Below are 144,179 nucleotides of genomic sequence, written 5' to 3' on the forward strand. Positions count from 1 at the left end.
CATATTATACCTGATATCTGCTCTAGCAATCTCTTAATATACACTTATATTTAAAGAGCAATCTAGTCTGATTCTCACGCCGGAGGGTGGTCACAAGGAGGAACCCCCCCCCCCCTTCTTAGTGACAAGCTTACGGTGTCTGTTTTGCAGGTTATCAGAAGAACCATCTTCTCAGGGTCTAACCCCTCGTGGGAAACATCTATCTAACCCCCAGGTTACCAGTAATCTGCCCGGGGTCCGGTTAGTGTTTCTTCACATATAAATGGTTTAGACTTTAGTGTTAAGATATGATCATTAAAATAATAACTTAATAAGTTGTCCTCTAAACCATAATGTACACGAATGTAATATGGGTGTGTAACTACTACAGGTAAAGTGACAGCCCGTGGTATCTTTTAGCTTTCTTGACGAAACATAATTTTAGAGTAATTTTGTTTTCTTTTGCTTCTTCGTTTTATGCATCGGTTAACCCTTAATAATAACGTTGTTAGTCCACGCCGCCATCAACTTTTTTATAAACCCACCACTTATTAAGAATGTATAGGTTACACATAAGATACAAACACAATAATTTTTTGTTTTTTTTAGTCTTATTGTTTAGTAATGTACGTCTGGTTATACATAAGGCATAAGTAGAATAATTGTTTAATAATAAAACCTTAGCGACGAAAATAGCAAATTTTAAACTTTTGAACTGAAATGACAAATTTGAACAAATCACAGGAACGAAAACCGCAGTTCACTCTATAAACAGTATATATAAGGTTTTCTTTGAAAACAGTGGTCTGCTACATCGTGTTCATGCTAATTAAAAGAATTCATGAAAAGTAGAGGATTCATAACGGGATTTATGTAATCCGGTTATTTGATTGCGTGCTTAACTTTTCTAGGCAACATTTTTAGTTAATACATCTTTGTTGTTAAAAAAATTTAAGGATTTATATAGTAAATTTTTACCTTTAAATCTGAAGTAATAATAGGTTTTTCAGTGTTGATTGCAAGGCCTTTCTATTTGTATTTTCTATATGGGCTGCAACTCAAACCATGGGCTGATCTATTAATACTCTCAAGGGCTTTTTAGCAGTCTCCAATTACTGGGCTTTAAAGGCCATAATTTTAAATTTTAGCAAGTCCAAAACTTACATTTAACAACCACCAGATTATTTTTTGAAGATGTGTTTGTGAATTGGGTTACTTTTTTTTTCCATATATTTCACAAAAAAAAAGTGATCTAATACCAAATAACATACATAAAATTCACCATAGTTTTGGATACTTGATGCCAAGTTATTTTTTGTTGTCTTGTTCACAAATTCGATCTACAAACCTTTGGTCATTAACCCACAACTTCGGTCATAACTTAGTAGCCCTTTTTCTTACATTTTACAAAAAATATTGTAATCGTTTCATCAACAACCCCGTTTGAACCAAATAGTATGTATTTGAATCAACCTAAACGGAGAAGTAATTGAATTTTTTAAAATGCATACGGCTTCTTTAACTTGTCCATTTCAAGAAAACAAGAGCCATTAGATACCAAGAAACTACATATGGTGACACACCCTTTAATTGCATTTGGTAGAAAGGTTAGCATGGTAACAATGGTTGATTATATACAATGGCAGAACCATAGGGTGAATTTTTTATGTGCCCAATTATAACAAAAGATTCACCAACTTTATACATACCTGTTAAAAGGGAGACAAAACACTTAGACTATTTAACATTTTGGTCTTTGAATGGATAGAAGAAACACGCGTGTGTGGATCTAATAGGGGTATCCCCTCTAGTGGGTCACACATTTTGGCTTGGAAAGTGGTACTTTCACACAGACTGTTTTAAAATTTGGTTCATGTAAAGTGAACAAACATGAGAAAACGTGTCTAGACAATCAACACATATTTATATCATATGTATTTGATACTTCTGGGTTCCTAACGCCTGAGGAGATTGCCCGTTTGCCTCTATTTCAACGTAAAAAGTCTTTGATTTTAATTTAAAAAAAAACATTCAAGAACAATTCTTGTTTATCAATTGTGACATTTGAACATTTGCATAGTTAATTGTTTGAATATTGTAATTTATGTTTTTCAATTTCCAGTTTGAAGTTGATATTATATTATACCCTAAAAAGCAATTGGTCTTATGGTCAAATGGTATGAGAGTGATTGACTTAAGATCTTTCTCTCTAGTTCGAAACTAACTCAAAGTAATTTTCTTATAGTGATGACTAGTGGGTTTCCTCCTTGATAGTGTTCTTCGATGGTCTGAAGCGTCAAAATCAGTATCAACGGTTGATATCCCGTCTTAAGAAAGTGCACTCGAATGTTAAGGATAAATCCAAACGCTGTGTAAAATATATTAAACTCTAAAAACAAGGACATACTGTATGATATTTACAACTCATTTATGTCGGCAATCAGTTGACCCGATATTTATGTAATTCGAATCCCTAATTTAAGGTATGCAAATAGTTAGTGACGGAGGCCCTACACTTTTATTACATCTAGAATATTTGATTATTTTCAAACACACGTTTAGATTACTTGGACCACATTATATAAATAACTTTCATTTTAGACTATAAACCTAAAGAAAGATGATAATAATATACAAAAGAGAATAATATGCTTTAATATCTCAAATTAGTAAGGTAAGAACATAGATTAATTTTCTAGTTATAGAGACATATATCCGTGCAAGTTGTTATTTTAAAGCGACAAAATAAGACAATAATCGTTGTATGTTTGGGGCACGATTGAAAGAGAAGAACCCAAATTTTGGGGAGTATATCTGCATTGTTCGCTCGTCATGGGCACGATCAAATTTCAGAACATGTGTTCAGTGACGGAAATAAGGATTCTTTTCATGGGGTCGGTTGTCTATCGTTAAATGTTAAAATTTTGGCTTGTTTCAAGTCGAATCACATTATAAAAGATAAACCAAATTAAATGTACGTGACAGAGGTACGACAATCATCATTAGAAATGCATAATTTAAATACAATAATAATATTGTTTGCTTTGTACAAGTTTTCACTTTTTGAAGCCTAACCATTATATGATCAAGCTAATATTTACAAAATGACATAATAATTTAATTAGTAATCTAATCAAACTATCAAAGTAAGCTAAAATTAATAACAAAAAAATCAAATACTTCAATTGAGGGTTTACAACCTAATCAGATTTCGATTCGGACTAGGATAGTGGAATGATGGACTGAGACTCATGAGCAACGCAAAGTAGAGGTCGGACTAAGTCGGCAATCACATGACGCATCGTGAGTCTTTTTTTAATAGATTTGAGTCTCCATTAAGCATGTTTAAAAATTTGACCAGATAAGAGACTTCATGACTAATTCATATGTTTTTTTTAGTGAACTAAACACACTGTAATGCTATAAAAAACAACCAAACACCCCTTATTCATCATTCCATAAGAAGAAAAAAAAACTAAATATATTGATTAGTTCGTTTACCGATGCATAAAAAGGTTATTTGATTAGATTCTTTTATACATGAGTATGAGAGACATATTGTGTGTGTATATGTATATATATTTAGAGAGAGAGAGAGATTGTACAGCAAAACATGTGAAGAGAACATGATGTGGGGCATTTTGACAGTTAGAATTTTGGGCCCATCATCTATTCAAGTTTGCATATAGGATGTGGTCCACCTCGGCCCCTGGCCCATTATGAAATAATGTCAACCCGGTTGACCCAGTCACGACGGGCTAAAACTATGCCGGTACATGAGTACATCATGTGAATACAATTTAGTTATACCAAAATTACTGAGGACAATAGCAAAAGAACTAGCAAGAAGCTATATATATACACCCAAAATACACAAGGAGAATAACTAAAATACGCGATAACACACCAAAACTAAACAACAAATATCACCACCTAGAAGAATCTCCTTGATTTGCTGGTTATAAGCCGGGGGAAGGTGAGGATGACGTCAAGTCATCATGCCCCTTATGAAATGGGCGACACACATGCTACAATGGCCGGGACAAAGGGTCGCAATCCTGCAAGAGTGAGCAAAGTCCAAAAGCCCGTCCTCAGTTTGGATGGCAGGCTCTAGAACCACTAGCAATAGCTAGTAAGCCATACGGTGGTGAATCAGTTCCCGGGCCTTGTACACACCCCCACTGTGGATAGGTCTAAGGGAAAGTAAATTTTGGGATTATTAATATATGTTATTACAATTACTTGAGTATTAATGAAATTGTTGTATAGTATAACTAAATCTATGGGAAAAAACATATACTAGTTTATTTTCACATTCATAATTCTAATAATCATTTGTAATTCAACATTCTGAAGAGCACATGGTCTTAAATTTTGGGAAACTCTAGCATTCATGTGTCACTTTGATATATGACTATATAATACATACATCATAGATGCCATAAAATTGCAAAATTGCCAATTTAGTGTAAGGTGGTGTCTCCATTGTACAACCCTTCAATGCACATTTTCTAAAGGCATAGTGATAGTTCTTTTCAAAGTGTAGTGCAATTGAAAAAAGCAAAGGTACATCTCTCCAAAAGCTAGACAATGAGTGTTGTTGGTACAATTTACCAAAATTTGATAGGTGGAAGTAAAGTGGTATGTTAGGTAACACTTTTTTTACAGCTTGTAAAATGATAATCTTACCTTCCTTAGCAAGTAAAGAAGGCTACATGTCTCCAATAGCAAATTTTGGATCGAGCCGGTTTTAATTAAAATACCGCAAGAGCCGTATAAACATTTGTATAATCTATTGTTTTGAACGTTATATTTCATACAAGGGCAATATACTGTTCTTGTATTGTTTAATTAAAATTCCTCTTGTATTTATCACATGTATATGTACATATTATTTTGTGTTTTTAATAGGTAAATAAAAAGTAAACATGATAGCACATAGATTGCATTAAATTTGATGGATGGAATGTATAATGTGAGGGGAGGTGACAGTGGAAGCTCAATACAGTGGATGGGGGACACAACACAATATCATGTGATTTCATACATCTTTCCCTTTCTCCCTCACTTTCATGAACATGTTGGAATGTGCCCACTATGCTCTATTAATTTCCTTTATTGAGTTGTAATTGTAACTTTCTTTAATTGTTAAAAACTTAAAACATAAGTTACATTTTGAATCATAGGGGTTATTAGTTTATTACTCATCAATTTCATTGTATTCATATGTGTATAACCCATCTACCAACAATTTGTATTAATGATTCATTCTATTATAGTAATAATGCAATCAAACATGCATGTAATGTGAGGGGTGGTGACAATATAGCTATAAAGATTTTATATTGGTGTGTTGATTTTTACTTATACAGAAGTCTATATCTATCGATGCATATTTATATAAACTACATGATAGGGTATTATTTTTTGTTAACTGAAATTTAAATCAAACACGCTTCCATTGATAGTTGACTAACAAAAATTCAATATACACACGAATGTAAGTTGCAAGTCACGCATTTTCTTCGTTGAAACATACATAGAACTTACAACTTATGAGCCACATGCCCACATATGTATTTATTATGATAATAGTGCCTTATCATATGACAATAGCATAATTGTGTGATGAAAAACAATTACTTGGAGTTTGTATATTGTCAAATAGGTCGATACAAAGTTACACACACCTAGTCAAGTGCTTAGTTTGAATCTTCCCCCTTAAGTTCTTCTTTTAAATAGTTTACACAATATTATGTTCATGTGAGAAGTATAATGTGTTATATGAGTCGTATGACTTTACCGATGTTGATTGAAGTGACAGTGTTGTTTTGTATTAGAAGTCATATCAGCATTATGTAAAAAGTTTACATTATGCGACCCATATTGTTTTATGGATGTGAAGCGCATAACCTTATACAACAATATGAGAGTCATGCTAATGTGAAGTGAAGACACGAGGGTAGTATTTTTATAACATCATACTATTTCTGTTTTGTGTTACATTATATATTTTTATAAAAATAGCTAAACATTATCGACATCGGATTTTTCAATCAATTAATGAAACTGATTCTAATTTTTAACATCTATTTGATAATCATAAAAAGAAATAATTAACTACATCAAAGATCAAAACTCGAGTCCTCAATATTGAGCCGAAAAATGTTGACGCTTTTGCATATCCAAATAACTCACCAAGTAGCTATAATATCTTGCAAAGATATTATTACTACTTTTTTAATACTTGTCGAATGACGAATCCATTCAAAGGACCTAATCGTCTGACATAAACGAAGAAGGAAAGGTCATCTCTAGCCATCAAGCCACACTCACCACGCCCTCGCGGTCACCTCACAATCACCAAGGCAATATCTATACTGTTAAAAGTTGTGAAGTTAACAACCATAGACCAATAGTGAATAGTCAACCTATTTAGACAAATTAGTATGATCCAATTTTACTTTTAAACTTAGGTATGACGCAAGCCTTATTAGATATTCGATCCTGTACCTTTAGGCCAAATTGTAAAACAATATACTATTCAATAAATGTGTATTTGACGAATTGGGTATGAAGTCATACTCGCACAAGTCTGCTTCACCCACTATTACATCATAAAATCAACTATATAACACATTATTTATATTTTTTTTCAAATTCTTTAAAAAATTCAAATAATTATATGAAAAGAAATTTTTTTTATCAGACAACCTATATCTATGTCAAGTCATGCTTATTAAGATCTTGATTATAAAAGGGTCTTAGTAGGAACACATAGAAACCCCCCCCCCCCCCCTCCTATACGCCTCGTATAGAGGTATACAAGGCGTATGGAGTCCCTGCATAGCCTTATACGGGGTGAGCATATAGGGGGTTATTTAGAAGAAATGGGTATCCGTAGAAAATCCCTTATAAAAATGTATGATTGATCTAGCGAAAACATAGAGATCCCGCATATGATCTCCATGCGCATTTGACCCGATATTATTTAATAGGATGGTAAAATCTTTAACAATATGACTCAAGCTAGCAACCACAAAATGTACAAATACGCAACCGTTTTTAACATGACATAAATTAACATATGAATTAACCATATAAATAGATATTCATATACTTGTATTACACATTTTATTAGGCAAAGGATGTCTAAATATAAAAAGTTTCAAGAATATTAAGAGTATTGAAACTTTGCTGTAAAAAAATGATATAAGAAATTACAAACTTGCCACACATAACAGAATTAGTCCCTTTTAGTTTTTACTAACAACATTAACAAATGTGTTAATTTCACATTCATATGAATTAATATTATATCCCTTGAAAAAATAGAGTAATGAAATAAATTAAATAATAGTCTCCTTAAAAGCGTGACATATGATTCGGCACATCATTCAATAAATTATTGGTAATGAACAAAATAAATATTTAACATTTAACCGATATAAATTAAGTTATATAAATTAACTTCAAACCTAAATCAGGATCAACGAAATTAAATTTAAAACAAGGAAAAATTAAATTTTCACAAGTTTCAATTTCAGAGATGCCCACATTATTACATTATCAAGGATGGCTTATCTACCCGTTGTTGTCGGGCTCGGTTTTGGAATCGCTTGCCAAGCCGAGGCGGCAATAAGGGGCCGACTATGCCATCCTAAGGATATACATCCTTCATTTTCTTCTACACAATAACCCTCCGCGGAAAACAAAGTCAACAACATACGCGCTTGCTTGAACGCGTTGGACCCTAAGTGCAAAGGCGTGAACCCGGCATTAGTCAATCGGTCCCTCCATCTAACCAACGGTTCGTGCCTTTCAACACGAGCCGACCCTTCACAACATACCACATTGCATATTTCCCTTTGGATGTATAGCTCGGCTAAAGTTTTTTCGGGTTGGGCCGTGCATGCGTCCAATGAGTCAAACATTGTCGAGTAGTAGTACAGGGATTCAGTGAATCGGTCCAAGAATTCTGGCTGGTTGTGGTTCGACTCCTGTTCCACAACCATCAGAATTCTGGGATTCAAATCCCGAATCCAATCAAGGACCAAATCAACAGGCGGCCCACGAGGGCCACCTGGTCCAAGCAGCTTATGTAGCTGCATTATCGAATTAACCGCCACAACTTCTTTCGGACTAACTTGCAACATCCACGGCTTCACATCGTCTAGCCGCGAAGCGGCCACACCCCTAAACGCAAAACGCACATTAACCGATCGGGCCAATTCCGCTAACTTAAGCCCAATCTCACGTAACGAGTCCCGTCCGTCTAAAGACGGCGGACCAATACCCGTAAGCCTTAGTAGCGGCGGCCCACCGGGCCGCAACGCCAAGGCTTGTATCAAAGCCGGCCATTGTAACCCTTGCATTAAATTAAAATCTATGACGTGGACGCAATCGTGCCCTTCGAACGCTTCTAAAATCGCTTGATTCGCCGTGAAATGCGCGAACTTTAAGTACGGACACGCTTCGTAGAAATGATGGTACAAAATCTCGTTCTCATAGGCGGATAAATCCACTTGCGGCGCCTGGTTAACAAGAACAGCGCTGCTCACGTTCGCGTTAACCACGCGCCGACTGAGCGCGTCAACGAAAAAGCTTCCCACTTTTCCGATGCCGCACCCGCTGTTTACTCGCCCGAGTAAACCTTGTAGATCATCAATTAACAAACTAGCTAATGCTAAATCATCACGTTGTACCGCCTCAGCACACGTCATTAACACGTGTACTAATCGGATACTAACATCTTCCTCTAACGGCGTCGTTTGAAGAGGATATTCGCCTTGCAGCACATAGTTGGTATTATCCATGTTGTTACCATACACATTCATATTAATGTTAATATTATTCATATTAATATTAATATCCCCCAATTCCATGGGTACGTGCGTGTGAGTGTTATTAACACACACGTTCGTATCCGTGGGCCCACCGGTGTTTAATTCGGTGAGTAAAGAGTCCACCCAGGACGCAAGATCAGTTGGGTTGTAATGAACGGATTCATTTACAACCTCACTGATATCTGTCGGTGAAGATTTCACCATGACAGCTTCCAAGTGTTCTAGGCGCTGAGCCACCTGGGTGAGATCGTTGGACCGGACCTTGTAGCCGGCGCCGGCTAGAAGGTGGTCCATTTGGTCAGGTGTCTTAGTCGAGCTGGAACATGCGGACGAAGAAGAGGTGCCGGAGATGGAAGAGTCGTAAGGAGTCATGTTATTGTGTGTTTGTGAATCTGAAGAAGGTGTTGGTGTTGGTGTTGGTATTGAATTTGAGGTTTGAATAATAATAATAATAATAATACTATTGTGGGAGAGAGAGTGATGGGTGGCAGAAACGGTGAGCACAGGGGGACCGTGGGAGTGAGAGAGAGAAGGGTCACTTCACATATGATAGAGGCTCCATGTGAAGGCTATCTTCTTTTTAAAAAATTAAATATAATATAATAAAATTTGTGTTTCGATACTTTCTAAATTGTTTATGTGGCAAAGATAATATAATAATAAAAATAATTATTATTATAATATATATTTTTTTTAATCAGTTTCCAATATTTTCAATATTTCCTTTATGATTTAAAACGAGTCCCTTCTTTCCTTCTTCAAATCGCGATGGAACCTACGGATTTGCTTGAATTTAAAAAAAAAAAAAAAACTTAATGAATAGGTAGGTCCCAGCAGAGCCCAGTTGAACCCGCAAGACTCACCTCAAAGAGGGAAGCCTGCGTAGTTGAACCCGCAAGACTCACCTTCAACAGGGACGTCTGCGCAAAGGCTAAACTCGCAGAACTCCTTGAAGAGGGACGTCTGCGCAGAAACCAACTGGATCCGCAGGACCCACCATGCTCAGAGACGTGACGTCCTTACGCGCAGTACGCAAGCTGTTCCCGCAGGAAAAGCCTCCCAATGGTGAAGTACCCCGCCTGTTCCCGCAGCTGCGGATACAAGCCATCAGGGAAGGCTACCCGCGCAGCAAGGCTACACGCACAAGGCACTTAACTCTTAAATAATTCAGTAATGTCACCTGAAGAAGGAGTGAGCAAGCCGGGAACACTCCCGCACAAAGCCGGGAAAACTCCCACACAAATGAGCCAGTCCGTAAGATACTGGAGGATCTTTTGTACTGTACCTGACGAGGTATGGACAAAAGATCTGACCAAAGATACGACAGCTCACTGACAACAGTATGACGAGCAGCACGCTCTTGTACTGTATGTCACTATTAGCCGCTGCCTACTCACCAACCTGTCGGAGGACGTGCATAGCCTGCAGTTGGTGGAACAGGAATAGTACACAGCCGGCCTGGTCATTATCAGCCGCTGCCTACCCACCAACCACCAGCATGGCATGTGCGTAGCCCACAGTTGGCAGAACAGGAACACTATTCAGCCGGCTGTACCTGCTTGGAAACCTACCTTCGGCTATAAATACTCCAACACCTTGGAATGGTATCATCTTATCTCATATCTCATATCTTGATAGTTTAAAACCTAAAAAAAATAAAAGCAAAAAATGATAGTTTGGTTTTATGTTTATGTAAAACTAAACATTTTATTAGAATTCGATTTTGCATATCACTAAAACCAATTAAACCGAATTATCATAGGTTTTTATTTTATTTTAAACTAAGGTTTTGCCTGGCGCGTTATACTGAAGCAGGTTGGTCTAACCCGGGTGGTGGTAACCAAAGCGTTGTCGGTCCCGGGTGATAAGGTGGTAAGTCGATGCAAATTCGGTGGGTTTTAGTTATGTTTGTTATGATAACGGAACTAAAACAAAATATAAAACAAAAAATTATAAAAATTGAGGTAGCCCAACAGGATCATGTCGGTCAGTTTTTAGTAAAACTCATGCGTTAGTAAAACATAAACGTTGTCGATCCCAGTCATTGAGGTCCTGAGTCTACACAAATTTAATCGATTAATGTTATGTTTGTTACAGTACCAGAACTAAAACAAAAGAAAAAGAAAATAAAAACAAATTGACATTTGGTTGATTTTCTTTGTGTTAGTTACGGTACCATGACTAAAACAAAACAGGTATTTAAGTCTACGTAAATTCGGTCGATTTACATTAAATTTTCTATGGTGCATAAACTAAAATATATAAAAACAACCAAAATTGACATTTGATCGATTGTTCTGACGTTCGTTACGATAGAATAACTAAAAATAAAACAAAAAATTCCTACGACTAATTTGGTGTCGTAAAGTGACCCAATATGGACTTTGCGGAACCAAAGTTCTTAAATATTATTATTAGATAATGGATAATAGATAATGTTAAGTAATTAATAATTGATTAATATATAGTTTAACCCATATATTTTAGCCAAAAATATAATAATCAATTTTTTTTTCATTTAAAGTTTTTCAAGACCGAACGACAAAACCAGAAAGAAACGACCAAAACCCAACCAAAAAATGAATGGTTTTTAAAAGCTAAAAAACCTTCATTTTGGCTCTTGGTTCGGTTTAAGCTTTAAACCAAATCCATCAACTATGTGCATCCCTACATTCCCCATCCAGGGCCGGCCCTATAGTATTACTAGGTAAGGCTAGGGCTTGAGGCCTCCAAAAAACTAGGGTCTCCGTTAAACGAATTTGTGTACTTATATATATATATATAAAAATCGGATATTTATTATAGATAATTGGTGAAGAAAATAAAACTGTAGTTGGCGCAGTGGGTAGTCATGTGTTTCCATTGTTCCATTCCACCTTCAAAATCTAATCGACGCTGGTTCGATCCACACTCCAAATATAAATTTTTTTAATTAGTTACTTTATGGTCACTTTTTTACTCCAAATATTCTTTTTTTAACTAGTTACTTCATGGTCACCTTTTTATCTATTTGTTTCTAACTTTTTTCCGGTTTTTTCCAAAACCATTTTCAGGTATATATATATGCCTTAAACTTGTAATATATATAGAACTAAAAATATTGTAGTTTATATACGAAACATTGCAATTGCTTAGTGAATTTTAAAAATAAATGTTATAATCTCTAGCTCTATATTTTGGTAAGGGCCTCAAACTTTGTTTTCGCTTTAGGCCTCTTAAATGGTTGGGCCGCCCGTGTCCCCATCCGACTCTATTTTTCATCCACGTTGTGTGCCTTAGTTTGAGTTGTTATATAAATAATTGAATAAAAGAAGTTTTTAAGTTTAAAGTTCGTGAACATCCCTCCCATTCATAGGCAACTTACGAGTTGTTTCGAGCAAATAATAAGGCTAACGATATAGAGGGTTATGGTACTTAGAAGAGTTCTAAGTAATGTTAGCAAACCTAAGTCGTTTACAAGTAATATTCACAAATCGTGGAGTTAACTTATAACATTACTAAGGTTACAATGTGAGATCTCGCGTAACGTGTAGTAGTTGATTGAAAACTTGAAGCTTGTAACATGATGTATTGGTTCAATCTTCTTGTTATATTTTTGTTGTTTTGTACGTTTAAGATTTTCTTGGTTAAAGGTTTCTCATGATAACGGATATTTAACATCTTATATTTTGCATTATATATTTTTTAGTCATAGTCAGTAATAGGCAAGTAAGTTTAGCGGTTGTTTGGTAATTTTGCGTTGAATCAATAAAAAATCTGACGGATTAAGAGTTAGTCTCTGAATCATTTAGTTAGTTTATGAAACCTTACTATTAAGAAGCTACATGGGTCATTAAGAGGTGTAATCAAACATATTCTACCACCGTCCAATTCAAATACAGACTTTTAATGATATTATTAAAAGACAACCAAACAAACACTTATTTTAAAAACATCACGTATAATGAAAATAACCAGTGCAAACATGAACTTTATAAGTATATATACAAAATCATTTAATCAAATAAAAATGAAAACTACTAATAAATGACTCATTGAACTATTCTATAACTGGAGGTCTACTGACAAATTCGAAGGCTTTAAACATGAGTGTTTTGAAATTTAAACATGAGTGTTTAGAAATGAGGATCCTACGTTAATGTCCAAAAGTATTAAGACATAAAAAAAGGAAAAAAACTATTATACGAGTCAAAATCTAATAGACTAACAGTAATAATTATGTCACACTTTTTAAAGCTTTTTAGCTTATATTTATGTCACATTTTTATTAACCTTTTTACTATGTCACATTTTATATAGCAACTTTCTATAGTCAACTTTTGAATGCATTAAATTACGTCTTCATACGTTAAAATCATGTTGACGGACCACAATGACTTATTTAACCAACTGAATTTCGTTTTTAAAGAATGGCCAGTAAATGTACATGTGCATTGTGGTAGAGTTTTAAACCGATCAAAAACTATATAAGCGGATACTCAATACCAGTCGTGATAATACCGACGCCAGTACCTATGTTGTAAAGAAGATCGGCACGTGCTTCACATCGATTGAAAAATATGGAAATGAATAGCGATGTATTACCCGATAATTGTGGCACTGATACCTATGTTGTTTGGTGGCTATCACTTCGGTTCATCAAGTATAGTAACGACACATGGTATAGTTTGTAACACTTGAAAGTGTTTATTCATAGTATCACTTTGTTTTTAATAAAATTTATATCTTAGCGTTACGAAAGCAATTGACTTAAACAACGTAATTATCTTTTTTTTTAAGTTACAAGCACAATATACAAAATATGTAACACGATATGTTATATGTGTATTAGAGGAGACGATACTATAAATGTATCTCATGGCATTGCCCCAATAGGAAGAGTAAGAAAGCTGTCAATTCATGTATTAACATGTTAGAAACAACTTGCTTATCACAAGTATTATACATGAATACGATTTATTTAATTACTTTATATGTCATGTCTATAAGACAATTTCAAGTTTCATATACCAATAAGGGAAAATGGAGTCTTGCCTACTAATTCCAGTACATTAAAATAATAGAAAATCACATATCACACTTTTTAATTAACTAGTTTTATCGTAATTTAAACATGTGCCCAATTGACAGCAATCTAGAAAACAACCACCTTAATTTGCAATAAGAAACAATAAATTGAATAGTAGTTCAAAACCAAAAGTTACTTGTTGATAATAATAATAATAATAATAATAATAATAATAATTTACAACTTTCTCTTTTGTTTATATTTATTTATTTTGTTATCTTGCTTATGATATGTTATAAAAATGAGAATCAAATATTAGATAAATTAGCAAATATATCCACAAAATTACCTATACAAAAAAATTATCGGCCTATAAAAAAATCTATAAAATTTATTGTTATTATTTTTAGTATCATTAAAATTTATTTTATTGATAACTTAGTTTTTTACCAACTTAATTTGTTAAAAATGTCACAATTGCCGAGTGATAAGAAAAAATTTAAATCAGTTTTTGATGTATGGAATTTGTGATCATCAACATTGATAAGTGAGATGACACCCTCTCCAAGAACAAAAAAGATGCCTTCATCCAAATAATTATATTCAAAATGAAAGAATTACTATTTTATATCATAAAATTAATTAACCGCAAATACGTTATTTGGTCTTAAATACCACAAAGATTATTACTAAATTTTCGATCGAAAATTGCTAAATTTAAACTACATATAAAAAGTTTGGATGAAAAACGGGTAAATTTGCATTACTGCGTAAAAAACAGGTGGGTCAGGGGCATCCCGGGCCCTTAGTATACTTCGCCAATGATAAGACCTTACTCTAGGCACCCGCTCCAAGCATTGGATCAAGATTTGCGAATGCGACGTAGTTTTGCACGGCGGTAGCCACTGCCCACAAGTTTGCGGGGATGTGTATGGCAAACAGTCCAAGATAGCGTAACAATCTAATTATCTAATTCACTCATTCACTCCATCTACTTAATTACTATTTAGACTAAGTGTTGTAAGGCCATAGGGGTTTCAAACATGGACATGAGGTTTCTTTTTATTAGTCTCAACTTCTTCACCTTTTTAGCACCCGTCACCCCCCCCCCCCCCCCTTTTCTGATGCCCCAGCATAACGGTGTTTGGCTTCCTTTGACCCCAGAAGATGCTGATATGGCCATGGGTGATGCCCCCATAATCTTCCACAACACATATTCTTATTGCAATTCTATGAGTACTATAATTAAAATTGATTTTATATCAAGCAGACCAGATGTGGATCTATACATATATGCACAACCTTTACATCTTTAATCAGTGTATATTTAATTTTTGTGCAACTTCCACTTTTGTGTATAAATATATATTTGTGTAAGTTAGGCGGATTCACTTTTAAAACTTAAAATAGGTTTGCGGTTATCCATCTACTTCAATGGCCCGAGGATGATTTTCATGACTTGAAATTCTTAAATTCTTATATTTGAAATCTAACTCAATGAAGTTTTTCCTATGGTGACGTGCTTCCTCTTCGATGGTGTTAATAGGTGAGTCCGGACTAGAACGTCAAAATCAGTATAAACGGTTAACATTTTGTCTCATAAAGACTTACTTAGCCACTTAGGTATTAGGATAACACTATAAAATAAAAAAAAAATTAATAGGTTTTAGCCAACCTAGCTCGAAGGTTACAGTTTTTGGTAAATGGGTAAAATGAAATAGAAAACAGAAAAAATGCATGAATCATACGATTGGGACATGATTGATGGATACGTTACAATTAAAAACCCATAATCTCGTTATCAGAAAATGACTTTTTACCAATATTAATTGCCTTAAAATCATCAATCAAACTGCAAAATTTATGTATCAAATTATTATATTTAAAGCATTTTTTTTGAATAATCTATATTTAAAGTAAAATAACTGTAAAAGGTTGTTTGCATGAGAGATTTTTAAAGAATTTTGAATTCTAAAACTAAATAAAATTTCAGTGTATGAGATTCATGTATTTTAGCCAATATTTTTAAATTTGTAAATATCATGAAAACCTAACACACTCTCTTATTAATACAAAAAAATATCATGTTATTTTGTTTATGTGTATATCAAAGTTTTTAAGTTTGCATATACTTGTGAATAAAATAATGATTTGTCACCCTGGTGAAAGGTTGTTAAAATCATAATTAAACGTTGATGAATTCTGATTAATCGATTGTCTTCACCATATTGACCGACTAGTGTCTGGCGATTACTACTACAATATCCTGGTGAACATTTGATAAAAAAAATATTGTACAGTTTAATTTGTGTCATATCTTATTGTACATATTCAAAATTGATTTTAATTTTTCACAATTATATTTTAAAAAAGTTTTGAAACTTTAATATACTAATATTAGTTAAGGCACCTTTTGTTTACTTTGACAAGTTTAAAAGTTTAAGGGAACTACTATTTCCATCTTTAGAAAAAACATTTGCACTTTTAAAATTTTGATGTAATGTTTATTTTTCTATTTACCTTTTTAATTTGGAGTTTTAATATTTGACATTTAAAAATTTTAAAATGTGATATCTTGTTGTGTTTAAGTTTAATTATATTTTGATATTCATTTTGTAAAAGATTAAGTTGTATTCAACAAAATTTACCTAAATTGAATTTCATTATTTTCTTTTAATAAAATTTGTATTAAACTATAGATAAAAAATAATTAGAAATAATATATTTTGATTTACGATTTATCTCGAGCTAGGGGTTTGCAAGAAATCGATAAAACATATCTGAACTTCAAAAAAATTAAGAAATTCAAACCGAAAAACCGAACCAAATCCAAAACCGACGGTTTGGTTTTATATTTTTATAAAACCCGAACTAACGGTTCGGATTTCGCATGTAATAAAAAGCGATAAAACTGGATTACTAAGTTATTATTTTTTATATAAGTAACTTATATGAATTTAATAAATATTTAACTCAAAGATTTTTTGTTTAATGCATAACAGTCTGTTAGTTAACATATAACAAACTTATTTATAAATTCATTATTTTCGGCCAACTTCTTATTCGGTCTAAAATTCTCAAGCTCAAATGATAAAAACGTAAAAAACCAAAATCGAATCAAAATCAAAATAAAAACCCATAAACCGAACCAATATAACCAAAACTAAACAGTTTCAATATATTCAAAAACCGAAGTTTTGATTTTCGTTATGGTTTTAACCCAAAACCCGCACCACGCACATCCCTATCTCAAGCATCACATTATTCATATATCAAAACTCTTTAAAAACATAATTTTATTGTAAATAGATAAATAAAATAATTGCAAATTTACATGTCAAATCAAATAGAAAGATTTGTGGTTTTTTTTCCGTGTATGTACAAATTTTTTATTTCTGTCCAAAAGTTTAGAACTTGTTATTTTCGTTCTTAGAGTTTAATTTTCGTTGCAATTTTCATCTTTATGGTTTGTTAATATCTGATATTTCAGTCCAAAATATGTTAATGGGATGGACGAAATGGTAAAAGAAATAAATTTTAATAACAGAAATAACAAATTTTACACTTTGGAACTGAAATAACAATTTTGAACAAACCACATTAACGAGAAACCTCATCTCTCGCAGTAAAAAGAAGATCGAATGGTAATTTTAACGTGTGAATTGAATACTCTTACTCTAAAGTTTAATATACCAAACTTAAACTAAGTGATTTGTGTTTTTTTTTTAATTTTAACTAAAATAATAAGTAATTAGTCTACATCTTAGTGATTGGATCGATGACCTCACGTCAACATTTTTATTTTTTTGGTGTTTTTGATAGTTTAATGCTACATTATGTTGGGTCTTAAATCAATATTTAATGTAAGGTGACTTGATTCTAGCTAGTGGTGGTGTGATACGTGATGGGTTTATGGTGTGCATGTTACTGGATTTTAATTGTAAAATTTTCATAAATGATTAGGGGATCCGGGGCACCTCGTGATGGAGCTCCCATCACGCGTGATGGGTTTTTGAACACCGCCGCCACTCTCTTATCAAGCTTGATGGAGGTGCTTTGCGTGATGGCCATCACGCGCTAAGTGGGTTAATTGAGTGATGGAACTCTCTCTCTATATATATATACATATATATACACCCCAAATACACTCCTCTCACTCACATAAAAACCTATATGTATATATATGTATGTATATATACCAAAACCTACCACACCACACCACCCTACCAAATTCCATCAAAATGTGATAGATTTGGGGTTGGTGACGTGGCATAATTTGATTGGGTGGGGTGTGTGATGAGATTTCCACCACCCCTCCCCCCCTTATAACCAAACAATAAATCGCAACTAATAACGTTCATCAAAACCAATTTTCAGGAAAATATGGAGCGCTCAAGTTGTTTCATATATAATAGCATTTAAGCAACTCATATGATGTGCCAAATAGTAACGCAAGTCTATTAGTCCAATAATCACGTGACTGAAGATATCAACAAAAATGTCATCTGATGATATACAAACACGGACCAGATTTGTGCACTGATTGGTAACCTAGGGTTTTTTATCGTAAGGAAAGCTCTTCATAACTTTACATGGAGTGGGTTCTTGGTTGATTAAGAGAATTAATGAATTAACTTTGAATGATAAAAGAAGTCGCAAGTCATTTTCTTTATTCGACCTTAGTTATGTTTGACACGAAAAGCGATTTTAAGATAAAACTTCTAACCTAAATAAGTTATACCATAATGATCCATGTGACCAATACTAAGCCACACATTATGCTTTTGAGTTTTAACCATAAGGGTGTCACTTATCCACTTCACTCATGTGCACATCATAGTATTGATCTTTCCCATTTGAAAACCAATTTATCAAATAGTCTTAAATGTGTGACATCAACCCCCATTGATGTGTTAATTGTGTCGTGCTTGTTTTAAATTTGCTACCTTTAAGATTCATATGGCATCTCATATGCTAGTGATATCGATGTTACAAGTCGTATAACATAATCTATCAATAATACTTTTAGAATACGAAATAACACAATTAAAAAAAAAACATAATACCTTTATTCACCACGTGTAGTTTTGTATGGTCTATTTGAAAGCACATCGGGTAATGGTGCGATATAAACTTCTCAATAGACGGTGCAGTTAAACATAATCTTTATTTTGTTTATGATCTTATTCAAGCATGTACTAATGTTATAAAAAAATTGTTTAGGCTCCAAATTGTAACACGAAATGTTGATTGAATCATAAGGATAGTGGATCTCGTTGATTAAATCGATGTCGTTGATCATAATCAATTAATTGGACTTGTGATTGAAAGTCAAATCATGTCTAATTTGATTGCCTAGTGCCATTAATCACCATTGTCGTTGTCAAGAAATCAAAAAATATTACACACCTAAAAAGTATACAACCATTGTCATCCACACCATTACAAGATTATGTATTGTGATTTGATTGGCTAAAATTAGTGAAATGTCAAGTCACTGTTACGTAAACAGTTGATTTAACTAACTAACCTTGATTCATGTGTAATGAAGGGGTTACGTTAGAGGCACCATTATTGTGGTATTCTCTTGAAAAACCCTCAATCCAACAGTATTGTCTTACATTAGAGGCGTCATTATTTTGACGAGATAAATGGGTGACGCCGGTAGCCAATGGGTTGTAATGGTTGCCGCCCAACATGGTTGTGTGGTTGACACCCATTTTCTTCTATTATAAGTTTTGAGATAAAATATTCAATCATGGTTTTAACATAAGATACGGTAATTCATCCGTATATATTTATAAAAATATATAAAAATTAAGTTTTTCACATTAATTTTTCTAAGAGTGAACATATAAAATATAGTTTGAGCAGTAGAAAGACGAAAATAATTACTATAAATATGTAGTATATTACCACCAACTGAGCACATTTTAAAACCTTACAAATTAAAAAATATGGACTTTTTTAAATAACGATATGATTTAGTCAAAGAGTGGACACATAATTATTGGATCTATAATTGGTGACTATTTGATTTGAGGGAAATTAATGTTGGACTGGAATTTAATAATCTATAACAAATAAATAAGTTATCGAATTAATTATCCGCGACCAATATGGTTTGAATTAGATAATCATAAATTGATACAAAATTTGCCATGCAATAATCCTTTTATTTATTTTAACGTAAACTTTACACTATTAATCAATTTTTATAAGTGGCTATTAAAGTCACTCATGGGTTCAAGACTTTAAATTTCATTATAGATCCATGTATAAGTTTAAAGTAGGGTTTAGTATGTATGATTAATAGGTGAAATGGAATGAATTATTATAAATGAATGAAATATAATTGCTTGGTTGGTAAGTAAAATATAATCAACGATTTCACAATGAATCTCATTCTTTTCTACCCTCTGTTTTATTTTTTTCTTTCATCCCTATTTCACCTTATTTTATTGACCCATGCTACCGCCACCACCACCACTTAACTCCGCCACCACCTGACCGCCACCGTCACCACTCTGTTACACCTATGGCGGATATAGAAGATCATCCCAAAATGTTTTTTTAGGGAGCTACTAGTAAACTAATTTTGAAAACAATTTATATTTAACTGATTAATCTGGTTTTTGAATACCGGAAGTGGGTGCAAATGATTGTTGATGGCTAATTTTGCACATAGTTAATAGTTAATGTATCATTTTGAAAGTTGTAGTTTGGTAAACGAAAAAACTCGAAAATGGGTTTTGAACCTACGCGTGGAGAGTCTAAGTGACTCATAGTAATGCTTGATAGCCACTCCGGCACTTCCAGATAACGTTGTTAGCTGCTAAACATAATATACATACTAGTTTCCTAATAAGCTAAAAAACTTAAAATATTTGCACTTCTCCAACAAAGTTGACTAGTAGCCTGGGCTATCCCTAAAACCTTCCTAAATCCACTTCTGTCTACTAATAAAGAAAGATGATTCTAATGATCTATTTAATTCATTGTCCATTTCATTTCCTCCTCAATCAATGACCCCATGCCATTCAAACATTTATGTTCCCTGGTATTGAAAGCAGCTTTATCTATTCTTACGAGGTAGAGGTAAGACTGTCTACATTTTACCTTCTTCAGACTCTACAATATTTTTGCTATTTGTGAGATTTACTGAGTACGATGATGATGAGTTTTACTTAAGAGAAGACAAAAAATAAAAGCGAGGGAAAAGAAGGGAGTTTTGTGTTCCTGAATTTTATTAAGAACGAAAAGGAAAATGAAAATAAAATTTGTGTTCTCTAGTAAGAAAGAAAAGATAAGGGAATGAAGAGAAAATGAAGGAAAAAATGAGAGGTTTGGTTTTCTTTCAAATTTGAAGGAAAGTGCATGAAATGAGGAGAAGAGAAAGGAAAGAAAAAGAAAACCTTTATTTTCATTTCTTTATTTCGTTAAATGAACCCGAGAACTAGAAGATGAAAAACTTTACTTTCATTTCTTTTCTTTTGTTAAATGAACCCGGGAACTAGAATTAGATATGTTAGACAAATGTACAAGTCTATAATTATAACTAGAAGATGTGTGTTAGTACTTAGCATTTAAAAAAATACAATAAAGTTAAAACAAATAGGTCTTCAAATTCATTTTGTGGTATATTAAAAAATCAGCACTGATACATGATTAATGTAAACAATACACCCGATCTCATGTCACACGTGTCGTTGCACAGACACAAAATAAGTAATAGTTTCTACATGACATGCATTCAGTATATATAAATACATCTGAAAATGATATGCTTTGATTAATGAATATTATAGTAGGTACGAATATCAGTCGACGTAATCACCATTAAAATATATCTATGAGTTATTGGAATGATCTAACGTACGATTAAAACAATGTAGAAGTTTTTTAAGTATCAACTTGATGATTTAATATACATAAAATTAATAAATATGTGGTAATGATATAATAAATTAAATACCTTTTTAGTAATTCATGTGGTGTTTATTTAACTTTTAAAGGTTGTTTGGTTCATTCAGATCTGAATGAGTCAGGTTTAAATGAGTCTCTGTCTCATTCAGCAGCAACAACAAGTCTGAATTATTCAGACCTAATTTTAAACATTTAGATGTTTTTCTGTTTGGAACCAAACTGTCTGAAGTCTGAATGAATCAGATGTTTACATCTGAATCTGAATGATTCCATTCAAATGTAAATAAACAGCCCCTTAGACAAAAATCAATATTCTCAATATATAAAATTTAAAGGTTATTTCCTTTTCCATTCTAAATTATACTTTTTCTGTAGTTCCCACTTTAATGAAATAGTAAGTCAGTTCGAATATAAAATAAGAGGTTAATGATTTAATCACCAACGAATGAAACATTTCCTTCAACAAAATAAAAATTATACCCCAGTAACTTACCAAAATATTTGAATAAACATGCTATAAATTCACTATTTGAATATGGTTTATGAGTTAAATGGTGTGGGGGTACACACCCAATTAAAACCCCTTTGCCCACCCATACACTTTTGCTTAGGTCTTGATGACCACAAAGTTGTTTCAGATTTGCATGATTGATGAATAACAGTGTTGGGTTGTCGGAGATGGTGGTGATGGTTTTTCACATATTAAGCACACGTAGGGTTAACTTGAAAATGTATATTTTTTATATATTCAAAATTATTTAAAGTTGTTTCAGATTTGCATGATTGATGAATAACAGTGTTGGGTTGCCGGAGATGGTGGTGATGGTTTCTCACATATTAAGCACACGTAGGGTTAACTTGAAAATCTATATATTTTATACATTCAAAATTATTTATTATCTTTATTTTGTTAACTTGAAAATACATGCATACATTACATGGTACATGCACACCATAAGAGTATTCAATTGAAAAGAATATATATAAATAATCACAAACTCTCTCTCAAACACACATATATTATATACAATTTTTATATTAATATATAAGTGTGTGTTATTTTTGTTTTACGGGCCTATTGGGAGATGATCATTTAGGGGTCCAAGGAGCCAAATTATATATAACATTGGTCTCTTGGAGATTCTTGAAACTTAATTATTGTGGCTCTCCAAGTGTAAGTTTTGAGTATATTCATGTGATATTGTACTCTTGGATCCCCTTTGTACCATGTTAACCCTCTTTTGCGCTCAATATGCTTTGAATTGATTATTGATTTCATATTTTAATCGATATTATTTTCTTTTGATTACCGGTATTTTAAAAAAATAAATCCGTGTGCTCGTGTGTTTGGTCTTTAACGAGTAGTTAAACTTAAATAATAAATAATCATGCATTCGTGCAAAGTAACAGTCGATACAAAATATATTTACTCAAGCTACGAAAATTCATATCATCCTCAGCAATGACTCGTGAATTTTCTCCGGTGGTGGACGAAATGAATGGTTGAAAAATAGATGTAGTTGAAACAAGTCCAGAATAATTGCATTAATCGTTAATTACATAGTAGTCACATCTCTAAACACTCTATAAGGTGTGTGTAACAACGTGAAAATTTCGAGTTCAAAGTATAAACTTTCCAAAGTGTAGGGACTAAAATTATCAAATTCTAAACGTGAGGGTCAAAAATGAAAAATCTGATTTCTTGTCCTATCGCGCTACGCGATGGACAAATGGAGAAGCCCATCGCGTACCGCGATGGAGCTTCTGACACGTTGTGACGCGTGCGCCACGTGGCACACGGTGGCACTAGGTGCTGCCACGTGTCACCACGTGACAACAATGCTGCCACGTGTTGCCACATGGAACGGCGCCTGCCACGTGTCAACACGTGGCAGGTCTACGTTGTGCGTCAGCAGACCTATATCGCGGTACGCGATAGGTCTGCTCAGGGACCCATCGCGTACCGCGATGGGAACCAAATTTTCGTCTATAAATAGCAGCCATGGGGTGTTCATATTTTCCATCCCAAACACAGCTCTCACTTCTCTCTAGTCTCTCTCTAAAATCCCGACGAAACATATAAACGATTTCCTCGATAAGCGTGCCTCGAATCTCTCGTTTGTATACAACGTTTCCTCAAAGTTCATACTACCCTCCACCCACATACAACCAAGATGGTGTTTGTTCTCGAAGTTCGTGACAACGAGTGTTGAAGATTTGGTGTACCTCGATTTGCGTGTCGAGAAAAGAAAAGCGGCGTCGGAGTGTTGCTCAAGTCCATAGGGTTTCTATACGCCACTAAGGTTAGGCGTAATAATGAATTCAATATAATATAATATTATATTCAAGGCTTAAGCCTTAAGTCGAGGTTATACTCGATACCTCAATAAAAGAAAAGAAAAGAAAACATAACAAAGAAACGAATGAAAGTATGATTATTGGATATTGTGAATTCATATATATGTGTGTAAGTATATATGTATATATTCTTTGTTATGAAAATATTATTTAATGAATAAAGAGTATTCTTAAATAATAAAAGAAAAAGATTACGTTTATTGAAGAAGAAGAAACGTCGGGTTTTTGAATATAAACTAAAGGTTTATAATTTACTTTTAAACTAAAGGTTTTTAAGTAAAAGAAAATAAACTAAAGGTTCATCGAGGATTGAGATAAGACTAAAGGTCTTAAGCCGAATCGTGTATCCGACTAACAAATATTTATACTCGTACTATAGGTGCGAGATAAAGAAGGGAAAGACCCTTGGACGATGAGTGAAGCCGATCCTAAAGAGACAAGGTGAATACGCCCCCAAACTTTCAAACTTGTTTTCAAACGAGTCAAACTTGTTATATGAAATTGTTTACAAGGAACTATGTGTTCCTAAAACCGTTATAACTATGGGTATAAACCTAGCCCACAGGCTGTGGTATACGTATGTCTGGATCCTTACATAGGTGGTACCATGCGATGTATGGGCATGATCGCACCACCCTTGGTCGTAGGACGCTCTCCTGCAGAGAGTACGACCTTATGTGTATATTTACGGGTACTTAACTAAGTTGAACGCTGCGGTGTTTGCTGAGGTGACCTAGAGTAGAGGCTCTAGTTTATAATGTGTTATTTGACCTTGTTATTCCTAAGCCACGTTGGGCCGAGGCAGGCGTAGTATCGAGGGGTAATAAAGTAAAAGAAGTTATTTTGCGTCAGCGTATTCACCAGCATTCGTTGCTGACGTATTTTCTTACATTTTGCAGGTGAACAAGTTTAGCACTTGGAGTGACGAAGTGCTTATATATCCGATGGCTCAGATTTTATTTTATATAAACATAAATGGTGGTTTGTAAGCATAAACAAGTAATTTTTTGTTAACAACTCTAAACGGGTGTTTTACAATTCCCGTCTTTTGAATGTAAATATAAATGTTACACTTTTGATCCTTAAAATTTTATAAGTCTTCCGTAAATTAACTCAACTCTGATTTATTTACAATATTGATACCAATTATTGGGTCACGCTCCTAGGCCTAAGATAGGAGTGTGACAGTATGTGTTTTTGTTTATCGTGTGTGGGGTGGGGGTTGTTGATTGTTTGCATTTTTAATTAATGCATATATTGAGGTAGAAGGCAAGTTAATTTGATGTGCAAGGCACAAATTAAAAGAAGAAAAGAGTTTCTAATGCTTCCTATGACGTGTCGGTTATATATGTCAAGTTTCAACTGTTGCTTCTACTGCTGCTGCTACTACTACTACTACTATTATTATTATTATTATTATTATTATTATTATTATTATTGTTTACATATTGTAATTAGATTCAAACATGCATGTCTAGCTTTGGTCTATATAAACCTTATAGGGTTTCATTATTGTAACTGAGTTTTAAAATAGCTTCTTAATACAATAAACGTTTTGTGTGTTAGCCAAAATACTGAGTATAGCTGACCTACGCCTTTGGTGTAGATGTCAGCCGACCCCTGTGAAAAAAAGAAATTTAAGGTATATATATGTTAAAATTTCAATCAAACCCTATAAAATTTTGACCCCGACCACTCTCCGACCCCTGTAAAATATTTTCCTGAGTCCGCCACTAATACAAATCTTGACACTAGCCCGGTAATACAAATATGATTATATGTTTTTAGTAAGTAAAGTAAGTGTAGTCAAATAGCCTAGAATTCCTCATAACCTGAGAAAAAAATGATGCTATAGGATAGGGTAGATGACATTTTCATCTTGTTTTCAATTTGATTTATAAGTGTTGATGTTAAGTATGTATTGGACTAAAGCTCTCATTCGAGTGGTCATATCCAAGAAAATTTTCATAAATAAGATTGTGACTTGTGGAAAGGAGATAGGGGGGTGTTGGTGGTCTTATCGATGTATACTTTCCAACAGGCCAAATTTGACAATTAGCTTAGAATATAATCTTTCTAAAATGCGACTACTACATATTTTCAACCAATAAATTCATAAGTAAATTATTAACTATTCACTTCTTTACTTGTATCCTTTTCTATTTAACGCATACTTTGAATTTTTTTAATAAACTTTCATATCATATAAAGTTTTATATAAATACAAACACGTCATGGATATCTATTTATATTTTGGTATAAATTCGATAATGAACTAGATTTAATTTGATAATATTTACCTCAAAATGTTGATGAAATAAATATGGTGGATATTTCAAATTATACTATAAAGAAAAATAAATATTAAGTTAAAAACTAATAACATATTCACTTGATGATTTCTAACCCAATTTATTTTACTGGCCCATAACTAACGTTATTATTGGTCCTTTGAGTTTGACGACAACTGACTTGTAGCCCTCTATAGAACCATAAATTTGCACGTGACTGCTCTACTTTAACATGCTACTTTCCCCATACACTTTCATGTAGCGTGTATATATACTTCAAATTTCTTATAAATTTAATAATTTATTGTGTTAAGATGTTTAAATGTGCAAGTCCTTATATCTTGTGGTAAGGTGATGTTCCTTGCAACCAAAAGGTTGAAGGTAAATATACTATTTAATGGTTGTGCTTTGGTTAGTTTATAGGTTTTTTTATTTGTTTTTCGGTTTTCACAAAACACAAACCGAACCAAAACCAATGTTTCTGTATTAAATATCAAAACTAACCGTCGATTTCAAATTATGTAGTTTTTTTTTTCAAGTCGTTTTATTCGATTTCGTGCACATCCCTAGCAAATAATATGACATGCTATTTTAAACAGTAAATTATAGTGTAAATAACATATGGCTTGCTATTTTAAATAGGTCTTTTATTAATTAATACACTATTTACTTGAATTTATAAGGTTGGGGGAATGAATTATGAATCTCTCCACTTCACATTATTATTATTATTATTATTATTATTATTATAAATCAGTTAAATCATATTTATTAGTTTGTTGATAAAGTAGTACATATATTTCGTTGGTTTAGGATCGGTTACATGTCCATCATTAAATTTCAACTTGACATGTACCAATGTACTATGCCTTTTATTTGAAAAGAAAACGATATTTATCATACCTAGAAAATCTTTGAGAATCTTTAGTATGAAAAATAGTGAACTCTTGAAGAATTTTACCTAAACCTAGTGGTGGTAACAAATTAATCAATAAAACCGAATCAAAATAATCAATCTAAACTAATAAGAAAATATCTCATAAACAGTAATCAAGTTATAAAATTGTTTCAGTTGTGTCAATCATACAATTTTTCTTTAATTGAGTCTCATCGGATTTTTTGTGAGTCTAGAAAGCAATGGAGGAGAACATGTGAGAGTCGGGATTTGCAATATATATAGCTATATTTAAGTTTTTTTTATATAAAACGTTAATTATATTAAGATAAAATAGAAAATAAAATCTACATTACCACTCGACATCAACATAAAAAAATATATAAAATTTTTGTTCTCATTGAAACAAAAACAAAACATGATAAAAAAACATGCTAAAATCTATAAAATAATATGAAAGTTGAGTTACTTAATCAAAACACTTTTTAACTCAACGTTAATTTGTCGTTATTTTTATTTGACGTTAAACTTTTGACTCATCCGTTTATTTGCTTTATTATTGTAAAACACTGAAACCTTAAAAAATTACATTGATTAAAATAATTTAATATAGTTGCAAAGTCAACAAAAATTTTCTGTATACTACTATTATTTGAGGCTATGAACTAAAAAAAAGCTAGGCCAACTTCGGGCTTTTTATCAATTTAAGCTTTAAATAGCTCGCAAGTAGCCCAACTTATTTGCATCCCTAAACGTAGCCTCATAAGATCTTGTTGAGAAATGAAAAGTAACAACATTTGTAAACCAAAATACTAAGTTTTACAACAATATTGTTGAAAGATAGGTGGGACCCATGTTACTAGAATGAACATGTTGTGTTTGGGACAAACGGACACAAGACCACAATATCACGTTCTACACACACACCGTTATATCTAACTATGTGTGTTGTGAGTGAGACAGTCCATTGCTAAGGGACCATCTACAGGCCCCCATACTTTTATTTATCTCACTTTTAACACCCTAAGTTTTCAACACTTTATTATAAGCTGTTATCAGAAACAGGATCCAATGTGTAGAATTAAGTGGTCTATTCTATTTTTATTATAAAAAATTTCATATGCATTTATCATTTATTTGTGATATATATTTGTCGAAATGTGTGTGAAAATTGACCAGACAAGTACTTTTTCATGTGCGTAATAATTGAAAATTTATCAAACATATGTAGATTTAATAACTTGAATTGTTATTTATTTTTATCAGACCTATGATAACTAATAGCATTTTAATATTTTTGTGACATGCTATATGGGTAACTTAATTTTATGCAACATTCAGTCTTTTTGGATATTGATGGTTCAACTAATGATAACCGGATTTTATGGTTCGGTTATGGTTATGTGTGTGTATGATACTGATATAATCAAATCCCGAAGGTCATTAAAACCCAAAACTTCATATTTCTAGTTTTAATTTATTATATAAATATTATATTGTTTGTTTCGCTTTTTATTATTTTTATTTTTATTCACATTTGTTTAATTTTATTTTACCCAAATCCTAATTGGATTTATCAACTTACATATGTTTAAAAAGTTGTAGGCCTAAAACCAATGGTTAACAAGCCCTTAAATGAATTTAACCGAAAAGACCAAGATGTTTGTAACCGTCTAACCGAGTCGAATCGATATTTACATCTAGAAACAAAATTGATTACAGATTTTGGTTTCGACTTTCAACCAATAACCAACGTCAAAACCAAACCAACCCGATAAAATTAATTTTGTTGATCCAAACCGGAATCGGTTTAGAAAAAGAACCCGGTTTGTGGACCTCTAGCGGCTGCAATATTAAAACTGAAACTAAGCAAGCTTAATGACTATGGGCCAAGGATCCAAACTTATAAAACAATATATTTATAAATCTGGTCTTCTGAATAGTGGCCCTTGTGGCCCAATTTCCAAACCAGCTCTATAAAAATAGCCAAAAGCCCACCAGATGTGGGTATCAAGTAAATCAACTACTAAACTAGTAACATCATGTCATGGCAACCCACCAATAGGTTATATAATATATAGAGTAAATTGTATGGAGGTGAGGAGGTCCCTTGTTTGAAGCAAATTATAAATTTGATCTATAATTTTGAAAGATTTAAGGATGTATTTTAGTTTTTGCGTTCATAAATGGTCCTTTTGGCTAAAAAAGGTTAGCTTGATCATCACTTAACTAGTTAACATAAGATTTCGGATTTAACATAAAAGTTTTTTCTATAAATAACAAGCTTTTAAACCCATTCCGCAATTTAACGGGTGAAATTTGTATTTGTTTTTAACGGATACACGTGAAATGCTAGTTTTGCTCAAAAGAAAAATGTTTTTATAGGAACTATTGAAATAATCAAAAGGTTGTTATCTTCATGACCGGATTAAGCATGCATGGTAATTAATAATTATGTAGGAAAGTTTAAGGTTCAATTGTATTTATTTACCCCTTAGGATTTGGATGCATGGTAGTTGTTTTACCTAAATAAATCAATCCGTTTGGAGTCAGGTTCCCTCCCTCCCTCCCATTTCCAAACAAATTACGATGGCCGACCCATCGCCACAACGACCAAGACCACCAGCGGCTGATGTATATAAACCCGCATTCAATGGGGTTTTTTCTAAGTTTGGGGCTGACCCAAGCATCCGACCGAATGATATGTGGTTTTACCACCCATATCCCAAACTTCTCATCCCTGGCGAGCAGCCCGTCTACTCAGGTTCTAAAATTTTTAATTTTCATTTTTACGTAAAATGCATTTTGGTAGATCTTTCACAAAATTTATAGGTATTTCTTTTATATATATATGTATGGTTCAATTTGGTATAAACGAAATCATGATTAATATATTTTGCATGTTGATTGTTTGGATAGTGTGTTATAAATTATAATGCAAATAATAGGTGGTGTTATAAATTAAACGCGTGTGTGGGACCTTACATGAGTGTTCTCTCTTGTTGGGCTAAGAGCATCCACAACAATGCTTATGTGTCAAAGTCTGAATCTATGTGGAAAAGGCAAACAAAGAGAAGTGCAAACTTTATTGATGTAAAGATTGTTTGTGGTAGATGGTTTTGAAGAAAGTTTGCAGAAACAAACTTTAAGCAAACTTTGAAATTTGTGTACTTTAAAAAATAAATTATTAAATTTTTATAGTAGTTGAATTATATTAATTTTAAAAGTATGTGATGATGTGAAATGTGAGGTGGAGGTTTGTTGTAGAAAAAAATGAGGTTTTTTGAAAAAAGTTTGAAATCTATGTGGCACTGAGGTGGAGGTTTGTAGATGTTTGTTGTTGTGGATGCTCTAAGAGACGGTAGGGTTTGTTGTAGGCCAAGCGGTGTTGAAAACAAAATCATGGAAAGTTGCTACTTAAACATAAGAAAGCTTGTTTAGAGAATGACAGAATCATATGTGTTATCAGTTATAATATTGCATGTTTCAATTTCTGTTTTTGGTGCCTCGTATAGCTCCAGATGAGCGGTATAGAACTACATTGCTCGTATAGACTTAAATTGATGCTGAAACTGATTCTATGCTGGTCGTGTAGCCCTATACGATTCATATAAAAGCTAGATCTAGATTCAAACGGCTCATTCGGCATCTCGATGCTGCGGTGTCGGGTTCTAAAATGTTGGGTCAGCTGAGATAAATGATTACTTACCTTCAGTTGATTTTGGATCGTTGAATATAATAGTTAGAGAGTGTTTGACTTAATTGTGTGTTTTGATGGTGTAGGCTAGTGTGTAGAATGGATGGAGATGGAAAGAATTAGAGTTTATAGGTTTGTGACTCGTATAGCTCCAGATGAGCAGTATAGAACTACATTGCTCGTATAGACTCAAATTTATGCTGAAACTGATTTTATGCTGGTCGTATAGCCCTATACGATTCATATAGGTTTTATGCTGTGGCGAGCTCCATACGAGATGTTGAAGCTCAGGCTATACGGGTCGTATAGGCGGCAAAAAGCTCTCTTTGTTCCCATCGTACACTTGCCAATCATCTGTGCCTTATATGAGTCCTATAGTTGTAGACTTGTATATAAAATCCCTTAACCTAATATAGTTGTAAAATAGAAAACTCACCCATCTGCCCAAGGAGTACTATCCTAGGCTCTTAGCCTTAACTTTCTTCACTTGTACTGGTTGTTCTACATAAATCTGAAAAGGATGATATATACATTAGTAAATATTACATGTTACAACTTACAATCACTAGCCTATGTATAAAGAAAACAAATAAACAAATTTGTAATGTAACACAACCTGCAGATATCACTAGAGTTAAGAAATCAAACTTCAAAGAAAAAAATATCACCTATGTTATATGTCGGGTCACCGATCCGTTCCATGCAATTGATAAACAAATTTCATGCAAGACCACCTAATCTCAAGTTTCCGCTATGCGCTCATGGCTCGACAATCTGTTTATGTAGTTTCTTTTTTAGGCATTTATATATTTCTTAGCTTTAATTCATGTTTATTTGCATATAATAGTTTATGCATGACACATAAAGTGTAGTTTTATATGAAACAAAGAAGAGAGCACAGTTAGTAATTAGTTACAACATCCTACAACATAAGTCCTTTAATTACTTGGTTTATTATGGTGGTATTTGCGTTAACTTTGCGCCTTGTATTCACTTACAGATGATGAACCTGATCATGACGAGGGTTCCGGTAATTAACACCGCTCTTATGCTGATAGTGTTTGATCCTAACCGATTATATTGTGTGAAATGTTTTGATAAATTTTAAATATTGTTATTAGATAAAACACATGGAAAATTTATGGTGATGTGCTCCCTCTTAGCTTTTGGAATATACATTGTCAAGCACTTCAACAACCGGTAACATTTACATACTTACATCATTCTTTTATTTTATTATTATTATTATTATTATTATTATTATTATTATTATTATTATTGTCACTTGTACTTCACTTGGAAAGTGAAAGCTGCTATGCTGAGGCTACCTTGCTGTTAGGCCAGTAAATAAACCGAACGAACACGAATTAACAAGGGTGTGTTCTTGTTTGTTCATTTTACTTTAACGAACAAGAGCGCTTGATCAGATAAACATTTGTGATCACGTTCGTTTGTTTAATAAATGAACATACATGAGCACAAACTTAAATGAACACACTTAAATAAACACAAGGGAACAAATAGAAAACATATTAGGGTGATATAATTTGTAAAATACATATAATATTTAGTTATATACTATTAATAAACATGAACGGACATAAATGAATGAATATAAATTAACTTTCTGCTGAACATTCTGTCGTTACAGGCCTACCTTATGCAATATCAACTGTACTTTTATCATTTTTGTTACTATTCTATGAAATTGCCCATTGTTGTTATTGTCACATGTTACTTTTAGCTAAACCATTTGGAAGATTAACTACATATTACATCCCATGGTTAGTACGACTTAACTCGACTCGACTTTACTTGTTAGCTCATCGACTATCAAGGTACGGTTTCTGGTTTCTTTCACTCGTAGTATTAATTATATTCCGTTACTTCGTAGTACGGTTTCTGGTTTCGTTCGCTCTTAGTATTAATTGTATTTCGTTACTTCGTTTTCGTTTACTCATGGTATAAATTCTAATCCGTTACTTTGTAGTACGGACGGTCAGTATTTTATATTTTAGTATCACCAAGTTGTCTCTATCGATTCGATTTGTTTGGTCTTTGGATATTTTATATGTTGTCAACTTTTGTATAGTTTTATTTTGCTATCCGTTTTGGTTACTAGTTTTGGTTATAGAGATTTGTAGCATGCAATAGATTTTATAAACCCGTACTCATTATTGCATATTCATATGGTTAATAGTTAATAATATGAATTTTTATTAATATGTTATATGTTCGGCAGTTATATTGCCTTTCAGTTTTAGTACACTGTTACCCGAGCAACACTTTTCGTGACAGTGTGTTTTAAAAGTTCACGGCGTCTCTAACTAGTACTTTGGTGGTACTTTGGCCATTTAGGGGCGTATGGATCGATCCTAGTTCAGTTATATGTTACACGTCACACGTTATATGTTACAAGTTATATGGGTTTCTGGCTCTAGGTGTTTCTGTTATAGTTGTGATATGTTTCCTTATGCGTTTGATTATGTTCTGGCCAAGTGCCGGATCATACCTCCGAATTTTATTAAGTATATGTATTCGGTAAAAAGGTTGGTTTCGAGTTTGAATTGAAGTCCGTGTATTTATTTTCTTACGTTTGTCCTTACCTATACTATTGTTCTTTTCGTACTGGGCAATTTTTGGTTCAGCCGTATTTTCTTTGTTGTGTTTTTCTTATTTGTTTACAGGTAATCTGAGATTCGGGAGAGTTAGTGAAGAGAGAGACTAAAGAAGATCAAGCTTTTAAAAGTTAATTCATTTTGGTTTAATAATATGACTTAGGTTGCATTGATTTTTGTTATATTTTTGGACTGTGACATTGATTTGATATCTGTAATAATGACACGTCAGCCTATTCCGGGTTGGGGTGTTACAGTTATGGTATTAGAGCTATGGCTCTTTCCTGTAGAAAACATAAACTCTAAAGCTGAAACATGTGAGGTAATATATGGGTAGACGTCGGGTTAGGATTCCTTTACTCTCAATTTTCTTGCTCACCATTTCGTAAGTATTAATTTTTTCGGTTTTCGGTTTTTCGGTTTCCGTTCGGTTATAGTCGGTTTATTTCAATTATGTGTGGACATTGCAAAAAAAAAAAATTAAAAAATGAAGATGATAATATTAAGTTTGTAAGAGTGTATTAGAGTATCACAAATATATTAAACACAAAAACAAAATTAGACGCATGTTAGGTGGAACCATACGTATACAAAGTTGCTAGAGTAATAGAGTTTAAAATTCAACAAAGTTCTTAACCAAAAAACACTAAAAAGTTTAGTTCTAATATTCATTCATTATCTTGTTCATCTTCAAAGTTTAATCTCACTCTTCATAATCTTCATCACTATTAATCGGTTCGGTTCGGTTTTTTAAAAATGAAAAACCGAACCCAAACCAAAAATTCGGTTTTTCATAAAAACAAAAAATTAACTCTCAGTCAATGTTTCGGTTCGGTTTTTTCGGTTCATTCGGTTTCGGTTCGGTTAATTCGGTTTTCTGCGTTATGAGCGGGTCAGATTACTTGTGGAATGCAGGTTGATCATACGGTATTTAAGGAGCAAGAAGATGCAAGAATTAGTGCACATCATTGGTACAACAAGAAGAGTTCATGCAATGGATTACAAGGTAGTATTATCTAGCCACACAGTTTCAGTGGTGGATAGCAGACCAAATGCTCTTTTTCAAGTCACACTTGGTATTGAATAACCTCCTTCGTGTTCGTGAAGTTATTGTTATTAGACGATATATATTGAAAATATATTCTAGAAGATATATATTGAAAAAGGAATTGTAATTAGTTTATGAAATATTCTAGTTTCCTTGTATAGGTATAATTTTTCCTCTATATATATAGAGGTTTTCTTTGTATTACAGACAGATCGATGAATTGCAATTATATACAAATTATCATGGTATAGAGCCAAACCTCAGATCCTTTTTCCATCTCTGTTCCTTTTTTTTTCCTACCCTTTCTTTCTTTATTGGTTTCGATCGATCGGTCGATCACCCATGGGTAACAAATCCAAGCAAACAGATGGTGAGACGTCCGACAATGCTAAAAGCAAACCCCTACACCCGGCTTATTCAGTTACAAATATCCAAACCAAAATCAAAACTTTAGACGGAACCACCATCACATACTCGTCTTGGACGAAACTATTTAAGTTACACGCTAAGGCTTACAAAGTTCTTCAACACATTGAGAATGTCGAAGCTCCGGATCCCACATCCGACACATATGAAGAATGGTCCGAACTAGATTCGTTGGTTCTCCAATGGATCTATAACACGATCACGGAAAAAATCCTTAACCGGATATTAGAAGCCAACACCACTGCTCGGGCCGCGTGGGTCAAACTTGAAAGTATCTACTTGAATAATAAACGGGCACGGGCCGCCGCACTTGAACAATAATTTACCAATCTTCAGTTAACCGCATGCTCGTCAATGGAGGACTATTGCCAAAAACTGAAGGACTTGGCTGATCAACTCGGAGACGTTGATCAACCGGTAAGTGAGCCTCGTCTCGTCACACAACTTGTCAACGGTTTACCTCGTGAATACGAGGTTGTAGCAGCCATTATTAACCAGTCCACGCCATCTTGGGATGAAGCTCTCACGCAACTCGATCTTGAACAAAAACGACAAGCAGCCCGTCAACGGTATCAATCAGCCCTCATAGCAACTGGAAATCACATGCAACCAGGGACCCATCAAGTTACTAATCCACGTTTTTATTCTAATAATAATAATGCGGGTCGAGGCGGTCGTGGATACAATTCATACCGAGGTCGTGGCCGAAATCAAGGGGGTCGTGGTCGTGGCTACTCGGGAAATCAAAGTCATTCCCACCCACACAGAACCGGGAATTCCCAATCATCAGGGAATCAAATCTGGTCCAATCATGGTTGACCCAACAATGGCTACAATCCACCTCCTAGCCCATACCATACACAACCGGTTCATCCTTATCAGTGGAATAACAATCAACAATGGTCCAACTATCCCAAGTCCACCAACTAGCGTGCTCCACAGATGGGTACAGCAGGCCCGCCTTCCGCTCCAACCCAGCAACCAGTGAACCAGTTCAACCCATCGACCACTTCCACTACTGGCCTAAACCCAGCTCCAAACTTTGAATTTGCAGGTTTTTCAGAATCTAATGCAACCAATCTTGCTCAAGCTATGGGACAAGTCAATATGGGTCAACAATATTACAACTCATCGGATCCTTGGCATATGGACTCAGGTGCCTCGTCTCATCTCACATCGGACCCAGGTAAAAACTCTTCTCACGTGTCTAATTTATCTGTAAATTTTATATTCGTTGGTAATGGTAATCCCGTTCCCATTTACGGATCCAGTAACACCCTTTTTCCCATACAAAACCAAACCTACAAATTAAATAATATTTTGTACACCCCTCATATTATCAAAAATCTTATTTCTGTCCGTAAATTTAATATCGATAATTGGACATCTATGGAATTTGACCCTTTCGGTTTTACTGTGAAGGATTTTAAGACTGGGGCTCGACTTTCCCGCCACGATAGCACGGGGAAACTTTATCCATTCACTGAACCAGTCATTCCATCCGCCTTCATCAACACCAACGCTCATCAATGGCACAATCGCCTAGGTCACCCGGGCGATCCCATATTATCTTTATTACGTTCTAGTTTATCTATTTCTTGTAATAAACAACTGCACTTACCTTTATGTCATTCTTGTCAAATTTCAAAACATAAACGTTTACCATTCTATGAATCCAATTCTATTACTTTTGCTCCGTTTGATATTGGACATTGTGATTTATGGACCTCACCAATAATAAGTCGGGATGGCTATAAATATTATATGGTTCTAATTGATAATTTTTCTCACTTTGTATGGATTTATCCATTAAAATTCAAATCAGAATCTTTCACAAATTTCATAAGGTAGGCCTTATATCGGTCAAGAGACCCATCAGACTTAAACTTGTGGCGAAACAACCATATGCAACGTATAATAGGATAATTAACCGGAGGTGGAACCAGTTCCCACGTATCATTAACCTGTAAAGCCTGAAATTCGTTGATCATAGCGTCACGCCAATTAGGATCCGATCGAGCGATTTGGTATGTCTTGGGTATGGGAGATATAGGCGGTGTGAGAGTGGTGTGTAGGTTAAGTCGGGTGACAGGTTTGGTGATACCGGCACGGGCTCGTGTGGTCATGGGGTGAACAGAATTATCATCGGAGGGTTGGGATGAGATGTTGGATTGTGTAGGAGCAGTGGTTGAAGATTGGGCAGGTGGGGTTTGAGTTGGTTGGGTATTAGTATGGGGTAACTGTTGGGGAACGGATGGAGGTGAAGTAGGTGGGCTGGAAGAAAATGGAACAGAAGGCGGGGTAGGGAATGCTAAATTGGACATTGTTTGGGTAGGTACCGGGTCGTCTAAGAAATTATAGGTGTTTAATGCTAAATTACAATTCCTTTTTCAATATATATCTTCTAGAATATATTTTCAATATATATCGTCTAATAATTGTTTCGTACAACGGCTCCAAGGTAGGAATCATGATGATCACAAAATTGTTTAGGAGGTGTTGAGGATAAATGCTTATGAAGAAACACTAAGTGACCCCGGCAGATTACGGATAATCTTAGGGTTAAGTAAATGTTTCCCACGAGGGTTAGGTCCGGCAAAGATGGTTATTCTTCTCGACCTGCAAAACAGACACCGTGAGCTCGTCACTGAGAAGGGGGGGGGGGGTTCCTCCTTGTGACCACCCTCCGGCGTGAGAATCAGACTAGATTGCCCTGAATATAGGTGTATATTAAGAGAAATAGCTAGAGAAGATAAGATGATGATACCGTTCCAAGGTGTTGGAGTATTTATAGCCGAAGGTAGGTTTCCAAGCAGGTACGGCCAGCTGTATAATATTCCTTTTCCACCAACTACGGGCTATGTACGTGCCACGATGGGAGTTGGTGGGTAGGCAGCGGCTGATAGTGACATGGCCGGCTGTATACTATTCCTTTTCCACCAACTACGGGCTATGTACGTGCCATGATGGGAGCTGGTGGGTAGGCAGCGGCTGATAGTGACGTTTTGTACTAGAGCGTGCTCCTCCTCGTACTATTGTCGGTGAGCTATCACCCTGTGATTGGTTCAAGGGCTGCTTTGGTCAGATCTTGTTTATTTTGTCCATACCTTGGCAGGTATAGTACAAAAGATATTCCAGAAGCGTACGGACTGTCTCTTTTGGGCGGGAATATTCCCGCCTTGCTCATTCCTTCTTCCGGTGACATTGCTGAAGTATAAGAGTTAGTGCCTTATGCGTGTAGCCTTACAGTTAGTGCGGGTAGCCTTCCTTCTTGGCTTGTACCCATAGCTGCGGGAACAGGTGGCTTACTGCGTGTAAGGTCTTCATCTCTCTGAGCATGGTGGGTCCTGCGGGACCAGTTAGTCTTTGCGCAGACGTACCTCTTCAAGGTGTGTCTTGCGGGTCCAACTGGGCTTTGCGGGGACCTACCTCTTCAAGTCCCCCCAGTCCATTGTTCTTCTCATGAATTGTTAATGAGGTTAACTTTTGGACTTTAAGTAAGGGGTTTTAAAGAGGTTTTTGTCTTTTAAGGTTTTCTGTGGGGATTCTTCCCGCGGTTTTCCTAATGTCACTTGCAGAAATTCCCGACTTTTCTGCCTGATCTTTGGTTATGATGCGGGTAGGTGTTTAACCTCTTCGCAAGTCGGGAGCGTTGAACTTCACTTGTATAGACTCTTCACGAGGTTTTGGTAGTTTTGGACATAGTGATAAGTTATGTTAAACTACTAATTCCACCTTGAAGTTTCAAACAATCTAGTTGTCAACGTTCCCGCCATGCGGAGGTGTTATTTCCCTTTCCGCAAGCATGGCCCACAAGATCCTTCTTGGCTTCAATTCCCTGCAAGTGCTAAGTATGTGAAGGGTTTCGCCTTGACACTGTACCCGCACTTGTCGTATGGTTTTTTGCTTCCCAAGGTGAGGGGGTATATTCCCTCTTATTTTTGAATCTTTTTGAATCTTTTTGAAATTCGAAGAGTTGGTGAAAGGATAAGAACAGTCCAAACTGTTGAAGGGACGTTAGCGTCTTCCGACGGTTTCTTCTGACAGTTCAGGATGTGCAGGAAGTTATGGCGACGTGACAGTATATGGTCATTCTAGACGCTTTTTCAGGCGCGTGAGCGCGAGTTTCTGGGCGCGTGGCCGCGAATTTTACGGCACGCGTCCTGTCGACAGCTGTTGCCAGCTTGCGCTTTCCACGTGTCGCCATTTCATTGCACCTGCGCTTCCTCTCTCTTCCGCATTAAATTCATCGCATTCATTGCGATGAGTATATAAAGGGGGGAGAGGGTGCATTTCAGTTCACACCTTCACTTCACTCTTCTTCTTCTAAGCGATTTACGGCGAATACTCTTAACTTTTCTGTCGAGCATTCTCCTGAAATCGTTCTCTTTCCTACCTTAAAACATGTCTTCCGTTCACGATCCTGAGGTTACTGCCGAATAGTCCGACGTATACTCTGAGAACCCGATGTCCGCGTCTGACAAGGACGACAAGAGTACTGTTGGCGAGTGCCAGTGTGCTCTTTCTGTCGATTTGTATCACTACATCGTCAAGAAGTTCATGCTCGAGCCCTACGAGCCTGAGTTTCCAGAGCCTCACCATACGGTGTATGATGCCCGCAAAGGCAAGATAAAGGTTTATGCCTCATTCTTCATGTATGGGAATCTCAGATTCCCATTAACGAAGTTTGTATACCGTGTTTTGGAGAAACACGGTGTACACTTGACGGAGGTACACCCAATGGCGATCGCTAAGGTCCGCCATTTTGAATGGGTGTGCCACATTCTGGGCATCGAGCCCCGTGTCGACCGCCAGATGACCTTTTACTCCTGGAGGTGCATCCAAGGCTTGTATACCTTGGTCACCCGGATCAAGGGTTTGAAGATCTGAACTACCGAGCGCAGTATTCGGTCTTGGAAACGGGAGTTCTTCTACATCTCTGCCCGTGTCGTCCCCATTGCGATGACATTCAAGAACGGGAGAGCACTCCCTAACCTTCACGCCTCCAACTACCAGGAGACGGAATGGTTTACCAAGATCTCCCAGATCCAGACTCCGGTTTACCGCTTTGCGGAGTCTGGGATGGTGATGCTCGGGATGAGCCGGGTATGGAAGGATGCCGGTTCTGGGACGCCGCAAGTACCTATCATCCTTGAATACGGTTTGAATTCTACTCCCTACGGTATGCTCCGTCTTTTTTGCTGGCTTAGGGTTTTTCTTCTAACTGTGTCTTTTTATTTTAAGAGGGAAACAACTTGCAATCGCTTCTGCAACTGCGGGAAACTGGTGGTCCCGCTCGACTGGGTACTCGTGATCTCGACGAGAACGAGTTGCCCATTTTGGAGCAAACGGCGGATAGGTTCGTGGAGGTCTACCTGCCGGGTCACGAGATATTGAGCGCCACGCGGCCAGGTAAGGGATTCTTTAATCCTCGCCCTCTGCATGCTCAGACTTCTGCTGGAGTTCCTCTAATTTTGTCATCTTCTGATGAGGAATCCGCAGATGGGCCTGTCTTCGTGAGGAAGAAGAAAGCTGCCGCCGTGAAGGGCAAGGCGAATGTTACCTCCGCCGTCGACCTAGGAGATCAGTCTGACTCCGAGACTGAAAGCGAGGGGGCGGCGGGGAACCCTGGTGGTGGTGAGACAATTGTCTCGGAGGTTGGGACAGCTGTCACCTCCGAGCAGCCAACTGTTACGATGGTGACTGGCATGAAGAGGCCAGTTCCATCGGGTTCGTCCCCGCCCATCATGGAATCTACGTGGGCTTCCAGGTTTTTCACCCCCATCTTCCGCGCAATTCTCAACCCGGCCAGGAATGCTTCGTACTCCGCTTCGTTATTCGTACTTGGAAAATCCAGTCGAATAGCGTAAGTGTACTCTTGGCCTGCTGGGTTGGTTAGTTTCAACCCTGCGCCTGAACCCTCGTTGTTGGCTGCTCCATCAGTGTAGAGTCGCCAGACATCATCAATGTCCTGTGCTGGAGAGGGTTGAGCCTTTTCCTGGCACTCTTTCTCCCGCGAAGCGGGGACTTCTGCAATAAAGTCGGCCAAGACCTGGCCTTTTATGGCTGGTCTTGGCTTGTACTTTATCGCATATTCTCCCAATTCTATTGCCCATTTGGTTAGGCGTCCTGACAACTCGGGTTTGCCTAGAACGTTTGCAAGTTTGAAGTTGGTGAGAATGGTGATTGGGTGCCCTTGGAAATACCGTCTTAGCCTGCGTGAAGCCTGTACGAGCGCTAAGACTAATTTTTCCAAAGTAGAGTACCGGGTTTCTACGTCTGTTAAGACGCGGCTAACATAGTAGATGGGCATCTGGATGCCTTTTCGTTCTACTAGCAGGACTGCCCCGGTTGCTCTATCTGTGGCGGAGAGGTATAGGATTAACTCCTCCCCCGCTTCTGGTGCTGTGAGCGTTGGGAGTTCGATCAAGCGTGACCGAATCTCTTGAAAAGCTGCTTCCGTTTCTGGTGTCCAGCGAAAGTGCGTTTTCTTTAAACACTTTCTCAATGCTGACACGAATGGGAACGACCTATCCGCATGATTTGCCAAAAAGCGGTTAAGTGCGACTAGTCGTCCATTCAGTGTCTGAGCTTGTTTGATGGTAGTAGGTGATTCCATTTTGATAATGGCTTCGACCTTTTCAGGGTTCGCTCTGAAGCCATCTTTGGTAACGATGACTCCTAAGAACTTCCCTTCTTCCATTCCAAAAGAACACTTGCTCGGGTTGAGCTTCATGTTTATCTTTCTGTGCGTGTTGAAAGTTTCCTCGATGTCTTTCAACATCGCTTCTGGCTCAAGGCTTTTGATGACCAAGTCATCCATGTAAACTTCCAAGTTCCTCCCAATTTGGGCATGAAACTCTTTGTCCATCAGGCGTTGGTATGTGGACCCGGCATTTTTAAGTCCGAATGGCATCATTTGGTAACAAAACGTGCCATCGGGCGTCCGAAATGCGGTTTTGTCCTGATCGTCAACGGCCATGTGGATTTGATGGTATCCCTTATACGCATCAAGGACGCATTTAAGGCGAAACGGTGCTAACGAATCTACCTTAAGGTCAATTTCGGGTAACGGGTAACAATCTTTGGGGCATGCTTTGTTTAGGTCTTTGAAATCTATGCACATGCGCCATTGTTTGTTAGATTTCGGTACCATGACGGGATTCGCAACCCATGTTTGATATCTACTAACGCGTACGATGCCCGCGTCTAGGAGTTCCTTGACTTGGGTTCTACACGCGTTAGCCTGTTCCGCCCCCATTACTCGACGCTTTTGTATGACCGGCGTAAAAGCCGGGTCACACTTGAGTTTATGCTCTGCCTTACTTCGAGGTACACCAGTCATGTCAGCTGGTGTCCACGCGAAGATGTCAGCGTTTTTCTGTAGTAAGCGTTTGAGTAAGGTGCGTGTGGGCTTGGTGATTGTTGGACCAATGGTAACAGCCTGGTCAGGGTATTTGCCATTGAAGGCCCATTCTTCTGGTTCGGTAATGGTTGGTTTAGCCATCTTTGGTTTGGGTTTATATGAGACAGATGCGATGCATACCTGGGGAATACCGGTGATCATCGCTACACCCTCAGCTGTTGGCCACCCCATCATGCCGTGGACTGAAGACACCACGGCATTGAATCTTGCCATCCCATCTCTCCCGAAGAGAATGTCGTATGTGTGGTGTGGCTTCCTCATTACAACGAAGTCCACGTCTTCTTTGCGGGAGTATTTCCCGTCTGTGAGAGTGACGGGGAAAGATAGGATACTCAGGGGGGTGTTTGTGCTGCCATCGAACCCTTCCACCGAGGCGTAGACCGTTTCCAGGCGTTCTTTGTCTTCGTCGTCTAGCTTGTCGAAGAACTGCCTGTACATGACTGTTGACGAAGCGCCGTTATCAGCAAGAGTACGGGAAGTGATGTAGTGTCCCAGCTGGCTTTTGATGACTATAGGGCCTTCTTTGTTGGGCCCTCCTGGCACTCGCGGGAAGCGCACTTCAGCTTCCTTCCACGCACATGGTTCTGTCGTTCGTCGTTTTCTTCCTCTGACGTTACCATGAACCATGTGAATGCTGATGTCGACGGGCTTTCGTCCGTTGCCCTTGTACCGATTATCATTTCTCCCCCCATTCTTGATTGATGCCACAAGGTGTGTAAGTTTTCCATCTTTGACGAATGTTTCGACAATATCCTTCAAAGATGTACACTCCTCGGTGGTGTGGCCCTTTGTCCCGTGGAAGTCACAGGATTTGCTCTAATCAGCGTTATGTCGCTGTCGGATCATTGGAGCTTTTGGCCATGGGAGTTTCTCAGTGGCAAATATCTCTGTGACGCTTTTGGTGAGTGGCGTCCATCTAGGATTCCGGCTTGATGAGTGCGTGTTATCCCTTCCGCCTAATAGAGGGCGAGGGCTGGATGAGGTGTCAAAGTTTACCCTTGACTGCCAAATACCAAGCTTCCTCTTCTTGTTTTGTCGGGCGGTGCGGACATTATTCTCTCTGGTCCTTTGCGTGTAGAGGTTTGTACTCTGGGGAAGATTCCTACCCAGTTGCTTCTCCGTTTCGGCAAAGCGTTTAGCTGCCGTCATGATGGCATCCCATGTGGATGGCACGCCATCTTTACCCGTCAATGTGCGGATAAGCTCTGGGTATTCGGTGCCCTGGATGAAAGCGGCGCGAACGAGATCTTCACTTATGGTGCCCAGACTCAGCTTCTTTGAGTTGAATCGAGTGATGAAGTCTAGCAAAGGTTCATCCTCCTCTCTAACGCATTTGAGGATCGTCCACTGCTCTTCAGTATATTTTCTCTGTTGACTGAAGTGCTGGCTGAACTTGTGCTGGAAGTCCTCCCAATCATAGATGTGGTGGACCGGTAGACGGTCAAACCACGCCCTGGCCGCTCCGACCAGCGTCATCTGGAACATATAACACCATGTGGGTTCCGTTCTGTTGCTGACGGTTGCCCCCGCTATGAATCTGTTCAGGTGATCGTCTGGGTCGGATATGCCATCATAAGTGCCGATGTTGGACATCTGTTTGGCACTCTTTGGGGCGATTGCTTCCGCAATGTCCCTTGCAAACTTGGACGTTCCCGCATTTGCAACAGTTGGCCTGAAAGTTTTGGAGAAGTCACGTGGGTTTCCACCTGCGTTCCTTGGCTTAAAAGTTTCTCCAAAATTTCTTCTCGGCTGGAAGTCTGCTTCCTTACGCTTCCCTTTCGTCTTATGACGAGGGTTTGCGTCACTGTCAGATTCTTCCCACTCATCATCCGAATACTCGCAATCATTGCTCATGTTGAGCTGTTGTCGAGTGCTTCTGGATTCGTCATTAGCCTGTTGGAGTGCTCTCTGAGCATGGTGGGTCCTGCGGGACCAGTTAGTCTTTGCGCAGACGTACCTCTTCAAGGTGTGTCTTGCGGGTCCAACTGGGCTTTGCGGGACCTACCTCTTCAGCTTATCAATGTCATTATCATAAATTTATAATATATTGTTTAGGGGGTGTTGAGGATAAATGCTTATTGCTTTCATTTGATAAATTGCATACATACTCACTCTTTTATTCTACTAGGCATTTGAGCAAGTTACATTCAAGCAAACTCGTAAGCTTGCACCCACACACACACCCACACACCTACCTTAAAGAGAAACACCAAAGTACCAAACACCAAAATGGTTAATTGGTACCAAACAAGCGAGCAACGTACATCAGCAATTAACAATTAATAAGGGCCATGACCATAAGTACCAGACCCACCAAACACATCCTTAAGTTTCTTAATTTCTGCCGCGTCAAGCATAGTTGTTGCAGCCTCAATTTCAGTGGGAAAATCATTAGCAAACGGAACGTAGTCAGTAATTGTGACCCCAGGCACCGAACTGGTGAAGCTAGAGAACGCAAGCGCGGGCCCCGTCCCACAGTTTCTCACGTAATGAAGCAACCCTTGTGGGAAAACTATGATATCCCCTTTTTTAAAGCGTTCCAATAAAAGTTGGACGATATGAAACCCGCACAAACGGTTCCTTCAATAACCAATAAAAGTTCTGAGCCACGAGGGTGCGTGTGAAACGGGATCACCCCATCAACGGCTAGGTCCAACCGAGCCATAGAAATCCCCAGCCCATTCACGCCAGGAAACTGGCGCGTGAATGCTGGAGTGACCGCGGCCTTGAGGATATTGCTGGTGTTCCCAGCTACACCAAGTCCGGTGTACAAAGCAGCGGTATTGTACAATCCGCGTTGATCTTTGCATGGGAATCCAGAAGGGGTTTCGGGTGATGACAAATCGGCTACACAAAAGTCCTGCACCGAGGCATACACGACGGAGGCCACAAATAAAAGAGAGAGTGCAATAAAAATACTAGTTGATTGATTAAGCAACATGATTGATTTTAATGCAACGTGTTATTTCTAAGTGAGATAGAATGAAGATGATGGTAGAGGTTATAATGTGTGTGATTATATAGAAAATTTTTACCCCTCACCAAAAGGTACGTACGTATTATGGGTTAGGTGTGCATATAAGAAATGAAAGGAAAAAAAAATCTTTTTAACGTTTTTTTGCATTAAATCTGATAGTGACCAAACGTTGATTTAAAAACTGGGTATTTACTATGTACCCAACGTTTTTTTTGCTTTGAATCTCATAGTAGCCTAACATTGATTGATTAAAACGTGGCTAAAATCAGTTTTTTTCTTTTCTTTTATTTTTTTGCGCTTCCTAAACCGTTTGTAACCCAGCCCATTGATAGGTTTGGAGTTTCGTCTTTCAAGCCGGTTTTTATAACCTAAAAATTTGAACTAAAAAATGAATTAGATTAATAATAATTACTCTAGTAATAGCATATATGATTACTATAGTTATAGATATTTGTACGTTTTTTCATTTTAAAAGTAACTTATATTATCTATTACAAGTTATTTAATAACATGAAATACTCATGATCATTTTTATAATTAGTTTATAGACTTTTATTGTTTGAATTCATGTATTAAACCTCTTATTATTATATAAAAACTTTTGTTTCATGTTCTAGTGGATGTTTGGGTGAGTTTCTAAAACCTACTTATTTGTATTTTGAAAAATAAAATATATTTGACAAAGCTCTTATAAAAACTTTAAATTGGAGGTTTTCAAAAAAACATATAAGCAAATTTAAAAGCTCACCAAACACGCCGTAGATAGATGATTGTATCGATTTAGAAAGTTTTTAGACCATTTGCAAAAGGTATCGGTAAGGGCGTATATAAGAAATGAAAGTAAATTAACTTTTTAACGCGGGTATTTACCCGATGTTTATTTTCTTTGAACGTGATAATGACCTAACATTGATTTAAAAATTGGGTACTTACCCGATGTTTATTTTCTTTGAATGCGATAATGACCTAACATTGATTTAAAAATTTAAGGAATCTAAAGTTTAAATTTTTAATATATATTTTAATAACGTTTCTTTAGTAATCAAAATCCATAAATGTGTATGCATAAAAATTTTGTAAAGAAACATAACATGAGCAAAAAGTGAAAAAGAATAATAAAAAAGGAAACTGTTTGTAATGATTACAAAACTTCCACTTCTCCGTTTTTGAATCAACCATTTGTTAATCCAAGTTGCATCGAACACATCCTTTGAGTGAATCTTTGTTTATTAAGTTGACGATAGAGCAAATGAGTCGTCAATGTTGGATACATCCTCAAGGTTACGCTTCATATCAACATTGATGCGTTCTAACAGTATTGTATGCTTAAATAAATAAGCTACATTGTATATTTGTATGTTTTAATTATTTGACTATAACTAAGGCGTAGAATAATAAGATACTAAAAACAGTCACCATGATGATTAAGTAATGTTTAAAAGTGGTGAAAGCCATAGTAAATTATCCATTGGATCACTATCTATCTTCTCTTTTTATTTTTATCTCCAAGTGTTGGAGATCATATAATGGTAATATCAATCTATCCATGTATACATGGGCGTCTCAAAAAATTTAAATACCTCGGCCGAGCCGAAAAAAAGGCCTATAGATCTTAACGAAAAATATAAGCTAATACTTATAAACGACAATTAATGTTCACAAAAATATAGTATTAATGTAATATACGAAAAAAAATCGAAACAATAAAATAATAAACGTTGAATTTTTGGTCAAATACTAAGAGTCTTAATATCTCGTTAACCCTATAGAACGTTGATGACGAATATTCGAACATGTTAAATATAAATATTACATGATAGGTTTACTAAGGGATTAGTTAAAACTAATACTAAAGTAAAAGGTTTGCTGTGTAAATGTGAAAAACAAACTAAAAAGTAAGATGGAGGGCCAAGGTTGTCAATTCTTGAAACCGGTTTTGAAGCCCACGTTATCTACATTTTATTTCATGGATAACTTTCTTGAACTTTGAATTTGTAAAACTAATCTAATACGAACGATTTGACCGGCAGTTGAGTGTTTAGCACTCGTTTATATATCATATAATTGATTCTTCTCTTTCGAAAACCCTATATCTCTGTTTTGTTTACCATATTCACCATAGCCGCCTTGCAAATTAGCCGGAAAACCGCAACTTCGCCGCCCTACCAGCCATCATATTTCGGTTCCGCCGCTACTTGCAACCACTACAGCCTCCGCGCACCGCCGCCTTGTACCGTTGCTGTTGCTTCTTGCCATCTGACTTCTCGCTCCAACGCATCCGTGTCGGTCTCGCGGCTATTGAGGTAATTGTTACCGGTCTGTCGATGGATACTTGTACTAATACCGTATATATATAGTCGTTGATTTCTTCCGGCGACTAACACGTTAATTATTCGAAGTTTTGATTTACAAATAACATAATCATGCAACGATTTCAGTAGAACATGAGGTTGATCCGAGACACATAAAATTATTAATGTTACATGGCTCTTGGTTTTTAATGCATACGCATGTGCATGTGCAGATTGATAAATTAGTTATAATAAATCTATTGTAATATTAAAGCAAGTAAAAGAGTTTTGTTACTTTTAACAATTATTTAAGTTATTTTATTGTAAACATGTCTCTTTATTTAATGAATGAGTAATCTGTATGGACGCTTATAATTTTCAAAATAAACAGCTATCAATTTGTCGATGAATTATAAAAGAGAGTTGTCGAGGAAATCAACCCAAGTAAAATTAAGTCCGTAAATTTAATTTCAACCTATTAATAAATGTAGGTGTTAGTACGAACTGCAAATTTGAATTTTCCGAATCCGAATCCGAATTATCCGAAAATTCGGATATCCTCGGATATCCGAATTTTCGGATAATTCGGATTCAGTATTTTTGAACACCCTATTAAGACCTATGTTCTTTTTTGTGTTTAGGGATGCACATGTGTGTGTGTTTAACTTTTTACTGATATATTTTTCTAAAACTCGTCATGTTTTCCCGTGTATGCAGGACATGATCGGGTTATAAGAGCGAATTACTTTTGGAGCTTATATGTTCTTGTTCTATTTTAAGGTTGAATAAAAAGATTGTTTGTTTTGAATGTTTATTTTTGCTATTATTGTGTTGGATTTTGGCTTTTCTTTTCATGATGGATTGTCTTCGACTTTGTGATATTGAATCGATATGAGATTGTTGTTTTGAATAGTAATCTTTGTTGATTTCTTCTTATTGAGGGGATTGTTATTGGTTAGTACTTTACCTTTTACACCCCTTTGACTTTTGTTGTAACTATTGCTTTGGTTGGAAGCAGCGGTTTTGGAAAATCTACTCTTGTTTCTAAAAGTGAAAAAAAAACGGTTATGGATTCGACCCCACTCTACAGTTATGGATTCGACCCCACTCTACCCACGGTTAGGGACCAGGTTTTGGGTTTCTCCCTGGAACTGTACCCGGAACCAGAACCGTTATATTTTTCTGTTTTAAAGAATTGACAGTTATTCAGTCCAAAATTCATTAACTACGTTTTAATGTTATATAAATTCGTTCTTGATCCCCATATGCAATTCAATTTCTTAGTAAACAACTGGATTGTATTTGCCTTCGTAAATACAGAACAAAAAATAAACCATACTATAACCCAAACAACTCGCTTAAATAATTAACAACTTGTTCGTAGCTTTACGAATCTTAGTTTTAATAAACTCGATACATACAATCTCTGGGCCTTGCAACCCATCGTTGAAAGCAAAATATCAAACAACCCAACAAGTGTGTTTTAAGGTCACCAACAATATTATACAAAAACATAAAACAAAAATATAAATTCACAAATAAGTTTGGTCTAACAAATAGTGAGCCCAGAAGAAAAGGTGACCCCAGCCATGTTTGAACCAGCCATCTTAAATTCAGGAAGAGGTTCAAAAGCCCACTTTGACTTTTCTAAGTCAAAGCTAAGCCAAATCATGTCCCAAACACCCTCAAAATTTGACATCAAAATAGCCCCAATTGTCCCTTCTCTTTCCTCCAAACAACCCATCATAACCCTATAAGGCTTCTTAATTTCATCAATTAGCCCATTTGGAACCCTTGACACAAAGGCCCATTGCCTTCCATTTGGGCCCATCCCCCATAACTCCACCACTTTCACAACCCTAATTCCTTGATTCACATCTTCCATACTTTCGGGCCCGGACCGAACGATCAACATCCACCCGTCGCCATAAATATGTAACCGATTAATCACGGTTCCCCAACTAAACCCAACCGCCAACTCCCCGTCCTCCACAACGCCCGAGAACACGGGCCGTACAACCACGGGCCCATTTGTATCCGGCCCGACCGAAATCACAACACTTCTCCTAGGCCCATTTGACGCGCTTAAAAATATACGATCCCCATTATTATTATTAACATGGGGCCCATTCGCCACGCTAGTAAAGCTCTCACTAGCGACCGTTGACTTCCACTTATTCGTTCGAGAATCATACTCGAACAAAGTGGGCCTATCATCAACCATCTCCGCAAACAAAAACCGAAAGTGACCCGACCCGGGTGGGCCCGCAAGCAACTTAATCCCGGACCGTCTCCACGACGACGTGCCACGTGGGCCCAACGGGCTATGAGGCACTTTTCGTACACTTTTCGTCATGGGATTAACCGAAACAACTTCCCGACTACAATTCAAAGCGAATAAGAAGAAATTCCCTGACGCGGTGAGGAAATAAAGATCCTCACCGGGGGGAATAACTTTATTCAATATATCCCCAATCATAACGTTAAACCAACGTTTACATGACTTGGTAAACCCGTGAACCACTACGGGATCACGGTGCCAACGTTTCTTGTAAACGAATAGGTAAGTTGATGAGCTAGATCGGATATTGTAATTATGAAGGAAGTGGTGGTCCGTGATCACGGACGTGATGAACTTGTTGACGGACTTAAGGTGGAAGATATCGGGTAACGAAAGGCGGATTATTATGTAGTGGATGAGCTCCGATGGGAGGAGAGTGAAGCCGACTACGGTGGTGGAGTTTGGCCGGGTTTCCATGAAAGTTTGATCGAGTTTGAAGACATGATTGGTTTAATATATTTGTTGAATGGATGGATGAAGTGGGACATGCAAATTGTTTTAAAAAATATATAAAAATGGAGGGTAACCGGTAACAACATAATATATGGGTTGAAAGTGATGTAGTGGAAAAGATTGGTGGGTTTCATTTTAGGACATAAGTTTAACTAGTTTTTATTTTAGTCACGCGGGTATAAACGAGCCGAGTTTGGATGGGCTCGGGCTCCGCTTGTTTAATTAAAAGCCTAGTCAGGGCGGCACACAATTGACCAATATAAAATCTTAGTTGAGCCGTCTTGATTCTTTTATCATATTGATATGAAACTTTAAGTTTGAGCTTGGTTCGTTATAGTATTATTATTTAGTCATCTAGTTTAAGCGAGTTAATGAGCCAACTTACCTTGACTTGGACTCGGATCTTAAACAAGCCGATTTCGAGCATTGAGTCCTGGCTCCACAAGCCTTTTGATTTATTTGTTAAATAGTTATTAAAATTTAATACAATAATAAAAATATGAATTTTATTTAGCTTCTTATTAAGCTGATTATTCATAATAGTTGATCTATTCACGCACAACAGATAATACATACCCTATTGATATGACTTGTTATCTTTTTATTCTTTATTAAAAATGTATTATTATTATTATTATTATTATGAAATGTCTATAACAATGTATACATATGAATCTTAATACGACACCAATATGTATTTATATTTGTAATTACATTTCGGTATAAATTTATCAAAAGTCGAGTCATATATTCTGATATGTATTATAACTAATACCACTCAGTTTTTATTAATTTCAAATTTAGCTGTATGTAAACATATATGAGTATACTGCAAGATGTATTTAAAGTGATATAAAACGATTTACGGTACAAATAAATAGAAAAGGTAAAAGAGGTTATCCTATCCATAAAAGTTTTAATAAAAAAATAAATATATATATATGTGTGCCCAATGTTATAAAAACTAGTATGCATCATCTGATTGAACCAGTTATACCGGATTTAGGTAAGACAATGGGTATTTAGAGCCCAGTATCTTTAGCCGGTTTGCTATAACATCATACCGGCAGTTTAAAAAAAATAATGATTTAAACTGGCAAACCCGTTTTAAATCCAAGGGATTTTTTGATAATTTTTTTGCGGCCTAACGGATAAAACTGAAACAAGTAACAAAGTAAGCGACGATTTGTTAGTCAACCAATTTTGTATCTTGCAAATCCCAGGTTGGTTTCTTTACATCTTTTGTAATTGATTAAATTCGTATACAAAGTATAAAATTCCTATTTGACTCGATCATTGTGTATGTGTGATGTTTATTAATATACTTTTAGGTTATTTTTGAGTTAAAGCTGTATTTATATGGAATTATGTATTAAACCTCAACCCGGTTGAGCATCCCGGTTCATGCAGTTGTATCATTTTTAACCAAATCCGGTACGGATAAGAAACCGGTATTTATAACATTGTGTGTACCGAATTGCAAACAAAGGGCTCAAAATACTAAAGGAAGTTATTCATAATCGCTTAAAATTGGAGGACTGAAAAGTAATTAATAATTACACAAAAGGTAGCAAGTAGGCAGCGTCGTCGTTTCATTATAAAAAAATGAATGGCTGAGATTGCACGCGTGATGCAACAAGACAAAATTGGTACATAGTGACTAGGCTTGTAGTTAAATTAATAGTCTTAAAAGTCAAATACATTCACGAGGGCCCACTTCATGTTTCTTGTAGGATTCGATTATGTTATGCACTAGTGTAAAATATAAAAAACGGCACTTAACGTTTGTTTAGTATTAATCATTGAATTGTTTATATATATCTGATTTAAATACATCAATTATAAAGTTATATCTATAATATATATATATATATAATGCACCACCCATGAGCAAATTAAGACACCTAATTTTAAGTAATTTATAATTGCTTAAGTACATGGTACAACTATAAAGAGGGGTAGAGTAATCATTCTAACACTATGTTTAACATATCTTTTATAATTCTTCAAATTATTTACAACCTTGCCCCCTCAACTTTAATTAACATTTGAAAATTTAAAGAATGGTTATAACTTTGATCCCCCATCTTTTAACTATTATTATTTATAATTTCACTTTTAACCCAAATTCCCTCACGATTTTTAAACGGTCATAACTTTTTCATACTTTAATATTTTGTTAAAAAATTGCACCATAAAAACGAGCATCTTATTCTCTTTAATTTGAGTATGATATTGTCATATTTTGTTTTCAGTTAAAAAAATAACATCTTACGTATAGACGTTTGTGGTCCGGTTTTGATGGTTTTAAACTAAGCCGTGAGCCAAGCCGTTTTTTGTCATCAAAAACTGAAACCAAACTGTTGAAAATTAAAACTCAACAAAAACAAACCATTAACAATGGTTAGATTTCGGTTTCATTTATACTTCGCTACTAAATTGAGTTTAAAGTAATAATTATTAATCCATGGTTTCAAATGGAACGATGAGTACCCAAAAATCTCTTATGTGATTATTAAGGCCTGTATTTCCCGCTGCATCGCGCGGGCACTCGTCTAGTAGTTGAATAAGTAAAGGAGTGACTTTGGTCATCATAGGTTCGTCCAGGAGGTCAGAGGCTTTTACGTAGGGCGTTTTTTTTAGAAATTTTAGGTTCGAATTCAATAAATGCATGCCACTAAAAGAGTTAGAATTTAGAACACTGCTATTTTAAGATCGAACTTGGATAAGTAGATTTTAATAAGTGTTATGACCTATGGGGGGAGACATTGATACCACCAAACCATTGTCGTTAAAAAAAAATAGAGTGAATAGATGTTCAAAAATAAGTAAACATCTTAAATTTTGTTTCAATAAACATGTAAGAAAACCAATTATCATAACTATATTTACGATTAACGTTAAACAAAACCCTATGTTTATGATTACATTATTAAATCGTTCGAAATTTTGACATACATGGGCGGAGGTTTATTGGGGCGAGAAGAGGGTGTCTGGCCAAAATATATCTCATTAATTTGGAATAACATTATGTGTATTTACTATTTAAATCCAGAAGCCCAAAATAAACATATGATTTCGGCTCTCCCTGTTTAAATGTTTAAGTTCAGCAACTGCTCACATAATTAAATACATATGAATGATTATTTTAAAGTATAAGAATTACTCAAATCATACACGCTTGACGTTTATACATTGCCAAATTTTTTAAATAAATACCAAGATATTGTGTATATTCCCATTTCCCAAACACTTGGGTCGTTAAAGAAATCTGGTCATTGCCTTCAAATAATAGATCAAAAGCCCTGAAGCATACGCCCATGTTCGAACCAAAGACATCTCCTACAGCTAAGACAGAAAGTCCATGATAGGTGTTGCAATTAATCAACTTTAAGTAGGATGATTATATAAACACTAACATCTTTTGTTTTAATTGGGGTGAATAAGATGGTATATAAAAAACGCCACTTTCTCTACCATGACACTAAAAAGCTTACTATTAATTTATTCGTAATCGAATTCAGAAACAAAACAAGGCATGAAAGTTGCCGTCACTGTGATGTATTAAAAACAAAAACATAAAAACAAAAGTATATAAAAACAGATAGAAAAGGGCCATGCAAACTCGAGTCACCGGCCATCCCCACCAGTTTTTATAAAGTTTTATAATAGTTGAGATAATGTAAGCGTGACCCATATTAAAAAGTTTATATATTATTATATTTAAATCGTTTTTTATAAATTTTAATTCATGATGACGGGCGTTAGATCCAGGGCCGACTTCGAGAATTGAACAAAAAAAATTGGGCCGAAGGCGAAAAATATTTTGGGCCTTAAGTAAAAAAAGGATTTTGTTGGGGTTACACAATTTAATTTTTTTATTGGCTTCCTTGGTTATAATTTAGGTTGTATAAAAAACTATTTTATAACAAATATGCTTAAACATGCCTCAAATAAGACTTGAACCCACAACCTTTGGGTTGGAAGTCATACCCTTTTGCCACTAGACCAAGTTAGTTGTTATTTAATTAAATTTAAACATTAAATATACACATCGTTTTTCATAAAAATACATAATTTTTTAAAAAAAAAAATTTCGGGCCTATGGCCGTCGACCACCCTGCCATAGGCCATGGCCGGCTCTGGTTGGATCCGGATATTAGGACTCTGAATGATCAGGCGTATGGATCAATCATAGGACCACTAGCTAGAATACGAACACTATCAAAACATATCAAGTAGTACAAGCATACTACAACCCCAAAGTTAGCATCCAACACAACACCATACGTATTCCACCTTTCCGAGCGTTGAGCATATAAGTTCCTAAGAGACTGGCATAAGTAAGCATCCCAATAATACGTCAGGCAAACAAGAGCCTCAGAAGGGAGCACTGTTTGGGAAAGTAAAGCGTTCCCAACACTAAAATAACCATGAACGACATCGTATTACATACCATCAAGGCATCAATGACTCTCAAGCACTATAAACAAAATCTCAACAACCAAAGGAGGGGCATTCAATTAACTCGCAATATTTACTTTCAACACAGACGCGCATAATGTCTATCTCGATCGGGGTTTCTAGTTCTCCTACATGGTATCTCATTGATTAGGATATCTCTGGTTCCTAGCTCATCAACTTAAAATTTCAACACAATTAAGGGAGCTTTTAACACTCATCAATAAACTATAAACTGTGTAAGACTCAAATCACCTTTGGCCTAGTTGTATTAAAAAGTTTGATATGATTTTGTTTTCTCGAATGGAGTAAATTCAAGTCTCGTGGTTGTAAATAATACAAAAGTGTAATTTATGAGTAGATCAAAGTGCATGAGTTGTCATTTGCCCATTAAAAATAGAAAAAAGAACAATTATGTAAGAACCTAAAAGGGTTATAATTATTTAATAAAAAATATGTGTACAATGCACAAAATTACTAATCTAGTTATATTATATAAATATAAATTGGATGTGACTCAATGGTAGAGCACTCACTTTACTAGTGAGAGGTAGGGGGTTTAAACCTCACTATCACTAATTTATATGGGAGAATGAGGGATGACTCTGGCTTGCCATGGTTCGAGTCCTGATCTCAACCGGTTTTACCGGCTCCTCTCTGTCGTGCCATTTGGCGGGCGTGGGGGTCGGGTTTTATCCGGTGAATCCCTCAATAGGTGGACTGCTAGGGGCTTCGTCCGTCCGGACTAGTGACCGGCTCGGGCTACCTTTGGCCAATGGGGGCCGCGTACGAAGTACTCGGTGTTACTTAGTTGGTCGTTAAAAAAAGTTATATTATATAAATTTGTCTTGGGTCAGACACTTTTTTTCTATTTAACAAATAGATGGCATGAGTCGACCAATATTATTTCGGTAGCTTTTGAGCGCCACTAAGACCATAATTTTTTTATAGCTTATGGACACCATGTAACGACCAATTCTTTTGTTTATTTATTTTTAAAGTAAATGGGTTAAATCATGCCATGTCATTTTTTATTTTACTTGATGAACTTTTTGTGTGCAAAATAGTAGATGTTTTAATTTTAGCCCATGCACGACTCCGTGTATTTAAGTATTTCTAATTTAAACAACAATGAACGATAGGGTTTGCACGAAATCGAAAAAAACCAAACCATTGTGAATTCGAACGTGATGGTTCCTAGTTGTTCAAACGTGATCCTTTACTTGGATAGCACTTAGTATCCTTTTACTGGTTATCCTACGTGAACCCCTTGTCGGTGCATCAATTTTACCGAACCACTATCATCGGTGCATTAGTTTTACCAAATCACTGTCATATTTTTTCGCACCGATTATGTCTATCTTGTGCTAGAGTTGGACTGTTTGGTTGTTTGACGTGTTACCCATTCGGTTATCAAAAGAGAAATTTACCACTTTGGTAATTCCTTCAACGTTATATGGCTATGTATTAACCCAATGGTACTCATCTTCATTAGTTTGCATAAAATACATTTTCTATAATAAACATTTGTAAGTATTCTTTTTCATGTGTCATTTTGTTTTCATATAAGGTGTAGCGTTTGCATAGCCACGTAGCCTTTCAAATGGTTTACAAGGTCACTAAAATAGTAAATTAGTTTTAAAAATTCACTAGAAAAACTAATTTTTTTTATTTATGAAAAAAAAATCATGTACAAATTATAAAATAATAATATACTAAATATTTTTCTAAAAGTATGATTGCATAAAAACAAAAGGCACGTGAATCTACTTAAATACATATATATTATCCATCCATATATAGTTGAACTCTTTTGAGTAAATACAAAGGAACAGTTAGGAGTTATAAAAAATAATAGAAATAATAACATATTAATCTAAGAGCCAGGTATGTCACACATAAATATCAAAATCGAACCATCATTTAATTGTTCATCTCCATTTGATTAATTCGGTTTGGGTTCAGTTATTTGTTCATCAAAAAAATTACCGGATTTGATGGTTAAGTTACTAAAGGTAAGAGAACTGGTTTTATGGTGCATAGGTTTGCATGAGTTCCATCTCTAAGGATGAGAAGTCTAACTTTAATAAAATGGTCGGTAAAAAAAAGTTACTACAAGCTATATATGTTATTTTGTATTTTTTTGTCTTGATGACACTCTATAAGTAGATATATGTTATAGCTTTATCATTTTATAACTACGTAAGTAACACGATCTTTAAATTAAGTATAATCACTTTATCTTTTTAACATTTTATTCATAAATATGTGTTCCTTGATTATTAATTAATAATATAAACAAAACTAAATCAAGAGTCAACACATGTGACATTTAAAATTCTTTTATACTTAAGTGAATGAAAAGTTTAAAATAAATGAGTGGTAATGTGTATTATTTTGTCATTTTTGAGTATTAATTATTATCTTGTTTTGTTTAACAAAGCTTGCAATATTCTTTTTGTCACCTTCCCCATTTTAAATTAATATCAATAAAATCAAAACTCTTTTGAGGCTTTGAGCATAATTAACCCATTATTAGTTTATTAGTGTTAGAAAAGAAAAAAAAACTTTAAGGAGTTGTCAATTTCACGGTGTTATTATCTTTCATTTCATAGATCGGATATTTGACCATTTCCAAAAGTAGAATCATTAGATATGAAAGTTGATAAACTTTATTCCCAATGTATCTTAGGCTGAGGGGTGTGGGGCTTCAGCGGGGCGCGAGAGCCCATCCGCTCGCGCCCCCAGGCGCGAGCACCACACCACCGAGGCGCGAGAGGGGCGCGAGCGCGAAAAACAAGGCGGGCGCAAGCCTGCTAGCGGGAGGCATATGGCGTAAAGGTGGCTTGGGAATGCGTGAAGGAGCCGTTGGGATGAAGAAAAGAGCCGTTGGGCTCTTTAATTTTATTAAAAAAAAAGTTTTTCCTCTATATAAACCTTACCACACCCAATATCACATACCACACCCAAAATCACATAAAATAATTACCACAACTTCAAAAAAAACCCAAAATCAACCCATCTTCCAAACCTTTTTTTAAAAACATGGCTGGAAATTGGTACCCAAACCTAGATTCAGATTATATTGACGATTTATGGTCGTCACCGGACCAACCGATGTTTTATTCGGAGCCGAAGAATAAAACCAAGCCGAAGAATAAGAATAATGTTTTTTTAGTACTTTAATTTTTATTTTATTTTTAGATATTAATGTTTTTTTTTAATGTGTGTTTTTTTTAATAATTTATGAGTTTTTTTTAATAATACGCTTTTTGAATATATTTATAAAAAAATAAAAAAAAAATCCGCTGGAGCCCCTGCTCGCGCCCCTCCACACCAGGGCCAGGGGCTCCAGCGGGGGCTCCAACACCCATCTTATCCAGTTTCTCTCTCTGCCACACGTCACAATATTATTGGCTGGAGCCCCCACTCACGCCCCCGTTAGAGCCCCCCACACCCCTCAGCCTTACAAGTGATTAAAACCACAAAAAATAAAATTATTTATTGATGTTAGAACTATAATGGTCTAACCAATTAATCACTACAAGATTGTATATATTATTTGGAAGGCTAAATAGGATGTGGGTAATTTAGGATGGGCGAGGGGTACAAAATCACATAAATATATTATTTTGGTGTAGTTATATCCGTTTTTATGTCAGAAAATGGTTTTTGTATAATAGGGATATGGTCGATAGTAAAGTTGAAATTGACGGGATTTGAACCTTAGACACCTCAAACACTTCGGACCGTTATGTTGTGACCGGTCATGGGTCAACATATGTGACCATTTGTTTGTGATTTTGGTGAAGAGATGGAAAATGGATAGAAGTAGTTGAAAAGGACATAAGTTAAAGAAAGATGGCAATTTATCTAATGGGTCTTATGTTGGTGATTATGATTATGAATGATGATATCATGTGGATCTTGTTATCCATTGAACAAGGGTGGGGTGAATTGTCCCTATTATCAACTACTCCCACAAGATCTCTTTCATAAGTGACCTTAGCAAGTCATGTAATCAAGCATACACAAGAAACATTTACATGTGACTTCAATGGGTTATGCCTTTACCCTGCTATGTTATCACAAACCCTTCAAAGTTTATTTAATAATAATAATAACTATATATATAAGCGAACAATATGGGTCAAATTTGTAAACAAAATGGTTAAGGTTAACGTTAGAATGAATACACACAATATCTTTCTTTAAATTTCTTAAAGCGCCTAAAAGCTTTGAAAGAGAAACTTATGTGGTAGCATAAACTAATGAAGCAAGAGAAGTATGGAGGTGGTTCACGAATGGAATTTCGGATGCTCAAATTATTCGAATGCGATTATTCGAATTTTGAAAATTTTTAACACAGATTCAAACTCGATTCAAAATCTAGCAAAATATAACGTATTTTAATTTTATTTCGATGTAAACAATACTTTTTAATGAATGAAAAGAAAGTTCTATCTTCAGATCTACTACAAATTTGTAATTGCTTTACATCAAAATATAAGTGGATATCAATACTTGATACTTGATGGCCCATGGTTTGTGTGCTAGGGCTACTCGCTTACTCGTAATCGTGGCGAATGGGAGCTTCGCCCACTTTAACTGCACTTTTGCTGAGGGTGTAAAAATTTTCAAAATTGATACAGTTATTAATTATAGGTTTATTATTTTTTTAAACTGACGGTACGATGTTTTAGCAAACCAGCTAAAGATACTGGGCTCTAAATACCCATTGTCTTACCTAAATCCGGTATAACTGGTTCAATCAGATGATGCATACTAGTTTTTATAACATTGGGTACACATATATATTTATTTATTTTTTTATTAAAACTTTTATGGATAGGATAACGTCTTTTACCTTTTCTATTTATTTGTACCGTAAATCGTTTTATATCACTTTAAATACATCTTGCAGTATACTCATATATGTTTACATACAGCTAAATTCGAAATTTATAAAAACTGAGTGGTATTAGTTATAATACATATCAGAATATATGACTCGACTTTTGATAAATTTATACCGAAATGTAATTACAAATATAAATACATATTGGTGTCGTATTAAGATTCATATGTATACATTGTTATAGACATTTCATAATAATAATAATAATAATAATAATAATAATAATACATTTTTAATAAAGAATAAAAAGATAACAAGTCATATCAATAGGGTATGTATTATCTGTTGTGCGTGAATAGATCAACTATTATGAATAATCAGCTTAATAAGAAGCTAAATAAAATTCATATTTTTATTATTGTATTAAATTTTAATAACTATTTAACAAATAAATCAAAAGGCTTGTGGAGCCAGGACTCAATGCTCACAGGAAATCGGCTTGTTTAAGATCCGAGTCCAAGTCAAGGTAAGTTGGCTCATTAACTCGCTTAAACTAGATGACTAAATAATAATACTATAACGAACCAAGCTCAAACTTAAAGTTTCATATCAATATGATAAAAGAATCAAGACGGCTCAACTAAGATTTTATATTGGTCAATTGTGTGCCGCCCTGACTAGGCTTTTAATTAAACAAGCGGAGCCCGAGCCCATCCAAACTCGGCTCGTTTATACCCGCGTGACTAAAATAAAAACTAGTTAAACTTATGTCCTAAAATGAAACCCACCAATCTTTTCCACTACATCACTTTCAACCCATATATTATGTTGTTACCGGTTACCCTCCATTTTTATATATTTTTTAAAACAATTTGCATGTCCCACTTCATCCATCCATTCAACAAATATATTAAACCAATCATGTCTTCAAACTCGATCAAACTTTCATGGAAACCCGGCCAAACTCCACCACCGTAGTCGGCTTCACTCTCCTCCCATCGGAGCTCATCCACTACATAATAATCCGCCTTTCGTTACCCGATATCTTCCACCTTAAGTCCGTCAACAAGTTCATCACGTCCGTGATCACGGACCACCACTTCCTTCATAATTACAATATCCGATCTAGCTCATCAACTTACCTATTCGTTTACAAGAAACGTTGGCACCGTGATCCCGTAGTGGTTCACGGGTTTACCAAGTCATGTAAACGTTGGTTTAACGTTATGATTGGGGATATATTGAATAAAGTTATTCCCCCCGGTGAGGATCTTTATTTCCTCACCGCGTCAGGGAATTTCTTCTTATTCGCTTTGAATTGTAGTCGGGAAGTTGTTTCGGTTAATCCCATGACGAAAAGTGTACGAAAAGTGCCTCATAGCCCGTTGGGCCCACGTGGCACGTCGTCGTGGAGACGGTCCGGGATTAAGTTGCTTGCGGGCCCACCCGGGTCGGGTCACTTTCGGTTTTTGTTTGCGGAGATGGTTGATGATAGGCCCACTTTGTTCGAGTATGATTCTCGAACGAATAAGTGGAAGTCAACGGTCGCTAGTGAGAGCTTTACTAGCGTGGCGAATGGGCCCCATGTTAATAATAATAATGGGGATCGTATATTTTTAAGCGCGTCAAATGGGCCTAGGAGAAGTGTTGTGATTTCGGTCGGGCCGGATACAAATGGGCCCGTGGTTGTACGGCCCGTGTTCTCGGGCGTTGTGGAGGACGGGGAGTTGGCGGTTGGGTTTAGTTGGGGAACCGTGATTAATCGGTTACATATTTATGGCGACGGGTGGATGTTGATCGTTCGGTCCGGGCCCGAAAGTATGGAAGATGTGAATCAAGGAATTAGGGTTGTGAAAGTGGTGGAGTTATGGGGGATGGGCCCAAATGGAAGGCAATGGGCCTTTGTGTCAAGGGTTCCAAATGGGCTAATTGATGAAATTAAGAAGCCTTATAGGGTTATGATGGGTTGTTTGGAGGAAAGAGAAGGGACAATTGGGGCTATTTTGATGTCAAATTTTGAGGGTGTTTGGGACATGATTTGGCTTAGCTTTGACTTAGAAAAGTCAAAGTGGGCTTTTGAACCTCTTCCTGAATTTAAGATGGCTGGTTCAAACATGGCTGGGGTCACCTTTTCTTCTGGGCTCACTATTTGTTAGACCAAACTTATTTGTGAATTTATATTTTTGTTTTATGTTTTTGTATAATATTGTTGGTGACCTTAAAACACACTTGTTGGGTTGTTTGATATTTTGCTTTCAACGATGGGTTGCAAGGCCCAGAGATTGTATGTATCGAGTTTATTAAAACTAAGATTCGTAAAGCTACGAACAAGTTGTTAATTATTTAAGCGAGTTGTTTGGGTTATAGTATGGTTTATTTTTTGTTCTGTATTTACGAAGGCAAATACAATCCAGTTGTTTACTAAGAAATTGAATTGCATATGGGGATCAAGAACGAATTTATATAACATTAAAACGTAGTTAATGAATTTTGGACTGAATAACTGTCAATTCTTTAAAACAGAAAAATATAACGGTTCTGGTTCCGGGTACAGTTCCAGGGAGAAACCCAAAACCTGGTCCCTAACCGTGGGTAGAGTGGGGTCGAATCCATAACCGTTTTTTTTTCACTTTTAGAAACAAGAGTAGATTTTCCAAAACCGCTGCTTCCAACCAAAGCAATAGTTACAACAAAAGTCAAAGGGGTGTAAAAGGTAAAGTACTAACCAATAACAATCCCCTCAATAAGAAGAAATCAACAAAGATTACTATTCAAAACAACAATCTCATATCGATTCAATATCACAAAGTCGAAGACAATCCATCATGAAAAGAAAAGCCAAAATCCAACACAATAATAGCAAAAATAAACATTCAAAACAAACAATCTTTTTATTCAACCTTAAAATAGAACAAGAACATATAAGCTCCAAAAGTAATTCGCTCTTATAACCCGATCATGTCCTGCACACACGGGAAAACATGACGAGTTTTAGAAAAATATATCAGTAAAAAGTTAAACACACACACATGTGCATCCCTAAACACAAAAAAGAACATAGGTCTTAATAGGGTGTTCAAAAAAACTGAATCCGAATTATCCGAAAATTCATATCCGAATTTTCGGATAATTCGGATTCGGATTCGGAAAATTCAAATTTGCAGTTCGTACTAACACCTACATTTATTAATAGGTTGAAATTAAATTTACGGACTTAATTTTACTTGGGTTGATTTCCTCGACAACTCTCTTTTATAATTCATCGACAAATTGATAGCTGTTTATTTTGAAAATTATAAGCGTCCATACAGATTACTCATTCATTAAATAAAGAGACATGTTTACAATAAAATAACTTAAATAATTGTTAAAAGTAACAAAACTCTTTTACTTGCTTTAATATTACAATAGATTTATTATAACTAATTTATCAATCTGCACATGCACATGCGTATGCATTAAAAACCAAGAGCCATGTAACATTAATAATTTTATGTGTCTCGGATCAACCTCATGTTCTACTGAAATCGTTGCATGATTATGTTATTTGTAAATCAAAACTTCGAATAATTAACGTGTTAGTCGCCGGAAGAAATCAACGACTATATATATACGGTATTAGTACAAGTATCCATCGACAGACCGGTAACAATTACCTCAATAGCCGCGAGACCGACACGGATGCGTTGGAGCGAGAAGTCAGATGGCAAGAAGCAACAGCAACGGTACAAGGCGGCGGTGCGCGGAGGCTGTAGTGGTTGCAAGTAGCGGCGGAACCGAAATATGATGGCTGGTAGGGCGGCGAAGTTGCGGTTTTCCGGCTAATTTGCAAGGCGGCTATGGTGAATATGGTAAACAAAACAGAGATATAGGGTTTTCGAAAGAGAAGAATCAATTATATGATATATAAACGAGTGCTAAACACTCAACTGCCGGTCAAATCGTTCGTATTAGATTAGTTTTACAAATTCAAAGTTCAAGAAAGTTATCCATGAAATAAAATGTAGATAACGTGGGCTTCAAAACCGGTTTCAAGAATTGACAACCTTGGCCCTCCATCTTACTTTTTAGTTTGTTTTTCACATTTACACAGCAAACCTTTTACTTTAGTATTAGTTTTAACTAATCCCTTAGTAAACCTATCATGTAATATTTATATTTAACATGTTCGAATATTCGTCATCAACGTTCTATAGGGTTAACGAGATATTAAGACTCTTAGTATTTGACCAAAAATTCAACGTTTATTATTTTATTGTTTCGATTTTTTTTCGTATATTACATTAATACTATATTTTTGTGAACATTAATTGTCGTTTATAAGTATTAGCTTATATTTTTCGTTAAGATCTATAGGCCTTTTTTTCGGCTCGGCCGAGGTATTTAAATTTTTTGAGACGCCCATGTATACATGGATAGATTGATATTACCATTATATGATCTCCAACACTTGGAGATAAAAATAAAAAGAGAAGATAGATAGTGATCCAATGGATAATTTACTATGGCTTTCACCACTTTTAAACATTACTTAATCATCATGTTGACTGTTTTTAGTATCTTATTATTCTACACCTTAGTTATAGTCAAATAATTAAAACATACAAATATACAATGTAGCTTATTTATTTAAGCATACAATACTGTTAGAACGCATCAATGTTGATATGAAGCGTAACCTTGAGGATGTATCCAACATTGACGACTCATTTGCTCTATCGTCAACTTAATAAACAAAGATTCACTCAAAGGATGTGTTCGATGCAACTTGGATTAACAAATGGTTGATTCAAAAACGGAGAAGTGGAAGTTTTGTAATCATTACAAACAGTTTCCTTTTTTATTATCCTTTTTCACTTTTTGCTCATGTTATGTTTCTTTACAAAATTTTTATGCATACACATTTATGGATTTTAATTACTAAAGAAACGTTATTAAAATATATATTAAAAATTTAAACTTTAGATTCCTTAAATTTTTAAATCAATGTTAGGTCATTATCGCATTCAAAGAAAATAAACATCGGGTAAGTACCCAATTTTTAAATCAATGTTAGGTCATTATCACGTTCAAAGAAAATAAACATCGGGTAAATACCCGCGTTAAAAAGTTAATTTACTTTCATTTCTTATATACGCCCTTACCGATACCTTTTGCAAATGGTCTAAAAACTTTCTAAATCGATACAATCATCTATCTACGGCGTGTTTGGTGAGCTTTTAAATTTGCTTATATGTTTTTTTGAAAACCTCCAATTTAAAGTTTTTATAAGAGCTTTGTCAAATATATTTTATTTTTCAAAATACAAATAAGCAGGTTTTAGAAACTCACCCAAACATCCACTAGAACATGAAACAAAAGTTTTTATATAATAATAAGAGGTTTAATACATGAATTCAAACAATAAAAGTCTATAAACTAATTATAAAAATGATCATGAGTATTTCATGTTATTAAATAACTTGTAATAGATAATATAAGTTACTTTTAAAATGAAAAAACGTACAAATATCTATAACTATAGTAATCATATATGCTATTACTAGAGTAATTATTATTAATCTAATTCATTTTTTAGTTCAAATTTTTAGGTTATAAAAACCGGCTTGAAAGACGAAACTCCAAACCTATCAATGGGCTGGGTTACAAACGGTTTAGGAAGCGCAAAAAAATAAAAGAAAAGAAAAAAACTGATTTTAGCCACGTTTTAATCAATCAATGTTAGGCTACTATGAGATTCAAAGCAAAAAAAACGTTGGGTACATAGTAAATACCCAGTTTTTAAATCAACGTTTGGTCACTATCAGATTTAATGCAAAAAAACGTTAAAAAGATTTTTTTTTCCTTTCATTTCTTATATGCACACCTAACCCATAATACGTACGTACCTTTTGGTGAGGGGTAAAAATTTTCTATATAATCACACACATTATAACCTCTACCATCATCTTCATTCTATCTCACTTAGAAATAACACGTTGCATTAAAATCAATCATGTTGCTTAATCAATCAACTAGTATTTTTATTGCACTCTCTCTTTTATTTGTGGCCTCCGTCGTGTATGCCTCGGTGCAGGACTTTTGTGTAGCCGATTTGTCATCACCCGAAACCCCTTCTGGATTCCCATGCAAAGATCAACGCGGATTGTACAATACCGCTGCTTTGTACACCGGACTTGGTGTAGCTGGGAACACCAGCAATATCCTCAAGGCCGCGGTCACTCCAGCATTCACGCGCCAGTTTCCTGGCGTGAATGGGCTGGGGATTTCTATGGCTCGGTTGGACCTAGCCGTTGATGGGGTGATCCCGTTTCACACGCACCCTCGTGGCTCAGAACTTTTATTGGTTATTGAAGGAACCGTTTGTGCGGGTTTCATATCGTCCAACTTTTATTGGAACGCTTTAAAAAAGGGGATATCATAGTTTTCCCACAAGGGTTGCTTCATTACGTGAGAAACTGTGGGACGGGGCCCGCGCTTGCGTTCTCTAGCTTCACCAGTTCGGTGCCTGGGGTCACAATTACTGACTACGTTCCGTTTGCTAATGATTTTCCCACTGAAATTGAGGCTGCAACAACTATGCTTGACGCGGCAGAAATTAAGAAACTTAAGGATGTGTTTGGTGGGTCTGGTACTTATGGTCATGGCCCTTATTAATTGTTAATTGCTGATGTACGTTGCTCGCTTGTTTGGTACCAATTAACCATTTTGGTGTTTGGTACTTTGGTGTTTCTCTTTAAGGTAGGTGTGTGGGTGTGTGTGTGTGTGCAAGCTTACGAGTTTGCTTGAATGTAACTTGCCCAAATGCCTAGTAGAATAAAAGAGTGAGTATGTATGCAATTTATCAAATGAAAGCAATAAGCATTTATCCTCAACACCCCCTAAACAATATATTATAAATTTATGATAATGACATTGATAAGCTGAAGAGGTAGGTCCCGCAAAGCCCAGTTGGACCCGCAAGACACACCTTGAAGAGGTACGTCTGCGCAAAGACTAACTGGTCCCGCAGGACCCACCATGCTCAGAGAGATGAAGACCTTACACGCAGTAAGCCAGCTGTTCCCGCAGGAAAGCCTCCCTTGGTACAGTACCCTGTCTGTTCCCGCAGGTATGGGTACAAGCCAAGAAGGAAGGCTACCCGCACTAACGGTAAGGCTACACGCATAAGGCACTAACTCTTATACTTCAGCAATGTCACCGGAAGAAGGAATGAGCAAGGCGGGAATATTCCCGCCCAAAAGAGCCAGTCCGTACGCTTCTGGAAGATCTTTTGTACTATACCTGCCAAGGTATGGACAAAATAGACAAGATCTGACCATGGCTTGTTCACCTCCATCCGTTCCCCAACAGTTACCCCATACCAATTCCCAACCAACTCAAACCCCATCTGCCCAATCTTCAACCACTGCTCCTACACAATCCAACATCTCATCCCAACCCTCCGATGATAATTCTGTTCACCCCATGACCACACGAGCCCGTGCCGGTATCACCAAACCTGTCACCCGACTTAACCTACACACCACTCTCACACCGCCTATATCTCCCATACCCAAGACATACCAAATCGCTCGATCGGATCCTAATTGGCCTGACGCTATGATCAACGAATTTCAGGCTTTACAGGATAATGATACGTGGGAACTGGTTCCACCTCCGGTTAATTATCCTATTATACGTTGCATATGGTTGTTTCGCCACAAGTTTAAGTCTGATGGGTCTCTTGACCGATATAAGGCTAGATTGGTAGTTAATGGTAAATCTCAGACAGTGGGGGTCGATTGTGATGACACCTTCAGCCCCATGGTTAAACCGGCAACGATTCGCACAGTTTTAACCTTGGCGGTGTCAAGATCATGGGAAATTCATAAATTAGACGTTAAAAATGCGTTTTTACATGGAGATTTACAAGAAACTGTATTCATGCATCAACCTCCGGGTTTTGTGGACAACAACCACCCTAATCATGTATGCCGGTTGAAAAAATCGTTATATGGCCTCAAACAAGCGCCACGGGCATGGTACAATCGGTTTTTGACATTTATTATGGCTCACGGGTTTCGCCACGACATATGTTTTTTCATAGCTAATTATCAAAATCAGAATCATATAAAAGTTCATTCCTATATATAGTGTCTCTTCAATATTGCAGGTCAACAAAATAAAGCATCATTTAGTTCTATTAATAGATTGCTTATGTTCGTATGATCAGTTAGTTCATATTAATACTCAAATTGTCAACACTGAGTACTAGGCTCGAGCTCAGCTCGTTTTGATTTATGCTTTTTGTCGATTTCAGTACTCAAATAGTCAAAACTCACTAGTAGCCTCGTTTAGCTCAGACTTAATAACTAAACAAGTTTTACTTAACATAACAGATTACTGTTAAACTAATTAAACTACCACTGCTACAAAAGTAAAATAAAAAAAATTGACATATGAATCACTAGAACCATTAATGTATTCATGTAACACAAAACAAACACTTTTTCAGTACTCTAAGAAACCAAAGATGCCCAAATTAATAATCAAATTTCAAAAGAAACGTCTTTGGTTAACCAAACCAAACCGCTTCATACGCGAACCAAAAACCTTATTCTTGATCCTTTTCCTTGTACTCATCGTCGTCATCTTTGTCGCGCATTACCTTAGTCAACCACCGCTAGAAATAGTAACCGATTGTTGATACAAAACACCTCCCGCAATCGTCACAAGCAAACAAAACAACCCGACCGGGCTAGCATGTTTATCCCAAATCAAAACATTTATACCCACTGTAAGAAACTTATTCACAACACCCGTAACAGTAAACGCAGTCGCAAATATCGCTTTTCGACACGCAAACCCAAAGAAACTGATCAAAAGTCCAAACACACACGAAAATAAGACCGCAGTAAACGTTGTAGCTTCAAACAAACTCCCGTTATTATCTCCAATCGTGTCTAACAAGTCTAAATGTTCACCCGTTAAAACCCAAAACACCGGAGCCATCATCAAAGACAATAAATTGTTGTAATAAACAAACCCCCATGTATTCATCCCGAGATTCGTAACAATGTGCTTAACATAAACCATTTCGGTAGTAATCGTTATCAAATAACCAAAAGCCCATGAATACGTAGCCAAACTAAACCCCGAATCCGTTACAACATAACCAATAGCACCACTTAACATTACCAAAAGCGATAAAAACGTAATTTTCGAAGGCATTTTTTGCCTTCGAAAAAATGTATCCGCGAGGGCTACCAAAAGCGGTGTCAATGATCTAAAAACTATAAATGTGTCGACATTAGCATGACGCAACAGATTCGTGTTTGTAAATATTGCTAGATAAAACACAAAAGCTGCTGGCAAGAATTTGTTAACGGTTTCCCACTCGAACGGGTCGTGGGACAAGACCCTGAGTTTCCCTAAACCCCAAACCCCAAACGCGGAAATAAAGTATTGGAAAGCGGTTAGTAGACCGGGGTAATTAAACTTGGTGATTGCGAATTTGTTGATTATGGATAACAAGCTTGAACATAGAGCGTACCCGATGACTAGACTGCTTGTTGCATAATGTTGTTTTGGTACATGTTTAGCCATTGTTGATGTAATTAATTTGTTGTGAAAGGTTTTTATTTTTTTATTTTATGGGATTTTGATGTGATTGGATTTTAATGATGGTTAGAACCTTTATTGATGCAAAATGTGACAAGTTGATGGTGTATTAAATGCCGTGTTTAATGGGAATATATGGTCACGAGTTACGACTCATAATGTGTTATTTTTGGTTTTATTTTTCTTTTATTATTATTATTATTATTAATATTATTATTTGTTTTTCTTATACTACCTCGGTACCTCTGATGTCACATCCCGATCAAAGGCGGCGGAACTTGCCGAGGTGTAACGATTGCCCATAAGTGCATGACACTATTTAAAGCGACAATATTTAACAAACTCATTTCATTTCACAACATCGAAAATGTCACATAACCAAATATTCATAAGTCAAATACAACAAAATATAGCAAATCAAATATTGTTCATTTTTGCTAATATCCTAACGGTATTTTTGTCATTTTCTTCACCGAACTCCATAATCAACCTAGATGCAAATATTTAAAGCGACAATATTTAACAAACTTATTTCATTTCACAACATCGAAAATGTCACATAACCAAATATTCATAAGTTAAATACAACAAAATATAGCAAAATATAGCAAATCAAATATTGTTCATTTTTGCTAATATCCTAACGGTATTTGTGTCATTTTCTTCACCGAACTCTATAATCAACCTAGATGCAAACCTGTAACATTTCATAAAATAAAGTTGTCAACACAAAGGTTGGTGAGCAATTCATAAGTTTGAACAATAGATATATAGTATGAAAAGCCACAAAACTAGTATACAAAACCATAAATAACAGCTATAAACTTGGATACAAGGGGATGCCAAGTAGTCTAGGATTTATAGATTCCACCAACCGAAAGCGATAAACACATAGGCATATAAGCATAGAACACCAAATCGAGCAATTATTCAAGTAAAGTATACAACAACGTTTGTGGATTAAGACTCAAGTATAAAGCATTTGATTTGAATAAGTATGAAATGTCACCACAAAACAAAAGATAGAAAACGGGGTATGAAGTTACTCACGTTCAAGTATAAAACTTGATCGGTAAAAGATGAATAACCGGATGGATGAAGTTTAACGAGCAATGCCTAAATGACAATAAAATCTTGGATTTAGAATGGTTGTCTTGAAGATCTTTAAATAAAATAATTGTTGCAAAAGGTAAACAATTAAAGTTCAAGGTTTAAAATGTAACCATTTAAGAATTTATAATAACAATCATTTAAAAATGTAAGTTTGCTCGAAACCGGGTTAAAGTATCTAACCTTAATATTTACTTAACCAATGTTAAGTAATAAGGTGGGAAAAATGCTAAAATATAAGTTCCTTTGGGACAAAGATACTAAAACGGGTTTTTAACGAGTGTTCGGTTGTCGATTCGGGTCTTGACAAATGGTCAAACCCAAAGTCAACTTTCCAACATATTAATTGTTATGGGATCTCATTAAAATATACTAACACTTAACCAAGTATGTAGATCTATTGTTTAGAACTAACAACGCACGTTAAGCGAGTGTTCGGTTTTGTCGGTCCAAACTATGTGATGAGATCAAGTTGAATCCAACAATTCCAAGTACTTAAGAAAATAATTAAAATCAGTTTGTAAACTATTTTTAAAGAAATATACAAGTCTTGATAGCTAAAAACACACTTGTGTGTCTTAAGCGAGTAAAAGTCGGTATAGTTCGGTTTGTTTCGGTCTCCATCTCACAAATAGTTCATAGATGGTTTCTACATGCCCAAATATCATAGAACTTGTATATTGGTTTATAAATGAAGAAAACTTAAATTTTACAACTAAAAAGTTAACTACAAGTCTTTTAAGCAAAAGTTTCGGTTTAGTTCGGTTTCCATCTCCCAACGAGTTCATATATGGATTCCATATGCTTAATATCAAAGAACTTGTAAAAATAAATTTTGAAACTCAAATCTAGCAATAAACATGTTTAAACAACTATTTTAACAAAACTAGTAAACAAAAGTTCGGTTTCCGGTTTGGACTAGTTTCGGTTAAACCGAGGTTAGTCTTATACAAAACCACACCATGGAACTTGTAAATAAGATGAACAAACTAAAAAGGGTTAGAAGTTAGTCATAAGTGATATGTATAATAAGTTATGTGTGTGTAAATATATATCAAGAACACGAAGTCCTCCATGAAGCCTTGCCTTATGACATTCGAAACTTAACCAACCGGAGTCGGTGAGTAACAAATAAAGGAAACAAGGGGTGTGTATTATATATATGTTGTATCACCATATTCAAGTGTTAGTAATATTAGATGAACAAGTTAAAATGAAAGACTATAGTTAGTTGACCTTAAGAAATCAAAGTAACAAAATGTTGAAGATGAATACTTGGATTTGAGAGAGATTTTGGAGAAGATGAACAACCAAAATGGTGTATGGAGCCTTGCTTTTAAAATGGTAAAAGTATGGTTCATACAAATAGGGTAAAGATGCATGTGATGGTTGAAATGGTCAAACAAGTTTTTGGTAAATGGCAATAATAGTCCCCAAAGTTTGGTTTAAGTCATTTTAAGGAGTTTTAAGGACTAAAAAGAATGTTTTCAAGACCCAACAAGTGTAAAACAATATTGTAACATAAAATCCATCATTTTGATTATATCATAAGCTTTGGTTTACAAAATGGGTCGGTTTACATGATAAACGAATATAAAAACGAATACAAACGAGACCCGAAATTGACGAATGTCACAACTGAATTAGAAGGAGGGGATCACCTTCTTAATCATCCCACGAGTCCAAGAATGCCCGGTTCAGTTAATACAAAAGTCCGATAGTCGCTTCTAGCTTCGTTCAGTGAAAACAGAAGTTACTGCATTCAAACGAACAAACGAAAGCCCTAACGAATAAATGGAGACCGCAACGAGTAAAATAAGACTATAGTTAGGGAATCACTTCCTTAATCATCCCACAAGTCCATGAATGCCCCGTTCAGTTAATACGAAAGCCATACGGTCGCTGCTAGCCTCGTTCAATGAATTGGAAATAATAGTGTATAAATGTTACGACGAAACAGTGTTTCAATTCAGATGTTTGAATTTCCAGTCAACAAAAATCAAGCCATTTAAACCACCATTTCGAGATAAGTTTTACTTCAATTGAATCGTATCATTCTCTCGATCAAAGACCCTAAAACATCGGTTTAAAACTCGGAAAAAAACATAACGACGTTAAGTGTTTTTTAACGTAGGTCTATTAAGACAAAAATAGTTAAAAGGTTGGACTATTGATAATTATCAATCAATACACAAAAAATATGTTTATTTATTTCTAATTTATCATTTCTTTTTAATTCCTTCTAGCATATACTAATTTTCAACACTTTCTTAAAAGTGATGTTTCTTTAACGAGAATATCTCATAGAATAGAATAATAACAAAGTTTCAAAAGTGTTCTAATTAGGTCACTTATGCATATTTATTCTAAATCGAGTTACTAAATCTTCAAATATAGCTTCACCGACTTTTTTGTACGTCAAAAAAAACATGGAGGATAGGATGTGGGGGCGGAATTTGCATTATATGTAGTTAAATTTTGAAAATTTTAAAAAACGTTAATTATATTAAATTTCAAAAATAAAGAATAAAATTCATGTCGCCACTCAACGTCAACATAAAAAAAAGATAAAAAGATTCCCTAAGTGAAATGAAAAAGAAGGCTAAAAAACATGTTAAAACCTTTAATTTAATAAAATATGAAAGTTAAGTGACTTAATTAGAACACTTTTTAAAGTTAAGTGAGCTAATTGAAAGTTAAAACACTTTTAAAACCTGATCACTAATTTTTTCTTTGCATGGGAACTTCAGTTTATTATTTTGAAGTAAAAACCGAAGCAGATCTTGAAATATTTACGAGTCAAAAGCGTAAAAAACTCGATCGTCGATCTTCAGTTTCCTGCTTCATTGTTCTTGAAGGAGTTTCGGCGAGCCGATGCCAGAATAGTCTTGTCTGCAACTATAAAATAAGCCGCTCCAGCCACTATAAGTTTATATAAATTCATGCACACAATTATGTAATACAAAAACATAAATTAATATAAATAAAATTTTATATAAAAATGTAGCTAACCAGTGGAAACAACAAGAGCTTGTGCAGTGGAATTGAGATTAGCTCTTCCCCATGGTAGCATCCTTGCAACAGCCACCTGCATTATGCATGCAGGTATACATATAGAGTTATGTATGTATATGTAGACAGGGAAAATGATCAAAATGTCTATTAATTTAACTTGCAAAATAAACATTTTGCTCATTTAAATGTGGTTTTCCCGTATGTCCACCCCAAATCTCGTCAACCCGCTTACCTAAGGGGGTGTTTGGTACAGAGAATGGAATTGTAGAGAAATGGAATAGAGAAATGGAATTGCAGAGAAAGGGAATTGGTCTGGAGAATGAGAATTGACTGTTATGTTTGGTAGTACAGAGATTTCAGTAGAGAAATATAGCTGAGAATCATTTCTCTTGTTTGGTAGTACAGAGATTTCAAGGAAGGCCATGTCATAAAGAAAAGTTGACGTGCATTTGTGTGTCATCTGTTTTTGACACTCGTTTATGACACGTCTTTTACATGCATTTTTTACGCCCATTTGCGTGTCATGTTTTTAGGTGTTTTATAATAATAATTTTTTTGGATGAATTACTAATTTTCACATTAAATGACAATTAATGTCTCAAAATATATAATAAAATAAATACATTGAACATTACAATACATTTCATACAATATTTCATAAGATACAAATTACAAACATCTCAAAATTAATATCAATGTCAATACAAAATTTCACCGGAATATGAAGTTTGCCACAAAAGTCGATCATTCTTCACAAATTCCATCAATAGGTAATAATTTGTTTCCACTAAGTAACTAACAGGACCAGGTAACAAAATATATTTCACTAGCTAGCACAAAGATAATCTGGTAACAAGTTGTTTGCATGTAAAATTTATTAAAAATGATGATTGATAACTCACCAGCATGCTGAAACATACTCGCTGTAAGGTGGTTGTGAACGAATGCTCGTGCAGATCCAAAATCATATATTTTTATTACATCCTTGGTAACAGAAAGTTAACTGCAATATGATACAGAATGTGCCAACATTCATCCATAAGAAAGTAGAAATATACTAATACTACCAAACATTAACAGTTTATCCACATTGATAGTTAAAACGGCATACTAATTACCTGTAAAAGAAGAGATCAGATGTGTTTCCCATTTATTTTTCTTGAACCAGCAATAACTAGTTTTATACCAGTCCGGTGGACGGCTCCGGTGGACGGGTTGTTTAATGTAATAATGTCATACTATCTTTCTTTGTGTTGCCCTCTTTCTTCACCATTTTAGTCTTTTCCATCTTCATCTTTATGGCCATCGGCTATCACTGACTGGTCATTAAGACGTAATTAAGGTAATCTTCAAACTTGATCTCACCTGAGTCATCAAGAAAAGAAGAATTTTTTTATTAGCTCAAGACAGATCTAAGATCCAAATAGACAACTTTCTACATTCTTCAAATCTGTAAAATAGCAAGTACTCATCACCTATTTATCCAAGAGATTTCAAATCCTTTTCTTGCCTTTTTCTACAAAAGATTAACCAAAATAAAATAACTATTAGCATAATATAAACCAGTTGAAGACATGATATAAATGAAAACAATTTTATTATATAAAAAAGTGACTTACTATTCTTGCAACTTAACAATTGATCTCGGCATCATCTAAATCATTATTCTTCTCTTGACATTGGGCTTCCAACTCAACTCAGCAATATCAATCAATCGCCATCGCCTCCGCCTCCGCCTCCTCCTCCACTTTCTTATGACATGTCCAGTTTCTTGTCTGTCATTAAGGGGGTTGGCTGCCATTTGTAAAAGTTCAGCAAACATGTAAGCTTAATAAACAGAGTGAAACAAAGATACGCTTGTTACCCATCTTTAGTAAGTGAAAGATTTTTAGTTTTAGTCTGCAATCAGTCTCTCTCTTTCTGCATCTATAATCAAAGTTGAAAACAATAATATCAATAACTGTAAAAAAACAAATAACAAAACTGATTGTGTGCTTATAAATATATTTACCTTTACTTTCAGTTTTTCGTTCTCTCAAGTTTCATTATTTTCATCCCAAAATGTTGCTTAAGAGTCATAATATCATATCTGACAAAATGTGTATATTAATAACATTTATAAAAGTAAAAATTTAAAAAAAATGTCACACTTCTTTCTGCAAACATTTATTCAGTTTGTGTAGTTCTTTATCTGTGGAGTCTTGTAGAAGAGTGTGCCCCCACCCTTATGCTGCTTCATCTATAACCCTGCAGGATCCCCTGTATATATTTAAGTTACCTCCATGAGACAAAAGAAAACTAAATATAACAATTTATGCAGGTTTAGAGTGTCCTTACATGAAAAATAACAAAAAAATGATCATCTCATGGTCATTTTTCAACTGGTAAAACAACGGAACTGTGGTGTGCAGTGTGCTAAGTCGGTTGTAGGGGGCTGAAGTCTAGGCCTAGAAGCCCTATTCTTATGGTCCCTATACGCTTTAAGATCCTAACAGTATAAAATTTAAAATAAATAAAAAGAATAAACTGGCAATACTTCATTAGTATGAAAAATTCAAGTACTCACAGTGTTTTAAAAGATGTGTTACCAAGAGGTGGACAAACTGAGTCTGCTTCTCCCAAGTCACTAATTATCAATTACCACAACTAATCATAATTTCAACCAAATTAACTAATGTGATATTTAAGATATTACTCACAAGTCTGGTAATGTCAAAAGTGTATTGGCCTGTTCAATCCCACTAGCTTAGATCCACCTGTTATCCAGAAATTCTAATTAAATATGACGGTAAGCAAATATCTCACAAGCTTTTGAAACTTTGCCATCACCATATGTAATCAAGGATCTTCACATGCTACTACCAGACGTCTACATGAATATTCATTTGTCAACATAATGAATCATCACAAAACTATATATAACAGATCATAGCAAAATAAGGGATGACACCTCACACAACTATGTATAACAGATTGTTTTCAGATCATTAGTGACCTTGAAGCAACATAATGGTAGCTATTACTAAAATTATAGATTTATAGAAGCAAATTAGCTGAAAAGATAATTATAGAACCAAACAAAATTATTGTTGAACATGGCCGCTAGCCACCATGAGGGTTTAACAAACAGCAAACAAGACCCACAGCCGTCAGTCACGGGGCTTTACATCAGAAACCCTAACCAGGCCACCACACCACCGTCACCTAGGGTTCAGAAATTGAACCCGACAACAGTAGGCAAACAGGGGCGACAAACGACCATCACATCGCAAATAGAGGGAGAGAAAAAGAGCATTTCTGATTATGATTAAGGTTTTGTGGGAAAGCGGTGGGTACACACAGATGGAAGAAAAACCAACTTGATACAGCAAGCACAGACAAACTACACAGAACTCAACATCTCAAAACCCAGTTCGTACGATTAATAAATGTAGAAACGTGAAATGAATCTGACCTGACCCATGACGATGTTTCCACGGACTTCGAGATGAACGAACCACGACTTGCTTGCTTCTGCTCCGACCGCTGCTGTGATCTGCGGTGACTTTTGGGGGTGTGGAGGTGACCGCTAAGAAATCCAGAGGATCTCTTGTTCACAGACACAAAAATATGGTGGTGGCTCTTATTGAGCTATTTTTACCAACTCTTGATAAGGAGGTGGAGACCTCCTTATATAGGGAGCCTCATGGCCACCATCATGGTACCCTAATGGGCCTAGCCCAGTTAGGGTTACCTCCACAAAACCCCCTCAGCCCAATAACAAATGTATTAGCCCATATAATAAAATAAGCCCAAAACATAATAAATTAGGGTTCTTAGTACCATACCCCGACAATAATAATAAAGTGAAAAGGAAGCTGATATATATGGATTGAATGCTTATGGATCTGTTAATCGGAAATTTGAACCATACCTTGTTTTGGGTTGCGGTGCTCTGAAGGAGGAAGCTGGTGATAGAAGTGAAAAGGAAGAGAATGGAAGTGAGAAATGAAACCTAGAGAAATGATTTCTCCGCTTTTTTTAGAGAAAAGAAATCAGGGAAATGGAAATGGTTTATTTCCATTTCTCACCTCTTTCTTTCGTAAACAAACAAGAGAATTGTTTCCATTTCCATTTCTCACCCCCCCCCCCAATTCTCTGTACCAAACACCCCCTAATAGTCTTCACCGACTATATTTTTCAACCGACCAGGTCACGCCACATGTAAAAAATCCCGTCGAGATTTTGAGAAAAGAAAAATTGTCGAACCGTCACAGTTTTTTCATTTTTTCTTTTTCTTTTTGGCCTCCACTGAGATTTTTCGTCTTCCGATTTTTTTCTGATTTTAGTGAGATTTTTTTTGACACGTAGCAGAATCTTATTGTTTGAAAATCTTGTCGGGTGATTATAAAGTAGGTGGATAACCGTCACATTTTTTCTTTTTTTGCCTCCAACGATATTTTTCGTCTTCTGATATTTTTTCTGCTTCTACTAAGATTTTTTTGGCACGTAGCATAATCTTGTTGGTTAAAAATCTCGTTAAGTGATGATTATAAAGTAGGCGGATGAGTAGACAAACTTAATTCAGGGTGAAAATGTTGTGAAAAAGCTTGTTAAAATTTTTTTGAATAGCAAATTTATTTCCACCAAAATCCCTCAAACCTTGTATTTGCAAGGATTTGAGCCCATCACCTCTATTTTAAAAGAGTAAACACCATACCACCAAACCATTAGGTCATGGTGTAAAAAAGCTTGTCAAATGAACATTTTATTTACCTCGAAAATAAATAGACATTTTACACATTTTCCCATATAGATATAAATATTTGAGGTGGTTGCTATACAAACGCTACCCATGTACGCTAGTGTGTGTTTGTTACATCTTACTATATATGTTCTATGATGTCAAATCAAGCCCACTGTCTGTCACATATACAGTCCGTATGATAAAGCGAAAAATAGTTATATGGGCCTTGTGATTTGCATATCATAAGATCAGTTTGCCCATTTTCCTTTATCATACGGGCCGGTTAACACATTAATGATGTATGATGAATGAGCATGAGGTTGAATTAATTGAACTAACAGTTGGAATAGCAGTGAGAATTGCAGCTATTCCAGCAGCCTTGGTTCCAGCAACGACTCCATCTAAACAGCCAACACAAAAGTATATATACTTTAGTCATCTAATTTGAAATTTGAAATTAAAATACATATATAAAGATAACATGCAACTACCATGAGACTGTTTCTTGGCTAGTTCTTGGTTAAATGAAGCCATTAGTAAAAGTTGGTAAAGTTGAAGTAGTTAAGGAAGTAGTGAAGTGATGACTTGGTATTTATTAGTAGTGAAGTCGGTTGTTTTCAAAATATTATTTTTAATTTTAATAAATTTACATAAAAGTGCTAGAATAGTAGATGAGACATTTGTTTGTATGCTACTTTTTTATTTGTACTTTATTTTATTTTTTTTTACATGTTTACTTTTCATGTATCATTTTTATTTTCTAGAAACATGGGCGACGTATACATTTAAAACATTTCTTGGCCGGTTGTTATGTTAGGGACTTAGGGCAAGAGCCCAACTTTATGTTGAGGTGGCCGATTGACGTGGCAGTTTACGGATATGTCAGTTTAAACTTTACTGTGTATATGATAGTGACGTGAAACTTTAACTAATATTGTCTTTAACAACAACACGTTACTTAATGATATGAGAAGATATTATAGGCACTAGAGAGTAAGTTTTCACAAACATGTTTAAAATCATATAGTTATACCTAAAAATATGTTTAGTTTTGTATATTTTTCATTAAAATTTATTGAAAATCTCGTGGGGTTGGGTAGTGTTTTTTTTCTGAAAATATGAACATATCTATATCCTGCTACTATATCTAGGGATGTTCACCAGCACAACATTCTATGCCTATGCCTATGCCTATATTTCATACCAATATTAATTTTGTAGTTTACTTTTGTAACACCAAACACATGAACTAAAAAATATACTTTTACATAAGTAACATAACATGAGTCTTGTTAGTAAAAACCTACTTTTATGTAAGTTAAAAAACCAGAAAATGGTACATTTATCTTGTTATATTTTATAAAAAATTAATATTTCAACGTGGAGATATAAAGTTAAAAACTAAAGCTGTCATTTCGTAATGATTTTCTTTGGGAGGTGGGAAGTTGCAGTTACCCACTAGACCATGGTAAGCCTATCACAGTTTCCTTTAGGTGTTGCACTATCTCAGTTAGAAACACGTGTCTTGAACCGCATTAAAACATCGGTATACGTACCTGGGACAGGTCAAGTGGGCTTTGGCCTGGAGGTGCACCGAATACCAGGTTCTGAATCCGACCTGTGAGATTAACCCGGAACCGGTTCATACTCGTACCTGACCCACAAGTATGACCTGTATTGGATTTCTTCCTGGAACCAGAACTGACCCTGACTCTCCGGAACCGATACCGGGAATGCCCGATTAAAATCCGACCCGACCCGTAACCCGAAAAAACCCGGAACCGATTCCTACCCGATCTGGTTTTGACTTTTGTTGACCATACCCGGAACCTGTTCTGTTCCTACACGGTTCGGGTTCCTGAAAATACACGGTTTGCGCACCTCTAGATATATATGGGTCTGACTAAGGGTGAACATATTATTTGGTTCACAAACGAATTATAAATCCGGTTTAAGGAGTGTTTGGGTGAGCTTTTAAAATTTGTTCATTTGCTATTTGTTTGTTGAAATCAAAAGATGTTTGGTAAAGAAACTCCAAAAGCATCAAAATAGAGCTTTTCAAAAGTTACTTTTGCTTTTTAAAAAAACAAATAAGCAAAAAAAAAAACAATTTAAAAAGCTTCCACAAACACCCCCTTAGTGATATCGGTTTGAGATCTTCTCCGCTCCGTTGATACCGCTTTAAAAACAGTTAAAATCAAACCATCCTGCTTAGAAGAAAACTGTTATGAATTATGATCCAGCCCGATTCAAGTCCGATCCAGGCCCAAGTTAAGAGTTAAAAAAATAGGCCCAACCAGGTAAAGAGCGGTGATATAAGGAGTAAACGAAGAATAGCATAGGTATGAATGAATTTGTAGAAGAAACTCTGTTCTCTCGTCTCCTTCTCTTGTAATAGGATTATGTTTTCCCATCTCTTTCTTGTAACCAATTTCTTATGAATTAATGAATTACGAACTGATTACCCCATAGATCTCTCATGTTGATTGTTAGTTTTATCGGTTCACTTCATTGGTGCTTTCATTGATCCTTAGCATAGATGGCTTTGGAAGAACTCTTAAATGAACATCCAAGATTACTCCGTTTCACTGGATCTAATCCCGCCATATGGATATCCCAAGCTGAACAATATTTTCACTTTTATGCGATCAACGATAACGAGAGGTTTCCTTATGTCATCGAATCCTTTGATGATGAGCCATTCTGGTGGTTCAACGGTTGGCATCGAAGTTCAGACTTGATCACCTGGAATGATTTCACTACTGCAATGATTACTCAATTCCAGACTACTTCCGTTGATCCAGTTGCAATTGAGGCATGCTCGATTCACCAAACTCAAGCTGCAATTGATCCGATTCAGGAACCAACTCTAATTTCTTCCATGTTTGCTGCTGATTCCATTGACACTCTGTCATTTACATCAGGTCTGCTTCACTTTGTTTCGTTACCGTTTGTTACCAGTGCTCTCAAGGTGTTTGTGACATTCGTCAATTTCGGGTCTCGTTTGTATTCGTTTTTGTATTCGTTTACATGTAAACCGATCCATTTTGTAAACCAAAGCTTATGATATAATCAAAATGATGGATTTTATGTTACAATATTGTTTTACACTTGTTGGGTCTTGAAAACATTCTTTTTGGTCCTTAAAACTCCTTAAAATGACTTAAACCAAACTTTGGGGACTATTATTGCCATTTACCAAAAACTTGTTTGACCATTTCAACCATCACATGCATCTTTACCCTATTTGTATGACCATACTCTTACCATTTTAAAAGCAAGGCTCCATACACCATTTTGGTTGTTCATCTTCTCCAAAATCTCTCTCAAATCCAATGATTCATCTTCAACATTTTGTTATTTTGATTTCTTAAGGTCAACTAACTATAGTCTTTCATTTTAACTTGTTCATCTAATATTACAAACACTTGAATATGGTGGTACAACATATATATAATACACACCCCTTGTTTCCTTTATTTGTTACTTCACAGACTCCGGTTGGTTAAGTTTCGAATGTCATAAGGCAAGGCTTCATGGAGGACTTCGTGTTCTTGATATATATATACACACACATAACTTATTATACATATCACTTATGACTAACTTCTAACCCTTTTAGTTTGTTCATCTTATTTACAAGTTCCATGGTGTGGGTTTGTATAAGACTAACCTCGGTTTAACCGAAACTAGTCCAAACCGTAAACCGAACTTTTGTTTACTAGTTTTGTTAAAATAGTTGTTTAAACATGTTTATTGCTAGATTTGAGTTTCAAAAATCATTTTTACAAGTTCTTTGATATTAAGCATATGGAATCCATCTATGAACTCGTTGGGAGATGGAAACCGAACTAAACTGAAACTTTTGCTTAAAAGACTTGTAGTTAACTTTTTAGTTGTAAAATTTAAGTTTTCTTCATTTATAAGCCAATATACAAGTTCTATGATATTTGGGCATGTAGAAACCATCTATGAACTATTTGTGAGATAGAGACCGAACCAAACCGAACTATACAGACTTTTACTCGCTTAAGACACACAAGTGTGTTTTTAGCTATCAAGACTTGTATATTTCTTTAAAAATAGTTTACAATCTGATTTTAATTATTTTCTTAAGTACTTGGAATTGTTGGATCCAACTTGATCATATCACATAGTTTGGACCGACAAAACCGAACACTCGCTTAACGTGCGTTGTTAGTTCTAAACAATAGATCTACATACTTGGTTAAGTGTTAGTATATTTTAATGAGTTATCTCATAACAATTAATATGTTGGAAAGTTGACTTTGGGTTTGACCATTTGTCAAGACCCGAATCGACAACCCAAACACTCGTTAAAAACCCGTTTTAGTATCTTTGTCACAAAGGAACTTGCATTTTAGCATTTTTCCCACCTTATTACTTAACATTGTTTAAGTAAATATTAAGGTTAGATACTTTAACCCGGTTTCGAGCAAACTTACATTTTTAAAGGATTGTTATTATAAATTCTTAAATAGTTACATTTTAAACCTTGAACTTTAATTGTTTACTTTTTGCAACAATTATTTTATTTAAAGATCTTCAAGACAACCATTCTAAATCCAAGATTTTATTGTCATTTAGGCCTTGCTCGTTAAACTTCATCCATCCGGTTATTCATCTTTTACCGATCAAGTTTTATACTTGAACGTAAGTAACTTCATACCCCGTTTTCTATCTTTTATTTTGGGGGTGACATTTCATTTTATCTAAACTAAATGTTTTATACCTGGGTCTTAAACCACAAACGTTGTTGTATAGTTTACTTGAATAATTGCTCGATTTGGTGTTCTATGCTTATTTGCCTATGTGTTTATCGCTTTTGGATGGTGGAACTATAAATCCTAGACCATTTGGCAACCCCTCATGGCAAGGTGTCGTTAACGTAATGCAACTAACGATAACTATAAAATCCTAAACTATTTGGCAACCCTTTATAGTTGGGTGTCGCTAACTTGTCAGCGATAACTATTTATCCAAGTTTATAGCTATTATTTATGGTTTTGTATACTAGTTTTGTGGCTTTTCATACTACATATCTATTGTTCAAACTTATAAATTGCTCACCAACCTTTGTGTTGATAAACTTTATTTTATGAAATGTTACAGGTTTGCATCTAGGTTGATTTTGGAGTTCGGTGAAGAAAACGTCACAAATACCGTTAGGATATTAGCAAAAATGAACAATATTTGATTTGATATATTTTGTTATATTTTGTTGTATTTGACTTATGAATATTTGGTTATGTGACATTTTCGATGTTGTGAAATGAAATGAGTTTGTTAAATATTGTCGCTTTAAATAGTGTCATGCGCTTATGAGCAATCTGTCACACCCCGGCATGACAAATTGGTATCAGAGCCATGACAATTAAGATAGGTGGTTAGACGTAACGACCTAGAATTGTTATGCTTAGGGTCCTATACGTGTGTTCATACGTGTTTACTCAATTTAATTGTTCATATCGCATGTTTATTTATAAACTTGTTTAAAATTCACCAATATCCTAAATGTTCACATACACACACTTTCATAGTATTTCCAAGGTATCCTTACCTTACAACGCAAAAAGTAGATTTTCATTGTGTTTTATGGATTACAAGATTAACTTGGATCCCGTTGTTTCAAATCCCTTAAAGGTTGCGTTTATATCGGGTTTGTAGCCATCATAGAAAACGAGATGTTCGATGTTTCAAGATTAACTTAATCGTTGCACCCCGGCATGTTCCGCCGCCTTTGGTCGGGGTGTGACAGTGTTCGATGAAATGCCTGATAGTATTACCTATGTAATTGCCAATGAAATTCATGCACCCGTTAGTGATGAGATATTAGCAATTCATAATGACTCAATGAATGGTGTTCATGAGCCGCTCGGAGTAAAGGATCTTCAAATGGATATATTAGATTCCGATTTTGTGCTTCAACATGTTGTTGGGTATTCTCTACTTCAGGGTGAGGAACACGGGTTGTTCAATATGGTCGCCTGAGTTATTGCAGATTTTGAATGGAAACCGGGATGGCAATGTGGGTTGGTTGTGCAGTCCACCGGTACCGTGATGCTGACCCAACCATTCATAATAGTGTTTTCTACCAATCATGTTGCGCATGAACCTACCAGTTTGATCTTTTTTCCTAACCACTTAGAACCTCATTCAGAGGAACATAACTTGTTCGTACTAAAATTAGGTACTCCTAAGTTATTGGTTACCTTTGGATTTGATCCGGGACCACGTTTTGATTCTGCTATTTCAGTGGAAAGCATCTATTTGGCTCTATATCACAACAAATCCAACCTTGATGTGATGACTGTTATTGTTCATAATGACACATGCCAGATGAATTTGGATGCTTATAGGGCTTGCGTTAATAATCGTTTTCATCTTGTTGGTGATGCTCTACATGGCAGTGTTCATCATTTTTGCTGGGTTGATATCCATAACCATGCAGACGAATATGCACTTACAGAATTTGAGCAACAATATGTTCTTATGATCACTAATACTCCATCTCTTCTTATGGGTTCGAACGCACACGATGTGACTGCCTCTCAATTTGGTTCTTCTTGGAAGGTATCTAAATCATATTTTCTTAATCAGTTTATTGAAATTCCACCTACTACACTTCTATATTATGTAACCAGCACTCCTATTCCACACCACAGGTTTGGTAATTTTGGTATTCTCCTTGATGGTCTTCGTTTAAAAATTACTGTTAAATTCCACAAAACAGAATTGCTTTGTGATCCGTGTCAAGCTTTTATTTCCATGTCTTCTTTTCCTATTGATGCTCAGACATTTGAATCCAATAGTGGTCCTCCTTTTGGGTTTATAACAGATTCGTCTAGGGTTACTCGGTTAGCCGACCCGTTTGATAAATTGCTTGCGCGAACTTGGCTGTGGTCTACCAGCACCATACTCTTCCTTGCCACACAACTTGGTGCTCCTGATATGGTACTTCAGTTTAACGTTTGGGATAAACGTGTTCGTTGGAAAGGCGGTACAACAACCTTGCTCTATTTTCGAGCTAACAAACAACCATCTCGGCATGTTGTACCTCATGAATCAATCTCGGACTCTTATGCATCTTCATACCTACATCCGAATTCCTATGACTCGTACGTGGCAGCAGGTGCGATTTTACTGACGGCTATTGTAACTATATCTAGCTTCAGTTCTGGTGGGAATTCAAGCGGTACTACTTTTGGTTCAAAACAATTTGGCCTGAATATTGGTAGTTTTACTAATTTCCTTGTCGGGTGTGATTCGAAGTTTGGGGATAAATGGTTAGGGAGGAACTTTGTTTTTGATCCGGGTCCATTTTTTGTTAACTCGCCTTCTTTTGATCGAATTATGAGCATGTCTGAACTTATAGCCACGACTTTGTTAGAGTGTCTTCGTTTCTCACATGTTCTTAACCAACAATTTCAACATCTTGGTGTGACCTCTGTTACATCACATACAACAATTGGTTCTCCCTTTAACTATCCTTTGTGCCATATCTTGTATACACCACGCAGTATCTCTCACGCAATGGTTGATTCAGATTTCCAAATTGCTATTAATGGGTGTGATGATCAGGTGTTGATGGTAAATATGGGACTAATTTTGGGGGGGTTTCAATGTTTATGGGCTGTATGGATCATAACAACGATGCACTTGCAGAATTATCAAAATCGTGTCACTCTTATTCAGATTTATCCACTTCGATCTTGTGTACATGCCAAAACTTTGTTTCACACTGCAAAACTTCAACCGTGACTGATTTTAAACGTAGAGTTTTCACGAAAAATTCACTAGATATTTCAAATTTTGTTTGGAAACCAGGCTGGCTATATGATTCGACTAGGAACTTTAGGACAGCTCCTACAAGGCACATGCTATTAGTGAAAGCCCGAAGGGGCATGTCTCATGTTCTAACATGTGTTTTGGTTGTGAAGTATGAAGACAATAAGATTCAAGTCTAAACCTTTATTGTATTGATTGATAAGTTGCTATAATTACTTGATTACAAATAACCCCTATTTATAACCATACAATTACTTGTTAGACAAGAATAGGAGGAAAACTAACTCAATAACCCCCTAGGTTTGTAAGTGCGACAACTAGGTCCCCGCACTTACGCAAGATTACACTAACAATCACCCCCTAATCTTGTGACACCGATGAAGCTTCGCATCTCGTTAAACTTCAACCGTGGCAACGCTTTTGTAAGGATGTCTGCTCTTTGTAAATCTCCAATGACATGCTCCACCTTGATTTGTTCTCTCTCGATGCACTCCCGAATGAAATGGTAACGTGTGTTGATGTGCTTGCTTCTCCCATGAAAAACAGGGTTCTTCATTAAGGCAATAGCCGATGAATTATCCACCTTCAACGTCACGATCTCATCCTTTTCTCCGGTCATCTCTGACAACAAACCCCGAAGCCATAAGGCTTGACATGCAGCCGATGTAGCTGCCATAAATTCAGCCTCACATGATGATAACGCTACCGTTCCTTTTTTCTGAGAAACCCACGATATCGGTGATGTACCATAGTAGAAAATCAAACCTGATGTACTCCGACCATCATTCATATCCACCGCATGACTACTATCACTATACCCGTGCAACATACTGTTTCCGCCTCTCGAGTAAGTAATACCAAAGTCTAGTGTACCTCTTAGATATCGGAGAATATATTTAACCGCTTGAGCATGAACTTGAGTTGGTGATTGCATGAATCGACTTGCATAACCAACCGAGTAGCTCAAATCGGGTCTCGTATGAGTTAAATACCGCAAGCTTCCGATTATCTTTCTATAACCGGTCGAATCTACCTTCGGATTTTCATCTTCCTTTGACAATTTTAAGCCTGGTTACATAGGAAATTGAGTCGATTTGCACTCCCAAAGACTTGCTTCTTTTAGGATCTTCGTTGCATAACCACTTTGCTTTAACGTTATCCCATGATCACTTTGCTTCACTTCGATCCCGAGATAGTAATGCAACAACCCGAGGTCACTCATCCCGAACCTTGACTCCATTTGTCTTTTGAAATTTGCAATTTCTTGCACACTTGTACCCGTGACTATCAAATCATCAACGTAAACTCCAACGAGTAGTAGCCTTTGACCGGAACACCTTTTGTAAACCGCTTGTTCTTGTTTACATCGAGTGAAACCGAGTTCTTTTAGCGACCCGTCTAGTTTAGTATTCCACGCCATTGGAGCTTGGCGTAGACCGTATAACTCTTTAGCCAACTTGTACACTTTTCTTTCTTCACCTTTCTTAATGAACCCATCCGGTTGAAATACATACACCTCTTCTTTCAAATCACCATGAAGAAACGCGGATTTTACATCCAAGTGATGTACTTCCCAACCTCGGTTTGCTGCTAAAGCGAGTAAAAGTCGAACGGTTTCGATTCTCGCCACTGGCACGAACACCTCTTCGAAATCGATCCCATATTTCTGAACATACCCCTTAGCTACGAGTCGGGCCTTGTACTTGATTATTTTCCCGGCTTCATCTCTTTTGATTTTATAGACCCACTTTAAACCTATTGGTTTTACTTTGGGTGGTGCTTCGACTAACCGCCATGTCTTATTTCTTTCAATCGACTCAATCTCCGCTTCCATTGCTTTTCTCCAATGTTTTTCATTATTCGCTTCTCGAAAATTAACCGGCTCATCATCGAATAATAGTAGGAGATTTACCTCGTCGTTTGTTGGGTCTTGCTCGGTGGGTGTCGGTATACCTTCAACCAGAAAGTCGCTAAATTTCTTGGCAAAACCGTCTTTCGAGTAGTTCGACGCGGTTGAACAACTTGTAACGGTTCTTCGTCTAGGCCAGTGTCGGGCCTAGTCGGGCTTACAGGTGGGCTGCCACCTTCTGAACTTGATGACTCACTTCCTTTTCTGAGACGAACCAACTCACCGGTATCATGTCGGTCTACGGACCCGGTGTCAAACCCGGATATCACTTGCTCCGGATCGGGTTCAATGTCGCACCTGACAATAAACTCGGTCCATTCAGGACCCTTTTCGCCCTTTTGTTTGTCAAGATCATCCCACGCGTACCTTTTACACTCGTCAAACTTGACATCCCGCGTAACATGTACTCACATTTTGATTGGGTCAAACATACAGTAGGCTTTAGTTCCAGGTTGAGTACCTAAGTGAATCATCACAATACTTCGGTCGTCCAATTTATTTTGACCGGTACCAAGGACTTTTACATACCCCGTGCATCCGAACTCTTTAATGTGTGAAAGGTTCAGTTTTCTTCCTTTAAAACGCTCATACGGAGTCGAATCCTTCAAAGATTTTGTTGGTGACCGGTTTAGTAAATAAACCGAGTGATGAACCGCTTCTCCCCATAGGTCTTGTGGTAGTGATATCGCCTTTAACAAACTTCAAGTCGTACCAAGTATGGTTCGGTTTCTTCTTTCAACCACTCTGTTTTGATGTGGGGTGTACGGGGCCGTAAACTGATGTGCCACACCTATACTTGATAAGTAATCTTCCAACACATGGGATGTAAACTCACCCCCGTTGTTGGTTCATATGGTTTTAAGTTTCTTGCCCGTTTCGTTTTCCACCCTTTTCACGAAATCAATGAGTAAACCTGCAACTTGGTCTTTTGTCTTTATCGTGAAAACCCACATATAGCGGGTGTAGTCGTCAACAACAAGTAAAAAGTATCGGTTGCCACCGTGTGTCTCGGGAGAAATCGTGCCACAAACATCGGCATAAACGAGCTCGAGCGGTACCTTTGCACGATAATTAGATTCTTTCGGGATATCCGATCTTGTTTGTTTGCCTAGCATACATGCATCACAAATTTGCATCGGATGTTCGATTCTTGGCACTCCATCCGCGAGTTTCGAGAGACCCCGAAGGGCATCGAAATTCAAATGCCTCAATCGAGCATGCCATATCCATGCAACATTATGCAAATTGACTTGTAAGCAAACCGGAGAAACGACCTTTAAATTAATTTTATAAACCCGGTTAAAGGAACGAGGTACCTTGATTAGAAGTCTTCCATATTGTTCAAATATCCATAAGATACCATCTTGGATCGCGATCTTGCATCCTCCTTCGTCTAATTGCCCGAGACTTAGAATATTATTTTTGAGAGATGGAATAAAATAAACGTCACTCAAGGCTCTTTGTTCTCCCCTTTGACCTTCTACTACTACCGTGCCCCGACCTTCGATTTCAACACACGAACCATCACCGAAACTTATTTTACCGGTCTTGTTACGATCGATGTTGGAAAACCATTCCGGATTTCCCGTCATGTGGTTACTCGCCCCGTTATCAAGAATCCACGTGTTTTTATAACATGGGGTTGAAGCATATTGCTTCGGATCAACCCGGTCTTCTTTTAGAAAAACGACGTCTTCCTTACTCCGATCTACCGTCATCATGTTTAGAACTGGTCTGCTATCTTGAGCGAGGTTACTTTGATCGTTCGTCTCCTTGTTTCGGTTAGGACATGATGTGGCAAAGTGTCCTAGTTCATCACACCGATAACATTTAATCTTTGACCGATCCTTCTTAAATCGGGGTTCTTTCTTTTCCCGATCCACAACCTTTCCCTTTCCCTTGTTCTTTTGACTTGATTCGGTTCCCATCTTGCCTTTTCCATGATGCCTTTCTTGATTGCTTTTATCTTTTCATTCTTCATATGTATATAGGAGTTGTTCTTGCTTACCGGACACGGGTTTGTCTTCATCCAGATCGTTCCTCAAACGCTTTTAGGCGTCCAACGGCTTCATGGAACGTCATGGTCTTTATATCAGCAAACAGTTCCATAGTAGCAACAATCGCTATATACCTCTTTCTCGGAACGGACTTCAAAAGCTTTCTCACAAGGGTCTTTTCTTCAAACGGTTCTCCAAGATTACTTGCTTTGGAAGCTATTTGGCTTATCTTGGTCGAGAAGTCATCAATCGTGTCCGTTTCTTTCATCTTGAGTACATCGAACTCATGTTGAAGAGACTCAATACGTGCTTCTCGAACCCTATCAACCCCAACGAAACGAGTCTTAAGTTCATCCCATATCTCTTTAGCGGTGGAAAGGTGAGCCACTTGCATCACCAAAGCCTCCGGCATGCCTTGATAAAGATACACAATCGCCAACTCATCTATCTTCGGGTCAACCACCGTTCCCGTTTTTGGTTCGATAGCCTCCAACAACCCTTGAACCTTGAAGATAGCCTTGATTTTTACCGTCCAAATTGTATAATTGGTGGACGTAAGAATCGGAAACTGAATCGATAGAGAACTTGATTCTTTAGGAAACCCGACTTGATTATTTGACCCTACGACTTGATTATTTGGTTGATCACCCATCTTTTCCTTCTACTTTTGTTGAACCAAAAATTGTTTGAAAAAAAAAACTTAAGATGTGTATACAAAAGAAACCTTATAAGTGCCTCAAAGATAACTTTTATCTTGTAAAGGAAACTTGTTCTTTCACCACAAAAAGTTTTGTATCATCCAAGAAAAATAAGGACTTTTATCACCACTGGCACTTTGGATTTATAACTACAAAACCCAATTAAAATACCCTACTGGCTGCTTCTATTGTCGATATTCATAATATAATCAAAACTTCCTGGCACAAAAGTCTTGCTTTCCACCGACCACACAAAACCCTATCGCCGTAACCGGGGTTTTTCACAACCAGCTTCACGTTCAAGATACCGAAACAGGTTTCTTGAACCCTGCCGAATATTTTGTGTTCACCGGAGAACGACGCGAACCGCAATATTGCTCACCGATGAGAGACTACAAACCAATCGTCGTAATTTAACCCAGCGGTCTCCGGAATCTTGTTCTTTGCCGCCGACTCTTGATCTCCGATCACCGCCGTCACAAGATCTTGCGGTGTTTCACCGTCCTTACTTGCCGGATCTTCTTGATCGGTAATCCTTGCCGACGAATTTAGAACCTTAACCATAGCTCTTGATGCCAATTGAAGACAATAAGATTCAAGTCTAAACCTTTATTGTATTAATTGATAAGTTGGTGTAATTACTTGATTACAAATAACCCATATTTATATATTACTTGTTAGACAAGAATAAAAGGAAAACTAACTCAATAACCCCCTAGGTTTGTAAGTGCGACAACTAGGTCCCCGCACTTACGCAAGATTACACTAACAAAGTATGTTGTGGGTGTTGATCAGGACACGCTGTGGATCTTAGACAAACTCTCTTTTGTCGGCTTCCTTGTCATGGGTGATATGGTTTTAAACGAAACTTTTGGGGTAGCATTGAAATATAATTCGCATATAAGGCGGATTGCAATTACTGACATAAACACACCTGATGGGAGCAAAACTAGATATTTGGATATTACTGATACATTGGCTTTACGAGTTCTTGTGGCCCAAAATGATGATAATTGGGGACTCACTATACTTGAAGTGGCTACAAGTCTTGAAATGTTGGATAATGAGTTTCTTACATTGACAACCTTCACAAAGGCATTGATTTTTCCAAGAAAGTTTGCTTCTGAGTGGCACGCCTTAGCCACATTTGGCCCTGCCCTTATTTTTATATATATGCTACAAATTTTGTTCTTCTCATTTAAGTTGTTACAAGAAGACACAGATGGAATAAAATAAATTAATGGGCCCACCAACCATGACAAGAAACAAAAAAACGTTAGCTATTGGTTTTCTTGGATTGCATTTGTTTGCTTTAGCCCAAGTGCCCAACCCTTGGGGAATTCTATATCACCTTGAGGACAAGGTGAATTTGAAAGGGGGGGGGGGGGGTAATGTTATGAATTATGATCCAGCGTGATTCAAGTCCGATCCAGGCCCAAGTTAAGAGTTAAAAAAATAGGCCCAACCAGGTATAGAGCGGTGATATAAGGAGTAAACGAAGAATAGCATAGGTATGAATGAATTTGTAGAAGAAACTCTGTTCTCTCGTCTCCTTCTCTTGTAATAGGATTCTGTTTTCCCATCTCTTTCTTGTAACCAATTTCTTATGAGTTAATGAATTACGAACTGATTACTCCATTGATCTCTCATGTTGATTGTTAGTTTTATCGGTTCACTTCAAAAACCGGTTTTGATCATCTTTGACGAAGCTATACTAGTTTCAACTCGAAACGGCTTAGGCCCAAACCTGATTTGTGCACCTTTATTTTATTCACATTGAATAGATATATTAAAGGAGTATAAATCAAACAGGTATATTTAGTAAATAAGATATAAATTAGTGCATGAAGCAATACATAGGTAATGGTTTCAACAATATGTTATATGTCCTAAACAAATATAGTTTTAATATAAATTTAAATGGGCGTCATTTCTTATGTTCAACATTTTTTTACTTCATACATGATTGTTCAAATTATATGGTTTTATATATGATTATTAATTAAAAAAATGATTATTTGTGCTTAGAAATGAAGCAATTATGAAGATTATTTTTTTAAACGTTTTGAGTGATTTTGGGCAATCTGGGCTCAAATGGGTCGGGCCACAAGTTTGTGTAGTGGGTCTTTTATCTATTAAAATAAACAGCAAACATTATAAAACATTAATATTTTATGGGTTCGTGTAAAACCTTATCTTTATATTAAATGGGCTAAAAGAATTACATACGGGCCAAATTATCAATTTGGTTTTTTGTATCGCGCAGTGAGTAGTGACAAGTGTGTCAATGCAAAGGCCCAAAGAAAAGGCTCTAAGGCCCAAATTAAAAGCCCAAAGTTCTTTTAGTGGCCCATTTATGCTGGTTTCTGCACCAGTCATAGAGTGGGAAAAAAATGTCACAAACAAAAACTGATTCCTAGACAGGGATGGAAGTGATATGGACGTTCGGAAGTTGTCCGTTCGATGGAAGTTGGTTTATTTTCACCCGTTTATTAAACGAATGGACACGGACAAAAAAAATTTGTTCGGTAAGCTTAACGAACGAACATGGAGGACAAAGGCCGCATTTGTTCAATAGTGCTCGTGAACGTCAAGTAACATCCATCCGATTACTTCTGGTAACATCCATATAATTGTGTTAAGTATGTTGAAATTTCTTGAAGAATGAATAATTTGAAGCATACTTCTCATGGAACACTAGAAGTTTGTGGATTTTAAACACCAAAACATTATTTCGATGTGATTGTGTGTTTGGTTACTATGTTAAGTGTTAAGTAATTTTGGATATCATGTGATGTAATGTTCATTAGTGTTTATGTTAAGTATTTCGATATGTTTATGTTTGCTTGTCCATTAACGTTACTTAGTGTCCATTGGTGTTTGTTTACCCAGTAGTGTACGTTAGTGTTCGAGTGTCCATTAGTGTCCGGCAGTTGTCCGTTAATTTTTAAACAATGTTGATCCTTCAAAGAGAAAATTCTTCGTTTGCAAGTGTTTATTTTAATTTATTTTATTTCATTTCATAACTTTTAAATTAAAGTAGAGATTGATTTTGTAATCTATACCGTGCATCATAAAGCAATTCAAAGAAACGTCCAGCTTAGTCATTACGAGCATATTAGTTTTTTTCCACCATGTTTACAAAATTGCCACATGTTTTCGAGTAATAGACGAATTGTGATTAACAATTAAACGCCATTTCATACGCTTTGCACTCTCTCTCTCTCTCTCTCTGTGTGTGTGTATTGGACGGCTTAGTGTAACTGGTTATCGGGAGACTCTAAAAGGTTTACTATCCACATACAACCCACCTTACACTAGCTTATTCATTCCCCTATCTTACACTAAAAAATAGTGTATGTTCTCTTCTTTTATGATCAATTATATAGTATTTTTTTATACGTTTATCATTATCTTTTCTCTCGTCTTTATTCACAATCACTCTAAAAGAACATTAAAAAATTTATATGGTGTTACATAAATTTTCAAATATATAGAAAAATCACAATATTTTCTATCTCTTTAACTCATAACAATCTAAATCACTCCATATATTATAAAAACCTTACTTACATAATATGGTGGATGAATTGAGAATGCTCTTAAAATCTTAGGATAATGGTATTCTCTTGTGTTAGTGGCATACACTTGTTGTGATCGAACCAAGACATTAGGAGGTTCTATAAAATTCTTGTCACATACATTGTTCAAATCTAAATACATACATCATCTTTTAAATTTAACCCAGCTATCATTTGCTAACTAAATAAATGGTCATTGGAGCTTAAGTTTTAAAATTAAAGTACATACCAGCTACTAGAGATTGGTTATATTTATTTATATATGTATGTATATAGAGAAGTGTAAAGTTGCAAGTGATGATTGTGGATTTTAAGAATGATTCTCCTCCTGAAGAAACACTAACCGGACCCCGGTCAGATTACTGGTAACCTGGGGGTTGGATAGCTGTTTCCCACGAGGGGTTAGACCCTTGGAAGATGGTTCTTCTGATAACCTGCAAAACAGACACCGTGAGCTCGTCACTGAGAAGGGGGGGGTTCCTCCTTGTGACCACCCTCCGGCGTGAGAATCAGACTAGATTGCTCTTTAAATATAAAAGTATATTAAGAGATTGCTAGAGCAGATATCAGGTATATTATGATGATAATGTGATAATGTAATGTGTTTGGATGATCATACCATTTGGGGTATTTATAGCCGAAGGTAGGTTTCCAAGGAGGTATGGCCGGCTGCAACAGTGTTCCTGTTCATCAACAGTAGCCTACGCACGTGCCCTGCTGGTGGTTGGTGGGTAGGCAGCGGCTGATAGTGACCAGGCCTGCTGTATACTATTCCCTTTCCACCAACTGCCGGCTACGCACGTGGTATGACAGTAGTTGGTGAGTAGGCAGCGGCTAATAGTGATACAGTACAGGAGCATGCTGCTCGCCATACTGTATCAGTGAGCTGTCGTATCTCTGATCAGATCTTTCGCCCATACCTCGTCAGGTACAGTAAAAGGTCCTTCAGTATACAGACTGGCTTATTTGGGCGGGAGTATTCCCCCTCCCGCCTCTGTGCGGGATTGCTCCCGGCTTTGCTCATTCCTTCAGGTGACACTGAATGATCGAGAGCTAAGTACCTAGTGCGTGTAGCCATGCTGCGCGGGTGGCCTTCCCTCATGGCTTGTATCCGAGGCTGCGGGAACAGGCGGAGTCCTTCACCATGGGAGGCATTTCCTGCGGGAACAGCTTGCGTACTGCGCGTAAGGACGTCACGTCTCTGAGCATGGTTGGTCCTGCGGATCCAGTTGGTCTTTGCGCAGACGTCCCTGTTTAAGGTGAGTCTTGCGGGACCAACTGGGCTCTGCTGGGACCTACCTCTTCAAGTCCCCCCAGTCCAATGTTCTTCTCATGCGTGTTTAATAAAGTGAGGTGAACTTTTGGACTTGAGCAAAGGGTTTTGAAAAGGGTTTTGTAAGGTTTTCCATGGGGATTCTTTCCGCGGAAGTCCTTGTCACTTGCAGAAATGCCCGAGTTTCCTGCTTGGTCTTTGGGTATGATGCGGGTAGGTCTGTAACCTCCTCGCAAGTCAGGAGCATTGAGTCCCAGTTGTATGTATTTTCCATGAGGTTTTGGTAGTTTTGAACATAGTGATCAATTATGTTAAAACCATCAATTCCATCTTGGAACTTCCAACAACGTAGTTCTCGACGTTCCCGCTATGCGGGGATGTTATTTCCGTTTCCGCAAGCATTGCCCAGAAGATCCTTCTTGGTTTCAATTCCCAGCGGAGCGCTAGGTATGTGAAGGGTTTTGCCTTGACACTGTACCTGCGCTCGTCTTACGGTTACTTTACTTCCAAGGTATTCCTGGCGTCAATTCCCTGCGGGTGCTAGGTATGTGGAGGGTTTTGCCTTTACACTGTACCCGCACCCGTCTTGTAGTTACTTGGTTGCCGAGGAATACTTGGCTTCAATTCCCTGCGGGTGCTAGGTATGTGAAGGGTTTTGCCTTAACACTGTACCCGCGGCCGTCTTACGGTTACTTGTTCGCCAAGATTTTCTTGGCTTCAGTTCCCTGCGGGTGCTAGGTATGTGAAGGGTTTTGCCTTTACACTGTACCCGCATCCGTCTTACGGTTACTTGTTCACCAAGGTTTACTTGGCTTCAGTTCCCTGCGGGTGCTAGGTATGTGAAGGGTTTTGCCTTTACACTGTACCCGCACCCGGCTTATGGTTACTTGTTTGCCAAGGTAAGGGGTATTTTCCCGCTTTTTAATATTTTCGAATTTTGAATTTTGAAATTCGAAGAGTTGGTGAAAAGATAAGAACAGTCCAAACCTCTGAAACGTCGTGCGACGGTTTCTTCTGACTGTGTCAGGACGTGCAGGAAGTTATGGTGACGTGACAGAACATGGTCATTCCAGTCGCTTTTTCAGGCGCGTGGGCGCGATTTTTCGGGCGCGTGGCCGCGAAATTACTGGCATACGTCCTTTCAACAGCTGTTGCCAGCTTGGTTTTTGCCACGTGTCATAGTTTCATTGCACATTCCATTTCTCTCTCCTCCGCATTAATTTCACCGCATTAATTGCGATTACTATATAAAGGGGTAGAGGGTTATTTGCAATTCACACTTTTCACTCTTCTCTTCATCTTTAAGGCGATTTCCGGCGAATACTCCTTTATTCAATCGAGCATTCTCTCGAAATCGTTCTCTTCTTTCTCTGCAAGATGTCTTCTCGTGATGCTGAAGCTATATCTGACGACAGGGGTACTGCTGGCGAGTGCCAGTGTGCTCTGCCCGGCGATCAGTACCGGTATGTTGTCAGGAAGTTCATGCTCGATCATCTCGAGCCTGAGTTTCCTGAATCCCACCAGACCGTGTATGATGCCCCCAGAGGCAAGATCGGGGTTTATGCTGCATTTTTTGTCTATGGGAATCTTAGATTCCCGTTGACAAAATTTGTTTACCGTGTCCTTGAGAGGCACGGTGTTCATTTGACCGAGCTGCACCCCATGGCGATCGCTAAGATTCGCCATTTTGAGTGGGTGTGCCGGATTTTGGGCATCGAGCCCCATGTGGACCGCCTGATGACCTTCTATACCTGGAGGTGCATCCAAGGGTGGTACACCTTGACGACCCGTATTAAGGGTCTGAAGATTTGCGACACCGAGCGCAGTCTTCGCGCGTGGAAGCAAGAATTCTTCTACATTTCTGCCCGCGCCATCCCCCTTGCCATGAAGTTTAAAAATGGCCAAGCGATACCGAGCCTTCACGCCCCCAACTACCAGGAGGCGGAATGGTTTTCGAAGATATCCCGGATCCAATCTCCGGTTTACCGGTTTGCGGAGTCCGGGATGGTCATGTTAGGGATGAGCCGGGTGTGGAAGGATGCGTCTCAAGTTCCCATCCTTCTCGAATACGGTTTGAACTCTATTCCCTATGGTATGTCTTGTCTTTCTTTTTGATACAAGTTTGTCTTCTAACTGTTTCTTTTCTTTCAGAGGGAAATAATTTGGAGTCGCTTCTGTTCCCGCGGGAAACCGACGGTCCCGCGCGGATGGGTACTCGTGCTTTGGACGAGGGCGAGTTGCCCATCCTGGAGCAAACGGCAGATCGTTTTGTGGAGGTCTATCCGCTGGGCCACGAGATCCTGAGCCACCGGCGGCCAGGTAAGGCGATATTCTTTCCTCAACCCCTTAATGCTGTACCCGCTGTTGGAATTCTTGACCTGTCTTCTTCTGAGGAATCCTCAGATGCTCCTCCACTGGTGCAGAAGAAGAAAGCTGCTGCCGGCGGGAAAGGGAAGGAGAAGGCCTCCACGGCTGGTCCGGTGGTTCTCTCTGACTCGGAGTCAGATAGTGAAGAGGTGGCGGGGAACCCCGGTGGTGAGGAGACCACTGCTCCGGAGGCTACGACCGTTACCTCCGGAGAACCAACGAAGACGACGGTGACCGGTACCAAGAGGCCGGCTCCATCGGGTTCCTCCCCGCCCGTCCGTACGTTCAGGGTCAAGAAAACCCGTAAGTACAATCATAATGTCTTTGCAGATTTATCACTATAAATTTATCTAACACTTTCTTCTTTGTGCAGGCGTGGGTGTTGACGCATTCCGGGGTGAAGCGCAGGGGAGTATCTCCCCGCCAATGACGGTAGGCTCGGTCAGCCTTCCTGAGGCGTCGACCCAGGCGCCTGCGCCTGCATCCGCTGGTCCAGTTGCTCATTCCTTTGAGCCAACTGTTCCGGCAGAGATAACGTCACCGCCGGCTGTGAGTGCGATTTTTACAGCATCCTTCACAGAGCCGGCGGTTACTGCTGCTGCTTACAAGGCGGCGACCACGGCGGCGACCACAACGGCGACCACGGCGGCTGCCACCATGCCCGCGCCACCGGCACCGATGGCCGGACCATCAGGTACGCGCAGGGCTTCCCGCCGATTTTTGCCACCTTCCCGTCTGCCTGACTTGTTGGATGGATTTCCTTTAGGTTCAGGTGATGGGTTTGGCGGCTATCGGCCTGTCATTGACCCTACAGGTGCGTAGGGTTCCTTTCTTTTTCCCTTATGTTTTTTATCATCTTTTCCTTACTGCTTTTGTTTCTTTTGCAGTGTCGGATTCCAATGAAGTGTATGTTCCGCGATGGAACATACGCCGAGGAACAACCCTTCGCACACCTGTGGAGTGCGTGGACTGGGCTCGCCACGCTGCTCCTCCGGGTGCGTTGGGGGAAGCCATGGTTAGCTACCAGGAGGGTAGGCTAACTAATGAGCTTCGGGTTCTCCAGGCCCGGATGCAGCCGCGCGTCGAGCTGCTTTGTCGTGAAAACGACAAGTTGAAAGCAGCTCGCGCCAAGGACATATCTGAGGCGCGTGCTCTTCGGGAGGAGAACCAACAGCTGGCGGCAGCTGCCGCCGACAAGGAGAAGGCCTTCAAGGCCCTCGAGGTTGAAGTTCAGGCGCGACTCGAGGCCCGCTCCAAGGCTGCCCAAGCTGTGAATGAACAGCTTCGGCTGGCCAGGGAGACTGCGCGAAACGCAACCGAGAGGGCTGCCAAGGCTGAAGCCGTTGCTGAACCTTTGCGTGTGGAGAATGAGGAGCTCAAGGCCAAATTAGAGGCTCTCCAACGCGCTCATGATGCCTTGGCAATGGAAGATGCCAAGAAACTCCAGGAAATCCTGGACCAGAGGGGGGTGCTTGACCACACCGAGCGGAAACTTAAGGGCGTCGAAGAGGCTGCCGCAAAGGAAGTTTTACTTGCCAACCTTAACAAGAGCGAAGCCGAACGCGCCCATAACGAAGCTCAAGCTGCCCTCCAATGGCTTCTTCGAGAAGCGTTGCCTCAGGTATGTTTAGTTTTATCTTCACGCTTTTCTTTTGTAAGAAAAGGTTCTAATACTTGTGTTTTCTTTGTAGGTTGTGCGTCGGGTCTTTTCAGAGACCTCTTACGATGATGCTATGACCGCAGCCCTCAACGCTTCTCATGAGGATGGGGAAAAGGCCGGCTTCTTGCTTGGTCTAGGGTTTGTTGAGAAAGGCGTCCCGCCTTCCAACTTCCCTTTGTTCAATGTGGATACCGAAGCCATTTATGACCAAGCATTGAACCAATACGCCGCCTTCCCGCATCCAGTGGTGGAGAAGGTGGACGAAGTAGCTGCTGCTGATGATGGGTTAGCTGTCCTCAAAGCGTTCCTCGAACCACCCCGTTCTTCTGACGGAGCGGGTCCAAGTGGAAGCGGCCCTGAAGCTTGATCCTGAAGATCCCTTCCCATTGCTAAGATAGACTTGTATAGTTTTTTTTCTTTTAGGCGGGTAGTTACCCGGCCATTCTTGTAATATATTCTTGAAATATTAATCTTTTTGCGTATAAGATTGTTATTTCCTTCTTTGGGTTCCTTGCTTTATAAACTTATGACTTGCATACTTAGTTTAAATTAGCAATTTTCCAAGTGGTTAGAATAAGAACCTTTGAACGTGGTTGATAGTGGGTTAAAGTTTCGCTTCCTCCTTCGTGATTGTGCGGGTAGAACCGTCACTTGCACTTGGTAGGATGGCTAAACTTTAACTTTTATCTGACCTGCGTGTAGGTTTTCCTTTTCGAAATTTCTAAGGCATTAAGATAAGTTAACCTTTGAACGTGGTTGATAACAGGAAGTCTTGCTTCCTCTTTCGTGATTGTGCGGGTAGAACCGTCACTTGCACTTAGTAGGATGGCAAAACTTTACCCTTATCTGACCTGCGTGTAGGTTTTTCTTACCTTTTGAGGATAAGTTAACCTTTGAACGTGGTTGATAATAGGTGTGAAGTTTTGCTTCCTCTTTCGTGATTGTGCGGGTAGAACCGTCACTTGCACTTAGTAGGATGGCAAAACTTTACCCATACCTGACCTGCGTTTAGGTTTTTCTTACCTTTTGAGGATAAGTTAACCTTTGAACGTGGTTGATAATAGGTGTGAAGTTTTGCTTCCTCTTTCGTGATTGTGCGGGTAGAACCGTCACTTGCACTTAGTAGGATGGCAAAACTTTACCCTTATCTGACCTGCGTGTAGGTTTTCCTTATCCTTTTTAAGAATTTTGTTTTGAACCGTTCGACGCGCGGTTGTCGATAGGTTAGTGTTCATTTTCCTTTCATGATTCATGCGGATAGACCGGCACTTTCATTTAATGGGATAATTGAACTCTTCTCCTTCAACTGACTCTGCGTGAAGGTTTGCCACGTTATTGGGTTCGTGCGGGTAAGACCGCCTTCCCACGCAACGACTTCACGTAATGTGAATGCCGTCACCAGTGTTGGATAGTTTAACCGTTCGATGCGCGGTTGTTGATAGGTTATTATTCAGTTTCCTTAATGATTCATGCGGATAGACCGGCACTTTCATTTTTGGGTGCTGAAATTTTTCCCCTTCAACTGACCTGCGTGAAGGTTTGTCACGTTGCTGGGTTCGTGCGGGTAGGACCGCCTTCCCATGCAATGACGACGTAATTATGCGGTGAAAACCGGCATATTAGTTCAGAAAAGTATAAATGTAAAATCATCAGCTTCGGTGTTCTTAAAGAGAATCATTTCCATTAGAAGTGGCTCTTGGCCTTTTCTTTACAAATTGGAATTGATTTACATGCAGACTGTGTAAATGAGCTCCCTTCCATGTTGGGATGGGAGTGCCATCGAGCCGATACGCACCTGGTTCGGGATCTCGTTCTTTACGCAGCATGTAGTCTCGATTTTGAAGCTGGAATTGATTCGTGTTTTCCCCAGCTGGGGTTCTATACGCACTCGCCTGCTCAGCCTTTATTACGCCACGAGGTGCGCGAGCGTCCCATCTCTGACAAATGCTTCGACCATATCTTTTACATCTATGCATTCTTCAGTGTTGTGGCCCTTTGTCTTGTGAAAGTCACAGTATTTGCTCCGATCAGCATCGTGACGATGTCGGATTATTGGAGGCTTTGGCCATGGGAGCTCTTCAGTGGCGAATATCTCAGTGACGCTTTTGGTGAGTGGCGTCCATCTGGAGTTCCGGTGCGACTGTACATTATCCCTTCCGCCCAACCGATGTTGCAAGCCGGATGAGGTGTCAAAGTTTACCCTTGACTGCCAAATGCCTAGCTTTCGTTTTTTATTTAGTCGGGCGGTGAGGACGTTGTCTTCTCTCGTCCTCTGGGTGTAGAGGTTTGTGCTCTGTGGGAGATCTCTACCCAGTTGCTTCTCTGTTTCCGCATAGCGTTTTGCTGCTGTCATGATGCCATCCCATGTGGATGGCATGCCATCTTTACCCGTTAGGGTGCGGATGAGCTCTGGGTCATGTGCGCCCTGGATGAAGGCAGCGCGAACAAGATCTTCGCTGATATTGCCCAAACTTAGCTTCTTTGAGTTGAAGCGAGTGATGAAGTTTGGCAGAGATTCATCTTCCTCTCGTATGCATTTGAGGATTGTCCATTGCTCCTCGGTATACTTCCGTTGCTGGCTGAAGTGTTGGCTAAACTTCTGTTGGAAGTCTGCCCAGTCGTAGATGTGGTTGACCGGTAGACGATCAAACCAAGCTCTAGCAGCCCCAACAAGCGTCATTTGGAACATGTAGCACCACGTGGGTTCCGTCCAATTACTGACGGTTGCCCCCGCTATGAACCTGTTCAAATGATCGTCTGGATCAGATATACCGTCATATGTGCCTATGTTAGGCATTTGTTTGGCACTCTTTGGGGCGATTGCTTCAGCAATGTCCCTTGCAAATTTGGACGTTCCTGCATTTGCAACGTTTGGTCTGAACGTTCTAGAGAAGTCTCGTGGACTTCCACCTGTGCTTTTTGGTTTGAAGGCTTGTCCAAAATGCCTTTTCGGTTGGGATTCCGTTTCCTTACGCTTCCCTTTTGCCCTATGGCGAGGGTTCGCGTCGGAGTCGGATTCCTCCGAGTCATCCTCCCAGTACTCGAATTCGTCGGCCTGTTGCACGGAACGCAAGCGTTCGTCCAACTCAGCCTGGAATTCCTTTTGTCGTGCCTCCGCCCATGCCTTAACTTCATCGAGAGTCTGGCGGGGGAGTCTTCGTTTCTCAAACTGGGTATCGGTGGATCCCAGTAGGCGATCATTTACTGCACTTGCCCCAGCTTTGGTAAGTGGGGTAGTGTTCGTAAAATTTACTTCACTTGCCCCGGCTCCGGTAGTCGGGGTAGTGTTCGTAAAAGCTGTGTTGCCGGTGTTCATCCCAGTAGCTGGGGTTGTGGTTACCGGAATTTCTCTAACCATCTTTGTAAAAGTTTGAAAAAACTGGAGAAAATTGTAGTTCTAGCTTTATGCACGGATGGCGCCAATGAAGAAACACTAACCGGACCCCGGTCAGATTACTGGTAACCTGGGGGTTGGATAGCTGTTTCCCACGAGGGGTTAGACCCTTGGAAGATGGTTCTTCTGATAACCTGCAAAACAGACACCGTGAGCTCGTCACTGAGAAGGGGGGGGGGGTTCCTCCTTGTGACCACCCTCCGGCGTGAGAATCAGACTAGATTGCTCTTTAAATATAAAAGTATATTAAGAGATTGCTAGAGCAGATATCAGGTATATTATGATGATAATGTGATAATGTAATGTGTTTGGATGATCATACCATTTGGGGTATTTATAGCCGAAGGTAGGTTTCCAAGGAGGTATGGCCGGCTGCAACAGTGTTCCTGTTCATCAACAGTAGCCTACGCACGTGCCCTGCTGGTGGTTGGTGGGTAGGCAGCGGCTGATAGTGACCAGGCCTGCTGTATACTATTCCCTTTCCACCAACTGCCGGCTACGCACGTGGTATGACAGTAGTTGGTGAGTAGGCAGCGGCTAATAGTGATACAGTACAGGAGCATGCTGCTCGCCATACTGTATCAGTGAGCTGTCGTATCTCTGATCAGATCTTTCGCCCATACCTCGTCAGGTACAGTAAAAGGTCCTTCAGTATACAGACTGGCTTATTTGGGCGGGAGTATTCCCCCTCCCGCCTCTGTGCGGGATTGCTCCCGGCTTTGCTCATTCCTTCAGGTGACACTGAATGATCGAGAGCTAAGTACCTAGTGCGTGTAGCCATGCTGCGCGGGTGGCCTTCCCTCATGGCTTGTATCCGAGGCTGCGGGAACAGGCGGAGTCCTTCACCATGGGAGGCATTTCCTGCGGGAACAGCTTGCGTACTGCGCGTAAGGACGTCACGTCTCTGAGCATGGTTGGTCCTGCGGATCCAGTTGGTCTTTGCGCAGACGTCCCTGTTTAAGGTGAGTCTTGCGGGACCAACTGGGCTCTGCTGAGACCTACCTCTTCACCTCCAAAGAAATCTATGCCCGCCTTTTTATTTAAACCTTCAATTGATTTGACATTCTTAACCGGTCCTTTTCATTTAAAAACAACCAATGTTTCTTTCTATATTACTTTTAGTTATAATTATAGTTATAGTTATGTATCTATCATGGAAATCCATAATTTTCAATTACGTATATATATACACACTTTGCGGAAAAAGGTAATAAATAAAAAGTTGGAAAAAAATATGTTATTAGAACAACTAGCGAGAGTGCGAGACGTTAGACATACCAGACATACAACTACCAAACGCGCCAGAAACCATTAAATCACAACGAAAAACACAAGCAACAATGAACAAACCATGCTACCCATTCAAAAAACCCCGTTACAACAGAAAAGAACATCAATTCTCCCAAGAAAGGTTACGTCTACTTACATTATTTTTTATCCAAAGGAAAAAATCCTATTCTTTGTAACTATATGCATATGTAATGGTTTTTTATAATTTATGTATTTACAAACAAAAATATCTGCAAAAACAGAAAATAATTGAGAAAAAGGGTGAAAAAAGTGAGTGCCGCATGCAAAATGGGAGCTGACAAACTGACCAAAAATTCATGAAGAGACTTTTGAATGATGAAATCATAGCCTCCTCCACTTGGACTCTTCATGATTTTGTGTTGACTTTATCTTTTTGGGCTCATACAATCTAATAAAGTATATTGATAATCATTTTCAATAAAGAAAATTTTTAAATATTATTACTTATAAATATTTATATATACACACCGGAAGATTTCATCATCAAGCATTTTTCTAGATAATCTCATTATTTTAACAGAATTTAGAACTACTCTTAATATGTAAATAATTTTCCTGAGACAGTATGCCAACCATCTATATTGATTGTGACACTTAAAGCATGACTTACCTATGAACATCATGGACAAAAATCACTATTGTGGGAGAACTTTATTGAGTCAAGTTTCGAATATGAGATCATAAGATCCAAAGCCCTAATCATCACCGTTATATCATTGTAACATAAGACCAATTACGTGTCATAATGCATCTAAACAATATATCAAAATATACATTTCATATATACTAGATATGGTAAAACCATAAAATATTACACCATATATATTAAATGATTCTCGGTAGGCTTTAGCCCATATATAGTGAAGGGGAGTTAACTAACAAAGAATACCGTCACTACCTAGGTAGAGTGACATTCATTAATTAAACTATCAAACATGTATAATGGTTTAACCAAGTTATTTAATTCCTTTTTTATTATTATTAAAATATGAGTAGCTGAGTTTGATGGTTGAAAAAAGTCATGACCCACACATTATACCCTTCTCCTTCCCTGACGGTCGCCAATGCCAATGCAATGACGCCTTCCTCCCTTGGCGCTCATCTCCCTCTTCACGTAATGGTGTTTGACGTTGGTGGTTGGATGGTCTCACGGATGAAGCCATGTTGGCGCTACATGGTTAAGCGATTTTTAAAACAAATTAAGTTAATCGAAAGAAAATTAAATAAAAAACCTGAAAAAAAATTTTAGAAAAAGGGTTTGTAAAAGTATTAAAGACAATGATGGATTTATGTAATTATTCTACTTCGCTTTAATCTTTGATAAAGACAAAAAAGACATGTGTATATGTATATCTTCAATATGTAAATTAGTTGATGCTCACCTCATGTAGATAAAGTTACTTCTCACATCTAAAATACCATATAATTAAGTACTTTAACAAGAAAGTCCTTTCCTTTCTTTCTTCAACGACAACTTTCGTTAAGACATAACTAAGACATAACTAACAAAGACGATAGAGGCCGATAGCCCAACACAAAACAAAGATTAACTTTTACTTGTATGGCGCGTTTAATAAATTAGTTATATTAAAGTTAAAGGATTTAAAATCAAATGAAAATGGAAGTGAAAGTTAACGGGTTGTAATTAAGTTGTAACGAGTGATATTGTTTTATGTTGTTTTTTAATGAATTAAAAGAGAAAATATAATTTCCGTGATTTAAGAGGTAAGTAATAATGGTGATCACATGAATTCATGAGAGGAAAAAACATGGGAGTGCAATGAGTTGCCCCCATACTTTACACCTACAAGCTGCTCATATAATAAAAATTAAAATTAAAACAAATCTATATGCAAGAAATCCATGACCTAGTAAATATTCCAAAAAGTGCCTTTTAATTTACTAATCACATGTCAATGACTAAACCTTTTTCCCATTGTTTAAAAACAAACTAAAAAAAATTCTGACCCTTATAAAAATCTTTATGAAATTTTATGAATCTGTCAATGTCATTTATGCTTATAGAATACATAAAGATTGAAAGTTGAAACACATGATAAAATCCAAACAACACCTCATAAACCAGGCTAAATCCTCTCTTCAGTTGCTACTTATTCGATAAAACCTTTACGCAACAATTTGTACTTTTACGTATTAAAAATTATACATGGTTTTAAAATAAAAAATCGGCGAAGATCAACATACTAACCTAGAATTAGTTGTTTTTATTTACATAATGTCTCAAATTAAAAGTAATCAAAATGATGATTAGGGATTTGAAAGGGTGCATCTCTTTGTTTCTTGCTTAGCTTTGGCACCACTACCCTATTTCTGACCTTCATCATCTCCCTTGGGACCTCAGGAGGCCTAACTGACCTAATTAAGGCCCAGTTCACACCTTTAAAAAACTCATGCTTTTTAATCTCAATTGAACCCTTCAAGCTTCCAATTCTTTTTTTAGGGTTCTTCACAAGTAGTCTTGCAATAAGGTCTTGAACCTTCACCATTTCTTCATATTCTTTAGTTGAACTCACACCAATTCTAGGAAAACTTAAAGGCTTTTTTAATATGTTGATGAGTGTTTTCTCATTATTCTCACCCTTAAAGGGTGTCACCCCATATAAAAGTTCATATAAGAAAACCCCTAGGGTCCACCAATCGACCGCACCACCATGACCCTGACCCGAGATCACTTCTGGGGCGAGGTACTCGTGGGTTCCAACAAATGACTTTGATCTTGCATTAACCGGTTCGGCTACTAACTCGGTGTTACATTCTTGAAACTCGACTTTTTCGGTTATTATAGTGGTGGAAGGAGTAGTTTTAGCTCTTCTAAATGAGAAACATGAAGAGAGGACGGGTTGAATCGGGATGACACAAGAGGGTGTTGAGCATCTTAGGTTACGCTCATCGTCATCATGGTCAAGTTGTCTGGACGGGTCGGGTTTGGACCGGATGAGCTTAGGCACAACTTCACATTTTAGTGAGAGATCAAAGTCTGAGAGCATTATGTGACCATCTTCTCTAACAAGCACGTTTTCAGGCTTTAGATCTCGATAAACTATGCCCATCATGTGAAGATACTCCAGAGCTAGCAACGTTTCCGCAGCATAAAATCTGAAAATATTTAAGAAAACAAATCTTAATAAGTAAAACAAAAATACAAAACTTATGATATACAAGTAATATAAAAGTTAGCAGACTTTTACACGAACAATTAAACACAATAAAACATAACAGAAAAAACTTAAAACTAAGAAAAAAAACAACATATACTACGCCTAAACTTACTAGGCCTATAAGTAGTGTACGGAAAGGTTTCGACGAGCCAGATCATGTGGCAACCGCTAAAGGCGATTCCACAAATAGGGCTCCAATTTAATCACCTAATATTAAGCATTTTTTAACTCTTGTCCTTTTTACCTAAAACACATAAATCAAACTTAATTTACACATTTTAGTCTTTAGTTTAGTATTTAATTGTCACTAATAATTTTAAAAATTTGACAATATTTTCCAAATTAAAAAATAAAACCCTATAAAAGTGACCTTCATATGAAAATTTTAGTACCTTTTATTTTCTTGTTTTCTTTACAACAAAAGTAAGTGTTCTACTATTCTTAAACACGACAAGCTAGAAGCTTTACTTACTTAGCAGACATAATATTGAAACACTTTGCCGGCTGCCGTTGTCGGGCCGCATGCAAGTCACCACCGGGACAAAACTCCATCACCAAACACGAATAATGCGAAGCATCAAACTCGGCATACAACGTAGGCAAAAACGGGTGATCCAAACCCGACAATATCTCCTTCTCCATCTCCGCCCGTTGCAACTTCTTTCGTATCGCCAACGCCTCCCTATCGACCACTTTCATCGCATAATAACAACTACTAGCCAATCCCGCAATCGGGTTCCTAATTTGACACAAGTACACGTTCCCTATGTCACCTGACCCGACCCGTTTTATTATTTTAAAATGTTCCAAACTTATATGACCACCTTTTTCAAGCCGCAGACGCTTTATAGCTTCCCATGCGGCCTGATTAGCCTTGTGAGGCTTGTGTGATGGGTCCCCAGAGACAGAGCTTTGGCGATTGCCGAAGCTGATGTTGCTCATCCAACTCCTGCTTGAGTCTGGCACGGTGATGGATGAGCAACTGCTGTCGTAGTCGGATTCGTCCTTGGTTATTGTTGCCATGATGGCTTGTAGAGAGGAATAATAAGAGGAATGGAAGGTTGTATTTTGTTTTCCCTTTGGAGGGTTTATATATATGTATGTAAGAGACAGGCTTTTATGGAAAAAGCAGTGTCTTATTATTTTTTAGTTCTTATACTATAATTTTAAAAATAAAAATACCTTTTTGAAATCAAGATTTTAAGGCATTTCGTTTAACATTATAAGTTGTCTAGTGTGATTATAAATAAGTGCATTATTAAATTATATAGAAAGTTGGTTTAGAGAATATTGTCGACGTATCGAATTATAATATATTTATATAGAGAAATTAAGTAAGGTTGGTTAAGTAGTTAATTAGTAGTTATATACATTGTGACAGAAAGAATTTAGATATATAGAATCATAGATCTTATAAACATACGTGTGGTTCGAATTCTGGCGTTTGTTAACCGAGCCAAGAATCATTGACGTGTTTGGTAAATATAATCTGAAGAAAGAAAAATGAATATTAGATGGTACGCATAAATCTTATGTTAATTTATGTAATTATAATAATTACTTGAAAAAACATTAGTTAACTTTAATCAAATACTATAATCATTATATTTACACCATCATTTAATTTCATTTTCATACACAAATGATTTGTTACTTTAAATTAACCATTATTATGCATTAGTATGTAACTAGATCATTGGCATCATTATCTTGATCTATTATAATAAAAACACATAATGTTTTAAAATCGTTATTAACTATTTATTGATACTAGTAATATATATATATGTTTAAGCAATAGTAACAAGTATACATTATTATAACTTTAAATTGGTGTAGATGCAATAATGGTTGTGTTGGTTTATATTAGGACCAGGAAAGTAACAAGGTGATACTTTTGCTAAATGTGAGGAACCCTAAAAATATTTGAAATATCTTGGACTTAAATTGCTCACATGTGCAGCTATTATTAAACTTTAAATTTCACACCACCATGTTTTATTTTGTTTTTATGTTTTTTTTTTAAATTTATTTTCGCTTTTATCAAGATATATTAGTGGTCATTAGTGTAAAAAAGTTTAAATTTCGATTACCTGTCTATAATCTAGAAATAATTTTTCATCGGCTAGATCTTCGGTTTTGATTAATGAAAGCCTTTACAGAAAATTGAAACAATTAATATGATGATCGTATACCGTCTATTCTTTTTATTATTGCTATGGATAGCTTACACACTATCATCAAAGATATTAGGCCACACGTAGTGGGCGGCAAATCCAGACGACAAGGGGCGAAAAGGGGCAAGGGCGGGGGGTATTTGTCGCCGGGTTATGTTTGGTTTTTAATGTTATTATATTAGTATGTGTGTGGGTGATATATATATATATATATATATATATATATATATATATATATATATATATATATATATATATATTGGGCTACAACACCATTACAACCCTAAAACAAAAACTCATCATTTGCTGACTGGGCGTCACGTGACGTAAAACGCCCCATTTTGTAGCCCCTCCACTACACATAGCCTTATGGAGACAGAGGTCTTTTGCGGGGATAAACATAGGATCAAAAGGTTACACGTCATCTAAACGGGAAGGAGCCACACACCAAACACAACCACATCATATTTAATAGACAGAATTACAAATTTTGTCCTTTAAAAAAAGCCAAATTACGGTTCGTGTCCTTTTTTTAGTTTCTTTGCAGGCGGTATCTTTTAAATATTTTTTCCCTACACGTTATGTCCTTTACGCTAACTGGGTTAGAAAAACTCAGTTAAATACCCTCACGTGAGGCGCATGTGAGGGCATTTTGGTCTTTTCGTCTGTACCTACAAATTTATAATATCTTCCCCTCATTTCTTTCTTCTTTCTCTCCTTTCTCTCTCTATGCCACCACCATCACCATAACACATCCCCCTTCTTTCTTTCTTCTTTTTCTCTCCTTTCTCTCTTCGTTTTCCAATTCTCTAAAATCCCCAAATTTGAATCAAACCTCAACCCTAGTTCTTCAATTCACCTCAAAATTCACTCGTATATTATGGCAGTAATCGTTGATTCGTTACCAGCAGCACCAGCCACAACCTCTTCGTTGGCTCCTGGGTTCAGGTTTCATCCCATGGACGAAGAACTCGTGTGGTATTACCTCAGGCGTAAGATTTGCCGTAAACCGTTTCGATTTGATGCGATTTCAGATGTTGATGTTTATAAAGTCGAGTCGTGGGATCTGGCAGTGGCGTAGAGAGATGGTGTGGTGATGGTGGCCGGAGTGGTATGCCTTCACCGTATGAGGACAATGCTGCCGGAAATTAAGACCTCCATCTTAATCCGTCCGCCGACAATGCTGCCGGAATGCATAGACAAACCACCACCACAATAAACCACCACAATGTCACCACCAACCAAACACCCACGTGACCTAAACAATACCCTCGTCTGCCTGAACAAATACTCTGACCGCGACACCCACTTCGCCGCCGCCACCGAGCTCGAGTCCATCGCCAAAACCCTAACCCACGACCTAGACACCGTCGTCCGTACCACATGAATTGGAGATTTGAGGATTTAAGGGATTTGAAAAACCCTAGAAATTGGGGATTTGGGGGAATTGAGAGATGGGTTTGATGATTGGATGAAGATTGGATCTGGGTTTTGAATTGATTTGATTTTGATTTGAATTGATTTTGGTGTGGTTGATGATGATGAAGAATTGGATCTGGGTTTTGAATTGGTTTTAAATTTGGGGGAAATTGAAAATGATGGATACGATAATAAAGTGTTTTTGTTTGCAGGTACAGACGAAAAGACCAAAATGCCCTCACATGCGCCTCACGTGAGGGTATTTAACTGAGTTTTTCTAACCCAGTTAGCGTAAAGGACATAACGTGTAGGAAAAAAATGTTTAAAGGATATCACCTGCAAAGAAACTAAAAAAATGACACGAACCGTAATTTGGCTTTTTTTAAAGGACAAAATTTGTAATTCGGTCTATTTAATATTTAAAGAACACTAATATTTATTAAATGCTAGCGTCTGGAAAGTGTAATGTGAGTTTTTGGACTTCATCTTTTTGTTATTAGAGAACGATCAACCATCTCACTGTTGACACTTGACGATACTGAATTGAATACAATCCAGTTTTGGCTTTGTGTATGCATTTTGTTATGTTTTTTGGGAAGGATTTGAGTTGATAAACTTGTATATTCTAAGATCATAAAAGACAACGTTAGTGGATTAAAAATGATACACTATGAATGAATTTTGTGTTAGTTGGACCGTGAATAACTCGGGCGTTCATTTGTACACTCATGTATCTCTTTATAAAAAATGATAAAATGAGAAGTGAAAGGTGATTGAAACAACGCATTAGTATGTATTCATATACATAAAGCATGCATTTAACCTTATTCGTGATCTACTCACGAGTTCTGTGAACTTGTGATCACACCGACCTAGGTTTGGTCTTCCTCTTGGGCAAAAAAAAATGACGACTAGCATAGAGGTGTCATGACTTACAACCCAAGGTCTCTAACCTCGATTATGAACTAAGACATTATCAACCGGGGATTAGTAAGATTATTAAGGAATTCAAGAGAGATTTCGTTGTGACACGCGACGAGTTGAGGAGTTCAAAAGGCCGGCTTGAATCCAGGTCTATGACTTGGTTGTATAGGTTTTATAAAATGGAAAAGAAAATACTTTCTAGGTATTTTTTAAACAGATTATGTTTTAAATACTTATCTATATACCACATTTATATAACCTTTTTACACCCCTAACAATAAAATATATGGTCATGATGGTAATGCTATGACTCCACGTTCAGTGAATGTTACTTTTAAACGGCTTAATTTGGTATTAAAAAAAGAGAAAATTCCTAAAATAACCCCATTTATAGAATGTGGTTTCAAGTTTGTCCTCCTAAATTCAAGTTTCTAATTTTGTTCCTTTGGTATCTCGTCGCCGGCGACATGTTAGCGAACACCGACAATGTGTTAACATAACATAGGGTTGACGATGCGTTATGTTGCTAACATAGGGTAGCAGCGATGCGTTAATGTTTAAAGCAGGGGTTCCACGATGCGTTAGTGGACAACGCATCGCTGCTACCCTATGTTATGTTAACACATCATAGGTGTCCGCTAACATGTCGCCGGCGACGAGATACGTTTATGTTGCTAACATAGGGTAGCAGCGATGCGTTATAAGCTAACGTATTGTGGAACCCCTGCTTTTAACATTAACGCATTGCTGTTACCCTATGTTAACAACATAACGCATCGTCAACGCTATGTTATGTCAACACATCGTCGGTTTTCGCTAACATGTCGCCGGCGACAAGATACCAAAGGGACAAAGTTGGAAACTTAAATTTTGAGGGACAAAATTGAAACCACATTCTATAAATGGGCTATTTTGAGAATTTTCCCTTAAAAAAAACTAGGAACACATCGTGTTGCTCGTTTACCTTCTGTATCGATGTATACATGATTTTCAAATGGAATATAAGGAGTTCTTTATCTATATTATTTATGTCACATGGAGAATTAAGTACAAGTTATAAAATATAGACTGCAAATAACTTTTCAGCGAAAGATTTACGAGTAAAGCTGGTCAATTATTTTGTTAATAATAAGGTAAATAAATAAAATGGTAAATATTATTTTCCACCGTTTGAGGATGGTCAAACGTACCCTTATCGTGACAGTGAAAAGTGAAAAAGGGACCTTCTTTCAATGGTGGCCTAAAGATAAAAGCGAGGGTGCTTTAGGTAATTTTATATGGGTTGCCATACTTGTAAGATATATCAAAATAATAAAGATACTCATGGATTTCCCATGCCCATTTTTATAGATTATTTACTTCATATACGCAAATTCACATGACAAATATTTATATAATTATACGTGTAGATCAATCATATGAATTAATGTTTTTTTCTTTTCATTTTGTTAACAAACCATTTGGTTATTAAGGGTCTGTTTAGCATGATATAAAATAATGAAAGACTCAAGCCTAATATAAACTCCATTAAGCTTAAATTGATTTTGAGTTCGAATTTTATAATCAAATGATCTCAAGTTTGGCACAATTGTCTCGACCTATCCATTACAAACCTAGCTTTAATATATATTACTATGTCCATATGAGTATGTACTTGTTTTGACATGTTAAAAAAATACACATCAACCTTCGAAAATCTTCACATTTTTTATACTGCCAAAACATTAGTAAACGCTTAAAATCAGTGTTTTAACCTGAGAAAGTTGTTTTGAGTATGATATTCATAAACAAGAACCAACAACACTTTAGTTTGTTAGAGCACATGCAAGACAGATCGATCATGGATGCACAATGATGCAACTGTCTTTAAACTGCTAACTCAATCACACCTTGAAGCTTGTCTTATGCAAATAAAAATCTTAAGACTATAAACATCATTAAAGGATTTTTAAATCGTAACATCCATATGCTAGATTCAAGATCCTAGAGGTAGAAAAAATGAGCGTCGTATCTAAACTTTAAACACTCATTTGTAATGTAGGTGAGGTGAACTCTATCAAGTGAAGTGTGAGAAGTCATTATAGTATAGATCCATCTTAGGCACCATATACTTTATAATTGGAGAATTTAAAAATAAATTTATCAACTAAAATAGCATGCTCACTATTAAAAAAAAACTAACTAAAATAGCATGCTCATTTAATTAGTTACATGTTGAATGGGATGATGAAATTTCTTCGTAAGGTTGTGATTATAGACTAATGCATCTCAAATTCAAATATATTCTTCTTCTTTTTATTAATTTACGAATTTTTTTAGATAATTATGCCTATAATGCTTACTATACATATTGTGTTTAATATCACAAGTATAAATTAGTAATTTTAGATTATTGACGTGTTACTGACTCATCTGATCATCTCCATTCCACCCTAACTATCTAAGGAGGAAACCTAACATAGATTAGAAAACTCGTGACATAATCTGAAACCACTTATTTTTTGTCACATTTGAGACTTAAATCTAAAACCTTAACCTCCTTTAAAATGAAGTACTTGGGTGTCTCAATTCAATCACTTGGGTTACGGATCATTGTTAAATTAGTATATGTAAATACTTATTTAGGGCGTGTTTGGGATTCCTTATTTTCCTTTTCTTATGACTTATGAAGGTTGAATAAGTCATTTTTATGTTTATAAAGTGTTTGAGAACACATAAAGCTTTTTAGGTTTCACCTTATCATCAAGGCTAAAAGATGGGTTTCTAATAAGTTAGGATTTAGTAACTTATCTCCTTATAGGTTTAGAATACCCATTCCACCCTTCCATTCCACCCAAACACTTTAAAAAACAACTTATTCTCTTATACAAAAGGCATTGTCTATTCATACACCCCTATTGCTATTCATACACCCGTTTTACGTACAATTTCTCTTTTTCATACACCCTCTCTAAAACTAGTGCGGATGTATGAATAGCAGCTCCCATACAAAAATGTCCTTTTTGGTCATTTACATCACTAAATTAAACCAAACACTTTTGAAAATACAACTTATTAACTTATGCTAATCCAAACACTTTTTTGAAAACTCATTATTAGAAAGTCATAAGTCATTTTTCACTTATCATAAAAAGGCCTCTTCAACTTAAATAAGGAATCCCAAACACATCCTAAAAGCAAATAACAAATATAAAACGATAACTAATAAGCAAAAAAAGAAAATTAATAAAGTGAAAACACAAAAGTATTTTGTCTATGGACAAAAGAAACTCAAGGAAAAACATGAGGGGCTAAAGAGACCGAGTGTGAAAGTAAAGATTGCAATTATTAATTTTTTTTAGAACGGCATTATTAGTTAAGAGACCAAAATCTATAATTTTAAATTTACAATAGACGATATTCATAAAATCAAATAAGGATCAAACACATGAAAAAGATCATATAAATTTGGTGATCGTTCTGATTTCTATATAGAAAAGGTTGCTCACTGAGTTTATATATACGCAAAAGACAACAAAAATTAGGGTATCAAAATTATTCTTTGATTTATATCTTGGTTTACATATTTAGGGGGTACCCCGTTTAGGTTCGAGTTCTACTCTTTAAATTATATATATATATATATACTAGTTTTTATCCCCCGTATTACGGGGGTTGTTTTATATTGTTTGTTTTAATATTTATTTATTTTTTGAATTTATATTTTTTTATTGTATGAAAGTTAATAATATACTTATGGTTTGATAATAAATTGTTTCACAAATAAATGAGATATTATAACCTGGTTTAAAAGCTATATGGTTTTGATGAGACGCAAGACCCGTTTATTTTTTTACTATAAAATTGGCTTTTTAATTATAAATAATATTTATGAAAGTTAATAATATACTTATGGTTTGATGAGACACAAGACCTGTTTATTTTTTTATTATCAAATTGGTTTTTTAATTTAAATAATACATATATCTTTTTAAAATAAATAAGATATTTATTTTTATTATATCCTATTTTATAGGATTTTTACATCAATAAATTGGTGAGAATAATTTTTAATTTAATGAGATGTTATAACCCGTTTAAGAAATATCTGGGTTTGGTAAGACCTATACCCATGAATTCGGGTCAAATGCATGAGAAGCCTCCATTTAAAAATCAAACAAATCTAGTGACTCCAAAAAAAGGGGGAGCGACCACATCGCAACACCTAGGAATTTTATGTCTTCGTTTATATATATATTATATATATATATAGAGTAAGGATCCTAAGAGAACCCTTTGCAAATTAAGAACTATTTTGGACCACTAAAAACACCTTTAAAAAAATATTTAAAAAAATCATAAAACAAAAAATAAAAAAAAAATTAAAAAGTAAAAAAACCAAAATTCTTATATTTCATTCCGGTTTCATATAAAAAAATACAAAAAAAATAAAAAAAACGTCGTATTATACACATATGTATAATTTTATATAATCTTTAGTTACGTAATATACACATATGTACAGTATCATTTATCTTAAATTATACACATGTGTACAAAAAAAACATGTAAATATACATATATGTATATATTATACATATGTGTATATAATTTAGCTAAACCGAGATTTTTTTTATTTTTTTTTATGGAACCGGGATGATAAAATAAGAATTTTGGTTTTTATACTTTTTTTTATTTTTGTGTTTTTTTTATTTTATGATTTTTTTTTATTTTTGGGTTTTTTGTGGTCCAAAATGGTTCTCATAGTTCTCAATTTTAAAAAGTTTATCTCATGATCCTGATCCTATATATATATATATATATATATATATATGGGTAAAAATAAAAATACATAATTTTGTAGAAGAGTAAGAATAACATAAAATTTAGAATTAGGAAACTACTTAGCCTAAATCCTAGATCATAGGATACTATTTGATATTTTAAAAACTACCAATCTCAACCATTAGATCATGGATCTAAGGGCTTAGATTTATTCTTACTCTTTCTATAAAACTATTTCATTTTCTCTCTCTCTCTCTCTCTCTCTATATATATATATATATAGGAAATGATTCAAATAAAAATAAGGAGTTTCATAGGAATGGTAAGAACCAACAAAATCTTGAAATTTGGCATTACAAATGATGGTGAAAGAACAATTCTAGAAAACTATATCGGTTATTGGTAATTTTAATTCTTAACCATTGATTAACATGATTCAATGGCTATGATTTATTCCTAGTCTTCCTAAAAAACTACTTATTTTTAGGATAACCCTTCCCTATATATATATATATATATATTGAGTATCATTATAGAACTTTTAAATTATTTAAGAACTTTAAGAACTCTTATAACATTTTTAATAAAAAAAATTGTATTTCAATGTTATTTAAGTGTAGCTTTTTCATTTGTTATATCTATATATACGATTATAATTATGAATAATAGTTTTTACACATATATATGTATTTTTACACATATGTAAACTTGTGATTTATATGTGTAATCAAAATTTATATATTAAACTAGTTTGTATCCCCCGTATTACGGGGGTGTTTTATATTATTTGTTCTAATATTTATTTATTTTTTGAATTTATATTTTTTTTATTGTATGAAATTTAATAATATACTTATGGTTTGATGATAAATTGTTTCACAAATAAATGAGATGTTATAACCCGATTTAAAAGCTATATGGTTTTAATGAGACCCAAGACCCGTTTATTTTTTTTACTATAAAATTTGTTTTTTAATTATAAGTAATATTTATGAAAGTTAATAATATACTTATGGTTTGATGAGACCCAAGACCCGTTTATTTTTTTACTATAAAATTGATTTTTTAATTCAAATAATATATATATCTTTTTTAAAATAAATAATATATTAGTTTTTAGTATATCATATTTTATAGGATTTTACTTCAATAATTTGGTCAGAATAATTTTTAAATTAATGAGATGTTATAACTCGTTTAAGAAATATTTAGGTTTGGTAAGACCCATACCCATGAATTCGGGTCAAATGCATGAGAAGTCTCCATTTAAAAATCAAGCAAATCTGGTGACTCCAAAAAAAGAGGGAGCGACCACATCACGACACGTAGGATTTTTATATTTTCGTTTATATATATTATAGATATGATAAAAACTACTTTCAAATAATGTTAATATATAAAAAAATAAAAATATATTTGTTTGTTAAGAGTTCCTATAAGTTATTTTTATAATGATCTATGTAATTATATATTTGTTATATATAATAAAATTTATTATCTTTATTTACACAATAAACTAGTTTATAATTGTAAGCCTACTTAAACTCATCATGTGAAGGTCAAGCTCCAGTTCTTCTACAAATGTGCTCATGTATTAAATGTGCTCTAGTGCATATATGCTCGAGTTCATTTAAGCTTTATTTGTTTTGAGCTTTAAAGGAGCTGATCCAAGACATGAAGATGCTTGGATTGTTTGCATCCGTAGTGTTATATCAATAGGGATGATGAACAAATTATATCCTTACACGTACCCATGCGCAAATCCCCTCTTTTTATCTTCAAGATTGGTTCTTCCCGAATCGTCTCCTTCATGAACCAACATGGAATGGCATCACATACAATATAACTTATGATCATGGACACCAAGAAAAACACAAGGAGATGGTCACAAAAATCTTGTCTTGACAAGATATGTACTTGACGTGACACACTTTGATCGATCTGTTTACATGTTCTTCCCCCCTTTTTCCTCTGCAAATCTTATCAATTCCCACTTTTAGGTTGCAATACTTTTAGTTAACAATAGATACCAGAAACTGTCTTGTTTCAAAGTGGCATTTTTATGGGAACCTTCAATCCTCCATCACATGACCCATACATTCAAGAATCATATATATCAATATTCTATATATATTTTATATATATAGTCTTACCAACTAACAAAATCTTTGCTTCTAATTAATGTTCCAACAACCAACATTTAATGATATCAATACATATATGTTTTTGTTTTTTTTTTCTTCTATTATAGCTCAATGATAGGGGAAAGAATTTTCAAAGATTTTAACATTTGATAGTTTATTTATTAGGCCTTGTGACCCACAAAGAACTTGATCAAAGTTTGATATTTTATGAGTCTAGTTACAAAATATACAAGGAGTCAAGGACTAGGAAAGAATATCAAAGGTTTAATCTTTTTCAGGTTTGTTTAATTACAAGACTTTTGTACCCAAGAATCAAATCTAGAAAGCTTAATCTTTTCATACTTTTGTACTAGATGCATGTATAAGCCCATGTGTGAAGTTAGAGATGGTATTAATTTACTATAATATCTTTGATTTCTTATTCTTTGACCCTTGCTTACAAGCCATATAGTATCAAGAGTGAATGTACAAAAGATATTTGTTATGAACTCATAATAAAAAATAACTTATAGTTATATCTCCTACACAAGTTTTATTTGTGCACCTTTTGTAGAAATCCCTACTTTGTATTGATCACCGGCATATAACTCACTCGATCTTCATTTTACGAGACTCCAAAGAGAATATTGGAAACCGACCCGTTTGCACGAGAAATAAACCGAATTACTCTAGTGCAAAACCTTGTAAGGTTGGTACAAAACCTTTCTTATTCTAACATAAAACAATTATATTACATGTAACTTTGACATGGTATTAAAGTATTAAACACTAATTAGTTTTAAATGAAGTAATTTATTTTAATATAGATGAAAACAATTAGAGAATAAAAATAAAATAAGTAAAAGTGAAAGCAAAAGGTAATGGATATGTGCATGGTACTGTGCAAAGTGTCGAACAGTAACACTTACAACGTATGGACATGTACCAGAGGGGGCATATTATTATGGGCTTCACATCCATCTATATACATTCATATATAATAATTTTTTATTTATTTATAATTTAACTATTTTTAGTTTATGGTTGCACATGGTTTAAACTTTAGATAATTACTTAATACAATTACTCTCGAATTTTTTAAACATGTTGTGCGATTTAGATTTCACAATGCCAAAAGTAGCATTCTCTTATATAAATTAAAGAAAACCTATTAAAATATGTAGCGGTCAAGTGTTTTAATAACTATCACTGTGATTTAGATTTCATAATGCTTGGTGTTGTAAGTTTCGTTAGGGCTTTCGTTGAACCGATCAGTTTTGAGTGAGCTAGACATTAGACAAAACCGTAATCTTACATTTTCTAAATTCGTTGTTACTTGATCGAACCTTTGGTATCATTAGTTGGATCGCGGTTCTTGATTTAAAAACATTAGATAAGATATCTTCACTGCCCATGTTTCGTTGATTCTCTTGAGTCAATGAAAGTCTTAAAAGTCACTGAAAGTCTTATTATCACAAGTCATATAGTAAGGGTAAAGATACTATACGATAATGGCTTAACATATGAGAGGTACGCAAGACGCTTAAAGACAAAAAACAAAGGCAAAAGTACTAAAACGCTCACCCGAACCCTAAACGCTCAAAAAATGTTTTCGTGGAAAAAAGTGAAAAATTGATCGATTAATCATCCAAAACTGTTTTTTTTTCCGGTGAACCAATGATTAAATGGATATGTATTGACGATTCCGAGATGTTGACATGTGATTTCATGGATCGATTTCGTGAAAAAATGGATTCACGTACCTATTGGACGTTAATGTATTATTTTATTGGATCTTTTCTCAATATAATAATTATTTTATGTAAAATGTATTTAACTATTCATAATCAACTCAACTTAACCAGTGGGTGCCATTCCATCGAGTGGTATTTCACATGGAAAATGATGGATGACCCGGCCTTTGGCCTGGGTTCGAATCTTATTACGACTTAACTAATTCTATATTACGACTTACAGAAAATTACAACTAATTTACAATCAATGAATAACCAAAAAAACAATATTTTTTAATTAAATGATCAAGTAAACAGTGGGCTGAAGTTTACAACCTATGGGCTATGGAATAAGAAAACGTTAATAGTTTGAATCGGCCCAAATATACTATTACCCTTACAAATACTTGGTAGGAAAAAATTAAACAAAACAGTATGAACGAATTACACGAATGGTCCTTATGGTCATATATGTAAATACATGTTAACTAGTTTTGGCCTATGATACAACCCGTTTAAATGCCTAAACATAATATTACTCAACTAAGTTGGATTGCATTTTGTTAACTTGATGCTTGATGTAAATATTCGAATGGCTACATAGACATAACATATATTGATTGATTGACAAACTTAGAGTACATGATATGTAAAGATGGAATTGGCAATTGCAATATACTATAACCGACCGGTGATTAACACAATCAAATAATATCACAAAAGTAAATACGAAGCCCGTTATCATAACTCATAATTAGTAAATCTCAGAGAGATATTTCTATTATATAATTGATATTTTTATAATTAGTTTATTTCTCTTCTAGTTTTATATCTCCCACCTATCTATTTTCTTTAGTTATTCACCAGAGCAATTATGATCTGGAAGTCGATCCGGGGCAAGTGTTCGGATCTATTATGACATAGCCAGGAGGCGCTCAACGGACCTTTTGGATATTATAAAAACCTTTCTTTAAATTGATACAAAAACTCTTTTTTTGCAACCTAGTCTATTTCATATATCAATCAAAAGTTCTTAGCTGGAGCTGCTTCATGTTTTTTAGATTTAGATAGAGTAATAGTACTATATTCCAAATCACGCGAGCAAACAGACAAATAAGAATACTAAACATCAAACCTAAACAAATAACAAAACTGTAGTCTTCGTATCATGGGAACGAATTACTTAACCATAAATACGAGAACTAAAGTTGTCACTCCGTTAATCATCATACTTATGTTGAAGCCTCTGTCTCTATCCTCGATCTTTCGTGCGTTTAACCATTTACCGTCAACGAACTCGCCTCAAATTTCGGCAAGAAGCCTTTTCTAATGGGCCACTGAGGAACTTGTGGGCGACCCAACATTGTGGTCCACCGCCGTTTTTAATTTTTAACTCATGTTTTTTTTTTTCTGATTTTAAGCTATGGCCCAAGGCCCATTTAATTAAGTAACTTCACCACCAGTCCACCACTAGTATTTTTAACTAGCCCATGTGATATTTAATTAGCCCACTGATCTCCATTTATTTGCAATTCGTAAATCATCATCATACCTCAATGTTCAATCCCTATCTTTTATCATTGCATCTTCTTTCCTCTTGAATATGTTATTTTATCTTTACCATGTACAGATCAATAATTAAGCAATGTATTCAAATGGCAACTATGAAACAATGCGCGAATGATTAGTTTTATGGATGACTTGGGGCTGTTTAGTAGCCTCTTAACAGTCATTAAGAGGCTACCTCTTACTGGCTCATAACATCTTAATAGTTAAGAGATAACCATTAAGAGGTAGCCTCTTAACCATTCAGACTTAAGATTACCTCTTAACCATTAAGAGGTTATGAGTCATTAAGAAGTAGCCTCTTAATGACCGTTAAGAGGCTACCAAATCTGATTGTACATATCATATAAAATGTAGCGTTGAAAGTACATCTATGGTATATTTTGTGACTTTGTATTACAAAGTTTTGTTACATTTTGCTTAATTTATGTTAAGTGAATTTTTTTTCAAATAAGATTAGGTTTACAAGTACATCAAAAGGTTAAACGAGACATTTGTTCAAATTAAGAATACATTGCAAATACGAATATTTATTATAGTGTACTAAATCTCCGTTGATATTAGGGTTTCGCTAAATCCCCATTTTTAGGATTTTGTTGAATCTTCATGATTAAGTTTTCGCTAAATCTTACTTTTTACCGTTACATTTCTTATCATCAGTATTTCCATTTCTATCACCAATGCAATAAATACGACCATGCCTCTATGTATCATGGAGAATTCTATCGGATATTTGCATGATCTTTTATGCCAACACCCTACATATTGTCATATTCCTAAATACCACTGAAAACTACAAAAGACGTCTCACTGCTTCTTCTAAGTGTGCGGACTCTCAAAAAACTTGATACTAGTGGTTCATAACTTTAAAACCTACAAAAAAATATATATATATAAATGTGACACATTGCTTGAAAACACTTACAAACCTCTTTCAATGTTGTACCATACTCATCAGCTCCTCAGTGTGTCGGGGCAAAACCCCGTGAAATTTAGTGTTACGGTTATTCTTAGCCTCCAAGTTATATGTGTCATGCCTTTCACAAAAATAAATCATAAATTGGTAAAAAACAAAATACGGTGTGACAAAGGTTTGTTCGAGTGGTGGCTGGTGGTGAGTGGCGGATTACACAAAGTCACATAAGGCGTTCACATCATATGTATGATTAACTAAGTATAGGCTATTGAACCTTAAAGGGCTTTGTAATGTGTTGGTAAGTTAAGGTCGTAACAAGTCAATATGGTGTTAAAGACATGTATATGATCGATTAATTTTACAGAAGCAACCATAAATAGGCCTTATTTGTGTTAACATATTGGTTTAGGTTACATAGAATCATATTAGGTCATTTTGATATTAAAGACACGTGTATGATTATTTATACATGATAAAATACATTACGTGTCTAGATATTACATATTACATGCATATACTTTTGTACTACATTTCTAAAAATTAAGATCCAGGTGTTTCCTAGCTTTGTTGCACCCGGAGAACTTGTAAGCAAAATATCATTTATAATAGAGCAAGAAGAAACCACGAAATGCATTTGGTTCGCTTTTAATTATAAGTCCACGTCTCATTGTATCATTAATCGACTATCGGTTCCACATGATGTAGAAATTAGACCAGCACACACGAGGTTGTCATTTACACAAATGATGATGCATAAATTAGACCAACACACACGAGTTTAGAAGTGAAGTTTGATCTATCCCCTCGCCAAAAGGCGGTGTTTGAATGCCTTCGGGCTCCTCGGGCTCAGGATTTTCTAACGGCTATCCCCATTGAAGGATTAGGCCAACGTATGTCGGGTTTGGAGTATCGGGCTATCCTTAAGTACCGGTTAATGATCCCTATGTTCCCGACGGATGAACCTTGCCCAATTTGTCGCAAGGTCTGTTTGGATTCTTTTGGTGACCATGCGGTGCATTGCAAAGAATTGCCTGGCTTTAAATACAGACATGATCTGGTTAGGGATGTTCTGTGTGATGTTCTTAAACGGGCAGGGATTTCTGCTAAAAAGGAGGCCCCTGTTAACTTTCTCACGGATCCTATTGAAGGGAGGTCTACTTTACGACCAGCTGATATTCTTGTGTTCGGGTGGGCAGGGGGGAAACACGCCTGTGTGGATCTTACAGGAGTGTCTCCTCTTGTTGGGCTCAGGGACCGTGGGTTTGTTGTGGGTCAGGCTGCGTTGAAGGCTGAATCGGGCAAAGTTGTTAAACACGAGAAAGCTTGTTTAGATAATCAACATGTCTTTCTACCATTTGCCTTTGATACATTTGGTTTTCTGGCTCCAGAGGCTGTGAAATTTTTGAGTAGGGTTCAGCGCGTCGTACACGGAACCTCTTCAGCTTCTAGGTCTCAAAGCTTCGTTTTTAGCAGGATTGGCTTTGTTGTTCAAAAAGGGGTTGCGGCGCAGCTTGTTGTCCGTTTGCCTGCCACTTTATTGTAATCGTTTTATAGTAAATTATATAAAACTTCGATTATATATATATTTATAAATTAGACCAACACACACGAGGTTGCCATTTACACAGAAGATGGTTTTATGATAACATGTAGGATACAAACTATATTCCTTACCTCATTCGGATACGTATGATCAATTTTAATTCTTGTCATCGATTTTTTTTTTGTCAAACTAGTTATCGACAAGCAACGGGGTTCATGTAATTCTTTGGAAGCATTTACTATTGGGGATATAAAAGAAGCTCGAAAGTGTTTATTACTATGGAATGCAAATAAATATTCATTTGCAAATAACTTATTGTTGGTTTCCATTTATAGTAACCTATACTGACGGGCAACTACTTGCAATATGATTCTCACTTAAAAACCTCGCACATGATAGGCGATAGCCTTATCTAACATACCATCTTTACTATCATTGACAGATTATCAAGGGGAATTCGTCTGAAAATAGTTCCCACAAACAAGGACCTAATTTAGTGGATGCGCCCTTGATCCTAGCTTTGGTAATGATCGACAGATATTGTCAATCGGTGATGTTCGTTAATTTTTATAAACATTTCACAAATCCCTCAAAAGTTTAATTTCGACGAACACCTCAGACATAAAATCATATATAAGATTAGAACAAATATATCCATACCCGTATTAAAGAAAATCATTCTTTGTTTAAAACAACATACTTTTGATAAATACAACACCATTGTAAATTAGGAATTTGGAAAAAGGAAATAAAGCTTTCAAAATATTCAAGACTTCAAAGACACCTTTTATTCATAGTAATGTTCTTCATTGAAGAATGTGTGCCTTTTCAATAACAAACAACAAGAAAGGAGAGTTTACTACTTGTAATTAGTGTGTAAGCGGTTAAGTGCTTATTGACTCTATTCTATACGTGTAATTAGCGAGGGTTTTAAGTTTAAGCTTGTTATTTCAATTGTACGTTGTTTTTACACAATACAGACTATTAATTATTAACGACTATATGCTTAAGATGCATAATAACTTAAGAATTAACTTTGTGTGTAGAAAATGTGTAGCCATTTTGTTAGTAAATTTCTCATTTGGTACATATAAGAACTTAATGCCCTCAGCCACAGACAACCATTTAGGGATTGGGTCAAGTGATCCCACTTTTTTTCTATATATGTAACGTATACACTTTTTTCTATATATGTTACAGATACACTAACTAATTAACTCGATTGACCATGTAGTTTTACGGACCCTGGACCCTATAAATGACTTGTGTGATGAAAATAACCAAAGGACATTTGGTTGGATTGGTCATATAGCCCTTCATTTGAAATATCCAGGCTTGAATCCTGTATTTTTCATATAGTTTTACGGTTGGACACAAACGAAAATATAAGAAAAGGTTCTGTATAGGGTTTAAATTTCGAACCATGATCAAATTTCTTTACAGTTGGACGCTAACACGATCTTAGTTGTCGCAATCATAGCAATTAATATTATCTTACATGAGGATACAAGCTATAGTATCATTCTTATGATATGGAAGGTAAGGTAATTAATAATATTAATGAGTTAAGAATGAAAGTTTGTTTTTAGTAAATTAACTTTTAGTGTATCTTAGTTGTACATAAAGTGTGATGAAACAATAGTCACATGTTTAATCCAATGGTATCCGAGGTTCATTTATCTTAGTTGTATGGCATATTTTTGTCCCTAATCTACCATGCATAAACATGAATTAAAAGAGTTTTGGAGTATTAATTTTCGATATAATTTAACTTTACAATTAAATGTGTTGTTGGTGAAATCTTAGACAAAAAATAAAAAGGTTTAACGACTTTACCTTTTAGTGGATTTAAAAATATTGATATTGATATTGAAATTTTCAAATAGTTAACGAGCGTCAAGAACATTGGCTATAAATACAGCCTTAGAGCAACAAGAAACTACGTACATCTCCATTCTTCCTTAATTTCATCTGAATCATTTTGGTAAAACTCTTGCTAAAACCTTGATTTGTGTTCATTTATCTTTGTTTATTTATGTCTGTCCTGCTTGTGGTGCGCACATATAATATGTATATATGTGTGAACCCTCAGACGGACAAAAGTGAAATTGCACTAATTTTGACGTTATTTTACTAATCTCGTGAAAATAACGTTAAAAGTGGTGAAAGGTTAATCAGGCATCATGTGGTGGCGTTGATAGCCGAAAGACAATGGTACATGCACCAATCGACGATGCCCCGATGGTTGAGAGTTATGTGCCTTATGTCCAAGGCTTGATGCAAAACCACTATCGAGTCGGGGGTCTCACTGGAAATAGCCTCTCTATTCCTAAAGGGTAGTGGTAAGACTGTCTACATCCTACCATCCTCAGTCCCTATCATAGCTTTGCTATTATTGGGATATACTGAGTATGATGATGATTTGTTTATTTATATTCGTGAATTGTTTATTTATATTTTAAATGAACATGAACATGTTCAATTTTTATAGAAATGAACATATATAAGCACAAATATTTGTCTGATTAAATGTTCATGTTCGTTTGATTCGTCTACATGCCTAAGTGCCAAGATCATTTCACTTGCATGAAGCTCTCAGATTGTCTGTGTGTTAATGCTTTGACTGCATTTGTTTGTTTACCTTTTAGGGTTTTAGTATAGTTTATTGGGTTTGTATTTGTTGACTATTAAAGATTAAAGACTTAAGTTTGATATTCCCAGTCAAAATCAATCAGGTTTCTGTTATGAATATTAAAGTTGTTCCTTTTATGAGACACAATTATAATTATAAATATATGATATTTAATATATTATATATTTATATAATTTTTATTTGATAAACTATCACGTCAAATTAGAAGATAAAAACCTTCTATGAATAAATTACAATTTATCATAACATAAGTTTTTGCATATAACATAAGTTTTTGGCAGATAAACATGTCAAAGAGCAAGGAGATGTTCATTGAAAACCCGGAAAAAATCCGTTGTCCTATATGTAAGGAGTCGCCTCATCAGGCGATACTTCTCTTGTGTGATTCACACCTGTCACACCCCGACCAAAGGCGGCGGAACATGCCGGGGTGCAACGATTGCTCATAAGCGCATGACACTATTTAAAACGACAATATTTAACAAACTCATTTCATTTCACAACATCGAAAATGTCATATAACCAAATATTCATAACTCAAATACAACAAAATATAACAAAATATAGCAAATCAAATATTGTTCATTTTTGCTAATATCCTAACGGTATTTGTGATGTTTTCTTCACCGAACTCCATAATCAACCTAGATGCAAACCTGTAACATTTCATAAAATAAAGTTTATCAACACAAATGTTGGTGAGCAATTCATAAGTTTGAACAATAGATATATAGTATGAAAAGCCACAAAACTAGTATACAAAACCATAAATAATAGCTATAAACTTGGATAAATAGTTATCGCTAACAAGTTAGCGACACCCAACTATAAGGGGTTGCCAAATAGTTTAGGATTTTATAGTTATCGTTAATTGCATTACGTTAACGACACCTTGTCATGAGGGGTTGCCAAATGGTCTAGGATTTATAGTTCCACCATCCAAAAGCGATAAACACATAGTCAAATAAGCATAGAAGACCAAATTGAGCAATTATTCAAGTAAGGTATACAACAACGTTTGTGGTTTAAGACCCCAAGTATAAAACATTTAGTTTAGATAAGTTGAAATGTCACCCCCAAAATAAAAGATAGAAAACGGGGTATGAAGTTACTCACGTTCAAGTAATAAACTTGAAAGATTGATTATTTGGAGATTTGCCGGAACGACGAGTTTAACGTATGAAGCCTAAATAAAAGAAAGTCTTGGATTTAGAAAGGTTGTCTTGAAGATCTTTAAATAAAATAATTGTTGCAAAAACTAATCAATTAAAGTTCAAGGTTTAAAATGTAACTATTTAAGAATTTATAATAATAACCCTTTTAAAAAAATGTAAGTTTGCTCAAAACCGGGTTAAAGTATCTAACCTTAATATTTACTTAACCACTGTTAAGTAATAAGGTAGGGAAAATGCTAAAATGCAAGTTCCATTAGGCTAAAGATACTAAAACGGGTTTTTAACGAGTGTTCGGGTTGTCGGTTCGGGTCTTGACAAATGGTCGAACCCAAAGTCAACTTTCCAAAATATTAATTGTTATGAGATAACTCATTAAAACATACTAACACTTAACCAAGTACGTAGATCTATTGTTTAGAACTAACAACGCACGTTAAGCGAGTGTTCGGTTTTGTCGGTCCAAACTATGTTATGAGATCAAGTTGGATCCAACTATTCCAAGTACTTAAGAAAAATAATTAAAAATCAGTTTGTAAACTATTTTTTTTTAAAGAAATATACAAGTCTTGATAACTAAAAACACACTTGTGTGTCTTAAGCGAGTAAAAGTCGGTATAGTTCGGTCTCCATCTCACAAATAGTTCATAGATGGTTTCTACATGCCCAAATATCATAGAACTTGTATATTGGTTTATAAATGAAGAAAACTTAAATTTTACAACAAAAAAGTTAACTACAAGTCTTTTAAGCAAAAGTTTCGGTTTAGTTCGGTTTCCATCTCCCAACGAGTTCATAGATGGATTCCATATGCTTAATATCAAAGAACTTGTAAAAATGATTTTTGAAACTCAAATCTAGCAATAAACATGTTTAAACAACTATTTTAACAAAACTAGTAAACAAAAGTTCGGTTTCCGGTTTGGACTAGTTTCGGTTAAACCGAGGTTAGTCTTATACAAACCCACACCATGGAACTTGTAAATAAGATGAACAAACTAAAGGGTTAGAAGTTAGTCATAAGTGATACGTATAATAAGTTATGTGTGTGTAAATATATATCAAGAACACGAAGTCCTCCATGAAGCCTTGCCTTATGACATTCGAAACTTAACCAACCAAAGTCGGTGAAGTAACAAATAAAGGAAACAAGGGGTGTGTATTATATATATGTTGTACCACTATATTCAAGAGTTAGTAATGTTAGATGAACAAGTTAGAATGAAAGACTATAGTTAGTTTGACTTGAGAAGTCAAAACTTCAAAAAATACATAAGAAATAACAACCTTGAATTTATGGAGTTTGAGAGAGTTTTTTGGAGATGTAGCAAGAGTAAAATGAAGAAGATGGGTGTGTATATATAGGGAAGGAGTGAAGGGTTGGGTATAAAGATTCTTTTATGGTTTGCATAAAAATGGGTATGTTTAAATGGTCAAACAATGCATAATATAAAAAAAAACAATATTTTATATATTTTATATATTTTAAATGACAAGATCCAATATTTTATATATTTGAAATGTTCGGGTTACAAACGGGTCGGGTTTACATAACAAAAGTGACCCGAAATTGACGAATGTCACAACACCCAAGTTGTCGCCCTTACGTGTGTGGCACTGGTGCAAGCTATTCGCATTGTTTCGGCCGACTCATTTCCTCAAGTAATAACAACAAACTATACTGCCCTGTGTGTTATAAGAAAGTAAGAGATTTGTCCCTTAACCCACCGGCTGGGAATTTCATGAACCTTATGCAACGAAGATGTGCTCGTAAGACTTGCGAGTTCAAAGGGTCCTACAATGAGTTAGTGAACCACGTGAAAGCAGTTCACCCTAGTGAAACTGAGTCATCAGGATCAGCTGATTCAGAATTAATGAATCTAAGACTTGTGGGATTTGGAAGCTTTTGTGAGCCAGCTTAATTTGTGATGTGTTTGTGTGATGTTTTAATTTGTTATTTACTCTATTAAATTTCTCTATTGTTTAAGTTCGATGTTTGTTTTCCAAAAATGATTACATTTTGGAATAATTTGTGCTTTTGGTTGATTTCAACAATAACCTTTAAAGAATAACCTCTCCATTTCGTTATATACAGTTGCAAGTATTTTTATTTCAGTTTTGTTTGGGTATCCTAAAGATCTAAATATTGAAAAGTGTTCCTCCCTCCGTTCCATTATAAGTGTCCTGGTTTGAATTTTCAAGTATTTCTTTTACAACCTTGACCGTAAATATTTTTGTTCGTGTCATATAATACTTGATGAAAATTATATCAATGTAAAATACATTTAAAGCCCACTCCATTCATATATTTTACATCAATTATTATATAACACAAACAAAAATATTGTCGGTCAAAGTTAAAAAGAAAGACTTGAAAAATCAAATTAGAAGACTTATATTGGGACGGAAGGAGTATAAGGAATTAGTTTTTTTTGCATTTATGAGCCAAGATTATTGATAACTAGTAAAAAGATCTTCGAATTCACTCTTTCACACTAAATAAAAAAACTTGTTCAGTTAGATGGTGTTTGAAATGTGTTTGGGGGACACTAACTTTTCTAGACAACTTTGCAAAACTCGCAACTGGTAAATAATTTGTCAAGACATATTCTTAGCCAACAAGTATAAAAAGGTAGATTGTGAGATTTTTTTAATCCAACAAATTTGTATTATGCATGTTAATGGACTTATAAGTTTGTTTCACAAAATAATAGTTTGAATCATCTAATACTACCCCCCCCCCCCCTTTTCCTCTAAAAGTGTAATGCATGTTTAATAGTCGATTTAAAATGGATAACAGATATTTAGAAATATACTTAGAATAAAAAAGTGATGATTTTCAGTTCAAAAAAAATTAGAATAAACAAAATGATGATTTTCAGATAGAAAGAGAGGAGACCGGGAGAGACAGAGGGCGGGAGTGGAGAGGAAGAGAGAGAGGTGAGAGGTTATTTTCAAAATGAGAACTACATGTGTTATGCATTTAACCCGACTATACATGTTATGTAATATTGTATGTTAAAATTACATTTTGTTTTATTTTTGCACGTGTTGAGGTTTTGTTACATTTTGCCGAGTTTCTATTACAAATTTTCTAAAGTAAGAATAAATTACAAATTGGAATCATGAGACACGTGATTTGGAATTTTATTCAAAACAAGAATACATATATAGTATGAATATTGTTGCACGCTATTAAATCTCCGCTATTAGGGTTTAACCGAACCTTCCTTTTCTTTTTTAGGGTTTCATTGAATCTCCGATTTAGGCCTTTGTTAAATTTTCATTATTAGGGTGTCGTTAAGTCTTCGTATATTTTTGCACGTGTTGAGGTTTTGTTGCATTTTGTCAATTTTCTATTACAATTTTTTAAAGTAAAAATAAATTACAAATTGGAATCACGAGACACGTGATTGGGAATTTTATTCAAAATAAGAATACATATATAGTACGAATCTTGTTGCACGCTATTAAATCTACGCTATTAGGGTTTAACCGAATCTTCCTTTTCTTTTTTAGGGTTTCATTGAATCTCCTATTTAGGCCTTTGTTAAATTTTCATTATTAGGGTGTCGTTAAGTCTTCGTATATTTTTGCATGTGTTGAGGTTTTGTTACATTTTGTCAAGTTTCTAATACAATTTTTTTAAAGTAAGAATAAATTACAAATTGGAACCACGAGACACGTGATTGGGAATTTTATTTAAAATAAGAATACATATATAGTACGAATCTTGTTACACGCTACTAAATCTCCGCTATTAGGGTTTTACCGAATCTTCTTTTTCTTTTTTATGGTTTCATTGAATCTCCGTTTTAGGCCTTTGTTAAAATTTCATTATTAGGCTGTCGTTAAGTCTACGTTTATTTTTGCACGTGTTGAGATTTTGTTACATTTTGTCGAGTTTCTATTACAAATTTTCTAAAGTAAGAATAGATTACAAATTGGAATCACGGGACACGTGATTTGGAATTTTATTCAAAATAAGAATACATACATAGTACGAATCTTGTTGCACGTTATTAAATCTTCGCTATTAGGGTTTAACCGAATCTTTTTTTTCTTTTTTAGGGTTTCATTGAATCTCTGATTTAGGCCTTTGTTAAATTTTCATTATTAGGGTGTCGTTAAGTCTTCAATTTTTTTTTTCTTTTCAAATCAGTATAAGTTTGTAATTGTTGTTGGATAATGTAATCTCGACATATGTAAAAGAGGCTATGCAATATATGCAAATAGATCTAATGAGGCATAATACACAATTGAATGAGGAATTAAGGTATTCTAAGTTAATAGTTCGAGTTGCAATACATTCAAAATTAAGGCTATATGTAATGGGCGAAATTTTCAGGTGATTTGGGGCGCAAACACCGCCCCGGGGGCGATTTGTTGGGCGATAGGGGGGGGGGCGCGAACTATTTATCGCCGGGCTTGTTTTGTGTATATATCATTATTATATTGTTTGTGAGATATATATATATATATATATATATATATGTATATGTATATGTATATATATGTGTGTGTGTGTGTATATATGGGGCTACAACACCATTACACCCAAAAACAAAAACTCATGCTTTGCTGACCGGGCGCCTCATGACGCAAAACGCCTCATTTTGTAGCCCCTCCACTACAAATAGCACACGAATGCATATGTAGATAACTTTTTACAGTTTATTAAATCTCCTCTATATATCAGGGCTTAAGTAATTTTTTTTAAGGTTTAATTAAATCTATCTAACTTTTTTAAGCTTTATTGGGCCATCGTTGAGTCTTCGCTATTAAGGTTTTATTTCAAGTAAGTATTAAGTTTGCAAATTTTGTTGGATGTGTTATACGGTTTTGTAAAAATCACGTCTCACTTAAAACTATTCATATATACTCTTTATATCTTAGATAATGCAATCTCAACATAAAAATGTTATGGTATAAAGGAATACTTTAAAAGGTTGTATTGCTAGTAAACAAGGTTATGCAATATGTGCCAATAGATTTAAGAAGGCATACATACTACACAATTGTGCGCATATGAAATTAACATGTTTTATGTTATTAGTCCAAGTTGTGAATAAGTTCAATTATGAGGTGAGCTTTCTATGAAGCTTATTTATAGGATAACAATAGAGTTATAGACATAGTCGATGACAAAGAACTTGATACGTTATAACTATTTGTCGAATTTATTATGTCATTTATTAAAAACGCTTATAATACTATTATGTTCATAGCGTTGTAGGTAAATTGTTTGTACGATCAACTTAATAATGGTGTATTTGTTTCGCTAACTCCAAGTCTATATCAGTGTTGTTATGATTTCAACCATCAATCCTCGCAATATGAGCATGCCCTTTTATAGTATAGAGCTCTTAATTTATTGGGGTTGCTCACCATCCGAGCACAAGTCAGCTTGAAGCCTTGAACCCGGCTTGTTTACAAATCAAGTCAGCACGTTTAGAGCCGTGTAAATTTCCAATTGCAAGCTAATCAAACGAACTTTGATCTATTTGAATAGCCCTCACTAAACATGATTATAACTTGGAGTCCTGTTCCACCAGTTGATTCTTTGTGAGATTACATTCTAGTATTCTACTATATCGTAAAGGAACTAGAACTTTAATAATATATAAATCTCTCTGAAATAAGCTCAATCAACATTTCAAGACTTGGCACAACTGAGCGTATAACTTCAATAAACTAAAATTAACAATATTAAACATAATACGTGCAACCAAATTTCAACAAATTACTTGAGAAGTCGAGTACCAAGTCACCAAATTTGTGGAATAATGAAAAAGAAACTAGGTCACCATCACGAATCACGTATCACATATTACACATTTCCTTGCATTTTAGCGTACTCTTTATCACAAATTGAAGTTAGTTTTTTATTTATCGAATGATTAGTGAATTTGCAAGTGTATAACCGATTAAGACGAAATGAAGATTTAAAAAATAAAATAAACAAGAAAACCTAGCTAAACCGATAAATGCCGCAGTCTCAACAATTTACACACTAATATCGTGGTTATGATAGGGAAGGTTATGTACTTTGGTAATTAACATTGAATTAAATATGAAATTGTTCTTTGTAAATTAGCTTTTAGTACGTAAAAACATTATTTTTCTTTATCAATCTCATGAAAGTTGCAACACACTCCTTAATTCTAAGTTCCATGAAAAGTGTGTGATGAAAAATCAATCACATATTATCAGATGGTATCCTAGGTTCATTATCTGAGTTGTATGTCACATGTTTGTTGCTAAACTACTATAAAACATGAAATAAGAGTTTGGAGCATTAATTTTCAATATAACTTAAAACCATCTAATATACCGTGGGAACAAAATCCTGGAAACAAAATAATTAAAGGTTTTTTATTGGATTAAAATAAAATATGAATATAGAAAAATTGAACTTCTGCCTATAAATTCATCCTTATAGTGCAACAAGAAACACCATCTTTAAATCTTACTTATAATGTTCTCCCTTAAACAGTTTTAGGGTTTTCGTTGTTCACCGGTTGATCTCCAAAAGAAGCCATTTTCGATATATAGTTCTTGCCAAACCTTGATTTATGCTCTTAGATTATTTAGTACGCTTAATTGCGCTTAAAATATCTCATATTGTATTGTTTTAATTAATTTGAATATTTCATGTGTATAAATGTTTATAACTTGCATTTGATTTGTCATACACAGATAAACATGTCAACAAGGGAGGAAATGATATTTGAAGAATGTGAAAAGGTTCAGTGTTTCATATGTATGGAGTATCCGCACCAAGCGATACTTCTCTTGTGTCCATCGCACGAAAAGGGTTGTCGCCCATACATTTGTGGCACCGGTCCTAGCCATTCACATTGATTCAGCAAATTCAAGATCAGCTCGGAACCAAACATAGTCTGCCCTTTGTGTCGTGGGAAAGTAAGGCATTGGATGGTCGATGCATTGGCTCGATGCTTTTTGAACTATAAACCTCGAGCTTGTGCTCATGAGACTTGCGAGTTCTCTGGGACATATATCGAGATGAAGAGCCATGTGAAAATGGTGCCCTCTAGTGCCGTTGGACCATCAACAGTGGATCTGGTATTAGCGAAAGAAGACTCGTGGGATTTGGAATATTATGCGAGCCAACTTGAATTGAATCGTAACGAACTTGAGAATCCACTTCATCAGTGAATATCAGGTTCACGATGATGTGCTTGTGGAATCTAAAGAACTGTGGTTGGTGTTTATGCTGTTTTTTTTATTAAATAACTTTATGGTTAATTGTTGAATTTGGATGTTTATTGTTGTCTAAGTTTGTCATAAACATTTTAAGATAATGCATTGATTTCGTCTCTAAAAATTCATTACACATATAATTTTTTGGTTTTTTATTTTTCTTTGGTATCCTAATTATGGTTAATTGTTGAATTTGGATGTTTATTGTTGTCTAAGTTTGTCATAAACATTTTAAGATAATGCATTGATTTCGCCTCTAAAAATTCATTACACATATATTTTTTTTTGGTTTTTTAGTTTTTTTTTTGTTATCCTAAATATTGATTAGTATTATATGGAATTGATTTTTTTTGCATTTATGATCCAAAATTATGATAAATTAAATACATTAGATCCATATTTATTCCTATTAGAGATATAATCCAAAGACTCGTTGGGTTGGATGGTGCTTGAAACGTATATGAGGAATTTGTAACCTTGTTGACAAACTTTATAAGCTCGCAAGTTGAATGGTGTGGTGAACTGGTAAATTATTTGTCAAGGCATTCCTAGCCATCGAGAATGACAAACACAAAAAGGTGGGAAGTTTGATGAGATTTTCTTATCCGATGAATTGGTGTTATATATGTTATTAGACTAATAATGTTGTATCACAAAATAATAGCTTGATTCACAAGAAACTTTTATCCCTAATAGTGTTATACATGTTCCTCTTATATCAGGGTTGATTCAAAATAGTCAATTTAAAATGGATATCTAGAGACGTTTAGTGTAAATGTGTTATGCATTTGATCCGGCTATACATGTAATGATAGTGTTAAAAATACATGAATGTGATTTAAAGTCAATTTAAAGTGTACATTCTTATAATATGAGTGAGTGATGACTTTCTAAAAGAGAACTTCAAAATAATGCATGAATGTGTTATGCATTTGATCCGGCTATACATGTAATGATAGTGTTAAAATTACATTTTACTTAACTTTGTGACCGCGTGCAAAAGTTTTTGTTACATTTATTGAATTTCTTTTATTAGGGGTATTTTTAAGGTAAGAATAAATTTACAAACGAGAATCTCGAATGGGCACATGATTGATCGGGAGTTTTATTCAAAATAAGAATACATATGTAAATACGAATCATTGTAGGGCTTACTAGGGTTTAACTAAATCTTGTTTTTTAGGGTTTCATTGAATCTTCGTTTTAGAATATTGTTAAATTTCCATTATTAGGGTGTCGCTTTGTCTTTGTTATTAAGATTTTTTCCAAATAAGTATAAGTTTGTCCGTGTTGTTGGATAGCGCAATGCCGCAATCTCAACAACATAGGAACTCTTTTAAAGGTGTGTAAAGCTAGTAAAGAAGGCTATGCAATACAATTCCCATAGATTTAAAGAGGCATAATATATACATAGTTGCACTAGAAATTAACATATTCTAAGTTTATAGTTCAACTTGCAATAAGTTCAATTATTTACAAGCAACAATAGAGTAAAGTACTTGAAACGTTTCTATTTGTCACTCATTTTATGTCATGTAACGCATACAATAAGCTTAATAATGTTGAGATTGTTTCGATAACTACCGGCCGTATGTATCAAATTCGTTATTATTTCCATAGTGTGTGACAATACCAAACCCAACAAATCAGTGTGTAAACCACAAAGGGTGAAAACAAGGACTTGTTTAATAAGATTTTCTTTTTTGATTACAAAGCACGGACTGTTGTTCGTTTTGCCTATAGATCCTTGTCTACCATCAATACTTCAATATTAGCGTGCCCTTAATATTTTAGTGCTCTCGCATATCCACACGCCTCTTTATTGGTGGTGTACGCCAGCCAAGCTAGGGTCAGCTCGAACTTGGCTCATTTACAACCAAGTCGGTCTTGAGTGAGCTATCTTCGAGTAAACTTTGAGCTATTTGAACAACCCTAACTCAACATGGTTATTAACTGAAGTCTCGATTCCACCATTTAATTCTTTGTAAGAATGTATTTTACGGTATTGTAATAAGAAATAAGAAACTTAAGAAATGGTATAAAATAATTCAACCCTTTTTCAGTTAATCGATAAGTGGTTCTTATTTATACGCTTGTTTAATTGTATTTAAGTTGTTACAGATTCTAGACTTGACAAGAGTAAATAAACAATTTCGAAAAAATTACAAAAATAATACATACTTCGACATGAACGTTTAGATGTCAATGAGCAGGCATGAACTTTAAGATTTCAGTGAGAATGACAAACGAGTCAAGTTGTTTGTGAGTTATTTGAGCTCGAATCAATAAAATAACTCAAAACGAGCCCAATTTTTTGAGTTTGAGCCTCAAATAAAGTTCGTTCGGTTATCGAGCCCGAACTCATGTTTTATATGGAAAGCTTGTTTAGCCTTGCCGTGACTTAACGAGTGTTATGTATTTTTAAGTTTTATCTCTTTTGGCTTTCTATGTATTAATTCCACAATGCACGACCGAGCTCAAGTCGAGCTTTGACTCGTTGAAGGTACTACACGAGCTTAAACCGAGCTTCAACTTGTTTAGACTTTTTCTCATAATATGTAAAAATAATAAAAATATATATATATATAAACTAATTAATCAATAATAATCGAGTAGAGCCGTGCTTAGACATATTTAAGGTTTTTCTCAAAATCTACAATAGTAACTAAAAAAATCTACAATAATAATAAAAAATATATAAAAAATTAAATAATAGAAATAAAAGAGTAGACTCGTATTTAACTCGTTTAACATATTTCTTACAAAAATACAAAAATAATTAAAAATTCATATAGATTAACTAATAAACAATAAACAAGTCGAGTTAAACCCGAGCTTAACAAAACAACTCACAAGCCAAAATCAAGCTCTAGAAATAACAAAAGAAACTCAAATGAGCTAGGCTCGAAATAAAGCCTAATCGACTCGAAATAAAGCCTAATCGAACTTGGGCTCGACTAAAGTCCTTGACACCCAATCATTTCACCATTTGTTAAAACTTTTCAATTCCAATAACAACCGAACCTTCAATTGATTCAAAACCGATTTAATTTTAAAGATTGAATCTTTTTCACTCCGGACGTGTGTGTGTTTCTGGGCACATATTATTGTTAATATTTAATGCAACCCATGAACAACAACAACCCATAAATAGGTTTTGATTATTATTATTATTAATTTGTTTGGTTTAAAATATTAAAGAGATTGTAAATGGGTGGTGGCACCTTTGCTTCAAATTATGCAAATGTTGGATTTATGGATAGAGAGGTTTTCTTGAATGTATATGATCTCACTTCTTTTAATAATTACAGCATTTGGTTTGGATTTGGTGTTTTTCATACCGGTATTGAAGGTAATTTAATATCTTATTATTTTATTTTATTTTTTTAATAATTTTTGTTGTTTATGTTATATAGATGGGTTCTTTTTGGGTTCTTTGTTGATGGATGCATGTCTAGATTATTAATTTGTAAAGATTTAGGTGTGATCTTTTTCATGCTAAATGACATTTGTTTTGTGAATAAATGAAGAAAGTTCATAGCTTTCTTGGGATTTTGATATATTCTGATTAATTTATTGAATCTTGTTGAGGTTTTTAGTTTATTTTGGTGAAATTGGTATAAAAATTGGCACTTTGTAGGAATTTATCAATCTTTTTTCGCATTTATAATATGCGTTGGAGTTAGGGTTCTTGAGCAATGTTGATGATGTTGATAGATGCATGTCTAGCTTACCTGTGTGCAAATTTAAATATTTGGGTGTGATCTTTTTCATGTTAAATGGCATTTATTCTGTAAAAAAATGTGAAGAAATTGGCAAATTGCATATGTTTCTTAGGATTGCGATAAATTCAGATCATTTATTTGAATCTTGGTGATCTTGATGAGGCTTATTAAATTGATTTTGGACATGATGGTTAATGTGCTTTGGTAGAATTGGTATAAAACTGTCACTTTGTATGAATTTATCAATCTTGAAAGATTTGGATGTGATCTTTTTCATGCTAAATGACATTTATTCTGTTAGGAAATGAAGAAATTGCATGTTTTTCATTTTCTTGTGATTTTGCTAAATTCGGATCATATATTTGAATTTGATGAGGTTGATGAAATTGGTATAAAAGTTGTCACTTTGTGGAATTTATCAATCTTTTTCAATTTTTATGGTTTGTTCAACTTCGATTTTCTTTAATTTTCTTGTTTTTTGGTCGTACTGATGTTTTAATAATACGGTTGATGGAAACTTGTTGCAGTGTACGGTATGGAATACGGGTTTGGGGCTCACGACTACTCGATTAGTGGAGTGTTTGAAGTTGAACCAAGAAGTTGCCCTGGTTTTATTTACAGATGTTCAATTTCACTCGGGCATATAGATATGTCGGCTTCTGAGTTTAGAGAATTTATAGAGACCATGGCTTCTGAATATCATGGTAACACATATCACCTAATTTGTAAAAACTGCAACCATTTTACAGATGATATTTCTCATAGGCTACATTGCAAAAGGATTCCCGGGTGGGTGAACCGATTGGCAAAGTTTGGTATGTATTAAACCGTTGGATTTTTCTTTATCTCGAACGCGTCAAATCAAAACATTGGTTTAATGCATAAAAGGGCAATTTTGTCATTTCAGGTGCTCTCTTCAGTTGTCTACTTCCTGATAGCCTTGAATCAACTACCATTAAACATATGCCAGAGTATTATCATGCATATGGTATGTGTTTAAAGTCCCTTTGATTTTTAAGGTTAAATATTATATAAAGTTGTGTTTTTTGATTAACCCTTTTGACTTCTTAAGTCAAACATTGTATAAAGTAGTGTTTTTGATGATATTACAGAAGATGAGATGAGTGATTCAGGGTCGAATTCGAGCAGTCGAGAAGGATTGGAACATGAAGTGGTTGACCATAAAGTCTTGATTTCACCGACACGCACAGCTGAAATTGCTTTGATTAGAGAAATTGCGAGGTGAATATTAAAAAACGTGTGTGATTTTGGTGTACATTCGGTTAAATGCATCTTTGAGATCACAAGATCTTGAAACCAGGCGTGTTTATTGTCATCCGAGAGAAGCTTAACAGTTGTGCATGACTGATGAAACATGCCCTCAAACACACTTGTGTTTCTCTGGTTTTGATTTTCTTTTGCAGTCTTGGTACCTTTACTTTAAGATGTTATGTAATTATTGTGTCATGTACATGCAAGTAATGTTCTATATTATAGTCATTGTAATAAAATATAATGAATGTTTTTTTTTTCTCGATAAATAAGTCGATTTGGCTCGTGTTTTTATCTTAAATGCGTCAAATTAGGTTGTTCGCTTTGTTGCTTCTTGCGTTGCTTTGAATCTTTCTTGTTTTATATCTTGTGGGTTGTGTGAACGATTTGACAATACGCACTTACCTATTAAACCCTTTCATTTCAATTAAAATATGTAAATGTTTTTCAATAAAAATTGTTAATAGTAATTGTTCAAGATGTTAATATTAATAAACTTTCGATCAATAAACATCTTATTATCACAATTTTTACACTGTCCACTACACACACTATAACCACTATGAGTGGTGTCCAAATCGGTTAACTAGTTTTTTTAGTATTGGTTATTAATCATACTGGTTATTGGTCAACACAGTTAAAACCGGTTTCGTATCTCGAAAACCTTAACCTATCAATAGGTTAGGTTATAACTGAAACTAGTTAACCGGTAAAAACAATAAAGAAGAACGGAATTTTAATTAAAAATAAACAAAAAACTGGTTTAATAAACCGATTTTTAACTAGTTCGATGCTTAATGCTTGAAACCATTTAATAATCGCCGGTTATAATCATGTTGAGACCGGTTTTTTATAATGGTACACCACCATTGATCATTTAATATACCCATTTAATTAATATTTTAACGCCCTGCTTGCGGTGCGCGCATATAATGTATATATGTGTAAACCCTCGGGTGGGCAAAAGTAAAATTGCACTAATTTTGACGTTATTTTACTAATCTCGTGAAAATAACGTTAAAAGTGGCGGAAGGTTAATCATGCATCATGTGGTGGCGTTGATAGCCGAAAGACAAGGGCACATGCACCGATCAGCCGGTGTCCCGATGATTGAGTGCTATGTGCCTTATGTCCAAGGCTTGATGCAAAACTACTATCGAGCCGGGGGTCTCACCGGAAGCAGCCTCTCTATCCCTATGGGATAGAGGTAAGGCTGTCTACATCTTACCCTCCTCAGACCCTACCATAGCATTGCTATTGGTGGGATATACTGAGTACGATGATGATGATGATGATGATTTAATTAATATTTTAAAGTGTTAGAAAATTGTTAGTTAAAAAAAAGGACCATACCTCACTTGTGGTATAGATAGGAAGATTAGAGTTTTCAGTAAAGTCCCAAGTTCGATCCTTATTTCTATCATTTTGGGTGGATATTGACAATTAAATATTCCGAGTTCTGCTAATGTGATGGCACAACGACTGGCAAGTGGCAACCTGTGATATGGGTTCTGGGGAAACATCCAAGCCAAATTCTGAAGCCCGCGGTAGACTCAGGTAAGACAACATAGTACGACTAGAGTTGGACAACGGTTTCTCCAATTTAAAAAGCGCTATTTTTTAAACACAAAAAAGAAAATTATTGCTAAAAAACAAAAGGTTAAAAAAAGGCCACTATAATAATAATAATAATAATAATAATAATAATAATAATAATAATAAAATCCAACATGTAATTACGCATCACTGGTGCCCTAATCAAAGTTGCACACATCTTCCGTCTTCACACCAAATTCTTCCAATCGGCTAATGGAAATCACGGCTAACGGCGGCGACAAGATTACGACGGCAACCACCAGCAATGGCACCGCCACCGCCACCGCCGTGGTGGACAAAGGCGTTGATTTCGCAAACTATTTCTGCACGTACGCCTTTCTTTACCACCAGAAGGAGATGCTTTCTGATCGTGTTCGTATGAACGCTTATTACAACTCCGTCTTCAAGAACAAACACCACTTCATCGGAAAAGTACGTTCTTTTTTATTTACTCCTGTTAGGGTTTATAGTTATTATTATTATTATTATGTGATTTATCATTTTTTTAGTTTGTTAGTTAGTTAGTTATTATTCTGTTTTAAGTTTGTTTGTTTGTCTGTTTGTTTGTTAGTTATCATTGTGTCTCTGGCTTAAACATTAGGATAGTTATTAATATATACCATTATCATTTTTATTACGGTTGTAAACGAACCAAACCAAACCGAACCGAACCGTACAAGGCCTCGTTCAAGCTCTTTCATAACTTGCTCATGTTTGTCCGATACTATTATTTGATTTATCATTTATATCTATAAGTTTGTTAGTTAGTTATTGCTCTGTTTCAAGTTTGTTAGTTTGTTATTATTCTGTTTTAAGTTTGTTAGTTTGTTAATATTATGTTTTAAGTTTGTTTGTTATTATTGTGTAATGTGTGTCTAGCTGCCTTGTTCATGTTCGTTTTAAGCTTTTATTGGACAAGCGAACGGTTCACGAACATCAGACTGAACAAAATTTATTGTTTGTGCTTGTTTGTTAGGAAAAGAACTTGTTTGTGCTATAATATATCTAAAAGTTTGTTTGTTAGTTATTATTTTGTTTTAAGTTTGTTTCTTTGTTTTAAGTTTGTTTGAACATTAGGATAGTTAATAATGTTTTATCATCATCATTTTCAATGGCTGTAAACGAACCGAACAAGGGCTTGTTCATGTTCTTTCGGTAAGCTTTTTATTTGACAAGCAAGTGAAGTTTCTTGTTTGTGCTTGTTTCGAACACAAATCAACATAAATATGCTAATTTGCATATAAATTAATCACGTAGTACTCAATATATAATTTTGCTGAAATCTATATGATACGATTCGAGAAGTCATTTAAGTATATTAAAACTTTTAATGAACAAACAAACTTTAATGGACATAAACGGACGTGAAGGAACACATTATTGACCGTTTACGAACAGATGGAAGAAACATGGCCTCTGTATGTGTTCATTCATTTAGTTAATCGAACGGAATTCCTTGTTCATGTTTGTTCATTTACTAAACGAACGAACATTAACGAACTTCCAACCAAACAGTTCGCAGAACATGTGGTTTGTTTACAGCCTAATTTTCAGTGTAATCCCTTTTTATAAAGAGATCTTGTTTTCAGTTATTTTATTGAAAGGAAATATTATTCATCAACATCCAATTTGTTTTAGACAATTCTTTGATTTTTTAGTGTAACGTGTTTTATGTAAACTCAAAACCATTTTTATTGTGTAGCATTTGGGTAACAATGAATTTGAATTTGTGTTGTAATTTTGTAACTGTGACTAAATTGTTGATTATTCCATGGAAAAGACCGTTCTGGATGTAGGAACCGGTAGTGGCATTTTAGCAATTTGGTCAGCTCAGGCAGGGG

General features: G+C 35.8%; 9 protein-coding genes and 3 pseudogenes across 9 annotated transcripts in view; 5 read left to right on the forward strand and 7 right to left on the reverse strand.

Annotated features, from left to right (window-relative positions):
* Nucleotides 1–7,350: 7,350 nt before the first annotated feature.
* On the reverse strand, nt 7,351–9,465 carry LOC143634686 (protein SLENDER RICE1-LIKE 1-like). Its single transcript, XM_077102701.1, has one exon. It carries the CDS (start codon nt 9,195–9,197, stop codon nt 7,560–7,562), a length of 1,638 nt encoding a protein of 545 aa, XP_076958816.1. The 5' UTR covers nt 9,198–9,465; the 3' UTR covers nt 7,351–7,559.
* Nucleotides 9,466–35,008: 25,543 nt separating this feature from the next.
* LOC143634661 (uncharacterized) lies at nt 35,009–35,413 on the forward strand. The gene has a single exon (XM_077102681.1). The coding sequence runs from the start codon at nt 35,009–35,011 to the stop codon at nt 35,411–35,413; it is 405 nt and encodes a 134-aa protein (XP_076958796.1).
* Nucleotides 35,414–44,797: 9,384 nt separating this feature from the next.
* On the reverse strand, nt 44,798–45,459 carry LOC143634662 (auxin-binding protein ABP20-like; annotated as a pseudogene).
* Nucleotides 45,460–49,335: 3,876 nt separating this feature from the next.
* On the reverse strand, nt 49,336–50,544 carry LOC143634663 (uncharacterized). Its single transcript, XM_077102682.1, has one exon. It carries the CDS (start codon nt 50,542–50,544, stop codon nt 49,336–49,338), a length of 1,209 nt encoding a protein of 402 aa, XP_076958797.1.
* A 10,302-nt stretch (nt 50,545–60,846) lies between these two features.
* LOC143634664 (uncharacterized) lies at nt 60,847–62,055 on the forward strand. The gene has a single exon (XM_077102683.1). It carries the CDS (start codon nt 60,847–60,849, stop codon nt 62,053–62,055), a length of 1,209 nt encoding a protein of 402 aa, XP_076958798.1.
* Nucleotides 62,056–65,894: 3,839 nt separating this feature from the next.
* LOC143634665 (auxin-binding protein ABP20-like) lies at nt 65,895–66,556 on the forward strand (annotated as a pseudogene).
* Nucleotides 66,557–68,495: 1,939 nt separating this feature from the next.
* Nucleotides 68,496–69,608, reverse strand: LOC143634621 (GDP-fucose transporter 1 pseudogene; annotated as a pseudogene).
* A 3,711-nt stretch (nt 69,609–73,319) lies between these two features.
* LOC143634622 (early nodulin-93-like) lies at nt 73,320–78,889 on the reverse strand. Its single transcript, XM_077102652.1, has 4 exons — nt 78,845–78,889; nt 78,693–78,754; nt 73,625–73,700; nt 73,320–73,534 (listed from the first exon to the last, which is right to left on the reverse strand). The coding sequence occupies exons 1-4, from the start codon at nt 78,885–78,887 to the stop codon at nt 73,443–73,445; spliced, it is 273 nt and encodes a 90-aa protein (XP_076958767.1). The 5' UTR covers nt 78,888–78,889; the 3' UTR covers nt 73,320–73,442.
* An 11,207-nt stretch (nt 78,890–90,096) lies between these two features.
* Nucleotides 90,097–90,720, reverse strand: LOC143634666 (uncharacterized). Its single transcript, XM_077102684.1, has one exon. The coding sequence runs from the start codon at nt 90,718–90,720 to the stop codon at nt 90,097–90,099; it is 624 nt and encodes a 207-aa protein (XP_076958799.1).
* Nucleotides 90,721–106,508: 15,788 nt separating this feature from the next.
* On the reverse strand, nt 106,509–108,629 carry LOC143634623 (protein kinase PINOID 2-like). The gene is made up of 2 exons (XM_077102653.1): nt 108,004–108,629; nt 106,509–107,469 (listed from the first exon to the last, which is right to left on the reverse strand). Exons 1-2 carry the CDS (start codon nt 108,552–108,554, stop codon nt 106,599–106,601), a joined length of 1,422 nt encoding a protein of 473 aa, XP_076958768.1. The 5' UTR covers nt 108,555–108,629; the 3' UTR covers nt 106,509–106,598.
* Nucleotides 108,630–138,894: 30,265 nt separating this feature from the next.
* LOC143634625 (deSI-like protein At4g17486) lies at nt 138,895–141,031 on the forward strand. Its single transcript, XM_077102654.1, has 4 exons — nt 138,895–139,097; nt 139,998–140,285; nt 140,378–140,458; nt 140,583–141,031. The coding sequence occupies exons 1-4, from the start codon at nt 138,956–138,958 to the stop codon at nt 140,714–140,716; spliced, it is 645 nt and encodes a 214-aa protein (XP_076958769.1). The 5' UTR covers nt 138,895–138,955; the 3' UTR covers nt 140,717–141,031.
* A 1,474-nt stretch (nt 141,032–142,505) lies between these two features.
* LOC143634626 (protein arginine N-methyltransferase PRMT10-like) overlaps nt 142,506–144,179 on the forward strand; it is a 3,264-nt gene continuing 1,590 nt past the window's right edge. The window contains exons 1-2 of the mRNA XM_077102655.1: nt 142,506–142,770; nt 144,119–144,179. The exon at nt 144,119–144,179 is cut by the window's right edge and continues 132 nt beyond it. Of these exons, the coding sequence (XP_076958770.1) occupies nt 142,552–142,770; nt 144,119–144,179 (280 nt within the window). The 5' untranslated portion in view covers nt 142,506–142,551. The remainder of the gene's footprint in view (nt 142,771–144,118) is intronic.

The sequence above is a fragment of the Bidens hawaiensis genome, unplaced genomic scaffold (genome assembly GCF_021521415.1).
Source record: "Bidens hawaiensis isolate Kalapana, Puna unplaced genomic scaffold, B.hawaiensis_p1.1 tig00007139_1, whole genome shotgun sequence".
NCBI lineage: Eukaryota > Viridiplantae > Streptophyta > Magnoliopsida > Asterales > Asteraceae > Bidens > Bidens hawaiensis.

Coding starts and splice junctions, on each gene's coding strand:
- LOC143634666 (XM_077102684.1), bottom strand. CDS start 90,720: ATGGGTGATCAACCAAATAATCAAGTCGTAGGGTCAAATAATCAAGTC.
- LOC143634664 (XM_077102683.1), top strand. CDS start 60,847: ATGGAAACCCGGCCAAACTCCACCACCGTAGTCGGCTTCACTCTCCTC.
- LOC143634661 (XM_077102681.1), top strand. CDS start 35,009: ATGGGTAACAAATCCAAGCAAACAGATGGTGAGACGTCCGACAATGCT.
- LOC143634623 (XM_077102653.1), bottom strand. CDS start 108,554: ATGGCAACAATAACCAAGGACGAATCCGACTACGACAGCAGTTGCTCA. Junction 107,470..108,003: donor TTCAATATTATGTCTGCTAA/GTAAGTAAAGCT, acceptor AAATATTTTCAG/ATTTTATGCTGCGGAAACGT.
- LOC143634625 (XM_077102654.1), top strand. CDS start 138,956: ATGGGTGGTGGCACCTTTGCTTCAAATTATGCAAATGTTGGATTTATG. Junction 139,098..139,997: donor TTTTCATACCGGTATTGAAG/GTAATTTAATAT, acceptor AACTTGTTGCAG/TGTACGGTATGGAATACGGG. Junction 140,459..140,582: donor AGAGTATTATCATGCATATG/GTATGTGTTTAA, acceptor ATGATATTACAG/AAGATGAGATGAGTGATTCA.
- LOC143634622 (XM_077102652.1), bottom strand. CDS start 78,887: ATGGCTTCATTTAACCAAGAACTAGCCAAGAAACAGTCTCATG. Junction 78,755..78,844: donor AGCCAAGAAACAGTCTCATG/GTAGTTGCATGT, acceptor TTGGCTGTTTAG/ATGGAGTCGTTGCTGGAACC. Junction 73,701..78,692: donor TTCTCACTGCTATTCCAACT/GTTAGTTCAATT, acceptor TGCATAATGCAG/GTGGCTGTTGCAAGGATGCT.
- LOC143634663 (XM_077102682.1), bottom strand. CDS start 50,544: ATGGAAACCCGGCCAAACTCCACCACCGTAGTCGGCTTCACTCTCCTC.
- LOC143634686 (XM_077102701.1), bottom strand. CDS start 9,197: ATGACTCCTTACGACTCTTCCATCTCCGGCACCTCTTCTTCGTCCGCA.